Source organism: Mauremys reevesii, linkage group 22 (assembly GCF_016161935.1).
Source record: "Mauremys reevesii isolate NIE-2019 linkage group 22, ASM1616193v1, whole genome shotgun sequence".
Classification (NCBI taxonomy): domain Eukaryota; kingdom Metazoa; phylum Chordata; order Testudines; family Geoemydidae; genus Mauremys; species Mauremys reevesii.
Genome location: NC_052644.1, coordinates 15,012,183 through 15,156,361, shown reverse-complemented (window position 1 = coordinate 15,156,361; position 144,179 = coordinate 15,012,183). Strand labels below are relative to the sequence as shown.

Genomic DNA, 144,179 nt, shown 5'->3' with positions numbered 1-144,179 from the left:
ATGAAAAGGCGGGGGGGGGGCTATAGCTTTCACACTAAACTGGGAGGAAAGGTAGATACGCTGGAGAATAGGGATAGGATACAGAGAGACCTAGACAAATTAGAGGATTGGGCCAAAAGAAACCTGATTAGGTACAAGGACAAGTGCAGAGTCCTGAACTTAGGACGGAAGAATCCCATTCACTGTTACAGACTAGGGACTGAATGGCTAGGAAACAGTTCTGCAGAAAAGGACCTAATGGTTACAGTGGATGAGAAGCTGGATATGAGTCAACAGTGTGCTCTCATTGCCAAGAAGGCTAAGGGCATTTTGGGCTGTATAAGTAGGGGCATTGCCAGCAGATTGAGGGATGTGATCATTCTCCTCTGTTAGACATTGGTGAGGCCTCATTTGGAGTACTGTGTCCAGTTTTGGGCCCCACACTACAAGAAGGATGTGGATAAATTGGAGAGCGTCCAGCGGAGGGCAACAAAAATGATTAGGGGGCTAGAGCACATGACTTATGAGGAGAGGCTGAGGGAACTGGGATTGTTTAGTCTGCAGAAGAGAAGAATGAGGGGGGATTTGATAGCTGCTTTCAACTACCTGAAAGGGGGTTCCAAAGAGGATGGATCTAGACTGTTCTCAGTGGTAGAAGATGACAGAACAAGGAGTAATGGTCTGAAGTTGCAGAGGGGGAGGTTTAGGTTGGATATTAGGAAAAACTTTTTCTCTAGTAGGGTGGTTAAGAACTGGAATGGGTTCCCTAGGGAGGGGGTGGAATCTCCTTCCTTAGAGGTTTTTAAGGTCAGGCTTGACAAAGCCCTGGCTGGGATGATTTAGTTGGGTTTGGTCCTGCTTTGAGCAGGGGGTTGGACTAGATGACCTCCTGAGGTCCCTTCCAACCCTGAGATTCTATGATTCTATGATTCTAAGTGTAGGGGTGTCATAGGTCTCACCCCCACTTGGAGCTGTTGGGTTCACAAGATGGGGACCTGCATGGATCCTTCTAAACTTAAATCCTAGTTTAGATCTGGTAAAAGCTGCCACCACCCAATAATGTACGTGTATTGGGACACAGTCCTTCCCCAAAATCCTTGGGGATCCCAAGAGCCCCAAATCCATGGAGTTCTTACACCTAGGAGAAATAAACCATTCCCCCCTGCTTCCTCCCCTCTCCCTTTTCCTAGGAGAGATACCGGGATCCAACTACAGAGGGATGCCTCCCTCCTCCCCTTTCCCTGAGAATTCACCCAAGGAAAGATCAACCAAGTCCTTAACACAGATTCAAACCTGAATCTCAACACAAAGGGAAACAAACCATTTCCCTCCTCCCCTCTCCTAGTGCTTAGGATTCAAAGTCCTTTAGTCAAACCCAGGAGGAACTCACTCTGCCCCCCTCCCCTTCCCTTGAATCTCCACAAGAGAAGGAATTAACCAAGTCCAAAGAAAAGAAAAGAATTTATTAAAAGAACAACAAAAAAAAAGAAAGTACACCATCTCTGTCATACCAGGATGCAAAAAATACAGGGTCTAACTTATCAATCTCTGGAGAGAATCCCCCCTCCTTTCTTTCTCAGTAAAAGCAAAGTAACAGCAAACAGAAATAAAGAATTTCCTTCAGCAAACACACAATTGCAAATGTAGAAATCAAATTATAAGACTAATCCTCCTTTCTAATTAATACTCACTATTGGATAGTAGGAACTTCTCCAGGAGAACTTGGAGACATGACTGGCCTCTCTTAGATCCAAAGAGAGCACGAACACTTACACAAAGAACACAGACAAAGGCTTCCCTCCACAGAGATTTGAAATTATCTTGTCCCTGATTGGTCCTCTGGTCAGGTGTTCCTCAGGTACTGCATGTTAACCCTTTACAGGTAAAAGAGACCTTAACCCTTAACTATCTGTTTATGACAAGGGGCTTGGGGGGATATTTTGGGGGAGGTAGGGCTCCAAGTGGCCCTCCCTGAATGTTTGTTTAAATCACTTGTTGGTGGCAGCAGTACTGTCCAAGGACAAGGAAAGGAATTTGTGCCTTGGGGAAGTTTTTAACCTAACTTGGTAGAAATAAGCTTAGGAGGTCATTCATGAGGGTCCCCACATCGGTACCATAGAGTTCAGAGTGGGGAGGGAATCCTGACATGGTGGCCGAGACGTGAAATCATTTTGAACCAGAAACACAGGCCTTTTTTTTTTCCTGAGAGCAGCTGGAGGTTTTTTTTTTCTCTGCCTCAGGGCAGAGGGGTTAAGTTACAGGAAGGGAATTCACAAGGTTTTGTTTTGTTTTGTTTTGTTTTTTTCTTTCTAGCTCTCAAGTTAGGCTAGGCTAAGCACAGAAAGGCTAGAGTGACAGAAAGCGGCATCCAGAAAAAAAACCAAAAAACCCAAAACCCTGGAATTAGCCAGATTTGAAGCAGAGGAAATAAAAAGAGAACATGAAAGATAGCTGGAACTCAGACAGATGGAGATTGATACAGAAGCGGCCAGAGAGGAAGCTGCCTACAAGAGAGCTCTGAAGGCCCAGAAGCATGACCTCACTATTATGGAGTTGAAAAGACAGAACCCTTCAGCAGCTGGCTCCACTTCCCCAAAAATCTAGAAATGGAAGCGACTATGTCGGCAGTATGATAAATCCAGTGATATTGCTGAATATTTCATCACCTTTGACAGACTGTGCACTCTCCATGCAATTCCTGACGATCACGAGATGACCACATTGGTAGCAAAATTGACTGGAAGAGCTCTGGACATATTCAATGATGCTGTTGATGATGCTTCTGACTATGGTAAATTTAAGGATTTGGTTTTAAAACAATTTCAAATTACCCCTGAAACTTACAGAGTAAAATGTAGAGCCCTTAAGAGGGGGGCTGGACTAAGTAATGTGGCTTATGTAACCCAGATGAAGGATCTGTTAGATAAATGGGTGTAAGGACGGGATGTAATTAGCTTTGAAGGAACGTGTGATTTGGTTGTACAGGAGCAGTTCCTGACTACGACCAATGATGATGTAAAACAGTGGCTATGGGATAAGAAAATAGACTCAGCAGAAAGTCTTGCTTCTTATGCTGATCAATATGAGCAGTCCCAGATCACCAGAGAGGCGGGGAAAATCAGAACAAAACTGGTGGAAGTAGCAGAAAGGAACAACCCTGGTCGCAGGTTGGGAAGATACCAGAAGGGACACCCTAAGACCACACTATACCACCAGGGCCAGCCCAAGGCCCCAACTACACCCCAAGGAAAACCCCAGACACCTTATCATCTCACTACACCAGTCTCCAGCAACCCACCTCACGCCAGTGACCAGTCAGTGGGGCAATGTTTTAAATGTAACGAGCTGGGGCATGTAAAGGCCCACTGCCCCAAGAAGCCCAACAGATTGCAGTTCATTGCAGCGGGGTCACACCAAAGGTCCTCAGGTCCAGATGCCTCCCAGATGCTCTCAGAGCAAAGGGAAGCTGTGAGTGTGGGCAGGAAGAAGGTTACAGAGTGGAGGAACATAAGAATGGCTGTACCGGGTCAGACCAAAGGTCCATCTAGCCTAGTATCTGTCTACTGAAAGTGACCAATGCCAGGTGCCCCAGAGGGAGTGAACCTAACAGGCAATGATCAAGTGATCTCTCTCCTGCCATCCATCTCCATCTTCTGACAAACAGAGGCTAGGGACACCATTCCTTACCCATCCTGGCTAATAGCCATTAATGGACTTAACCTCCATGAATTTATCCCGTTCTCTTTTAAATGCTGTTATAGTCCTAGCCTTCACAACCTCCTCAGGTAAGGAGTTCCACAAGTTGATTGTGCGCTGCGTGAAAAAGAACTTCCTTGTATTTGTTTTAAACCTGCTGCCTATTAATTTCATTTGGTGACCCCTAGTTCTTGTATTATGGGAATAAGTAAATAACTTTTCCTTATCCACTTTCTCAACATCACTCATGATTTTATATACCTCTGTCATATACTCCCTTAGTCTCTTCTTTTCCAAGCTGAAGAGTCCTAGCCTCTTTAATCTTTCCTCATATGGGACCCTCTCCAAACCCCTAATCATTTTAGTTGCCCTTTTCTGAACCTTTTCTAGTGCCAGTATATCTTTTTTGAGATGGGGAAACCACATCTATATGCAGTATTCGAGATGTGGGTGTACCATCGATTTATATAAAGGCAATAATATATTCTCAGTCTTATTCTTTATCCCCTTTTTAATGATTCCTAACATCCTGTTTGCTTTTTTGACCGCCTCTGCACACTGCGTGGACATCTTCAGAGAACTATCCACGATGACTCCAAGATCTTTTTCCTGACTCGTTGTAGCTAAATTAGTCCCCGTCATATTGTATGTATGTGACAGTTCCTCAGATTTGTCACCTACAAAAGCCGGCTCAGATTTGGGAATCTCCCTAACACCCTCAGCCATGAAGACTGAAGCAAAGAATCCATTTAGTTTCTCCTCAATGACTTTATCGTCTTTAAGCGCTCCTTTTGTATCTCGATCATCAAGGGGCCCCACTGGTTGTTTAGCAGGCTTTCTGCTTCTGATGTACTTAAAAAGCATTTTGTTATTACCTTTGGAGTTTTTGGCTAGCCATTCTTCAAACTCCTCTTTGGCTTTTCTTATTACACTCTTGCACTTAAGTTGGCAGTGTTTTGCTCCTTTCTATTTGCCTCACTAGGATTTGACTTCCATTTTTTAAAGGAAGTCTTTTTATCTCTCACTGCTTCTTTTACATGGTTGTTAAGTCACAGTGGCTCTTTTTTAGTTCTTTTGCTGTGTTTCTTAATTTGGGGTATACATTTAAGTTGGGCCTCTATTATGGTGTCTTTAAAAAGTGTCCATGCAGCTTGCAGGGATTTCACCTTAGTCAATGTACCTTTTAACGTCGGTTTAACTAACCCCCTCATTTTTGCATAATTCCCCCTTTTGAAATTAAATGCCAGAGTGTTGGGCTGTTGAGATGTTTTTCCCACCACAGGGATGTTGAATGCTATTGTATTATTGTCACTATTTCCAAGCGGTCCTGTTATAGTTACCTCTTGGACCAGCTCCTGCGCTCCACTCAGGATTAAATCTAGAGTTGCCTCTCCCCTTGTGGGTTCCCGTACCAGCTGCTCCATGAAGCAGTCATTTAAAGTATCGAGAAATTTTATCTCTGCATTTCGTCCTGAAGTGAAATGTTCCCAGTCAATATGGGGATAATTGAAATCCCTCACTATTATTGAGTTCCTAATTTTGATAGCCTCTCTAACTTCCCTTAGCATTTCATCATCATTATCAATGTCCTGGTCAGGTGGTCGATAATAGATCCCTAATGTTATATTCTTATTAGAGCATGAAATTTCTATCTATAGAGATTCTATGGATAGAAATTCACTTAAGATTCACTTAAGATTTTTACTTCATTTGATTCTACATTTTCTTTCACATATAGTGCCACTCCTACCCTTCCCTCCCCCCGCGTGACCTGTTCTGTCCTTCCGATATATTTTGTACCCCAGAATGATTGTGTCCCATTGATTGCTCTCAGTCCACCAGATTTCTGTGATGCCTATTATATCAATATCTTCCTTTATCACAAGGCACTCTAGTTCACCCATATTATTTAAACTTCTAGCATTTGTGTACAAGCACTTTTAAAACTTGTCACTGTTTATTTGTCTGCCCTTTTCTGATGTGAGCATCCCCCAGGCCCAGAGGAAGCTGGCACCTATGGGACCTACTGGATTATTGGGGAGTGCAAAATTCCTAAGCCCTCTGGACTTGACTCATGGATATTGGTAAATTCCCTGGGATGCTGATGCCCAAGAAAAATCAACTTTTATAGTGGAATCTACCAGCTGTACAGGGCCAGGGCCTGTAAAGCACCAGGTCCTCTCAGACCGTGAGGCACTAATCCCTAATAACAACCAGCTCACTGTGATTATCCCTGCACTAGCACCCTGGGGGAATTGACTTTTGTCCTACATGAAGCCCCTGCAAACTCTGAGGGGTTAATGGGTGTTGGCCATACAGGCTGTGAGAGCTTTTCCCCTCTGGCCAGGAGGATGCTGGATCCCCAGTGACACTTGGGAGGAGCCTTGAACTGCTGTTCTGGGGCAGACACGGATCAAGACGAGTGTACAAGGGCCTAGTGGGATGCTCACTCTCTGGGCTGTGTGCTGGTCAGACCCCAGATCAGTTTGTAAAGAAATCCCAGTGCCACTGTTCCCTGTAAGCTGCATGCTTGGGCGGCCGCCCAGGAGAGATTCAGGTGCAGTACCGGTGATTAGCAGCATCCAGCCGGCAGGGTGTGTTCAGGTGCCCCTCGCCCGCAGTGCTCTGCAGCCGCTCCTGGAACCCTCCTGCTGGCTGTGCAGAGCAGAGGGGTGGGGAATGCTGATGTCAGGGTGTCCCGTTCCCTCATCCCCTGTACCCCATCTCCACAAAGTAGGGCAGAGGGGACAGGGATCAGGACTTGCAGCGGCTCTGAGGTCTGAACAAGCCTTCAGGTGAGTCAGTGTCTTAAAGAGACAGTGCACGGTTTGTCAGAGACTTCCCCAGCAGCCAGCACACTCTGTCTCTGTCTGTCTCTCTCTCACACACACACACTGTGTCTTCCCATGCCCCTTCTCATATACCCCATCTTGGCAGTACAGGGGAGAGGGCCAGGGGACATGATTCAAGAGGAAGAGAGCTTTCAGTGAGTGCTTTAAAGAGACAATGGATGGACATCTCTCAGAAACTGCCCCAGCAGTCAGCACACACACAGTCCCTCTGTGTGTGTGTATGTGTCTCACACACACATACACACACACAGTGTCTGTGTCACACACTTCCCAACACTGTTGTTGTTGTTGTTACTTCTTGGTATTTCCTTCAATGCACATATATTCTCTGTAATTTTATTCTTTCAAAGTGTTATTTTAGTTTTTTGACTGGTCTGTGCATTGCATTATTTTTATTTCTCTCTTACACTTAAATTTCATTCTTTGAGTAGTGAATTCTAAAATGCCTAACTTGTCCAGGCTGGAGTAATTACCCCTATGGTAACTTTTTAAGAATACATATTATATCTATTTTTTTTGTTTCTGCTGGTGGTGCAATCCACATATTACCTCAATGCACATAACAAAATTTATTCCGCACATGGGTAGAAAAAATTAGAGGGAACATTGCCTAGCGCTCCCGCTGGCTGAATAGACAGGCAAGATTCTGCAGAGCCTCATTGGATGGTTCAGATGTTTCATTCCTCCCCCCACCCATTTCCTCAACAGTCATCCAGAGACATGGAGCCACCCCAGAGGCCCATGACCAGCAGGGTTGGGGAGCTGGAGAGGGCCTGTCACACAAAGGGAATCCAGCTCCCTCTGCATCACTTCTGCTGCTGCCTTCAGCGCTGAACATGAGAACAAGGGCGCAAAACAAATTTCCAGATTTTTTTTGTTTTCAAAGCCCAAATCAACATCAACCATTTTTCTGGGCTGGAATTTCCTGTCAGAATGTTGAAAGTGTTTCTTCAAATAAAAGCAGCAAAGAGTCCTGTGGCACCTTATAGACTAACAGACGTTTTGCAGCATGAGCTTTCGTGGGTGAATACCCACTTCTTTGGATGCAAGTCCGACTTGCATCCGAAGAAGTGGGTATTCACCCACGAAAGCTCATGCTGCAAAACGTCTGTTAGTCTATAAGGTGCCACAGGACTCTTTGCTGCTTCTACAGAACCAGACTAACACGGCTACCCCTCTGATACTTCTTCAAATAAAAGAAAAGATCCCAAAGTCCCCCCACCCATTTCTGATAATCCCCACTTTTTAGGGGTATTCCTGGGATATTTCTGGGGCAAAGCCTTTGGATCAACTCTACCCATGAGCCTCTGGGGCGAATGCCTGGGCCAAGCACAGATGACCTTGGATACAGGTCATACGGTGCTGATGTCCATGAGAGGAGTTTTGGAGAGTGTCATGGGTTTTCCCAAGGTGCAACCTGGACTGTGCAGCCGCTGAGTCCTCTGTCCCACCAATCTGTGTTATACCTCTCACACTGTGATGTTGTGACAAGCTACAATCCTCTGGCAGATACTGCACTTACACAGCCATCCACAGGTAGAGACACACCCAGCTGTGTTACATGAACGTTTTGCCTAGCCATTCATGAACCAACTATAGAGAGGCTCCAGCCAATTCCCCCCAGCTCCATAGGCGCAGAGTCTGTGTGTGCTCTGGGGCTGGATCACACATGGAAAAAAATAATGGGTACTCATCACCCACCAGCAGCCCCATAGATCAGCTCTCCCAAGCTCCTTCCACCCACTGTGATCAGCTATTCAGCAGCATGCAGGAGGTGCTGGAAGGAAGGGTGTAGAGAAGAGGCAAGACAAGATGGGGAGGGGGCAGAATGGGACAGGAAGGTGTAAGAAGGCGCAGAGCAGGGGCAGGAAGAGCCGGGGTGGGGGCAAGGTCTTGGGGGAAGGGGTGGAGTGGGAGTGGGGACTGGGGAAGCGCTGGGGGTCAAGCACCCCCTGGAAACTGGAGAAGTCAGCATCTCTGCCCAGCTCCCCAGCCTTGCACCCCCAGAATATACCATTTTGCCTTCATCAGAAGCCTGAACAGTGTAAACTTATTACCCAGTCTGCCCCTCCCTTGATTTGGAGAGGACACACACCAGCCTTTGTTAACTGAGCTGAGATTTCCCAAGCACTTTGAGCAAAACACACTGTTTTAGGTAAAAGATAAAACAGATTTAATAACTACAGAAAGACAGATGTTAAGTGATTATAAGTAGTGAGCACAGAGATCAAAGTTAGTTACTTAAGAAATAACAGTTAAATCACAATCTGAGTTCTACAAACTAAACAGGATTTGAATCAAGCAGTGTCTCACCCTGTTAGATGGTACAAACAGGTCACAGTGATGATGTCACTTCCCCTCCTTAATAGGGGATGCTTGTGATATCATCACAAGGGGTGTCCGCTCCCATTGGTCAATCAGTCTCCATTGTCTATTTGCCCTCTCTGAGAATTCTTCTGGGATGGTGGTTGGGAATGTGGATTCCCCTTAATGGGCCATCAGCACATCTGGCTTCTCCATTGTTGCTCCTAAAAGGCTGGTTCTGGGTGTTCCCAACCTCACATGATATTTCAGTAATACACACATAGCAAAACTTCATAACTTCGCATACAGTCATAGCACACACAATCCAACAGGATATTAATGTTCAACAGACCAAGCCTTTTAAAATGATACCTCACAAGGCATTCTTTGTACAAAACATACCATAATGTGGTCCCCCTGGGACCTGGGCTGAGCAGTGCCGCTCTGTTTCCTTCTGGACAGCGCCGCGATCAGGGCTGTGAAGGTAATGGCCAGGCCTGGCCTGAGCGCCTGCCTTTGCCTGTCACTGGCAGCTCCCGAGCCCTTCCCTTGTTCCTGGGCAGCATGTGCCTGTGAGGCATGCCAGGGTGCTGGGTGTGTGACTGAGGCAGGGCTGCTATGTGATGAGCTCAAGGCACTCAGTGGGCTGCTGAGGTGGACGGTGTTGGCAGGGTCTGACTGTAGCACCTGCCTGGACCTTTTGCCCTCTCGCTGGCCCTGCCCTGAGCCCCTGAACACTGGGTGGTTTCCAGCAGTGGCTTCCAAGGCCTTCCTGTCTGGGGGCTCCTGTGCATGAGAAACCCTGTGGCCTTAGTTAAGTCATTCCGGATCCCTGTGCGAGACCTGAACAAACACCAGGGCAAGCACTCAGCCACATGGGCCAGCAATTGTGTTCCCTCTAAGCTGTGTGCCTGCGTGGCTGCACATGAGGCCATCCAGGGCCACACACAAGCTGTGCAGACATGCACACATTTGAGTGTGGAGAAAGAGGAAAGTGAGACAGTGGGTGAGGTGATGTGCATTTGGGGGAGCTTGGGGCATCCAGGGCTGGAGGAGGAGAGGCACCTCTTTCCCCCAGCCCCAGCTCTGGCCACAGCTGTGGCAGGGATGGGAGAGACACGCCTCTTCCCCATCCCCAGCTCCAGCCGGGTCTGTGGCAGAGACAAGAGAGACACCTCTATCCTCCAGCCCCGTGGCTGCAGTGGCTGGGGAGAGATGCCTCCCCTCAGCCTCAGGGCTGCAGAGGGGAGACATGTGTGTGTGTGTGTGTGTGTGTCTCACACATTACATTTTCTCACACACACATATACACTTTCTGTGTGTCCCTCTGTGGCTCTCTCACACACACATACATAGTCTTTCACACTCACTTCCCAAAACATAGTTGTATTATTGTTGCTATTTCTTGATACTTCCTGCAATGCACAGATATTCTCTGTAATTTTATTCTTTTAAGTGTTATTTTATTTTTGACCGGTCTATGCATTTCATAATTTTTATTTCTCTCTTGCACTTAAATTTAATTCTTTGAGTAGTGAGTTCAAAATACCTAACTTGTCCTGGCTGGATTAATTATCCCTACTGTAACTTATATATATATATATATATAGTCTATCTAGGTTTCATGATTCCCTTTGCCCCTTGGGAGGAGTTCGGCAGGTGGGTTTCAGATGTGGGGGGTTTGGCTGTTCTTTTTCCCCTTCTGTCTGGGGGGTATTTCCAGTTGTTGATGCTCCTGCTCTGTTTTATCCCCAGTCCTGCATTTCATGGGCAGAAGCTTTTGGAAATGGTCTCCCACAGATGGCCTTACCCTGTTTTTTTCCACTTTCTTGTCTGCAGGGGCTGGGTGCTGTCCGGGTGATGGGGCTGTTTTTCCTATGGCAGGTCCTGTGTTGTTTTCTGCCCCTTCCCCCTCATTCAGGGCAGGGGTCTGTGCAGGGGCTCTGGAATCTCCCTGACTAAACAGACCCACTAACTCCTAATTTTTGGAGGAAATCCCAGTTGCTGGGGGGGCAGATGCTAAGGGGTTTCCCCTGGTCCTTCCCCGCAGCGTGACCAGTGCTGAGGAATGGGAACAATCTCTCAGAACCTTCCACAGGAATCTCCAGGATAAGGGCCATTGAATTGACACTATAAAATGAGAGACTCCCCACTTCTAGATCCAGATACACCCCAACCACCGTCGGCATCACACCCCAGCTCTGGATCACAGTGTCGGCCTCGCTGGGGTGATACCGCCCCCCAGATCTCCCCAGAGCCCAGCACCCCGCCTCAGGGAGTCTCTCCAGCCTCTCCTGTCTCACTCTGTCCCTCACAGATTCACTTAGCACCCCCAGCTCCCAGGCCTGGCTGTCCCCCACCTCCACTTCCCAGTACCCCCACCAAGTCCCTCTCTCCCTATCATGAACCTTCCTGGCCACAAACCCCTCCCTCCCCACAGCAACCAGGGCCCCAGATGGGGTAGCCAGCTCTAGGGAGGCAGGGTCATGTTGGATTCTTCGGCCATCCTTAGGGATGGTGAGCTCAGGGTCTTTGAAATCTGGATCCAGGGTGACAGGAACTGGGGAGAGAAACCAGAATATCCCCATTAGCCATGGGTCAGTCGGGGACCCCACAATCTGACAGGAGAGAGATTCCAGCCAGCACAGCTGGAGTGAAGGACAGCCTAAGGGTTGGGGTGGCTAGTGGGACTGACACCGCTAGCCTGGATCCAGCCTTGGGCTACAGGGAGTTCCAGGGCTGTGATTGGGCCTGAGCTGGTGGAGAGGTGGGGAGAGCTGGAGTGGGGGATTGGACTTCTTGTATACTATCACTCCCCCCTGCACAGGATCTGTCCCTGAGAAGGGTTAGAGATTCTGGGCAAAGTTCCCTCTAAGCTGCACGGCCACTCAACAGGCTATCAAGAGCCACACAGGTGGGAAAAGGCATCTCTCCCCTGGCCCAGCCCAGTTTTGGAGCTGCTGTGGCCCGGGAGAGGCACCTCTCCCTCTGCCCCGGGCTGCTGTGGGGAGGGCTGGGGGGAGTCCTCTCTCCCCGCTGCAGCCCCGGGGCAGCCTGCAACCCCAGAGCCCTCATCCCCAGCCCCACCCAGAGCCCGTACCCCCTGCATCGTAACCCTCTGCCCCAGCCCTCAACCCCCTCCCGCAACCTGAACCCCTCGGCCCCACCCCCTCCACACATCATCTCCATATTGGTGCACTTAACAAAATTCATTCCGCACATGGATGTAAAACATTAAAGATTGCTCCTAGGGGCCCATGGATTGTGTCCAGTGGGCTGAAGACTCTGCAGGCTGCAGAGAGAGGCCTGTTTGGGAAGCTGATGGGGTAGGGATGGATCATCACTGACGGGCAAATGGGAGATGGGGTGGGGGCATCAGGACTAGCTGAGCTGGGGATTGCGAGAGAGCTGCCCAGAGATGAGACTTACTGCTCAGGGCAGCGTGTTCAGGACCATTCACAGCATCCAGCCCCATGGCTCTGCAGCCAGCTCCCTCCTTGCCCCACCTGTCCCGTGAGCACCTCACACCCCTGACAGCTCAGCCCCTCACAGTCCCACTCACCCATGTAGCTCCGAGCCCTCATGAAATCTGCAAGGAAAGAGGAATAAACATGGTCAGGGGCCTGCCAAATGCGGGGAACTCACTCACACAGGAGATGCCGTTCTGGGAGAGGAGTAAGGTAGATATAGAGGATTGTAGTGTTTCATATTCACCTTTTGCTAAGGTGCTGCAGGGGGGAGGGATAGCTCAGTGGCTTGAGCATTGGCTTGCTAAACCCAGGGTTGTGATTTCAATCCTTGAGGGGGCCATTTGGGGAACTGGGGTAAAAAACTGGGGATTAGTCCTGCTTTGAGCAGGGGCTTGGACTAGATGACCTCCTGATATTCTATTTTTTTTTAAATTAATTGTGGCCATGATGCTAATTTTAAAATTGATTAAAGCGAGAATATACTCTCCTCTATCTGCTATATAGTGGGATGAGATTGGGGCTAGCCCACGGATTGAACGGCTAGTTCACTACCCATGGCCAATACTTATGCTAATCAAGAAAGAAACGATCTCATTCACACTTTTCAATTCATAAGTCAATGGACATACACTGAACTGTTTTCTTCTCCTCCCCATTGTTTTTTTGCAGAAGATCTCCAGGAGGAAAAGGGTGAGTTTGCCTACTTTACTCAATGGTTACAGTTGACTGACCAAACTATGTGTGCCCTCAATGATTCCAACAATTTCAACTGCAGAAGGAACGCTATCATTGCATGCCCCATGGATCTGGGAAGTGGAGGGTCTGTGTAGATTACTCTGAAATCGTGGAATGCCATCAAGCTGAGACCTCACTTTGTAAAGAAAGTCAGAGGGGCAGGGGTTCAAGGGCACTCGGATATGATAGGAAAAACATCAACGCGCTACAGGAACTGAACATATCCATTAAAAGACGAAGCTCTTTCTGGGGAGCATGGCAGGACCGAGTTGCAAGTTCTGTGCCTGAATTGTCCTCCCCAAAGAGCTTCCCCCAAACTGGGAAACCACATCCTGTGCAGAGCTCCCAGTGTAGGCTCTTTGACAATTTCCCTGCAAAGGAAGGGCTAATATTGACTCAGAAATGTGTGCTAGAGCAGGAAATAGAACCTAGATACTCTGTCTTCTCACCCGGTGTATTCACTCTGAGAGGAAGGTGTTGGCAGAGACTTTCCATGGGAATGTGTCTATTTCAGGTGGGAAAAAAAACGTTTTGGATGTAAAAAGAACAAGAAAGAAGTACATGCATCTCAGTAAAGTCAGAAGTTTCTATTTCCTCCGAGCTGAAAAGGAAAATTCTGGTTTTTGACTTCAAAACGAAGGAGATATTGTTAAGTTTTGATTCAGTTACCCAATCATGTGGGGGTACTGTAGGCACAGGCACCAACTTTTTGATTTCCACAGGAGTTCTTGACAACTTCTCTGCCCCAGGCCCTGCCTCTCCTAACCCCCTTCACTTAACGCCCCACCCTTATCCGCTCCCACTCTGCCTGTTCCTGCCCTGTTCCCCCTCTCCAAGAATGCCCCACCCTTGTTCCACTTCTTCCTTCCTCAGCTCCTCCCTGCCCTCAAGTGCCTTCTGCCCTCTCCAGAAGAACAGATCAGTGGTGAGCAGGAGGTGCTGTGATGGAGGGGGAGGAGCTGATTGGTGGGGCCTGCCTGTGAGTGCAATATCTGTCTCAGAAAAAGGGTACCACTTTCACTGGAGCTCACACAAATCCATCAGTAGGAAAGTGTCCGCTAGGCCCCAAACCAGAGGTCATGGGGATGATGTTAATTAGGACTATAGGAGTTATATTAGCTCAGTATTTGGCTCAGTTCCTGGAATATTGAGGGCAGTTCCGGTGTTTCCAACAGAAGAAAGAAGTTGTCAAACTGGAGAGGGTTCATAGAAGAGCACCAGAATGATTAAAGGATTAGATAACATGTGTTTTAATGATAGACTCAAAGAGCTCAATCTATTTAGCTGGCCAAAGAAAAGGGGTGACTTGGTTATACTCCAGCCATATGTAGATAGAGAAAATATATGTGATAGTGGGCTCTTTAGCCTAGCAGAGAATGGTCTAGCAAAATCCAATGGCTGGAAAGTGAAACTAGGAAAGTCAGACTAGAAATAAGGTATACATTTTTAAGAGTGAGAGTGATTAGCCATTGTCACTGTCATAAACAGATAGTTAAGGGTTAAGGTCTCTTTTACCTGTAAAGGTTTAACAAGCTCAATAAACCTGACAGACACCTGACCAGAGGACCAATCAGGGGACAAGATACTTTCAAACCTCGGTGGAGGGAAGCCTTTGTTTGTGTTCTTTGTTTGGGGGGTGTTCTCTCTTTGGGTCTAAGAGGGGCAAGATGTATATCCAGGCTCTCTAAGCTTCCTGAAGTATTCTCTTCTATTCAGTATAGTGAGTATTAGAAAGGCGGATTAGTCTTTTTGATTGATTTCTGCATTTGCAAGTGTGTGTTTTGCTGCAGAAATATTTTATTTTTGGTTGCTGTATTTGTACTGATGCTAGCTTTCTAGTTTCATAAGCTGTACCCTGTAAATGTCCATCTGGATTTTACAGAGCTAAATTTTACCTTTTCTTTTTTTCTTTAGCTAAAAGCTTCTCTTTTTAAGAACCTGTTTGTTTTTTCCCTTTTTTGAAATCTCAGGGGATTAGTTTGACTCACCAGGGACAGGTGGGGGGGAGGTGAATCCCTCTTTGTTTAGATTCAAGGAGCTGAATCAAGGTAATCTCTGCCAGCGCCTAGGGGAGGGAGAAGAAAGGTGGGGGGGAATGGTTTATTTCCCTTTGTGTTAAGATCCAAGGAGTTTGGATCTGTGTTCCCCAGGAAAAGGTTTGGGGGAACAGAGAGTGTGCCAGACACTGAAACCTGGCTGGTGGCAGCAAGTACCAAATCTAAGCTAGGATTTAAGCTTAGAAGGATCCATGCAGGTCCCCATCTTTTGGATGCTAAAGTTCAAAGTGGGGAATAAACCTATGAGAGTCACAATAGACGTGGGGTTGTGGTGCATCCTCCACCACTGGACATTTTTTTCTAAAGGTACTGCTCTCTTGCAAACATGAATTGTTTGGGGAAAGTTCTCTGAGGCATTCAATAGATGATGAGAGTGTCTCCTTCTGGCCTTAGACAGTATGATGTTCACTGTGTCACTTGCTCCCTCACAGCTATTTACCAATAAATGCAGCTTTTGTTATTTTAACTGTCAGTTACCTTTGTTCTTGGCCATATATTACAAAAGGTACTATTGTTATCTTTAAATATATTTTTCTCTTTTTTAGGAGAAATGGAAAAGAGAATAAGTAAGTCTGTGGCCTTTTTCGTCCATGTGCTCTACTCTTTTTTTATAAAAGCGGATGACTTGGCTAATTTTGTCAATAACATGTGAGTGCACTTGCAATGCTGCTCATACATTGTTGAAATGTAAATAGACTCACCTACTACTTGTTTGTATTCTCCAAGAACCATTACACTCTTGCAGAGACCCACTATGAAAGGCAATGTACATATTGAAAGGACTCTGCATTGAAATAAGCAAATGGAGTTCAGCTCATGATGTAAATGGTGTTACTTATGCTAATCAAGAAAGAAATGATCTCATTCACGCTTTTCAATTCATAAGTCCATGAACATACACTGAACTGTTTTCTTCTCCTCCCCATTGTTTTTTTTTTGCAGAAGATCTCTAGGAGGAAAAGGGTGAGATTGCCTACTTTACTCAATGGTTACAGTTGACTGACCAAACTATGTGTGCCCTTAATGATTCCAACAATTTCAACTACAGAAGGGATGCTATCATTGAATGCCCCTTGGATTTGGGAAGTAGGGGGTCTCTGTAGATTACTATTGAATCGTGGTATGTCATCAAGCCGAGACCTCACCAGCACTTTTCGAAGAAAGTTAGAGGGGCAGGGGTTCAAGGGCAGTCGGACATGTGAGAAAAAACATCCACATGCTACAAGAACTGAACATATTCATTGAATAAAAAAGATCTGGATAGGGGGAGAGGCAAGACTGAGTTGCCAGTGTTGTGCTTGACTTTGTAGAAACTGAGGCCATGGAGACACTCCACCCTGTGCCTCAGGGATGGAGGGAGAAGTGTCTTCCCCAAAGAGCTTCCCCCAAACTGGGAACCCACATCCTTTGTAGAGCACCCAGTGTAGGCTCTTTGACAATCCCCCTGCAAAGAAAGTACTGATCGTCACACAGGAATGTTTGCTAGAGTAGGAAATAGATCCTAGATATTCTGTCTTCCGGCGCCATGTATTCCCCGTGAGAGCAAGGTGTTGGCAGAAACTTTCCATGGGAATATGTTTATTTCAGGCCAAAAACTACTGTTTGGAATTAAAAAAAGAACAAGAAAGATGCACAAGCATCTCATTAGAGTCAAAAGGTTCTATTTCCTTCATATTAATAAGGAATATTCTGATTTTTCACTTCAAAATGAAGGAGACATTGTTAAGGTTTGATTCAGTTGCGAAATAATGTGTGGGCAGTGTGGGCACAAGTGCCAACTTTCTGATTTCCTCGCGGGTACTTGACCACCTCTCAGCCCAAGGAACTATCCCTACTATACCCCTTCCCTGAAGGCCCCACCCCTGCCCCACCTGTTCCTGCTCCCACTCTTGCTCTTCTGGCCCTGCTCCACCCCCTCTCCCAAGAGTGGCCCGCCCTCTTTCCTTCCTTGGCTTCTCCCCGCTAGTGCCTCCTGCCTTCTGCAGAAGAGCTGATCAGCGGTGGGTAGGAGACGCTAGGGTGGAGGGGGAGGAGCTGATTGATGGTGTCTGCTGGTGAGTGCAATTTCTGCCTGAGAAAAACTGTACCCCGTTCACTGGAGCTCACACAAGCCCTTCAGTAGGAAAATGTTCACTAGACCTCAAACCAGAGGGCAGAAGAACATAAGAACATAAGAACGACCGTACTGTGTCAAACCAAACATCCATCTAGTCCAGTATCTGTCTACCGACAGTGGCCAATGCCAGGTGCCCCAGGCGGAGTGAACCTAACAGGCAATGATCAAGTGATCTCTCTCCTGCCATCCATCTCCATCCTCTGATGAACAGAGGCTAGGGACACCAGTCTAACCCATCCTAGCTAATAGCCATTTATGGACGTAGCCACCATGAATTTATCCAGTTCCCTTTTCAACATTGTTATAGTCCTAGCCTTCACAACCTCCTCAGTTAAGGAGTTCCACAAGTTGACTGTGCGCTGCATGAAGAAGAACTTCCTTTTATTTGTTTTAAACCTGCTGCCTATTAATTTCATTTGGTGACCCCTAGTACTTTTATTATGGGAATAAGTAAATAACTTTTCCTTATCCACTTTCTCAACATCACTCATGATTTTATATATCTCTATCATATCCCCTCTTAGTCTTCTCTTTTCCAAGCTGAAGAGTCCTAGCCTCTTTAATCTTTCCTTGTATGGGACCCTCTCCAAACCCTTAATCATTTTAGTTGCCCTTTTCTGAACCTTTTCTAGTGCTAGAATATCTTTTTTGAGGTGAGGAGACCACATCTGTACACAGTATTCGAGATGTGGGCGTACCATGGATTCATATAAGGGCAATAATATATTCTCAGTCTTATTCTCTATCCCCTTTTTAATGATTCCTAACATCTTGTTTGCTTCTTTGACCGCCTCTGTACACTGCGTGGACATCTTCAGAGAACTATCCACGATGACTCCAAGATCTTTTTCCTGACTCGTTGTAGCTAAATTAGCTAAATTAGCTAAATTAGCCCCCATCATATTGTATGGAGTTATTTTTTTCCAATATGCATTACTTTACTTTTATCTACATTAAATTTCATTTGCCATTTTGTTGCCCAATCACTTAGTTTTGTGAGATCTTTTTGAAGTTCTTCACAATCTGCTTTGTTCTTAACTATCTTCAGTAGTTTAGTATCATCTGCAAACTTTGCCACCTCACTGTTGACTCCTTTCTCCAGCATGGGGATGATGTTAATTAGGACTATAGGGGTTATATTAGCTCAATATATGGCTTGGTTTCTGGACTACTCAGTGCAATTCTGGTGTCCCCAACTGAAGAAGGAAGTTGTCAAACTGGAGAGGGTTCATAGAGAAGCACCAGAATGATTAAAGGCTTAGATAACATGTGTTATAGTATCAGAGGGGTAGCCGTGTTAGTCTGGATCTGTAAAAGCAGCAAAGAGTCCTGTGGCACCTTATAGACTAACAGACGTTTTGCAGCATGAGCTTTCGTGGGTGAATACCCACTTCATCGGATGTGTTATAGTGATAGACTCAAAGAGCTCAATCTATTTAGCTCGCCAAAGAAAAGGGGTGGCTTGGTTACACTCTAGCCATATGTAGACAGAGAACATATATTTGATGTTCAGGGAAGAAATAGTAGAGGAAGCAATAGTGGATGGGAACCTGGGAGGCAGTGACCATGAGATGGTCGAGTTCAGGATCCTGATACAAGGAAGAAAGGAGAGCAGTAGAACAGAGACCCTGGACTTCAGAAAAGCAGACTTCGACTCCCTCAGGGAACTGATGGGCAAGGTCCCCTGGGAGAATAACATGACGGGGAAAGGAGTCGAGGAAAGCTGGCTGTATTTTAAAGACTCCTTATTGAGGTTGCAGGAACAAACCATTACGATGTGTAGGAAGAAAAGTAAATATGGCAGGCGACCAGCTTGGCTCAACAGTGAAATCCTTGCTCGTCTTAAACACAAAAAAACAGCTTACAAGAAGTGGAAGATTGGACAAATAACCAGGGAGGAGTATAAAAGTATTGCTCAGGCATGCAGGAGTGAAATTAGGAAGGCCAATCACACTTGGAGTTGCAGCTAGCCGGAGATGTTAGGAGTAACAAGAAGGGTTTCTTCAGGTATGTTAGCAACAAGAAGAAAGTCAAGGAAAGAGTGGGCCCCTTGCTGAAGGAGGGAGGGAACCTAGTGACAGAGGATGTGGAGAAAGCTAGTGTACTCAATGCTTTTTTTGCCTCTGTCTTCACAGACAAGGTCAGCTCCCAGACAGCTGCACTCTGCAGCACAGTATGGGGAAGAGGTGACCAGCTCTCTGTGGAGAAAGAAGTAGTTCAGGACTATTTAAAAAAGCTGGACGAGCACAAGTCCATGGGACCAGATGCACTGCATCCGAGGGTGCTAAAGGAGTTGGCGGATGTGATGGCAGAGCCATTGGCCATTATCTTTGAAAAATCATGGCGATCGGGTGAGGTCCCGGATGACTGGAAAAAAGCTAATGTAGTGCCCATCTTTAAAAAAGGGAAGAAGGAAGATCCAGGGAACTACAGGCCACTCAGTCTCACCTCAGTCCCTGGAAAAATCATGGAACAGGTCCTCAAGGAATCAATTCTGAACCACTTAAAGGAGGGGAAAATGATCAGGAACAGTCAGCATGGATTCACCAAGGGCAAGTCACGCTGGAGGGTAGGGATAGGATAGAGAGGGACCTAGACAAATTAGAGGATTGGGCCAAAAGAAATATGATGAGGTTCAACAAGGACAAGTGCAGAGTCCTGCACTAAGGACGGAAGAATCCCATGCACTGCTACAGACTAGGGACCGAATGGCTGGGCAGCAGTTCTGCAGAAAAGGACCTAGGGGTTACGGTGGACAAAAAGCTGAATATGAGTCAACAGTGTGCCCTTGTTGCCAAGAAGGCTAATGGCATTTTGGGTTGTATAAGTAGGGGCATTTCCAGCAGATCGAGGGATGTGATCATTCCCCTCTACTCAGCACTGGTGAGGCCTCATTTGGAGTACTGTGTCCAGTTTTGGGCCCCACACTACAAGAAGGATGTGGATAAATTGGAGAGAGTCCAGCGGAGGGCAAAAAAAATGATTAGGGGGCTGGAGCACATGACTTATGAGGAGAAGCTGACGGAACTGGGATTGTTTAGTCTGCAGAAGAGAAGAATGAGGGGGGATTTGATAGCTGCTTTCAACTACCTGAAAGGGGGTTCCAAAGAGGATGGATCTAGACTGTTCTCAGTGGTAGAAGATGACAGAACAAGGAGTAATGGTCTCAAGTTGCAGAGGGGGAGGTTTAGGTTGGACATTAGGAAAAACTTTTTCACTAGTAGGGTGATGAGGCACTGGAATGGGTTAACTAGGGAGGTGGTGGAATCTCCTTCCTTAGAGGTTTTTAAGGTCAGGCTTGACAAAGCCCTGGCTGGGATGATTTAGTTGGGTTTGGTCCTGCTTTGAGCAGGGGGTTGGACTAGATGACCTCCTGAGGTCCCTTCCAACCCTGAGATTCTATGATTCTATGAAATGTGACACGACAACACAGTCTCTTACCAAGCTCTCTGATTGCTTTGTCTGAAATGGAAAGAGACAGTGTTATTCCCTGGCATTTAGGCAGACGACTGAGTTCTGGGTGTTGCTCTGTGACCAGGTGATCGCTTTATACATTGTTCATGGTCCCTCACTGCCGAAGGAGAAATGTCCCAGTTCATCCCAGAGACCAGAGATTTCTGGTAATTGCAATGCCCATCTCTCAGGCATGCCTTTATATTGCATCTTAGTATTGGGGACTGGAGCAAATGTTGCTCTCAGTTATGCTGCTGTAAATCCAAAATAACTGCACGTGTTCCACTAGAACAAGTCTGGATTTACACCGGTGTCACTCAGAACAGAATTGAGGCCTGTAAGAAGCTGTTGTTTGGTGGCAGTGGCACCCAGTAGATTTGAGATTTTAAAAGCAAATTGACAGAATAAAATTCCTGGGTGGGATTTGCAAAGCATCCAACCTTGATGGAAGAGGTATGTCCGGAGCCCTCTATGGCTCTGACATTGTTCTGCCTTCCATCTCAGGAGAATTTCTTTCCTGTGATACTAACAGCCCTTTCGATCATCAAAACTATACACTCCAGCTGTAACTAGCGGGTAGACATGCAGATGATTGGAGCTTAGAGCTGGGATCTGGCCTTGGCAACAAAGCATGGAAACGTGAGCCATGTTCTGGGAAATGGCACAGAAGAGTCATCAGTCATCTACAGAAAGTGTCTGGCCCCCGTCTGCTGCATCAGAACAATGTGATCGGCATTGGATGTTAAAGGCCAGGTGACACCTGTCTGTCTACCCGAAGGTGGCCATATTTCCCAAATAGAAAACAGGACATCATGTGGGGGTGGCCCAAAGCTCCCTCCCCACAGGGCGGGCTTCAGCTGCTTGCTCAAGGTGTCCTTCCCCAACAAGACTGTCACTGGTCGCTTGAACCCTGCCCCCTGCTTGAGGGTGCCACTGGTCATTGGAACCCTGCCTGCACCCCCAACTGGAACTCTTCCTTCCTTTTCCCCCCACCCCCCCACCCCAGCCTTCCCCCTGTTCAGGGCTGGCATCTCTGCTCACCCCCCACATGTTCCCCTGCACCACACACCACTTTTCTCATGAAATTTGGCATTTGTCCCATTTGCTTTTGCCAACTGATCAGGGCTTTAAAAATGGATTGTCCCAGCCAAAACGAGATGTATGGTCACCCTAGTCTAACCAGGCACAAGGACTGGTAACCCTGTGTCTGCTGCAGAGCTCACAGTGCTGCTATGGGACTGGAGTGACTAATGTGACTCAGATTCAGCATGGGTCATTCCAAACAGAGTCATATGGGTTTGTTCCAAACTTTGGGTACATCTACACTGCAGCTGGGAGTGAGTTTCCCAGTTTGGGCAGGCAGACACATGCTAGTTCTGCTCAAGATAGTGAGCTCAAAGCAGCAGGGTAGCCTGGGGTAGCTCAGGTGGTGCCTTGGGCTAGTATAAATCTGCCTGTATCCTCTGGGTATGTACTTGGATGGTTACAATGAGCCACTGCACCTGCTATTCACAACCACATTGCTATTGTTAGCATTACCTCAAGGTAATGTGTCTGGCTACCCAAGCTGGGAAGGTCGCTCCCAGCTGCAGTCAGGGAGGATTTAGGGGGCAATCTGAGATGCCGAGCTTGGGGGGCACCGAATTTGGGGTACTGTTTTTGTTGTTAGCAACAAAAGGGAAAATAGAATGTTTGAAGTAACATGCTTCAGTTATTCCATATGAGGATTCATTTTTCACTAACCTACTAGAATGTTCTAGACCTTTGTAGAATCTTGTGGAACCTTGCAAACTTTCTGAAAGCTACATTTTCATGCATCTGACGAAGTGGGTATTCACCCACAAAAGCTCATGCTCCAATACGTCTGTTAGTCTATAAGGTGCCACAGGACTCTTTGTCACTTTTTACAGATCCAGACTAACATGGCTACCCCTCTGATACATTTTCCTTGAACCTTCTAGAATGTTGTTAGCCATGCCCTCATAGGCATATAAGGAGGAAGATGTCACCAGTCAGTCAGTAAGATATAGGAATGAACTGAAGTGAAGTGAGAGCCCAGCTGTGATATTGTGAACCTTGTTTTATTGTGTAATTGTGAAAGTGTGCTTGTGTTTTAAGACTTGAAGAGTATAATTAGTGAAGGACATATTTAAGGAGACACCAGAGATATCTATCGAACCCCTATGTACACAACAATATAAAAGAAATACTTCTTTTGCCATGCTTAACACGTAATGTTTGATGACTTTCTAAGACAGTGGAATATAGATGTTTGCTCTCCCTAATACTGTCTGTCTTCCCCCATAGAAAATAAAAGATGTCCCTGAAGAAGCCTTCAGGAGCTTAGTATAGGAAGCAAAAAGCTCAGTTGCAATCTAGTTTGCAGCAAGGGACAAATTTGATTGGAAAATATCTGAAACAGAACAACATAGAGCGGGCTTTAGGCAGTAATGATTGTCCCACTGCAGAAGAAATTGAGTTGTGAAGTGAAAATGATGGAAATCCTATTTCTAAGAAAGTATCAGATTTACCTGAAGACAAGGAACGGAAATGTGAGGAAAGTGATGGAGAATTGTCCTGTTTTCCTGGAGGCATAAAAGAGAGTGATGATAAAGAAGAATGTGGCTCCCATGAAAACGAGAGTAATGACAAAGAAAAATCTGGTTTACACGCAAAGGAGAGAAATGATAAATGTAACCCTTCTGCTAGGTGGAGCCAGCAGCAACAGGGGCCAGGTTCAGTATCTAGGGGTTCCTTTTCAACAATACAACACAGAACCAACTCGAGTCCCACCAGTAACCCGGGAAAATTACACACCACCCCTGGACGCCTCTGAGAGGCAAAACTTCCCCACTTGCACGGAGTCTGAGTGTAGAAAAGAGATTTCTAATGAAAGGAGGGAAGTCAACTGACATTAATTAGGGAAAATGCCACAAGCAGGATTCATAACCATAAAACTGTGAGCAGGACACCCACCCCAGAGTGCATAGGGCAGTGCCTTCTGCCTCATGTTCTTGAGTGCTACAACCAAACATTCATTTACTGTGCCACACTCTTCTCCCTCATCACACCCCACTCACAGTTGTTGTCCTGGGTCAGTGAGGCTGCAGGGTTCAGAGGTGCATCTGTGTGAATTCATGTCCTAGTCCAGGAAGAAGGCATCCTGCTTCACCCTCTGAGCACTTTCTCTGGCCAGCTGCCTGCTTGCCACTCCTACTGGCTGCTCATCAGTCACCTTCTACTGCCACCTGCCTCTCTGCTGTGACCTCTTCAGGTCAGTCACTTGGTGTTTGTTTGGCTCTTGGCAAGCAGGGCAGAAACATGGCCCAGTACAACTGATTTTAGCTCTGATTGAGCATTTAAAATAACAAAGAGGCTCCTCAGGAAGCCTATTTAGCTCTTTCTTTGAATAGTGGAGAGGAACAAGCTAACCCAGAATGTAGACCCTTAGAGAGAGGCTACACCTCCTGCTAGGATCACTTTCCCCACCCCTCTTACTTTCACAGGGCTCTGGCATTGAAGCCCCTGCCTTAACAAGGTCCTTTCAGCTGAGGGTTACCCCCTCATTTGGGACAGGTTAAGCACAGTTCTGCTCCCCTTCATTCATACAATAATGACAATAACATTGATAACAGCATTTCACTATCCCTGCATTCCATATTAAAGTGATTTGTAACCTGCCACCAGCCAACGTTGATCACTTTGAGTAACACAGCTCTATCTGGTGGACATCTAGGCAGAGTAGGTGTGTTCATGTAAATACAGTTTGCTCCTGAAGTCTCTCCTCCTCCCAGCTAGCTGTCAGGAGAGAGCTCATTCAGACCCTGCTTACATAAAGAAGAATCAGCCTCTCATGGTGACAGAAACAGCAGTGAGAAAAACTGCACAGCACAAATTGATATATCAGATCCTACTTTATGGCCAGTGATCCTAAACTTTGCCGATATTGATCATACAATTTTGAATGGGCCGGGCAAAATCAAGTATATGACATTTCTGGTAAATGAGAAAAAGTGACACATCTCAGTCACACCATGAAAGAGTGCTTGAGAAGGGTGAGAAACTGAATCGGCATTGGCTAGTTTATTAAAAATCAACTGACACGAAATGGGGGCCTAGTGAATACAACTACTGGGGAAAAGACGCTGCCCCAAACACAATTAACATTGGACAGCTAAAATGAGGCTGTCCAAAAACTGATGGTCCAACAGGATGAGATGCTGAAAGTGATGACTTAATTGATGAAAGGAAAAAATAACTTCCACTAATATTCCAAAATACCCAAGGGCACTGAGAACCCAAAGATCCCCACTGAAGGATGAGTTGGGAAGGTACATTTGTTACATTTGTGAAAGGCCAGGGCATACTAGCCAAAAATGTCCACTGAGAAGGAGAACAGAGTCCCATGCGCTGGAAACCAATGGAGCACCAAGAGTGAATTGTCCATGCACAGTAGAAAGCCAAAAAGTGGCAGAAGGATTCCTAGGCTTGTCATTGGTGGAAAATCACTGTGCATACAGTGTTGAAAGGAACGTGAGCGATGCCATCATATCTAGTGACTTCAGTAAGCAAGCATTTGGAGACTGTCTAACTGCTGAAATATGTATAGCAGGGGTGAAGACCAGATGTTTGCTAGATACTGGCTCAGAAGTCACCACCATTACTGAGTCACATTTTCAAAAATATTTGAAAGGCAAGGAGCTGACCATGCACAGCATACAGTTTATACATCTAACAACAGTTAATGGACTGGCAATCCCAGTGGCAGGATGCCTCGAAGCAGATATAGACTACATAGGCCAGTCACTGCCAGGAAAATGCATCTTCATCCTCAATGGCAAAGCCTCTGAAGGGAACCATATAGGAGAAGGAGTCCCAGGTATTCTAGGGGTGAACATCATTAGTGAGCTGAAGGAGCTAATGTTGCCAGTAGAAGGAACCAGGAGGATGAGCTGTCATGGGCCCTCTAAGAAGAGACAAAACCATTCACTGGGCCCTATGGGGCAGATTGGAAATGTTAGAGTGGGCAGAAAACAGAAGACTGTTATTCCTCGTCAAAGAAGGAAGATCCTTGATGAACACTGCTAGGTACCAGGAAATACCAATAGATATCGAGCTCTTGTAGAGCCTACATCTGGGGTAAACCTACCCAATGGGCTCCATCCAGCCAATGTACTAATGCCATCTAATGACATCAAAGGAAGAGTACCAGCGAGTCTTCTAAACTCAAGTTTGAAGGCTGTGTAGTTGCATCCTCAAAACAGAACTGCAGAGGTACACCGGCCTGAGGGAATGGTTCCTCAGGTGAAGGTAACATTTGAAGAGAATGGGAATGAGTTGCAGATGACAAAGAGGGAGCACGGAGGATGAATTACCTTTCCTCAAGAAAGATGTGGTGGGAGACTGCCAGTTTCAGTTCAAGCGGCACACCAAGGGCTGATTCCTGCACAGATGGCTAACTTAAGGGCGTTGCCAGAGAAGCATCAAGAAGTCTTTTCTAAGGATGAGGTAACCAATTTGAATGATTGGGTAAAAGGTCACCATGACAGGCTGAAGACAGCCTGTGAAGTAGCTCTCAGTACAACTAAAGATACAGCCCAAAGTAGGAAAAGGACTTATGATCTCAAGTCCAGTAGGGTTCTGATCAGACCTGGTGACTGTGTACTAGTTTGTAGCCATAGATGCTGGAGGTGTAATAAAATACAGGACAAATGGGATCCAAATCCCCACACTGTGGTCATCCACAACAATCCCGAACTGCCGGTTTACACTATCCAGACAGAACAAGTAGGTCTTGAGAGAGCAGTACATAGATACCAGCTAAAATGTTGGACTTTTAGTCTGACAGGGCTCATAGGAGGTATATAGCAGCATTTCCCGAGGAGACTGAAATCAATGGGGCAAACCCAAACCCTGATGAAAATGGCCAGATCCCTCAAATTGACCTAGGGTTACCCAGGGACAGGGAAATAGAAAAATGGGTAATGAACCATCAGTCCTAAGAAGGTTCCAGAGAACTACTAAGGGTGTACTGCCTGTTAAACTTAAACTTAGAGATGATGATGTTATTGGTTCTATGTAGTGTTTTAATGAATATTGTCATGTATAGTATGAAGAAGTAGATGTAGAATGTTAAATATGTTAAATGTTATTTTAATAATTGTTAATGGGTTTTAATATGACATGATGTGGGTATATGTTGTTGAGATGGGGCCCAGATGTACTGGTGTGAATATTGTGGCTGTGGCAGAATTTTAGCAAGGGGGAATGTAAGGGGACCGTTGTCCCCTTACTAAAACTCAGTGGGGGTGTTTTGGTTGCTAGCTCCCAGTACCAAAAAAAGGGGAAGGTCAATGGGAAATAAGGACCCTGTAACTGACAGTCTCCAGGAATAATGTGGAGAGGCCAATACTCTAGGTCAGCCTGATTGACAGGGTGGGCAGGCTAATAGGGAGACAGGAGGCCAGGGGGGTTCCATCCTCTGTGTGAGCCAGAATTACCTGATGTGAGGAATTGGGAATGTTCTTAATGTTTTCTCTGAATACTGTGGGGGGGGGGGGTTCAGTTTCTGGCTGATCCTCTGTTGCCTGGCAACTAATGGCCAGGCCCTTATCCCCTGCAAAGGGATGCTAAAGGTGTTGGAGACAAAGAGATCAGATGACCTCCTGGCCCAGGAAAGGTGCTGAGCAGAGGAGGGCTGGGGGGGGGGGGGTTCAGTCTGGAGCTGGCTGGGGATGAGGAGTGAAGTGCAGATGTGGGGGTCTGCCTCACTGCCCCCCAGAATGGACCCAGCCGAGGAGTCCCGTTCGCTGTATCTACAAGCGCTGTTTTAGACCGTGTTCCTGTCATCTAATAAACCTCTCTTTTATTGTCTGGCTAAGAGTCACGTCTGAAGTGGGGGTGCAGGAGCAGAGTCACAGAAACAGCCTGCAGAGCAGACCTGTGCTGGGAGGAGAGCTGCAGCAACCAGAGCAAGAGGGGCCAGAGAATCAGCCCAGGGAGCTGGAGACAGAGCAGCAGCAGCAGCTGTGCTGAGGCAGAGTAGAGGAGCTGGAGCTGGAGCTGGGGATAGAGCAGTCTGAAGCCGGGTGCAGTGAGCAGCTGGTGAGAGTGAGGGGGACCTTGGGCAGTGGGCCAAGTGCAGGGAGATGCCCCTAGCCAAGAGGCTCTGCAGGCCAGACTGGGAGGAAGGTCATAACCCCGACCGGGAGGGGGGGCGGAAATGCTGGGAAGAAGGGTCCTGTCACCTAGAGTCTGAGAGCGTGTGGCCACCACCAGACCAAGTGTCCGACCCACAGCATCCTGGAGCACAGCCAGGACATGAGAAGGAGGCCTGGGACTTGTAGGAACAGACTGAACTTCCCTGACATCCCACAGACACTGGTTGTGACACCCCCATGCCACAGAGCGGGGTTATATGTTTTCCTTTAACCTTTCCCATTTTGTCCTTATTTTTTTTTAAATGATTGCTGTTTAATTAATTGTATTTGTTTTGAACTATATGTAACAATCAGTGGATCAGGGACACATCCAGTGCAGAGAGAGCACCCCAGAGTAGGGTCACCCTAGCCCCTGCCCTAAGTGACCATGACAAGGTTGGGGGGTTCAGCTCCCCAGGAATCCTGGGCCCAGCCTTGGCGGGGTTACAAGGACTCTGCCACACTGGAGAGTAGAAGGGGAGCCCTTGAGGTCAGACAGGCCTCTGGGTAAAGGGAGTGGGAGCGGGGTAAAGGGAGTCCTTTCGCTAGCCAATTTCACCATGGTAGTTTATAAGCCAGGAAAGTTCCCCACAACAGCGGGACCATCCCCCTCCTGCTGCATCATAACAATGTGATTGGCATTGGATAGCCAAAGGCCATGTGACACCTGTCTGTCTATCCAGGCATAAAAGCATAAGAGCAGGTAGGTATCTGTATCTGCTGCAGAGAGTTCACATAGCTGTGGTGGGACTGGAGTGATGAATTTGACTCTGATTTTGGCCCAAACTGTTCACTCAGCCCTGCCCTGCGGGGCCAGTGCTTCTGTATCTGCTCAGCACCGTCTGTGACTGGGACCCTCTGCCCAGGGGCTCTAATGGGGAGGTGGATGAACTTACTGAACTTCTCATGCAGATCCTGGTACGCTGGGGAGAGAAGAAAAGGAGACAATCATGGGTTCAGCAAGGGTTGTTCCAAGAACAGTGACTTGGGGTTGTCTTTGGGTACATCTACACTGCAGCTGGGACTGAGTAGGCAGCTGGGCAGGCAGACAGGTGCTAGCTTTGCTTGAGCCAGTGTGCTAAAAGCAGCAGAGTAGGCAGGAGGAGCACATGCAGCCACTTGGTCTAGCACCTCAAATGCAAACCCACTTAGAACCCCTGGGTACGTAGTCAGGGCTTGGCTACACTTGCAAGTTGCAGCGCTGGTGGAGGCTTTCCAGCGCTGCAATTATTCTCCGTCCACACTTGCAAGGCACATCCAGTGCTGCAACTCCCTGGCTGCAGCGCTGGCGGTACACCTGGTCGGGTTGGGGTATAAGGAGTGCAGCGCTGGTGATCCAGCGCTGCTCATCAGGTGTGGACACACACCAGCGCTTTAATTGGCCTCCAGGGAATAAGGAGATATCCCAGAATTCCTGTTCAGCCACTCTGCTCATCAGTTTGCACTCTACTGCTCTGGCCTCAGGTGACCCGCCCTTTAAATGCCCCGGGAATTTTAAAAATCCCCTTCCTGTTTGCTGCAGCCAGGTGTGGAGTGCAATCAGTGAATCTTTCCAGGTGACCATGCCTCCATGCGCCAAACGAGCCCCAGCATGGAGCAATGGCGAGTTGCTGGACCTCATTAGTGTTTGGGAGGAGGAAGCTGTGCAGTCCCAGCTGCGCTCCAGCCGTAGGAATTATGATATCTTTGAGCAGGTATCAAGGTCCATGCTGGATAGGGGCCATGAGCGGGACGCGCTGCAATGCAGGGTTAAAGTGAAGGAGCTGCGGAGTGCCTATTACAAAGCCCGCGAGGGAAATCGCCACTCCGGCGCTGCCCCCACGACCTGCCATTTTTACAGGGAGATGGACGCGATACTTGGGGGTGACCCCACTGCCAATCGGAGGACCACGATGGACACTTCTGAGCAGGGTGGGGGACAGGAGCAGGAGAAGGAGGAGGAGGAGGAGGAGGAGGAGGCGGGGGGGAGGAAACTGTGAGTGAAGCTACTGGGATGGGGGAAGACACCCCAAAGTCCCAGGAGGCATGCAGCCAGGAGCTCTTCTCAAGCCAGGAGGAAGGTAGCCAATCGCAGCAGCCAGCAGTTGCTGAAGGACAAGCAGAGGAGCGGGTTACCGGTAAGTGGCTTTTATTTTCAGGGTGGAAATGTTTCAGGAGAGGAGGGGGGGTTAGGGCTGCATGCATGCATGCCTAGATGTGGAATAGCCCATTGATGTGGTCTATCACGTTGCGGTAATCGGCTGAAGTAATCTCCTCAAAAGTTTCAGCCAGAGCGTGGGCAATGTGCCTGCGCAGGTTTATAGGGAGAGCCACTGTGGTCCTTGTCCCAGTCAGGCTAACGCGTCCGCGCCACTGTGCCGCGAGGGGTGGGGGGACCATTGCTGCACACAGGCAAGCTGCATAGGGGCCAGGGTGGAATCCGCATTGCTGTAGAAGACCTTCCCGCTCTTCCCTGGTGACCCGCAGCAGCGAGATATCTTCCAGGAGTAACTCCTGTGGAAAATGTTGGGAGACTGTTGAGTGCAGATGCCCCCTGTAGCTGTTTGCTGTCCCCAACGCACAGAAACCCCTGCACAGCCCTGAAGCACCCAGTACCCCTTACTCACCATTTCGTGGCTCCTGTTGTGTTATGTGTGCTCTTATTTGGTATGGGAAAAGTATGCTAAAGTGAAGACTGTAAACTCCTTCAGTGTGTCGGAATTACTGTCTGGATGAGATAATTAACAATGCTACCCTGTTAACTGTTGCCATTTTTGCCTTCCAAAAGTGACCTTGACTGCTGGACTGCCCAGATCTACCACAGCACAGAGACTACAGAATCTGAGGAAAAATCCTCGAAAAACCAAGGAAGACATGCTGAAAACAGTTATTAATCACTCTGCTAGAGAGAGTAAACAGCTGCAGGAGTGGAGAGAAAGGGAAAGCAGGATCCGCCAGAGACATTGGCGGAGAAACGCTGTGGCAAAGAGGAAAAGCACAAACCAGCTGCTAGGCATCCTGACGCGCCAAGCGGACTCTCTCCAGGCACTCGTAGCCATGCAGGCAGAGCAGTCCCGTGCTGCCCCACAGCCCACCCCGTCCCAAATTTTATTCTCTTCTGCCCCAGTGTCAGCTCCAAACCACCTTCCCCAGCATCCAGGTTCTTACCACCACCAGCTGCCTCCAACACCTTTACGTTCACCAACCAGCCCTGAGAACTACGACCCTTACCCTCTGCACTCAACCCCCATCACCATGCAGTATATGCACCCTGAAGTGCAGCAGCCATTGCACAGCACTGCAGACAGGACATATGCAAACTTGTGACTGTACAGTTCACCAACCCACCCCCCAGCCCGTTTAGGTTCCTGAAATGTTGTGTGTCTGTCAATGAAGTTTTTTTCTTTTCAATAAAATAAATCTTGGCTTTGAAAACAGTCTTTATTATTGCAGATAGTGAAAGATACCTTATCCCAGTAAAGAAACAGTCACTGCAAATCATGTTAGGGATAATAGAATCCTAACAGTATAACCACTCCACTTCACTCCCATGCAAGGCAGCAAACATTACTGTTGGCTTTCAGCCTCAAATTCTTCCCTCAAGGCATCCCTAATCCTTGTAGCCCTGTGCTGGGCCTCTCTAGTAGCCCTGCTCTCTGGCTGTGCAAATTCAGCCTCCAGGACTTGAACCTCGGTGGTCCATGCCTGACTGAATGTTTCACCCTTCCCTTCACAAATATTATGGAGGGTACAGCATGCGGATATAACCGCGGGGATGCTGCTTTCCCCCAAGTCTAGCTTCCCATACAGGGACCTCCAGCGGGCTTTTAAACGCCCAAAAGCACACTCCACAGTCATTCATCACTGGCTCAGCCTGTAGTTGAACCGGTCCTTGCTCCTGTCAAGCTTCCCTGTATAGGGTTTCATGAGCCAAGGCAGTAACGGGTAAGCGGGGTCTCCAAGGATCACAATGGGCATTTCGACGTCCCCTACTGTGATCTTCCTGTCTGGGAAATAAGTCCCTGCCTGCATCTTCCTGAACAGGCCACTGTTCCGAAAGATGAGTGCATCATGCACCTTTCCAGGCCAGCCTGTGTAAATGTCAATGAAACGCCCACGGTGATCCACAAGTGCCTGAAGAACCATAGAGAAATACCCCTTCCGATTAATGTACTCAGATGCTAGGTGGGGGGGTGCCAGAATAGGAATATGCGTCCCATCTATCGCCCCTCCACAGTTAGGGAAACCCATTTGTGCAAAGCCATCCACAATGTCCTGCATGTTCCCCAGAGTCACGGTCCTTCTTAGCAGGATGCGATTAATTGCCCTGCAAACTTGCATCAACACGATTCCAACGGTCGACTTTCCCACTCCAAACTGGTTCCCGACTGACAGGTAGCTGTCTGGAGTTGCCAGCTTCCAGATTGCAATAGCCACCTGTTTTTCCACCGTCAGGGCAGCTCTCAATCTTGTGTCCTTGCGCCGCAGGGTGGGGGCGAGCTCAGCACACAGTCCCATGAAAGTGGCTTTTCTCATACGAAAGTTCTGCAGCCACTGCTCGTCATCCCAGACTTCCATGACGATGTGATCCCACCACTCAGTGCTTGTTTCCCGAGCCCAAAAGCGGCGTTCAACGGTGCTGAGCATTTCCGTGAATGCCACAAGCACTGTAGTGTCACACGCGGCAGGCGACTCGATATCATTGTCGGACTCCTCACTGTCACTTTGGAGCTGAAGGAATAGCTCAACTGCCAAACGTGTTGTGCTGGCGACATTCATCAGCAGCTCGGGCTCCATTTCCCACAGAAATCGTGATTCACAGACAGAGAGTAAAAAACAGAAAGAGACTCACAATGGCGCCAAACGTGGCCGGAAAAACTGTGAATGCTGGGTTGCGAAGCGATGCACCACGGGGCGTTGGGACAGGTAGCGGAATGACCCGCACCCTTCCGTCCCCTTCCCACTACCTACAGCGCCAAAATGGGACGAGGTGCTCTGTGGGATAGCTGCCCACAATGCACCTCTCAATACAGCGCTGCAAATGCTGCAAGTGTGGCCACACTGCAGTGCTGGTAGCTGTCAGTGTGGCCACACACCAGCGCTGTCCCTACACGGCTGCACGACCAGTGCTGTAACTCCCAGCGCTGCAATTTTCAAGTGTGTAGCCAAGCCCTCAGTTGGCTACCCTGAGCCGCTGCACCTGTTACCCCAGCCACACTGCTATTGTTAGTACTAGCTCAAGCAAAGCGAGTGAGCTACCCAATCGGGAAGCTCACTCCCAATTGCAGTGTAGACATACCCAACAAGCCAATGGTCTCAGAATTGACATGACATGTCAGACAAAACTGTTGTTAATGAACAACAGATGATGTCCCAGACTAACCCCTAAACAGAGCCCAAAAATGTCCCCAGGGGGCAGCACCCACAATGATGGCACTGCAGGGAATGAGGGAAGGGAGCACCAAAACAGAATGTGTATCCAGTTCTTCTATATCCTGGGAAATTTTCCAAAATCTGGGAATTTTTGAGGAAAATGTTTCAACTTGGGAAATTGGGAATTTTCATTCAAAACCTAAATAATCCTGGGAAAATTTCATAAAAAGTAAAATATTTGTGCTTCTTTTAAATTTCCCTCAAAATGCATTCTTCAATTGGTGAATATTTGTCACGTGATTTTCATAATCAGGCTGTGCTGCTCTCCTATTGGTGGTGCTTCAATGGACTATATCATGACGGCACAAGTGAAGTGACAGGTGTGCACAGAGTGAACTCAGTGCCCTGCCATTATCTCTTGAATTAAATCAAATTGCAATTTTAAAAAGCAAACTGTGGCAAATTGCCGGCACTATTATGATGGGTCTCGCACTTTCTCTTCTTTCGGGGGGGGGGGGGTTCAGGGCACCATTTCTTGTCCCTGGATTGGAATATTAACTGCCCCACTAGAGTCCTAGAGGAGGGGAGTGGAGATGGAGGGACCTGGGCCCATCCTCTACTCCAGGTCCCAGCCCAGAGGCCCTGAGGATAGTGGTGAACCGCTTGAACTGACGGTTCCTTCCCTGGGCTACTTCACTCTCCTGCCCTTCAGCTTGTGGGGGGCTTCCTGCCCTCCCTCTGCACAAGCCAGGTGCCCCTTACCTAGGGTCTAGGACTTCTTAGCCCACCGCAGCACTTCTCCAAACTGTCCTCTGCTTCCCTTCAAACTGTTCTCTGCTACAACACCAATCCTTTCTGCTCCAACTCCCACACTGTCTGATTGAAGCAGGGGGTTTTATGATGTGACTGACCGCAGGTGCTCTAATTGGCTTCAGGTGCTCTAATTAATTTATAGCAAACTTTCTTCCTCTTACAGGGAATAAGGTTCCCTTCTAACCCTCTCCTGCTGCCCTCTGGCCATGCTGTATCACATATCTCCGCTCCCCTGCTCAACACCATGGGGTTGGGTTACTTGGGATGAGAGGCAGTGTTGTTGCGATAGGCCATCAGCGGACTGGTCGAGGCCAACCTTGTATTGCCTCCACTTTGTTCCATTGGGGTTTCACCAAACCTCTCCCTACTACATACCCGAGGTATCTGGCCTCAGCTAGTCCTATCACACACCTGAGAGGGTTAGCAGTGAGGCCAGCCTTCCGCAGGGCATCTAGCACTGCTTCTACTTTTCCTAGGTGCATTTCCCAGTCAGGGCTATGGATGACTATGTCGTCTAGATAGGCGGCAGCATACTTGGCATGGGGTCGCAGTAACTTATCCATAAGCCATTGGAATGTTGCAGGGGCCCCATGGAGTCCGAAAGGGAGGATAGTATATTGAAACAGGCCATCGGGTGTAGAGAAGGCAGTCTTTTCCTTGGCATTCTCGGACAGGGGAATTTGCCAATATCCTTTGGTCAGATCCAGAATGGTTAGGTATCGGGCCTTGCCTAACTGATCAACTAGCTCATCAATGCATGGTATCAGATAGGCATCAAATTGGGATACTTCATTCAATTTCCAGAAGTTGTTGCAAAACCTCAGGGTGCCATCAGGCTTGGGGACTAGGATGATAGGGCTGGACCACTGACTGTGGGATTCTTCAATAACCCCGAGTTCTAGCATCTTCTTCACTTCCGTCCTAATTTCTTCCCTTTTAGCTTCCGGTATTCGGTATGGTCTTATCATCATCCTTACTCCGGGGCTGGTGATGTTGGACCAGTGTCGTATGGCCCGGTTGTGTACAGAACATCTGGTTCCAGTGGATCATCTCAATGAGCTCTGTTCATTGTTCTGGGGTTAATTCAGAAGATATCTTTACCTGCCCCTGTGGGTCGTCTGTCTGGGGTGGAGCTCCTTGAATGACCAGGCACGTCTCTCGGTCACGCCAGGGCTTCAGTAAGTTGACGTGGTAGATTTGCTCTGGCTTTCGGCGGTCTGGTTGTCAGACCTTATGGTCCACCTTCCCAATGGCTTCCACTATCTCATATGGTCCATGCCAGCTGGCTAGGAGTTTGCTTTCTGCTGTCAGCACTAGCACCATCACCCATTCCCCCGGCTGAAATCTCTGTACTTTCGCCCGATGGTTGTAATATGTCTGCTGGGCCTCTTGTGCTTTTTCCAAATGTTTTCGTACTATAGGGAAAGAGAGAGTCCTGCACTACCGCAGCCTATCACCCGGCTACAAACCTCCTATTTCTGTGCCATGCAATTCCTTTGTGGTACTGATTTGCAAAAGTGTGTAACTCTAGGATCAGTGGTTGGAAGGAGCTTAGCTGGGGAAGGGCTCTGTGGGGTTGGGTGGCCCTGGAGTTACTGTCCATCCCTAGATACATGGGGTCAGGTTCTCTCTCAACTTCTAGTGGAACAATGTGCATGATGGGACCCATCAGAGTGCACCTCACAGAGCCCATAAAAAGCATAGCTGGGTTTGGAGGCTCTGTTCTTTCCAGGCCCAGACCTAGATTGGGAGTGGGGACAACAGGACTGAGGATCTGAGGGCTGGGACGGCGGGAAGCAGTGGATGGGGAATCTGTTTATTTGATGCCCAGGCCAAGAATATAAGGGTGAAGTTGCCGGGGACAAAAGGCGTGTATAGGACTGAGGAGCTCAGGGCTGGGATAGCAGGGAGGTACATGGTAGGGAACGGGGGGCACAAGCAGAGCTGTGAGCATGTAGGGAGCTCAGAGTTGAGATGGCAGATATTTTGCAGGTCAGAATTGAGATATCTCCACAGACATGCACAGAGGAAGTTTTCCCAACCCCTCACTAAGAGCTTGTATACACAGCCCCGTAGTTTGGCCTATGTTGGTGTGATTTGCCGGTTACACTAAAGTGATGCTTTGGGATGCTTTGGTGGATGCTGCTGGTGCGGCACTAAGCAACACCTAGTTCATACTAACAAAGTCCTTTTCAAATAGGACTATACACATGCAACCTAGGAATCTTTTAATTCACTCTCACAGCATCCACATGGAGTGGTTACAGAGCAGCACTTCGGTGCGCATTCCTATTCACATCCCCGTACTAGGAACTGTTGGGCAGTGGAGACCTAGCCAGAATCCTGCTGTTCCATAGGCATGAAATTCACTCTCAGTAGTTAGGGATGGTACTGAAATGTGAGTTGCCAACTCTGCAGTGCACATTTCTATCCTGGGCAGGGGGAGATGATCATGATGGTGACTAAAGTCCACGTATTGTATGTGGTGATATTCCTAATGATGAGAGTGGGAAAGCACAGACACACGTTTGCTAGGAGTTGACCCAAGTACCTGATTCCAGCTGCTTTTTCTTCTTCTCTTCAGTCTCTGAAATGGGGAAGAGAAAAAAATTAGACACAGACAGTAGCTGTGTGATGCTGTGTGCCCCATAATGACTGGGGTTACCTACAGACACCCACAGTCACACTCCCAGTCACAGGCTGGCCCCTTCTCAGAACAAGGAGTAATGGTCTCAAGTTGCAGAGAGGGAGGTTTAGGTTAGACATTAGGAAAAACTTTTTCACTAGTAGGGTGGTGAAGCACTGGAATGGGTTACCTAGGGAGGTGGTGGAATCTCCTTCCTTAGAGGTTTTTAAGGTCAGGCTTGACAAAGCCCTGGCTGGGATGATTTAGTTGGGTTTGGTCCTGCTTTGAGCAGGGGGATGGACTAGATGACCTCCTGAGGTCCCTTTCAACCCTGAGATTCTATGATTCTATGATTCTCCTGCATCAGAATAATGTGATGGGCATTGGATTGTCAAAGACAAGGTGACACCTTTCTCTCTATCCAGATAGGAGAGCCGGTGACCATGTATCTCCTGCAGAGAGCTCACAATGCTGCAGTCGGATTGGGATAAGTAATGTGATTCTGATTTTGGACTCAGCTGTTCACGCTGCCCTGCACTGTCGGTGCTTCTGTATCTGCTCAGCACCAAGTGTGGCTGGGAGCTGCTGCCCAGGGGCTCTACTGGGGAGGTCGGTGAACTTACCAATCTTTTGAATCTTCACCTTGAGTTCTGGGGAGAGAAGAAAGGGAAAAGATCATGGGTTCAGTGTGGATCATTCCAAGAACAATGATGCAGGGACAGGCAGACAAATACCAAATGAGCCAAGGGACTCAGAACTGATAGGACACGTAAGACAAAACTGTTGTTAATGAACAGTCAAGGTCCCAGATCAGTCCCTAAACAGAGTGAACAAATTGCCCCAAAGGCTAGCACACACCCACCCACTGATGGCACTGTAGAGAATGAGGTAAGGGAGCGTTACACCAGAATATGTACCACACAGCCTGTCACCTGGCCTCAGACCTCCTATTTCTGTGGCGGGCAATCCCTTTGTGGTGCTGATTTGTAAAAATGTGTGACTCTAGGATCAGTGGCTGGCAGGAGCAAGGCTGAGGAAGGTTTCCATGGGACTGTGTGTCACTGAAGCTAGTGTCCACCTCTAAAGACATGGGGTCAGATCCTGTCTTGAATTCTAGTGGAACAATGTGGGTGTTCGGGCCCATCAGAGTGCACCTCACAGAGCCCGTACAGAGCATAACATAAGAACATAAGAACATAAGAAAGGCCGTACCGGGTAAGACCAAAGGTCCATCTAGCCCAGTATCTGTCTACCGACAGTGGCCAATGCCAGGTGCCCCTGAGGGAGTGAACCTAACAGGCAATGATCAAGTGATCTCTCTCCTGCCATCCATCTCCATCCTCTGACGAACAGAGGCTAGGGACACCATTCTTACCCATCCTGGCTAATAGCCATTTATGGACTTAGCCACCATGAATTTATCCAGTCCCCTTTTAAACATTGTTATAGTCCTAGCCTTCACAACCTCCTCAGGTAAGGAGTTCCACAAGTTGACTGTGCGCTGCGTGAAGAAGAACTTCCTTTTATTTGTTTTAAACCTGCTGCCTATTAATTTCATTTGGTGACCCCTAGTTCTTGTATTATGGGAATAAGTAAATAACTTTTCCTTATCCACTTTCTCAACATCACTCATGATTTTATATACCTCTATCATGTCCCCCCTTAGTCTCCTCTTTTCCAAACTGAAGAGTCCTAGCCTCTTTAATCTTTCCTCATATGGGACCCTCTCTAAACCCCTAATCATTTTAGTTGCTCTTTTCTGAACCTTTTCTAGTGCTAGAATATCTTTTTTGAGGTGAGGAGACCACATACACAGTATTCGAGATGTGGGCGTACCATGGATTTATATAAGGGCAATAATATATTCTCAGTCTTATTCTCTATCCCCTTTTTAATTATTCCTAACATCCTGTTTGCTTTTTTGACCGCCTCTGCACACTGCGTGGACATCTTCAGAGAACTATCCACGATAACTCCAAGATCTTTTTCCTGACTCGTTGTAGCTAAATTAGCCCCCATCATGTTGTATGTATAGTTGGGGTTATTTTTTCCAATGTGCATTACTTTACATTTATCCACATTAAATTTCATTTGCCATTTTGTTGCCCAATCACTTAGTTTTGTGAGATCTTTTTGAAGTTCTTCACAATCTGCTTTGGTCTTAACTATCTTGAGTAGTTTAGTGTCATCTGCAAACTTTGCCACCTCACTGTTTACCCCTTTCTCCAGATCATTTATGAATAAATTGAATAGGATTGGTCCTAGGACTGACCCTTGGGAACACCACTAGTTACCCCTCTCCATTCTGAGAATTTACCATTAATTCCTACCCTTTGTTCCCTGTCCTTTAACCAGTTCTCAATCCATGAAAGGACCTTCCCTTTTATCCCATGACAGCTTAATTTACGTAAGAGCCTTTGGTGAGGACCTTGTCAAAGGCTTTCTGGAAATCTAAGTACACTATGTCTACCGGATCCCCTTGTCCACATGTTTGTTGACCTCTTCAAAGAACTCTAATAGATTAGTAAGACACGATTTCCCTTTACAGAAACCATGTTGACTATTGCTCAAGAGTTTATGTTTTTCTATGTGTCTGACAATTTTATTCTTTACTATTGTTTCAACTAATTTGCCCGGTACCGACGTTAGACTTACCGGTCTGTAATTGCCAGGATCACCCCTAGAGCCCTTTTTAAATATTGGCGTTACATTAGCTAACTTCCAGTCATTGGGTACGAAGCCGATTTAAAGGACAGGTTACAAACCTTGGTTAATAGTTCCATAACTTCACATTTGAGTTCTTTCAGAACTCTTGGGTGAATGCCATCTGGTCCTGGTGACTTGTTAATGTTGAGTTTATCAATTAATTCCAAAACCTCCTCTAGTGACACTTCAATCTGTGACAGTTCCTCAGATTTGTCACCTACAAAAGCCAGCTCAGGTTTGGGAATCTCCTAACATCCTCAGCCGTGAAGACTGAAGCAAAGAATCCATTTAGTTTCTCCGCAATGAATGACTTTATCATCTTTAAGCGCTCCTTTTGTATTTTCATCGTCAAGGGGCCCCACTGGTTGTTTAGCAGGCTTCCTGCTTCTGATGTACTTAAAAAACATTTTGTTATTACCTTTGGAGTTTTTGGCTAGCCGTTCTTCAAACTCCTCTTTGGCTTTTCTTATTACACTCTTGCACTTAAGTTGGCAGTGTTTGTGCTCCTTTCTATTTGCCTCACTGGGATTTGACTTCCACTTTTTAAAGGAAGTCTTTTTATCTCTCACTGCTTCTTTTACATGGTTGTTAAGCCACGGTGGCTCTTTTTTAGTTCTTTTACTGTTTTTCTTAATTTGGGGTATACATTGAAGTTGGGCCTCTATTATGGTGTCTTTAAAAGGGCCCATGCAACTTGCAGGATTTCACTTTAGTCACTGTACCTTTTAACTTTTGTCTAACTAACCCCTCATTTCTGTATAGTTCCCTTTTGAAATTAAAGGCCACAGTGTTGGGCAGTTGAGATGTTCTTCCCACCACAGGGATGTTGAATGCTATTGTATTATGGTCACTATTTCCAAGCGGTCCTGCTATAGTTACCTCTTGGACCAGCTCCTGCGCTCCACTCAGGATTAAATCTAGAGTCGCCTCTCCCTTGTGGGTTCCGTACCAGCTGCTCCATGAAGCAGTCATTTAAAGTATCGAGAAATTTTATCTCTGCATTTCGTCCTGAAGTGAAGTGTTCCCAGTCAATATGGGGATAATTGAAATCCCCACTATTATTGGGTTCTTAATTTTGATAGCCTCTCTAATTTCCCTTAGCATTTCATCATCACTATTACTGTCCTGGTCAGGTGGTCGATAATAGATCCCTACTGTTATATTTTTACTAGAGCATGAAATTTCTATCCATAGAGACTCTATGGAACCTGTGGATTCGCCTAAGATTTTTACTTCATTTGAATCTACACTTTCTTTAACATATAGTGCCACTCCTCCCCCTGCACGGCCTGTTCTGTCCTTCCGATATATTTTGTACCCCGGAATGATTGTGTCCCATTGATTGGTCTCAGTCCACCAGGTTTCTGTGATGCCTATTATATCTATATCCTCCTTTATCACAAGGCACTCTAGTTCACCCATCTTATTATTTAGACTTCTGGCATTTGTGTACAAGCACTTTAAAAACTTGTCCCTGTTTATTAGCCTGCCTTTTTCTGATGTGCCAGATTCTTTTTTATGTGATTGTTTATCATCTGATCCGGCCCTTACATTATACTTCTCATTCCTCTGCTCCTGACTATAACCTGGAGATTCTCTATCATCAGACTCTCCCCTAAGAGAAGTCTGTGTCCGATCCACACGCTCCTCGGCAGCAGCATAGTAGGGAGGAAGTTTGCCCAGACCTCACTAAGTCCCACTGGTCCACATTCACAACATTCACTCCATCATTCCGGATGATACTGAAATGTGAGCTACAGACACTGCAGTGTTTGAATATTTTCAGGGCAGGGGGTGATGATCTTGAAGGTGAGTGAAGCCTATACATTTTGTGTGGTGATTGTCCTATATTGTTATAGTGTGAAAGCACAAACACACGTTTATTAAGGGTTATCCAAGTACCTGATTCCAGTTGCATGTTCTTATTCTTCTCAGTCTCTGAAATGGGCAAGAGAAAAGAGTTAGACACAGACACAGGAGCTGTGTGATCCATTGTGAGTGGGGTTACTTACAGACACCCACAGACACACTCTCAGCCCCAGTGCAGGAGCCACCAGCATTGATAGTTGTGGGGCTGGTGGTTAGTGACATACTAACATGCAGGAGCCATGGGATTTGCATATTATCTAACCTTCATGGAAGATGTGGGTCTGGATCCCAATATAGCTCTGACATTCCCAACCCTTTCATCTAAGGGGAATTCCTGTTCTGTGTTACTAAGAGCCCTTTGGAGCATCAAGGCTACACACTTCAGATGTATCTAGGGACATGGCCGTGCAGATAATTGAGGGTCACATCTGGGATCTGGCCTTGGCAACAAAGCATGGAAACATGAGTCACATTCTGGGAACTGGCCCAGAAGAGCCTCCAGCAGTCATCTATAAACAGCAGTTAGCCACTCCCACTGCATCAGAACAATGTGATTTCATTGCATTGTCCAAGCCAGGGCAACACCTGTCTGTCTATCCAGGCATAAGAGCAGGTAACCTTGTGTCTTCTGCAGAGCTAAAAGTGCTTCACTGGGACTGGGGTAACTAATGTGACTCTAATTTCAGCTCAAAATGTTCACTCAGCCCTGCCTTGCGGTGTCTGTGCTTCTTGATCTGCTCAGCACCGTGTGTGGCTGAAAGCCGCTGCCCAGGGGATGTACTGGGGACGTGGATGAACTTACTAATCGTCAGACGCAGCTTGTCGCACTCTGGGGAGAGAAGAAAAGAAGATCATGGATTCAGCATGGGGCTGCTCCAAATATTGGGTATATCTATTCTGCAGCTGGGAGGGTGCTTTCCAGTTTGGGCAGGCAGATACATGCAAGATCTGCTTGAGCCAGTGCGCTAAGAGTAGAAAGGAAGCACATGCAGGAGTTTGAACTAGTCGCTAAAGAACAAACTTGTTCGGACCTCCTGATGCATAGTCAGGTGAATACCCTTAGCTCCTGCCCATACTGCTCCCAGATACACTGCTACTACAGGCATGCTAAACCCACAGCAGGGCCCCTCCACAGCCTTCCAGAAGGCATCACCTCTGATCAGGGGTCTCAGTTCATGAGCTGGTTCCAGTGGAAGGTCCTATGCCCTGATGGGGGTCCACATTTGTCTTTTCTCCTCTTATCCTCCCAATTCCAGTGGCCAAAAGGAAAGGACCAACAAGATCCTTGAACAGTAGCTGTGACATTACATCAGCCAGCACCACAATGATTGGTTCTCACCTCTCCCTTCTGCAGAGTTTCCATATAGCAATATAGACCCATGGATCAAAACAGACCCTTTGTACTTAGAATGGGTAACACCCCCGACTCCATCTGCTATTACCTATGTCTTCTCCCAGCCCAGCCACCTCAGTCCTAGTACAGCAGACTAATCAGGTTCATGAGTGAGGGAAACATCTTGAATATGCAAGACAAGAATGCAACTGTTATGCGGACCATCAACAGTAATGCCCCACCTACTCAGTGGGGCAAAAAGTATGTCTCTTGATGGAGCATGTCTGCACAGACAGACCCACTCACAAGCAAGACTTGCAGTTCTTTGGTTCCTTTAGGACCCAGAAACAGGTTAACTCAGTCTTTGAATGTCAATTATCCCACTCTCATGAGATTCACCTGGTGTTTAAAGTCTCGCTTTTGAAACCCTACATGGAAAACCCCTTTGACAGGCTTTGGTTCCTTATCTGAGAGGGATACGGCCCCCAGCACACCTGAGCAGTGGCAGAAAATATACCCACTCCTGCATTAATATGAGCATTCCATAAAAATCATCTAAAAAAGCCTGGTTCAATGTGACCCAGAGGGTCTCACTTGGCAAGGAACTGATGTCAGGAAGATGTCTTGAAGCCTGGTCCTCCACCCACCGACCTGCTGACAACTACCAGACCTACAATCTCAAATTTGACAGAGGACTCCAGTCAAGGGATGTGGTTAGTGTAGGGGTGGCCAACGTGTGGGTCCGGAGCCACATGCGGCTCCTTAGAAGTTAATATGCGGCTCCTTGTACTGGCACCGACTCTGGGGCTGGAGCTACCGGCGCCAACTTTCCAATGTGCCATGGGCTTCTCACTGCTCAACCCTGGGCTCTGCCACAGGCTCTGACTCCACTCCATCCCTTCCTGCACCCTCCCTGAGCCTTACCTCATTCTCTGCCATGCCCTCGCTCCTCCAATTCTCCCCTGAGAGCCTCCTGCACACCACTAAATGGCTGATCTGGAGGTGCGGGGAGGGAGGAAGCGGCGCAGATCGGTGGGGCTGTGAGTTGGAAGGAGGCGCTGGGAGCAGGGGGGTGGCGGTGGAGCTGATAGAGGGCTGCTGACGTATTACTGTGACTCTTTGGCAATGTACTTTGGTAAATTCTGACTCCTTCTCAGAATTGGTTTGGCCACCCCTGGATTAGTGAAACAGTGTGGTTCCCGATTGTTTCCCTGGTCTATTTCAACCAAGCACGGGACTAGGAAGTTTTCCATACAACTGGGTTTTCACTGCTGAGCTCTGCTTCCCTTGTCCACACATGATCCTACACCCTGACACTGATCTCCTGGTAACCTGACCCTGCCTGTCTCCTCACACCTGACTCCTGTTCCAACCATTAGGCCTGACCACACACATCCTAGACAAATTAGAGGACTGGGCCAAAAGAAACCTGATGAGGTTCAACAAGGACAAGTTCAGAGTCCTGCACTTAGGATGGAAGAATCCCATTCACTGTCACAGACTAGGGACCGAATGGCTGGGCAGCAGTTCTGCAGAAAAGGACCTAGGGGTTACTGTGGATGAGAAGCTGGATATGAGTCAACAGTGTGCCCTTGTTGCCAAGAAGGTTAATGGCATTTTGGGCTGTATACGAAGGGGCATTGTCAGCAGATCGAGGGATGTGATCATTCCCCTCTATTCAACATTGGTGAGGCCTCATCTGGAGTACTGTGTCCAGTTTTGGGCCCCACACTACAAGAAGGATGTGGATAAATTGGAGAGAGTCCAGCGGAGGGCAACAAAAATGATTAGGGGGCTGGAGCACATGACTTCTGAGGAGAGGCTGAGGGAACTGGGATTGTTTAGTCTGCAGAAGCAAAGAATGAGGAGGGATTTGATAGCTGCTTTCAACTAACTGAAAGGGGGTCCCAAAGAAGATGGATCTAGACTGTTCTCAGTGGTAGAAGATGACAACAAGGAGTAATGGTCTCAAGTTTCAGTGGGAAGGTTTAGGTTGGATATTAGGAAAAACTTTTTCACTCAGAGAGCGGTGAAGCACTGGAATGGGTTACCTAGGGAAGTGATGGAATCTCCTTCCTTAGAGGTTTTTAAGGTCAGGCTTGAGAAAGCCCTGGCTGGGATGATTTACTTGGGAACTGGTCCTGCTTTGAGCAGGGGGTTGGACTAGATGACCTCCTGAGTTCCCTTCTAACCCTAATATTCTATGATTCTATGATCCTGTTCATGACACTGAAGCAGAGCTAGCATGTGTCTGGCTGCCCGATCTGGGAAGCTCACTTCCAGCTGTAGTATAGACGTACCCAATGAGCCAAGGGTCTCAGATGTGACAGGATGTGTCAGACAAACTGTTGTTAATGAACAGTAGAGAAGGTCCCAAATCAGCAATAAAAGAGAGCTCACAAATTGTCCCTCAGGGCAGCACAGGCAGGTGATGAGGTAAGGGACCGTCACACCAAAACATGTATCAGGTAGAGAGAGCCCTGCACTGCTACAGCCTGTCACCTGGCTACAAACCTCCTATTTCTGTGCCAGGCAATCCCTTTGTGGTGTTGATTTGCAAAAGTGTGTAACTCTAGGGTCAGTGGTTGGAAGGAGCTTAGCTGGGGAAGGATTCTATGGAATTGGGTGGCACTGGAGTTACTGTCCATCCCTAGATACATGGGGTCAGGTCCTGTCTCAGCTTCTAGTGGAACAATGTGGGTGGTGGGGCCCATCAGAGTGCACCTAACAGAGTCCATACAAAGCACAGCAGGGTTTGAAGGGTCTGTTCATTCGAGGCCCAAGTCTAGACTGGGAGAGGGGGAAATGGGACTAAGGAGTTGAGGGCTGGGATAGCAGGGAAGTAGTGGGTGGGGTCTCTGTTCATTTGAGGCCAGGAGCTAGAGTATAAGAGTGACCACATGGGGTGGTTACAGAGCAGCACTTTGGTGCGCATTCCTATTCACACCCCCGTACTGGGAACTGTTGGGCAGTGGAGACGTAGCCAGAATCCTGCTGTTCTGTAGGCATGAAATTCACTCTCAGTTAGGGATGGTACTGAAATGTGAGCTGCCAACTCTGCAGTGCACATTTCTATCCTGGGCAGGGGGAGATGGTCATGATGGTGGCTAAAGTCACAGATTGTATGTGGTGATATTCCTAATCAGAGTGGGAAAGCAGAGACACACGTTTATCAGGGGTTGACCCAAGTACCTGATTCCAGCTCCTTTTTCTCCCTCTTCTCAGTCTCTGAAATGAGGAAAAGAAAAGAGTTAAACACAGAGGCAGGAGCTGTGTGATGCTGTGTGCCCCATAACGACTGGGGCTAGTTACAGACACCCCACAGCCACGATTCTAGACCCAGGAGCCTGCACTGCAGCAGTTATCTATAGAGAGCGGCTGGCCCCTTCTCCTGCATCAGAATAATGTGATGGGCGTTGGATTGTCAAAGGCCAGGTGACACCTGTCTGTCTAGCCAGGCATGAAAGCAGGTGTCTGCTGCGGAGAGCTCACAATGCTGCGGTCGGACTGGGATAAGTAATGTGATTCTGATTTTGGCCTCAACTATTCACTCAGCCCTGCCCTGCGGTGTCAGTGCGTCTGTATCTGTTCAGCACCATGTGTGGCTGGGAGGCTACCCAGGGGCTCTACTGGGGAGGTCGGTGAACTTACCCATCTTCTGATGCTGCACCTTGAGGTCTGGGGAGAGAAGAAAGGGAGAAGATCATGGGTTCAGTATGGATCATTCCAAGAACAATGATATAGGGTTATTCCAATGTCTAAGTGCATCTTCACTGCAGCTGGAGTGAGCTTCCCAGTTTGGGCAGGTAGACAAGTACTAAATGAGCCAAGGGACTCAGAACTGATAGGACACGTAAGACAAAAGTGTTGTTAATGAACAAACAAGGTCCCAGATCAGTCCCTAAACAGAGCCCATAAATTGCCCCAAGGGTCAATCCCCCTTCTCCCTCCTCCCCAACTAATGGCACTGTAGAGAATGAGTTAAGGGAACATTACACCAGAATAGGTATCACACAACCTTCATTTGGCCTCAGACCTCCTATTTTTGTGCCAGGAAATCCCTTTGTGGTGCTGATTTGTAAAAATGTGTGACTCTAGGATCAGTGGCTGGCAGGAGCTTAGCTGGGGAAGGGTTCATGGGACTGTATAGCACTGAAGCTACTGTTCACCTCTAAAGACGTGGGTTCAGGTCCTGTCTTGAATTATAGTGGAACAATGTGGGTGCTGGGGCCCATCAGAGTGCACCTTACAGAGCATAGTAGGGAGGAAGTTTTCCCAGACCCTCAGTAAGTCCCACTGATCCATATGCACGGCATTCACTCCATCATTTAGGGTGATACTGAAATGTAAGCTACAGATACTGCAGTGTTTGAATATTTTCAAGGCAGAGGGTGATGATCGTGAAGGTGAGTGAAGCCTACACATTTTGTGTGGTGATTGTCCTATCTCCTTATAGTGTGAAAGCACAAACACACGTTTACTAGGGATTATCCAAGTACCTGATTCCAGTCGCATGTTCTTATCCTTCTCAGTCTCTGAAATGGGCAAGAGAAAAGAGTTAGACACAGACACAGGAGCTGTGTGATGCTGTGTGACCCATTGTGACTGGGGTTAGTTACAGACACCGACAGTCACACTCCCAGAGCCAGTGCAGGATCCAGCAGCATTGATAGCTGTGGTGCTGGTGGTTAGTGATACACTAATATGCAGGAGCCATGAGATTTGCAAATCATCTAACCTTGATGGAAGATGTGGATCTGGATCCCAATACAGCTCTGACATTCCCAACCCTTCCATCTAAGGGGAATTCCTGTTCTGTGTTATTAGCAGCCCTTTGGAGCAAAAAAGCTACACACTCCAGGTATAATTAGAGCATGGCCGTGCAGATGATTAGGGCTCAAATTTGGTATCTGGCCTTGGCAACAAAGCATGGAAACATGAGCCACTTTCTGGGAACTGGCCCAGAAAAGCTGCACTCCAACAGTCATCTATAGACAGCAGCCAGAACAATGTGATGGCATTGGATTGTCAAAGGCCAGGTGACACCTGTCTGTCTATCCAGGCATAAGAGCAGGTAACCCTGTATCTGCTGTAGAGAGCTCACAGTGCTGCACTGGGTCTGGGATAACTAATGTGACTCTAATTTCAGCTCAAAATATTCACTCAGCCCTGCCCTGCGGTATCAATGTTTCTGGATCTGCTCAGCACCTTGTGTGGCTGGGAACCGCTGCCCAGGGGCTCTACTGGGGACATGGATGAACTTACCAATTGTCCTACGCAGCTGGCCACACTCTGGGGAGAGAAGAAAAGAAGATCATCTTGGATTCAGCATGGGCCTGCTCCAAATTGTGGGTACGTCTATTCTGAAGCTGGGATGGTGCTTCCCAGTTTGGACAGCCAGACACGTGATAGATCTGCTTGAGCCAGTGCGCTAAAAGTAGCAGGGAAGCACGTGCTGGACTTTGGGCTAGTAGCTAAAGAACAAACTTGTTCGGACCTCCTGGTGCATAGTCAGGTGAATACCTTTAGCTCCTGCCCATACTGCTCCCAGATACACTAATAGTCCGGGCATGCTATATCAACAGCAGAGCCCTAGAGTTTCACACTCTCATCTCCATGGATATCCAGACCACGTTACCTCTGATCAGGGGTCTCAGTTCATGAGCTGGTTCCGGTGGAAGGCTCTATGCCCTGATGGGGGTCCACACTTGTCTTTTCTCTGCTTATCCTCTCAAATCCGGAGGCCAAAAGGAAAGGACCAACAAGATCCATGAACTGTAGCTGTGACATTACGTCAGCCAGCACCACAATAATTGGTCCTCGCCTCTCCCTTCTGCAGAGTTTCCACATAACAACATAGACCATTAAATCTACATTCCTTATTATTGACACAAGTTCGCAACAACTTCTTACATAGTTCTTTCCCACTTGCCTCACACAATCCTTGTTTCTACAAATCTCGCATACTTAGGGTTACAGCTAGCCTGACTCTTGCTCTACTTCCACAATGCAAATGGGATTTTCACTGCTGAGTTCTGCTTCCCTTGTGCTAACTGCTCCTACTCCTGGACTCTGATCTCCTGGTAACCTGACCCTGCCTGTCTCCTCACACCTGACTCCTGTTCCAACCACTAGGCCTGACCACCCACATCCTGTTCATGACACTTGAGCAGAGCTAGCATGTGTCTGGCTACGCGATCTGGGAAAACTGCTTCCATCTGCAGTATAGACATACCCAAAGAGCCAAAGGTGTCAGATATGACAGGACATGCCAGACAAAGCTGTTGTTACCAGGCCCGGCTCTACTGTTTTTGCTGCCCCAAGCAGCGCACCGAATTGCCACCGCGGATGGCGTGGGCAGTCCGTGTGCCATTAGGGCGGCATGCACGTTTCCGCAGCAGCGGCAATTGAGCAGCAGCTTCTGTCTTCAGCCGGAAGACAGAAGCCACCGAATTGCCCTGGCGAGCAGCTGAACATAGAATCTGCCGCCGAATTGCTGAGGCCGCGAAAATGCGTGAGCCGCCCTAACGGAACATGGACTGCCCCCGCCGTCCGTGGCACCAATTCGGCGCACTGCTTGGAGCGGCAAAAACACAGGGACTGCGGCCCATTGCAAATTGCCGCCCCAAGCACCTGCTTGGAATGCTGGTGCCTGGAGCTGGCCCTGGTTGTTATGGCACAACAGACAAGGTCCCAGATAAGGCCTTAGACAGAGCCCACAAATTGCCCCAGCTGATGGCACTGCCGGGAATGAAGGGAGGGAGCGTCACACCAGAACATGTATCCTGTAGAGAGAGGCCTGCACTGCTGCAGCCTGTCACCCGGCCTCACACCTCCTATTTCTGTGCTGGGCAGTCCCTTTGTGGTGCTGACTGCAAGGTTAGTGGTTGGCAGGAGCTTAGCTGGGGAAGGGCTCTGTGGGGCTGTGTGGCACTGGTTATACTGCCCACCTCCAGACCCTGGGTCAGGACCAGTCCTGGGTCTCATGGGAAGACTGTGGGTTGTGGGTCCTATGAGAATGTACCTCACTGAGCACATACTGAGTGTAGAAGGGTTTGGAGTCTCTGTTTATTTAAGGCCCAGGCCTAGAGTAGGAGGGTGGTTAGAGTGTGAGGAACAGAACAGGACTGGACAGGACTGGGGAGTTCAGGGCTGGGATACCAGGGAGGTAGTTGGTAGGGAGTGAGGGACACCAGCTGTGCCTGGGTAGCCCAGGGCTTGGATAGTGGTGGTTATGGTTGGGGACTGAGGGGCACCAGCAGAGCAGTGAGCATGTAGGGAGCTCAGAATTGGGGTAGCAGCTATTTTGCAGGTTGGAACTGAGATGTATCCACTAGAGTTGCCAACTGTGGATGGACATATTCCTGAAGGTTTCAGCATATGGCATAATGGTTAATTAAAGATTAATCTTGAATTCCTGGAGACTCCAAGCCAATCCTGGAGGTTTGGCAACACTAGTATCCCTGACTCAGGGCTTGTCTACACAGCCCCATAGTTCAGCCTCCAGGTGCTTCTGTGTAACTGTCCTGTGTGGATGCTGCTAGTGTGCACTGAACAGTCCCTAGTTTACACTAATACAGTCCTCTGAAGATGGGACTATGTTAATCTGAAATAGGAACCTTTAAATTCACACCTACAGCATCCACACGGGTTGTCACAGTGCAACATTGCTATTTACACCCCCATAATCTGAACATTTGTTGGCCATGTGGAGATAGCCTGAGTCCCACCATCCCACATGCAGTAAATTCACTCTCCGTTGTTAAGGATGATATTGAAATGTGAGCTGCAAACACTGCAGTGTTTATTTATTTCCAGCACAGGGGGGGATGATCAGAAAGATGACAGAAATCCATACAATGTATATGAGGATTTCTCTACTTTGTTACCTTGTGAAAGCACAGACACACGTTTACTAGGGGTTTAGCCAAGTACCTGATTCAAAGGCCTTCTTCTGAGCTTCTGAAATAGGGAGGAGAAAAGAGTTAGACACAGAGACTGGAGCTGTGTGATGCACTGTGCCCCAAAATGACTGGGGTTAGTTGCAGACACCCCATAGTCACACTCCCATCCCCAATGCAGTAATGAATAGCTTTGATAGAATCGGGGTTGGTGCAATGCAGTAATGAGTAGCTTTGATAGAATCGGGGTTGGTGGTTAGTGATACGCACCAACACACAAGAGCCCTGGGATTTACAAAGCATCTAACCTTGACAGAAGACGTGGGGCTGGATCCTGATACAGCTCTGACATTCTCAACCCTTCCGTCTAAAGAGAATTGCTTTTCTGTGTTAGTAACAGCCCTTTGGAGCATCAAAGCTACACACTCCGGGTGTAACTAGGGGATGGACATGCTTATGATTGCTTGGAACTCACATCTGGGATCTGTCTTTGGCAGCAAAACATGGAAACATGAGTCTGAATCTGGATTCTTGCTCACTTGCACCTTCTGGGAAATGGCCCAGAAGAGCCTACATTACTGCAGTCATCTATAGAAACCGACTGGCCGCCTCCTCCTCCATCAGAACAATGTGATTGGCATTGGATTGTCCAAGCCAAGGTAACACCTGTCTGTCTATCCAGGCATGAGAGCAGGTAACCCTGTGTCTGCTGCAGAGAGCTCACAGTGCTGCGGTCAGACTGGGATAAGTAATGTGATTCTGATTTTGGCCTGAAGTGTTCAATCAGCCCTGCCCTGTGGTGTCTGTGCTTCTGGATCTGCTCAGCACCTTGTGTGGCTGGGAACCGCTGCCCAAGGGATCTACTGGGGACATGGATGAACTTACCAATTGTCCTACACAGGTTGATGCACTCTGGGGAGAGAGGAAAAGAAAGTCATCTTGGATTCAGCATGGGCCTGCTCCAAATTGTGGGCACGTATATTCTGCAGCTGGGAGGGTGCTTCCCAATCTGGGCAGGCAGACACGTGCTAGATCTGCTTGAGCCAGTGCGCTAAAAGTAGCAGGCAAGCACGTGCTGGAGTTTGGGCTAGTCGCTAAAGAACAAACTTGTTCGGACCTCCTGGTGCATAGTCAGGTGAATACAGTTAGCTCCTGCCCATACTACTCCCAGATACACTAAAGTCCACACATTATATGTTGTAATATTCCTAATGATCCGACTGGGAAAGCACAGACACACAGGTTGGCCCAAGTACCTGATTCCAGCTCCTTGCTCTCCCTCTTCTCAGTCTCTGAAATGAGGAAAAGAAAAGAGTTAGACACAGAGACAGGAGCTGTGTGATGCTGTGTTCCCCATAACAACTGGGGTTAGTTACAGACACCTCACGACCATGATTCTAGCCCCAGGAGCCTGCACTGCAGAAGTCATCTATAGAGAGTGGCTGGCCCCTTTTCCTGCATCAGAACAAGGTGACTGGCATTGGATTGTCAAAGGCCAGGTGACACCTGTCTGTCTATCCAGGCATGAGAGCAGGTAACCCTGTATCTGCTGTAGAGAGCACACAGTGCTGCACTGGGTCTGGGGTAACTAACGTGACTCTAATTTCAGCACAAAATGTTCACTCAGCCCTGCCCTGCGGTATCAGTGTTTCTGGATCTGCTCAGCTCCTTGTGTGGCTGGGAACCGCAGCCCAGGGGCTCTACTGGGGACATGGATGAACTTACCAATTGTCCTACTCAGCTGGCCGCACTCTGGGGAGAGAAGAAAAGGAGACCATTATGGGTTCAGCGTGGGTCATTTTCAGCAGGGTGACACGGGGTTATTCCAAACTTTGTATACATCTACACTGCAGTTGGCAGTGAGCTTCCCAGTCTGAGTAGGCAGACACACGGCAGCTCTGCTTGAGCCAGTGCGCTAAAAGTAGCAGGGTCATGGGGGTAGCACATGCAATGGTTTGGACTAGCTGCTCAAACACAAACCTTCTTGCACCTCCTGGGTATGTACACAGATGGCTACCCTGAGCCGCAGCCCCTGCTACCCCAGCCACACTGCTATTGTTAGTGAGCTAATTCAACAGAGCTGGCTGAGAAGCTTGCTCCCAGCTGCAGTGCAGACATTCCCGATGAGCCAAGGGTCTCAGGACCAACAGCACAGGTCAGAACAAAACTGTTGGTAAATGAACAACAGACAAAGTCCCAGATCAACCGCTAAACAAACCCACAAATTGCCCCCTGCTATCGTCATTGAAAGGAATGAGGAGAGGGAGCATCACACCAGAGCATGTGTCATGTAGAGAGACACCTGCAATGCTGCAGCCTCTCACCCAGACTCAGACCTCCTATTTCTGTGCTGTGCAATCCCTTTGTGCTGCTGATCTGCATAAGTGTGTAACTCTAGGGTTAGTGGAAGGCTGAGGAAGGGACCATGGAGCTGTGTGACACTGGATTTACTGCCCACCCCTAGAGAGGTGGAGTCGGGTCCTGTCTTGGATTCTAGTGGAACAAGGTGAGCGGTGGTGCCCATAAGAGCCCATATAGCACATCATAGGGTTTGGAGGCTCTGTTCATTCGAGGCCCAGGCTTAGACTAGGAGGGGGTAAAACAGGGGTGAGGAGGTGAGGACTAAGATAGCAGGGAAGTGGTGTGTGGGGACTGAGGGATGCCAACAGAGCTGGAGCTGGTACAGGAAGCCCTGGGTTGGGATAGTAGTGGTGGTATTTGTCTTATGGGGACCCTCTGCACAGCTCAGTTTCAGGGTCCCTACCAGTGATCCACCATGTATGGCGTGTGGGCAGAAGACACCATTCAGAGGCCTGGGTAGCACTGAGCAAGATGGAGCAGCTGACACCTAGTGAGTGAGATCTGGCTTTGAGGGGACCCCTCACTATCTTGGGGTTCCCTGAAATTGCCTGGCTTGGAGGTGCCTAATGCCATCAGGATTGATGGTCACTTCCAAAGTTAGGATTGAGGGTCACTGGCCGAGCTGTGGGACTGGAGAGTTGAGGGCTGTGATTGCAGGGCACTGCTGATGGTGATTGAGGGGCCCTGGCAGAGCTGAGTGTGTGGGAGACTGGCACTGCATAGTAGGGGGCTCAAGGCTGGGATTGAGGGGCAGGGCTGTGTGCACATGGGAAGCCCAGTATTGATATAGCAGGGATTTTTCATGTGGAAATTGAGATATATCCACAGAACTGCTTGGAGGAAGTTTGCCTGGACCCTCGGTAAGTCCCACTGGTCCATATGCACGACATTCACTCCATCATTTAGGATGATACTGAAATGTGAGCTACAAACACTGCAGTGTATGACTAGTTTCAGGGCAGGAGGAGATGATCATGAAGGTGACTGAAGACCATACATTGCAATCCCTTTGTGGTATTGATTTGCAAAAGTGTAAAGGCAGCAAAGAATCCTGTGGCACCTTATAGACTAAAAGACGTTTTGCAGCATGAGCTTTCATGGGTGAATACCCACTTCGTCGGATGCAAGTAGTGGAAATTTCCAGGGGCAGGTATATATATGCAAGCAAGAAGCAAGTTAGAGATAACGAGGTTAGATCAATCAGGGAGGATGAGGACCTCTTCTAGCAGTTGAGGTGTGAAAACCAAGGGAAACCTCATGAAGAAACTTGCACAAATACAGACAGATATCATCTTCCTTTCCAAATGCAAACGGATGGACATCATACCTAATGGACTAAAGGTAAAAAATCCACTGCTATCTACATACTACACAGACCACAGTGAGAGATTATGCCATACTCTATCAAAGAAACTGAGAAACCAGCTGATCAGCATCCTATACAGCAGGAAAACATAAAAAAGAGCTCTCCAACCTGGAGACTCTCATTAATAACGAAACTTCCATACAAATGGACTTCACTAAAAAAAGATAGGAGATCTACATTACTCACTTCACCTCTCTACAAAGGAAAAAGGACTGTAAGCTGTCTAAACTCCTACCTGCCACATGGGGCCACAACCTTGGTACCCCTAACCCACCCAGCAATATCGTCAATCTATCCAACCACACGCTCAGCCCAGAAGAAAAGTCTGTCCTATCTCGGGGACTCTCTTTCTGCCCTGCCACCCCCACCAACATGATACAGTTCTGCAGCGATCTGGAAGCCTACTTTCGCCGTCTCCAACTCAAAGAATACTTTCAGGACAACACTGAACAGCGCACTGATACACAGTTACCCTCCCACCAACAGCACAAGAAGAAGAACTCCACATGGACTCCTCCTGAGGGTTGAAATGACAGTCTGGACCTATACATTGAATGCTTCCACTGACGTGCACAGGCAGAAATTGTGGAAAAACAACATCGCTTGCCTCACAACCTAAGTCGTGCAGAACGCAATGCCATCCACAGCCTCAGAAACCATCCTGACATTATAATCAAAGAGGCTGATAAAGGAGGTGATGTTGTCATCATGAACAGGTCTGACTACCAAAAGGAGGCCGCCAGACGACTCTCCAATACCAAATTTTACAGGCCACTTCCCTCAGATCCCACTGAGGAATACACTAAGAAACTGCACCATCTACTCAGGACACTCCCTACACCAACACCGGAACAAATCAACATATCCTTAGAGCCCCGACCAGGGTTATTCTATCTACTACCCAAGATCAACAAACCCGGAAATCCTGGATGCCCCATCATCTTGGACGTTGGAACTCCCACTGAAGGACTGTCTGGATATGTGGACTCTCTGCTCAGACCCTATGCCACCAGCACTCCCAGCTATCTCCGTGACACCACTGAATTCCTGAGGAAACTACAATGCATTGGTGACCTTCCAGAAAACACCATCCTAGCCACCATGGATGTAGAGGCTCTCTACACAAACATCCCACACACTGATGGAATACATGCTATCAGGAACAGTATCCCTGATGATGCCACACCACAACTGGTTGCTGAGCTCTGTGCCTTTATCCTCACACACAACTATTTCAAATTTGATACAATATATATCTCCAGATCAGTGGCACCGCTATGGGCACCCGCATGGCCCAACAATATGCCAATATTTTTATGGCTGACCTGGAACAACGCTTCCTCAGCTCCCGTCCACTCACACCCCTTCTCTACCTACACTACATTGATGACATCTTCATCATCTGGACCCATGGGAAGGAGACTCGGGAAAAATTCCACCACGATTTCAACAGCTTCCACCTCTCCATCAACCTCAGCCTGGACCAATCTACACGGGAGGTCCACTTCCTAGACACCACGGTGCAAATAAGTGATGGTCACATTAACACCACCCTATACCAAAAACCTACCGACCGCTATGCCTACCTTCATGCCTCCAGCTTCCATCCCGGACACACCACAAGATCCATTGTCTACAGCCAAGCACTGAGGTACAACCGTATCTGCTCTAACCCCGCAGACAGAGACCAACACCTACAAAATCTCCACCAAGCATTCTCAAAACTACAGTACCCACACGAGGAAATAAGGAAACAGATCAACAGAGCCAGACGTGTACCCAGAAGCCTCCTACTGCAAGACAAACCCAAGAAAGAAACCAACAGGACTCCACCCGCCATCACATACAGTCCCCAGCTAAAACCCCTCCAACGCATCATCAGGGATCTACAACCCATCCTGGACAATGATCCCACACTTTCATAGGCCTTGGGTGGCAGGCCAGTCCTCGCCCACAGACAGCCTGCCAACCTGAAGCATATTCTCACCAGTAACTGCACACCGCACCATAGTAACTCTAATCAGGAACCAATCCATGCAACAAACCTCGATGCCAACTCTGCCCACATATCTACACCAGCGACACCAGCACAGGACCTAACCAGATCAGCCACACCATCACCAGTTCATTCACCTGCACGTCGACAAATGTAATATATGCCATCATATGCCAGCAATGCCCCTCTGCTATGTACATCGGCCAAACTGGACAGTCTCTAAGGAAAAGGATAAATGGACACAAATCAGACATTAGGAATGGCAATATACAAAAACCTGTAGGAGAACACTTCAACCTCCCTGGCCACACAATAGCAGATCTTAAGGTGGCCATCCTGCAGCAAAAAAACTTCAGGGCCAGACTTCAAAGAGAAACTGCTGAGCTTCAGTTCATCTGCAAATTTGACACATCAGCTCAGGATTAAACAAAGACTGTGAATGGCTTGCCAACTACAGAACCAGTTTCTCTTCCCTTGGTTTTCACACCTCAACTGCTAGAACAGGGCCTCATCCTCCCTGATTGAACTAACCTCGTTATCTCTAGCTTGCTTCTTGCTTGCACATATATATACCTGCCCCTGGAAATTTCCACTACTTGCATCCGACGAAGTGGGTATTCACCCACGAAAGCTCATGCTGCAAAACGTCTGTAAGTCTATAAGGTGCCACAGGATTCTTTGCTGCTTTTACAGATCCAGACTAACACGGCTACCCCTCTGATACTTGCAAAAGTGTGTAACTCTAGGGTAAGTGATTGGAAGGAGCATAGCGGGGGAAGGAATTCTTGGGGCTAGGTGGCCGTGGAGTTACTGTCCATCCTTAGATACATGGGTCAGGTTCTCTCTCAACTTCTAGTGGAACAATGCGGGTGATGGGACCCATCAGAGTGCACCTCACAGAGCCCATGCAGAGCATAACTGGGTTTGGAGGCTCTGTTCATTTGAGGCCCAGGCCTAGACTAGGAGGGAGGAAAACAGGACTGAGGAGCTGAGGGCTGGGATAGCTGGAAAGCGGTGGGTGGAATGACAGTCTCTGTTCATTGGAGGCCCAGAGCTAAAGTATAAGGGTGAAGGTGCAGGGGGGAAGGAGCTCAGGGCATGGCAAGGAGGTAGATGGTGGGGGACAAGGGGCACCAGCAGAGCTGTGCCTATGTGGGGAGCTCGGAGTTGGGATGGCAGATATTTTGCAGGTCACAGTTGAGATATCTCCACAGACCTGCATGGAGGAAGTTTGCCCAGCCCCTCACTAAGGGCTTGTCTACACAGCCCCAGAGTTTGGCCTATGTTGGTGTGATCTGCAGGTTATACTAAAGTGATGCTTTGGGACTGACCCTGCTGGATGCTGCTGATGCGCACTATATGACACCTAGTTCATACTAACAAAGTCTTCTTCAAATAGGACTATATATATGCAAACTAGGGACCTTTTAGTTCACACCCACAGCATCCACATGGGGTGGTTACAGAGCAGCACTTTGGTGCGCATTCCTGTTCACACCCCCGTACTGCGAACTGTTGGGCAGTGAAGATGTAGCCAGAATACTGCTGTTCCATAGGCATCTCAGTTGTTAGGGATGGTACTGAAATGTGAGCTGCCAACTCTGCAGTGCACATTTCTATCCTGGGCAGGGGGAAATGATCGTGATGGTGACTGGGACCTGGTCTACACTACGAGTTTATCTTGAATTTAGCAGTGTTAAACTGAATTAACCCTGCACCCGTCCACATAATGAAGCCCTTTACTTCAATATAAAGGGCTCTTAATATTGATATCTGTACTCCTCCCCGATGAGGGGAGCAGTGCTGAAATCGGTATTGCCATTTCGAATTAGGGTTAGTGTGGCCAGAATTCGACGGTATTGGCCTCTGGGAGCTATCTTACAGTGCACCATTGTGACCGCTCAGGACAGCAATCTGAACTTGGATGCATTGGCCAGGTAGACAGGAAAAGCACCGTAAACTTTTCAATTTTATTTCCTGTTTGCGCAGCGTGGAGAGCTGATCAGCACAGGTGACATGCAGTCTGAGAATCAAAAAAGAGCTCCAGCATGGATTGTATGGGAGATACTGAATCTGATCTCTGTATGGGGAGATGAATCTGTTCTATCAGAACTCTGTTCCAATAGACGAAATGCCAAAACATTTGAAAAAATCTCCAAGGCTATGATGGACAGAGGCCACAACAGGGACTCAACACAGTGCTACGTGAAACTTAAGGAGCTGAGACGAGTGTACCAGAAAGCCAAATAATCAAATGGATGCTCACGGAGGGAGGGGCAACTGACGACTGTAGCTATCCCACAGTTCCTGCACTCTCCGGAAACAATTTGAATTCTTGGCTGAACTCCCAAAGCCTGAAGGGTCAAAAACATTGTCGCGGGTGGTTCAGGGTATATGTCGTCAGCCCCCCCGCCCCTCCCTCTATGAAAGCAAAGGGAAAAAATCATTTCTCGCCTTTTTTCAATGTCACCATATGAATACTGGATGCTGCTGGCAGACGTGGTGCTGCAGCGCTACACAGCAGTATCCCCTTGCCTTGCCTTGCCGACGACAGATGGTACAGTAAAACTGATAGCCGTCAACATCCCGTGGGTGCTCCTGGCTGGCCTCGTTGAGGTTGGCCGGGGGTGCCTGGGCAAAAATGGGAATGACTCCCAGTCATTCTCTTCTTTAAGCTTTGTATAATGGAGAGTCAGTCCTACCTGGAATATCATGGCAGCTGGAGGCTTTTCCCTCAGGCTGCTCTCCCCAGTCAGCAGCACCGTGCGGTTGCGCCTACCCCTTGCTACCAGGGCTCACAATCAGATATTTAGACCTCTACATTTTGCTGCTAGTAAAAAAATTAAGCTGCCGTTTAGAACTGTCCCCCAACATACATATCCTGGGACATTTTGTATTTTACCAGTGTCAACCAAAGGCCCACACACAAATGGAGATTCAGTCCTGCCTGCGCTTCTATCCTAGTGCTTCTCACAGAGTCCCATTTTCAGCTACAGGCTGAGTAAGTGCAGAATGATGGTTCACTCTGCTTTGCTGTAAGCCAACCGCCCTCCCCTCCCATCTTTGATCTCTGCTTGCCGAGGCAATAAAGTCAGTGTTGTTTCTTATTCATGCATTCTTTATTACTTCATCACACAAATCGGGGGATAACTGCCACAGTAGCCCAGGAGGGGTGGGAGAGGAGAGAAGCAACAGGAGGCGCTGTTGCAGGGGCACCCCCTAGAATGGCATGCAGCTCATCATTTCTGCAGGATGTCTGGGGCTCTGACCCGGAGCGGCTGTTTGCCTCTCTGGTCCTTTAGTAGGTTGCCTGATATTCTAGACAGGACTGACTCTTCATTAGACAAAACTTAAAGAAGAGAATGACCTGGGGAGTCATTCTCATTTTTGTCCAGACTTCCCCGGCAGACCTCACCGAGGCTGGCCAGGAGCACCCATGACTGCAGTCGATGGTACAATATGACTAGTAACCGTCTTTGTCAACTTGCAAAGCAGCAGACGGTACAGTATGACTGGTAACCATCTTTGCTAACTTGCAAAGGAAAGGGGATGCTGCTGTGTAGCGCTGCAGTACCGCGTCTGTCAGCAGCATCCAGTAGACATACAGTGACAGTGAACAAAGGCTGAATGGTCTCCATGGTTGCCGTGCTATGGTGTCTGCCCGGACAATCCAGGGAAAAGGGCACAAAATGATTGTCTGCCATTGCTTTCATGGAGGGAGGATTGATTGACGACATTTACCCAGAATCACCTGCGACACTGTTTTTGCCCCTTCATGCATTGAGATCTCCACCCAGAATTCCAATGGGCAGGGGAGACAGTGGGAACTATGGGATAGCCACTCACAGTGTAATGCTCCGGAAGTTGAAGCTAGCCTCAGTATGAAGTTGAGTGCACACTGCCGAATTAATGTGCTTAGTGTGGCTGCGTGCACTTGACTTTATACAATCTGTTTCCAAAAATCGGTTTCTGTAAAATAGGAATAATCCCGTAGTGAAGACATACTCTAAAGTCCACACATTGTATGTGCTGATATTCCTAATAATCAGAGTGGGAAAGCAAAGACACACGTTTACCAGGGTTGACCCAAGTACCTGATTCCAGCTCCTTGTACTTTCTCTCCTCAGACACTGAAATAGGGAGGAGAAAAGAGTTAGACACAGAGACAAGAGCTATGTGATTCTGTGTACCCCATAATGACTGGGGTTACAGACACACCACAGCCAATTCTAGACCCAGGAGCCTGCACTGCAGCAGTCATCTACAGAGAGTGGCTGGCCCCTTCTCCTGCATCAGAATAATGTGATCGGCATTGGATTGTCAAAGGCCAGGGGACACTTGTCTCGCTATCCAGACATGAGAGCTGGTGACCCTGTGTCTGCTGCAGAGAGCTCACAATGCTGCGGTCGGAGTGGGATAAGTAATGTGATTCTGATTTTGACCTCAACTGTTCACTCAGCCCTGCCCTGCGGTGTCGGTACTTCTGTATCTGCTCAGCACCATGTGTGGCTGGGAGCTGCTGCCCAGGGGCTCTACTGGGGTGGTCGGTGAACTTACCCATCTTCTGATTCTGCACCTTGAGTTCTGGGGAGAGAAGGGAGAAGATCATGGGTTCAGTGTGAATCATTCCAAGAGCAATGATGTAGGGTTATTCCAATATCTAAGTGCATCTTCTCTGCAGCTGGAGTGAGCTTCCCAGTTTGGGCAGGCAAACAAATACCAAATGAGCCAAGGGACTTAGAACTGATAGGACACGTAAGACAAAACTTGCTCATGAACACACAAGGTCCCAGATCAGTGCCTGAACAGAGCCCACAAATTGCCCCAAGGACCAACACACACCATGAGGTAAGGGAGCTTTACACCAGAATAGGTATCACACAGCCTGTCACCTGCCCTCAGACCTCCTATTTCTGCGGCGGGCAATCCCTTTGCGGTGCTGATTTGTAAAAATGTGCAACTCTAGGATCAGTGGCTGGCAGGAGCTTAGCTAGGGAAGGGCTCCGTGGGGCTGTGTGGCACTGAAGCTACTATCCACATCTAAAGACATGGGGTCAGGTCCTGTCTTGAATTCTAGTGAAACAATGTGGGTGTTGGGGCCCATCAGAGTGCACATCACAGAGCCCGTACAGAGCGTAGTAGGGAGGAAGTTTTCCCAGACCTCACTAAGTCCCACTGGTCCATATTGACGATATTCACTCCATCATTCTGGATGATACTGAAATGTGAGCTACAGACACTGCAGTGTTTGAATATTTTCAGGACAGGGGGAGATGATTGTGACGGTTCCTGAAGACTATACATTTAGTGTGGTGATTGTCCTATCTCGTTATAGTGTGAAAGCACAAACACACGTTTACTAGGGATTATCCAGGTACCTGACTCCAGTCGTGTGTTCTTGTCCTTCTCAGTCTCTGAAATGGGCAAGAGAAAAGAGTTAGACACAGACACAGGAGCTGTGTGATGCTATGTGACCCTTTGTGACTGGGGTTAGTTACAGACACCAACAGACACACTCTCAGCCCCAGGGCAGGCACCAGCAGCATTGATAGCAGTGTGGCTGGTGGTTAGTGACAGACTAACATGCAGGAGCCATGGGATTTGCATATTATCTAACCTTGTTGGAAGATGTGGGTCTGGATCCCGATACAGCTCTGACATTCCCAACCCTTCCATCTAAGGGAATTCCTGTTCTGTGTTACAAACAGCCCTTTGGAGCATCAAAGCTACATACTCCAGGTACAACTAGGGCATGAACGTGCAGATGACTGAAGCTCACATCTGGGATCTGGCCTTGGCAACAAAGCATGGAAACATGAGCCACATTGTGGGAACTGGCCCAGAAGAGCCTCCAGCAGTTATGTATAGACAGCAGCTAGCCACTCCCACTGCATCAGAACAATGTGATGTCATTGTATTGTTGAAGCCAAGGTGACACCTGTCTGTCTATCCAGGAATAAGAGCAGGTAACCCTGTATCTTACGCAAAGCTCACAGTGCTGCACTGGGACTGGGGTAACTAATGTGACTCTAATTTCAGCTCAAAATGTTCACTCAGCCCTGCCCTGCGTTGACTTTGATTCTTGATCAAAGCAACTTGTGTGGCTGAGAGCCACAGCCCAGGGGCTCTACCGGGGACATGGATGAACTTACCAATCGTCCTATGCAGCTTGTCGCACTCTGGGGAGAGAAGAAAATAAGTTCATGGATTCAACATGGGGCTGCTCCAAATTTTGGGTATATCTACTCTGCAGCTAGGAGAGTGCTTCCCAGTTTGGGCAGGCAGACATGTGCTAGATCTGCTTGAATCAGTGCACTAAAAGTAGCAAGGAAGCACGTGCTGGAGTTTGGGCTAGTCGCTAAAGAACAAACTTGTTCGGACCTCCTGGTGCATAGTCAGGTGAATACCTTTAGCTCCTGCCCATACTGCTCCCAGATACACTGCTAGTCTGGGCATGCTATTTCAACAGCAGGGCCCTAGAGTTTCACACTCTCATCTCCATGGCCATCCAGAACACGTTACCTCTGATCAGGGGTCTCAGTTGAGCTGGTTTCGGTTGAAGGCCCTATGCCTAAAGGGGGTCCACACGTGTCTTTTCTCTGCTTATCCTCCCAAATCCGGCGGCCAAAAGGAAAGGACCAATAAGATCCTTGAACAGTAGCTGTGATATTATGCCAGCCAGCACCACAATGATTGGTCCTCGCCTCTCCCTTCTGCACAGTTTCCACATAACAACATAGACCATTAATCCATGGATCAAAAAAGACCCTTTTGTACTTAGTATGGGTACCACCCCCGACTCCATCCGCAATTACCTATGTCTTCTCCCAACCCAGCCTAGTACAGCAGAGTAATCAGGTTCATGAGTAAGGAAACATCTTCAAAAGGCAAGACAAGACTACAAACATTATGCGGACCATCAACAGCAAGGCCCCACCTACTCAGTGGGGCAAAAAGTATGGCTCTCGATGGAGCATCTCTGCACAGGCAGACCCACTCACAAGCTAGACTTTCAGTTCCTTCGTTCCTTTACGATATAGAAACAGGTTAACTCAGTCTTTGAATGTCAATTTCTCCACTCTCAGAAGATTCACCTGGTGTTTCATGTCTCCCTTTTGAAACCCTACACGGAAATCCCTTTTGACAGGCTTTGGTACCTTATCTGAGTGGGATACAGCCCCCAGCACACCTGAGCACTGGCAGAAAATATATCCTCCCCTGCACTATTATGAGCATTCCATAAAAATCACCTCAAAAAGCCTGGTTCAATGTTACCCAGAGGGTCTCACTTGTCAAGGAACTGATGCCAGGAAGATGTCTTGAAGCCTGGTTCACAGGGCTCTTCTCAGCCAGTAAGTTGCAACCCACTTCCCAGTGACCTGCTGACAGCTACCAGAGCTACAGTCTCAAATTTGACAGAGGACTCCAGTCCAGGGATCTGATTAGTGCAGGGTGGCCAACCTGCGGCTCCAAAGCAACATACAGCTCTTCAGAAGTTAATATGAGGCTCCTTGTATAGGCACTGTCTCCCGGGCTGGAGCTACAGGTGCTAACTTTCCAATGTGCCATGGGGTGCTCATTGCTCAAACCCTGGCTTTGCCAAAGGTCCTGCCCCCACTCCACCACTTCCCACCCCCTCCCCTAAGCCTGCAGCCCCTCATTCCTCGCCTACCTCCCCAGAACCTCCTGCACACCACGAAAAAAGCTGATCAGGAGGTGCAGGGACGGAGTGGGAGGCGCAGATCGGCGGGTCTGCCCATGGGCAGGAAGCACTGGGAGCGGGCTGGGGAGCTGATCAGACGCAGCTGACGTATTACTGTGGCTCTTTGGCAATGTACATTGGTAAATTCTGGCTCCTTCTCAGGCTCAAGTTGGCCACCCCTGGATTAGTGAAACAGGTGGGTCCTGACTAGTTCTCTGGTCAATTTAAACCAAGCACAGGACCAGTAAGTTGTCCATGCTGTCGGAGAAAAACTTAGTTCTCACTCTTTGGTTGGGTGCAGCCCAACCAAATATATATTTACAATTGCATAGAGGGAGGGACTGCGCTAGGACACAGGGTTTCCCCCTCCTAGGCAGGACTCTTCACAGCAAACAATTACAGCAGCATTTATAATTTTTGTTACATACAATAATAAGCAACAGTTGCATTTTGTTTATACATGGGTCATCCTGATATCTTATTTTTTTTACTTTTATTTAGACACCAGTCTACATTCCTTATTATTGACACAAGGTCGCAACAACTTCTTACATAGTTCTTTGCCACTTGCCTTATACAATCCTTGTTTCTACAAATCTCGTGTTTTCAGGGTTACAGCTAGCCTAACACTTGCTCTACTTCCACAATGCAAATGGGATTTTCACTGCTGAGTTCTGCTTCCCTTGTGCTAATTGCTCCTACTCCCAGACTCTGATGTCCTGGTAACCTGACCCTGCGTGTCTCCTCACACCTTACTCCTGTTCCAACCACTAGGCCTGACCGCCCACATCCTGTTCATGACACTCGAGCAGAGCTAGGGTTGAGCCATGTGGAGATAGCCTGAGTCCCGCCATCCCTGATGCAATAAATTCACTCTCCGTTTTTAAGGATGATATTGAAATGTGAGCTGCAAACACTGCCATGTTTGTTTATTTCCAGGGCAAGTGGGGATGAACAGGAAGGTGACTCAAATCCATACAATGTATATGGGGATTTCTCTATTATGTGTCAAAGCGCAGACACACGTTTACTAGGGGTTTAGCCAAGTACCTGATTCATAGGACTTCTTCTGAGCATCTGAAATAGGGAGGAGAAAAAAGTTAGACATGGAGACTGGATCTATGTGGTTCTGTGTGCTCCAAAATGACTGAGATTAGTTGCAGACACCCAGGGCCGGTGCAACCATTTATGCGCTGGGATTTGGGGGGGGCGTCATTTTCTTCGGCAGTGACCGCAGTGGCCGGATCTTCGGCCACCCCGGTCGCCAGCAGCATTTAGACAAAGGGAGCTGGGGCAGGGGATCACGGGGAGGGCTGCCTGCAGCAAGTAAGGGGGGGGACAGCACGCAGGGGAACTCCCCGCCCCAGCTCACCCCTGCCTTGCCTCCTCCCCGAGCACGCCATGGCTGCTTCACTTCTCCCGCCTCCTAGGCTTGTGGCGCTAATCAGCTTAGGGGAGCTGCCACAAGGGGCGGGGGCGCCACAGGATGGAGGGGGAGAGCTGCCGCGTGTAGGAGCACCTCAGGGCGGAGGGGGGAGCTGCCGTGGGGCGGGAGCACCTCAGGGCAGGGAGGGGGGGTGCAAGGTGGAAGTTTCGCCTAGGGCAAGAAGCATCCTTGCACCGGCCCTGAAGAGACCCCACAGTCACACTACCAGCGCCAGTGAAGGAACGAGTAGCTTTGATAGGTTCGGGTTTGGTGGTTAGTGATACACACCAACACACAGGAGCCCTGGGATTAACAAAGCATCTAACCCTTGACGGAAGTCTTGGGTCTGGATCCCGAAACATTTCTGACATTCTCAATTCTTCCATCTAAGGGGAATTCCTTTTCTGTGTTAGTAACAGCTCTTTGGAGCATCAAAGCTACACACTCCTGGTGTAACTAGGGGGTAGACCTGCCTATGGTTGCTTGGAGCTCACATCTGGGATCTGTCCTTGGCAACAAAGCATGGAAATGTGAGTCTGAATCTGGATTCTTGCTCATCTCCACCTTCTGGGAAATGGCCCAGAAGAGCCTGTATTGCCGCGGTCATTTAAAGAAAGTGACTGGGCCCCTTCTGCTGCAGAGAGCTCACAGTGCTGCAGTGGGACTGAGTAGACCCTAATGTGACTCAGAGTTTGGCCTGAACTGTTCACTCTGCCCTACCCTGCAGTGTTGGTGCTTCTGTATCTTCTCAGCACCGTGTGTGGCTGGGATCCTCTGCCCAGGGGCTCTAATGGGGAGGTGGATGAACTTACCAAGGCTCTCACGCAGCTCCTGGCACTCTGGGGAGAGAAGAAAAGGAGACCACGATGGGTTCAGCGAGGGTTGTTCCAAGCACAGTACATAGAGCTGTTCCAAACTCTGGGTACGTCCACACTGTAGCTAGAAGTGAGCTTCCCAGTCTGGGCAAACAGACGAGAGCTATCTCTGCTTGAGCTAGTGCTCTAAAAGCAGCAGGGTAGCCAGGGGCAGGACATGCAGCAACTTGGGCTAGCTGCTCAAGTACAAACCCACTCGGAAAAGACGGTTACTCACCTTTGTAACTGTTGTTCTTCAAGATGTGTTGCTCATATCCATTCCAGTTAGGTGTGTGCGTGGGCCGTGTGCACGTTCATCGGAAGATTTTTACCCTAGCAACACTCGGTGGGTCGACTGGGCGCCCCCTGGAGTGGCACCAATATGGCACCGGATATATACCCCAGCCGACTCATCCACCCCTCAATTCCTTCTTGCCAGCTACTCCGACAGTGGGGAAGGAGGGTGGGTTTGGAATGGATATGAGCAACACATCTCGAAGAACAACAGTTACAAAGGTAAGTAACCGTCTTTTCTTCTTTGAGTGCTTGCTCATATTGATTCCAATTAGATGATTCCCAAGCCTTAAGTAGGCAGTGGGTCGGAGTGAGATGTTGCAGAATGCAAAACTGCTGAGCCAAAGGCTGCATCATCTCTGGACTGTTGGACCAGTTCATAATGTGAGGCAAAGGTGTGGACCGAGGACCAGGTAGCTGCACGACATATCTCCTGGAAGGGTACGTGAGCCAGGAAGGCAGCAGAAGAAGCCTGAGCCCTGGTGGAATGTGCAGTGAGATGGCTCGATGGAACATGGAGGGGGAGGTTTAGGTTGTACATTAGGAAAAACTTTTTCACTAGTAGGGTGGTGAAGAACTGGAATGGGTTACCTAGGGAGGTGGTGGAATCTCCTTCCTTAGAGGTTTTTAAGGTCAGGCTTGACAAAGCCCTGGCTGGGATGATTTAGTTGGGTTTGGTCCTGCTTTGAGCAGTGGGTTGGACTAGATGACCTCCTGAGGTCCCTTCCAACCCTGAGATTCTATGATTCTATGATTCTAAGTCACAGGAGGTGCGGATGCACGACGTCACCCAAGATGAAATCCTCCGGGAGGAGACAGGTAGGCCCTTTGTTCGGTCTGCCAGTACGACGAAGAGTTGGGGCATTACGAAAGGGCTTTGTCTGCTCGATATAAAATGCAAGTACCCTACGGACGTCTAGGGAGGGCAATTGTTGCTCCCTTCACGATGAGTGTGGCTTCGGAAAGAAGACCGGAAGGAAGCTATCCTGGTTGATGTGAAAGGCCTACACCACCTTAGGGAGGAAGGCCGGATGTGGTCACAACTGCACCTTATCTTTGTGAAACACAGTATACGGTGGGTCCACCGTGAGAGCCTGAACCTCGGAGACTCGTCTGGCCGATGCAATGGCTACAGGAAAACTGTCTTCCAGGACAGGTATAGCAGCGAGCAGGTTGCCAGTGGATCGAATGGGGCAGTCATAAGTCTGGTTAGAACCAGGTTGAAGACCTAGGTTTGGAAGGGGTGGCAAACTTGGGGGTATAAGCGCTCCAAGCCCTTGAGGAACCTAGAAACCATAGGGTGCAAGAATACGGAGCGGCCACTCTCCCCTGGGTGGAAGGTAGAGATGGCTGCCAAGTGCACCCTCAGTGATGACACCGCCAGGCCCTGCTGTTTGAAAGACCAGAGGTAGTCCAAGATGGAATGGATCGGGACCTCGGTGGGAGTAACATTGTGCGTTTCGCATCAGCAGGGGAAACGCTTCCACTTGGGCAGATATGTTAACCGAGTGGAAGGTTTCCTACCACCCAGGAAAACATGTAGTACCGAGGCAGAGCAATGTAACTCGGATCGGTTTAGCCATGCAGCAGCCGTGCTGTAAGGTGCAAGGATTGCAGGTCTGGATGGTGAAGTCTGCCATGATCCTGCGTTATGAGGTCTGGGCAAAGAGGCAGGGGAATCAGGTTGGCTATCGACCTGATCTGTCAAGCAACATGGTGTACCAATGCTGCCTGGGCCACGCTGGAGCGATCATGATCAGGTGTGCTCTGTCCCTGCGGAGTTTTAGCAGGACCCTGTTAACCAGCGGGAATGGTGGAAAAGCGCACAGCAGATGGCTCATCCACGGCATCAGAAAAGCGTCCGAGATCGAGCCCGGGGAGGCCTTGGAATGAGCAGAACGTCTGGTACTTCCTGTTCTTGCGAGAAGCGAAGAGGTCTATGCAGGGAAAGCCCCACTTCTGGAAAACGGAATGGATAATGTCCGGACGAATCAACCACTCGTGAGACAGGAAGGATCTGCTGAGGTGATCCGCCAGAGTGTTCCGGACCCCTGGAAGAAAGGACGCTACCAGGTCTATCAATTGGGCTATGCAGAAGTCCCAGAGCTGGATAGCTTCCTGCAAAGAGGGGAGGACCGTGCTCCTCCCTGCTTGTTTATGTTGTTTATGTTGTCTGTGAACACTGAGACACAACGGCCTTGTAGGTGCTGCTGAAACGCCTGGCACACAAGGCGGACTGCTCTCAGCTCTCGGACATTGATGTGCAAGGACAGCTCTTGAGCTGACCAAAGGCCCTGAGTGCGAAACTGGCCAAGGTGAGCACCCCAGCTGAGAGATGATGCGTCCGTCGTAAGGGACACCGAGGGGTGAAGTGGATGGAACAGCATCCCTGCACACACCATGGATGGCGTCGATCACCAGTCGAGGGAGCCTAGGATGCTCGGGAGGATCGAGACGATCATGTCTATGCTGTCTCTGCCCGGGTGGTACACCGAGGTGAGCCACGATTGGAGTGGACGGAGGCAAAGCCTGGCATGTTTGGTTACGAACGTGCAGGCAGCCATGTGACCCAGGAGACCTTGGCAAGTGTGAGCCAAAGTTGTTGGGAAGGTCCGTAGACCTTGTATAATTGTTACCATTGCATGAAACCAAGGCTGAGGTAGGCAAGCTCTGGCGAGATTGGAGTCCAGGATGGCCCCTATGAATTCTATTCTCTGTGTGGGAATCAGAGTGGATTTCTCTATATTGATCAGTAGGCCTAGACGCAGGAATAGGTCCTTGACGATGCCCACATGACTGGTAACTTGGGCCTCGGAGGTCCCTTGAATGAGCCAATCGTCTAGATACGGAAAAACGTGTATCCGACGGTGGCGGAGGGAGGCGGCAACTACAGCCATGCACTCTGAATATTCTTGGAGCTGTAGAGGGGCCAAACGGAAGGACCGTAAATTGGAAATGATGACGATTGGCCATTAATCGGAGGTACCTTCTGTGTGGAGGATAAATGGCGACATGAAAATACGCACCCTTCATATCGAGGGTGGCATACCAGTCTCCGGGATCCAAGGATGGGATGACGGTCCCCATGGATACCATGCGGAACTTCAGCTTTATCATGAACTTGTTGAGTTCCCGCAGGTCTAGGATAGGTCTGAGACCTCCCTTTGCCTTGGGGATTAGGAAATAGCAGGAGTAGAAACCCTTGCCCCTTTCGTCCTTTGGTACCTCCTCTATAGCTCCGATGGTGAGGAGCGTCTGCACCTCTTGTAAGAGAAATTGCTCGTGAGAGGGGTCCCTAAAGAGGGACGAGGATGGAGGGTGGGAGGTGGGGGACAAAATAAACTGGAGGCGGTACCCAAGTTCCACCGTGCGTAGGACCCAACGATCTGAGGATAGACGGGACCACACAGGGAGGAAAAAGGAGAGGCGGTTGTAAAAGGGAGGAAACGGATCCTGGGTAATAACTGGTTCGCCGTCCTCGGGCGTGCCATCAAAAGTTAGGCTTTGGCCCCATTCATGGTTTAGAGGGACCCTGATTTTGGCCCCCTTGGGGTCCTGACTGATGCCTACGACCGCCTCGGCCATGCCTGCTGGCAAAGTCCTGTCTTTGTCTAGGTGCAGGGTAAGGGCGGTGAGGCTGGGGACGGAAAGGTTGGCGCTGAGTCACCGGCATGTGCATGCCGAGAGAGCGCATACTGACCCCGCTGTCCTTTAGGCTTTGCAGCCTAGGGTCAGTTTTTTTGAAGAACAGGCCTTTGCCATCGAAGGGCAAGTCATGTATAGTATACTGCACCTCTGGGGGAAGGCTCGACACCTGGAGCCATGAAATGCGCCTCATGGCAACACCTGAGGCCAGAGTCCTGGCAGCGAAGTCAGTTGCATCCAACGAGGCCTGGAGGGAAGTTCTCGCCACTTTCTTCTTTTCTTCCAGTAGGGCAGCAAACTCTTGACGGGAGTCCTGAGGAACTGACTCCATAAATTTGCCCACCACCGCCCAGGTGTTGTAATTGTAGCGGCTAAGCAGGGCTTGCTGGTTTGCTACGCGGAGTTGCAGGGCCCCTGCCAAGTACACCTTACAGCCCTGTAAGTCCATTAGCCTAGCCTCCTTTGATTTAGGAGCTGGCGCCTGCTGGCCATGCCGTTCCATCTCATTGACAGACTGGACAACCAGGGAGCAGTGGGGAGGATGTACATATAGGTACTCGAACCCCCTGGAGGGTACCATGTACTTGCGTTCGACTCCCCTGCCCGCGGGTGGGATAGTGGCTGGAGGCTGCCAGATGGTATCCGCATTGGCCTGGATCGTCCGAATGAACGGTATGGCCACTCTAGTGGGGGCATCAGCCAACAGAATGTCAACGACCGGATCCTCTATCTCCAAGACTTCCTCCACTTGGAGGTTCATATTGAGTGTGACTCGTCTCAGGAGGTCCTGATGGGCCCTCAAGTCGATTGGAGGAGGGCCCGAGGAGTACGTTCCTGCCACCGCCTCATCTGGGGAGGAGGAAGAAGAAAGGCCGGGGACAAGTGGGTCCTATGTGGGCTCGCGCTCCTGGACGACCTCCTGTTCCAGTGGGATCTGGGAGTCCGGTGGCTGAACCGGGGCTTCCTCCGTACCGGTCGGAGGGGGCTGGCTAACTGTCGCCTCTGGCACCCAGTGCTCCGATGGAACAGAGCGAGATGGGATCACAGGTACACCTTTGGCCTGGTGGTACACCCAAGTTGTCCAGAATGACCACTGATGGGGGCCAGGGTCCTGGTCCTGGGGCTCCTGGAAGACTCTGGTGGGCACATCTGAATCACAGTCCTGCGCGTATGAACTGCCTGCGCAGGACGACCCTGATGCATGTCTGGATGGCCATGGAGGGGCTGAAAAGCCCTGGGCAGAGTCTCCCTCTCTATGTGATGTCGCTCGACGTGGCACCGGGGATCAGTACCGGGAGTCATACCGGTACCGGGAGCGAGAACGGGACCTGCGTCCGGAGCGATGCCGGGAGGGAGACCGAGATCTCGAGGCTCGACGTCAGGAGTGGCTACGGGAGTCACGGTGCCTGGAGCGGTGCCAGGAGCTGGAGCGGTGCCGAGTGTACCGGGCCGGCGAATGTGACGCTGACCGGTGCCACGAGTACGACCGGTACTGAAATGGAGAATGGTGCCTGGGCTGCGAGCGGCGTCGGGACCTGGATTGGCGACGGGACCGAGAACATCTGCGGGATCGCAATCGTGAACGGTGCCGCTCTGCGATGCCGACGGAGGGTGGTCTGATCAAGGCAGGCTTGCCAATTAACTATATAACCTGCACTGGCGGTGCTGGGGGTTGAGGCAGAGCAGACACTGTCATTGCAATCAACTCCCTCGCCGTGGAAAATGTTTCCGGCGTGGAGGGAATAGTGAGCTCAGCCACGGCTCGCACTGGGAAGCTTTCAGGCACCGGACTCGACGGCTCTTGCGTGGCCGGAATCGACGGTGCCGATATTGTCGGTGCCACGGCAGGTATCGGTGCCGGGCGGTCTGACTTAGTATAGTGCTCGGGCTGCAGAGCAGGCAGCTCAGACGCAGCAGGAGTCTTGTGCCTCTTCACCCTCGGGGAGAGGGATCGGTGCCGAGCGGACGTCGGTGCCGGCAACGGCCGGTGCCGAGAGGCCTTGGTGGTACCAGAGCGATCCGGTGCCGAGGGAGCGCTTCTTGAAGACTGTCCAGCGCTCAGTGCCGAGGGCGGAGGAGTAAGAGCTGCCTCCATCAGGAGCTGCTTGAGACGAAAGTCCCGCTCCTTTTTTGTTCTCGGCTTAAAGGCCTTACAAATGCGGCATTTATCTTTTAGGTGAGATTCCCCGAGGCACTTAAGACAGGAGTCGTAGGGATCTCTTGTCAGCATCGGTTTGTGGCAGGCCGAGCATGCTTTGAAACCCGGTGAACCGGGCATGGGCCCCGGCACCGGGTGTGGGGAAGGGGATAATCCCCGAACCCTTCTGAACTATATACACTAACTATACTACAAACGAATAAAGTTAACTACAACTATATAAATCTGAACTATATACACAAGAATTAACGAGATAACTACGAGTAGCTAGGGAAGTGGAGGTCAGCTAAGCCGCGCTCCACTGTTCCAACGACTGACACGGGCGGTGAGAAGGAACTAAGGGGCGGATGGGTCGGCAGGGGTATATATCCGGCGCTATACCGGCGCCACTCCAGGGGGCGCCCAGCCGACCCACCGAGTGATGCTAGGGTAAAAATCTTCCGACGAATGTGCACGTGGCGCGCGCACACCTAATTGGAATCGATATGAGCAAGCACTTGAAGAAGAACCTCAGGTTACATAATTGGACAGCTACCCTGAGCTGCTGCCCCTGGTACCCCAGCTGCACTGATGTTGTTAGCGCACTCGCTGAAGCAGAGCTAGCATGAGCCTGGGTATCTGCACTGGGATGGTTGCTCCCAGTTGTAGTGGAGATGTACTCAATGAGTAGGGCCCTACCTATTTCACGGTCATAGTATTTTTAAAAATGTTAATTTCATGATTTCAGCCATTTTAATCTGAAATTTCACAGTGTTGTAACTGAAGGGGTCATGGCTCAAAAAGGAGTTATGGGGGGGTCACAAGGTTATTTGGGGGGGGTTGTGGTTCTGCTACCCTTACTTCTGTGCTGCTACTGGCAGTGGTGCTGCATTCAGAGCTGAGCAGCTGGAGCATGGTGGCTGCTGGCCAGGAGCCCACCTCTGAAGGCAGAGCCACCGCCAGTAGTAGCGCAGAAGTAATGATGTCATGGTATGGTGTTTCCACCCTGACTTCTGTGCTGCTGCCTGCAAAGCTGAGCCCTCAGACAGCAGCCACCACACTCCAGCCACTGAGCTCTGTAGGCAGCAGCGCAGAAGTAAGAGTAGCAATACTACAGCCCCCCCCCCCAAAATAACCTTGCCACCTTGCCTGCAACTCCCTTTTGTGTCAGGGCCCCCAATTTAAGAAATGCTGGTCTCCCCCATGAAATCTATATAGTACAGGGTAAAAGCACACATAAGACAAAATTTCTTGGGGGAGACGAGATCTCACGGTCTGTGACACGTTTTTCATGGCCAAGAATTTGGTAGGGCCCTGCTAATGAGCCAAGGGTCTTGGAAATGACAGAAAATGTCAGACAAAACTTTTATTAATGAACAACAGACAAGGTCTCAGACTATCTCCTAAACAGAGCCCCAAATTTCCCCTGGGGGCAATATCCCCCAGTGATGGCACGGATGAGAATGAGGGGAGGGAGCATCACAGCTGAACATGTATCATGTAGAGAGAGGCCTGCACTGCTTCAGCCTGTCACCTGACCTCAGACCTCCTATTTCTGTGCCAGGCAATCCCTTTGTGGTGCTGCTCTGCACAAGTGTGTAACTCTAGGGTCAGTGGCTGGCAGGAACTTAGCTGGGGAAAGGTCCATGGGGCTGTGTGGCACTGGATTTACTAGAACCATGGGGTCAGGTCCCACCCTAACGCTTGTGAGAATAATGTGGGTGATGGGGCCGACCAGAGTGCACCTCACACAGCCCATACAGAACATAGTAGGGTTTGTATTATCACTTCATTGGGGGCCCGGGCATATACTAAGTGGAGGGAAAACTGGACAGGACTAAGGGGCTGAGGGCTGGGAAAGCCAGGAAGCTGTGGGTGGGGACTGAGGGATGCAAACAGAGCTGGAACTCGGGGAGAAAGCCCAGGACTGGGATTGCAGGGGGCTACAGTCAGTGGTGGTGTTTGTTGTCTGGGTACCCCCTGCACAGCTTAATTTTTAGGCCCCTACCAGTGACTTTGCATGTATCCTGTGTGAGAGGGTGGAGGTGTGGGAAGATAGGACTGACAGAACATTGTGAATGGACCATTGAAGTTTATGGCCCGTTAACTAACACAATGGGCCATAGAAGAAGCTTATTCCCACCTGGTGGGCCTTCTTGGGGACATTTCAGACAGAATATGGGTAATGGCTCCTGCTATGACTCATCAAACCATGAAAGGGCATGAAACTTGCTCATGTCACCTGGACTCCATTTTGTGCCTGTACTTTTTCACCAACTAAGACTGAGAATTGTCCCTCCACATGGGAGAAGGTATTAAAAAAAAACCCATAAGCATCTCCAATTGGCCTTTTTCCTGCCCAGATCTCTAGACTCTGGACTTACACAAAAAAGCGCATTCAAACCAATGGATTGAGGACCTTCCAATCTTTTGGAAGTCACCGGATATTTTTAAAAGCCATCAGTTTATTCCACCACTGCTACAAACCTGATCCAAGAATTTTGCAATGAGTGTATGTATTTGTTTTTCTTAAGCATTATAACTCTCTCTACTTTCTTTTCTCCTCTAAATAAATCTTTGATATTAGATACTAAAGGACTGACAACAGCGAGATCACTGAGTTGTATATTGACATGGCTATGTATATTGGCATGGCTATGTGGGATTAGAAGAACACTTTGTTTAATGACATTGGTTTTAAATAACCACTCATTATTGTCTAGTGTGTGGGTGGTGAAAGAAGGCTTGGATACCTAGGGAGACTGCATTTCTGACTTCTTGTTAACCAGTGTGATGAGACAGAAGTTTACTTGTGTTAGTGGTTTGGTGTATCTTATGGAAGAATAAGCACCAGTTTGGGTGGGTCTGCACCATTTCTCAGCAGTTTGTCCTGAATCTGGTATTCTCAGCTGTGACCCACTGAGGCACGGTGAAACACCCCCATAATCTGAACCATTGGGCAGTGTAGACCTAGCCTGAGTCCCATCATTCCATATGATTTAAATTCATTCTTTGTTCTTAAGGCTGAAATGTGAGTTGCTAACTCTGCAGTGTTTGGCTATGTCCAGGGCAGGGGGAGATTATCATGAAGGTGACTAAGATCCATACAGTGTGTGTGGTGTTTTTTCTATCTTATTATACCATGGAAGCACAGACACACATGTACTAGGGGTTTAGCCAAGTACCTGCGTCCAAGGTCTTCTTCTCACCCTCTGAAATGGGAACAGAAAAGAGTTAGACCCAGAGACACACTGTGTGGTGCTGTATACTCCCTAGTGACTGGGGTTAGTCACAGACATCCCACAGCCACACTCCTAAACCCAGTATAGGAGCCAGCAGTTTTGATAGGAGTGGGGCTGGCAGTTAGTGACATGCACCAACATGCTGGAGACCTGGGGAGTTTTTCAGTCCTTAGTCCTTGTCTACATACACTCTCGAACCAGTTTAACTAATTAGGTATCTAAACACACCTTGAGTTAAACTGGTGCAGGGCTGTGTGTAGCGCAGGAGTTGGGCTGGTACAGCAGGGCTGGTAAAACCACGGAGCGGGGTCAGTTACTCCACAGCGACCCCTCTGGTTAGTTACAGAACAGCACTGTTTGCTAGGGGAGTCCCGTCCAGCCCTCCCAAGCTGGAGGAATGGTGGCTGCAAGGGGGTATGGCAGAGGGCAAAGGAGATGAAAGAGGGGGATCCTCAGGGCTTTTCCAGGTTGTCCTTGTTGTGAGAATCCCAGTCACTGTGCTGGCATGTTTTATACATTCTCTCCACCTGTAATCTGTATTTCCCTGCATGTGTGTGCTGTGCCCAGCAGAACAGGTCAGCACCACTCAGCACCATCACAGTGCAAACCAATATTGTTCTTAAATATAGAAAAGTTCACAGTGAAATAAATTAGACGTGTGGACGTCTAAAAAAAGTGTTGCTGTGTCTATTAGCACATCTCGAGAGAGGGAACATCACAGATTCATAGACTTGAAGACCAGACAAGGCCATTAGATCATCTACAGCTGTATATCACAGGTCAGAGAATCTGACACAGCAGCTTCCAGAAACATGCCCAATCCAGATGTGATGCTAACAAGAGATGGAGAATTCACCACTGCCCTGGGAACTTGTGCCAGGGGTTAATCACCCTCCCTGTGTTCTGTGCATTCAACAGTCACAGGGAAGAAATAATCTCATTGACCTTGCAGTGTCGTTTCCTTTATACAGAATTCAGCCACAGAGCAATTGCCCAGGGTAAGGGTGGCAGAATCTCCCTGCCACACCCACATGCAGAGACTCTCACAAGCACTGACCATTGGGTTTCCACTGCAAAATACACATTTGCCAACCTGTTCTTATCAGTGCTTGTGAGAATGTGGGGAGGTAGAGACCTCCTGACTCTATCCCCTTCACTGACCTGATAACACAAAGTAGTTGCAGAGCTCACACATCTCAACAGACAGAACTAAAGCAGGAGACCTACCAAGATTTAACAGAGCCTCTTCTTCAGAGCGTATCTTCTGAGAAGCCTTTTGCTTTGCTGTGAGACAGAGAACCAGACAGTGCAGTGAGACAGGGAAGGAAGGGGAAACACTGAGCAATACGCTAATACAGCTGAAGCCAGGCACCCCAGTGTGTTTGTTAGTCTGGTTTATTTCCTAAAACCAACACAAAGTAAAATATCGGAACAATAAGACACTCCCATGCCCCATCCCAGGGCCCTCTAGGGCCGGGCTCTAAACATGCAAATAACACATTCCCATTACCTGCATATCCAAGACATGCACAAGCTCCAGCAGCAATGAGAACCAGAGTGAACAATACCCAGAATGCAGCCAGCCAGGGAGAAACCTGGGGGAAGATGTCACCTGGCAAACAGAGAGCGCAGTGTGTTAGGACCAAGGTCCCATCCTGGAGCTAGAGAATGGGGTTTGTCACTGGGTTTGACACCTGAGTTGAGGTTCAGAGAGCCCCAGAAATAAATGGGAATGAAGGAAATGCCCTCTCCATACTCAAATGACAGCCGCAAATGGAGCCATTGAAACTGGAGAAGCCAGCACAGCATCAGTTCCAAGAACCAGGACTCTGCTCTGCCCAAATTCCTCCCACTGTTACAAGCCAACAGCCAATGGCTCTGCATCCAACCTGCCCATCCCTGCCTGCACCAGCTGGCTGTTCGGATGGTCACAGTCACACAGCTGCCAGTTCTCAGTCACCACATCCAGTCCAGATAAGTTCAGCAGAGAACACTTGTTTTCCAAGCTGGCCCCACTGTGTTATGAGTTCATGGATTCACAGATGTTAAGGCCCGAAGGGGCCATTATGACCATACACGCTCCTCCTGTATCACTTGGGCTAAAGACCCTCTCCCACAGATCTCTGCATCCAGCCCAGAACTTCTGTTCCTGCTAGAGCGGATCGTAGAGAAAGAGATGCCCAGTTTGGATTGAAAGATTCCAAGGGATGGAAAATCCACCACATTCTGAGGTCAGCTGTTCGATTGGTTAACTCCCCACACTGTTAAAATCTGTACCTTATCTGGTCTCTAGTCTGAATTTGTCTAGCTTCAATTCCTAAGTCAAGTGCAATTCCCAAGTGACCCAGACCCCCCCACTCCTGTGGTGAACCCTTCTCCATGGGGGGACTCACCTGAGAGATGAATGGCCAACTGTCGCTCGGGCTCCAGCAGGCCATTCCACACTATGCAGCTGATGTCTCCATTGTCTTCTCCTTCCGTGACAGTGACGTGACTCACAACACTATACAGGTTGTCTCTGTCCTGAGTCACATTGGTCACAATCTCCATCGTCAGGTTCTGCCAGTTCTTTCCAACCCACTGGAGTTCAGGTTTGGGGAACCAGCCTGCAGATCTACAGGCCAGTCCAATCCCCTGACCCCGGGGGCCCAGCACATCAATGAACACTGGAGCCACAGCTGTAGGGAGAGACAGGGAGTGTCTGTATCAGAAAATCATGCCTTTGGTTGCACCATGTGATTCCTCAGCTACCGCTGGATATAGGGTCTGTGATTGGAAACTCCATTCCCTTATGTGCAAAGTCACCCTGGGATCCCTCAACATGATGATTGGAGAAATTAAATAACATTGTCTCTGTGACACAGGGCTAGAAAGGGTTACACAACTAGCAGACTAATTGACCCAGATTCAACCTTTAGAAACATATTAGTAGGTAATAATTGTGTTTTTGTGTGTTTACATATATATTGTTAGAGGTTGACAATGTAACCTGCCTATCACTGTATTATGTTAATTCAGAGATCAAAAGGAGATGTTAAAACTCAGATGAACTATAAATGCACTAATAACATTGTCTTCATTTATCTTTGAAATATATAGTAAACTACCTGTAAATGGCAGAAGATAGGCAGTTGCCTTATGTTAATCCATGAAGCTAATGTTAGGGTTGAATAGAGATGTAGCACAAAACCAGTTATGCCAACCTGACCGAAGTCAGGCTAACAGGGGTTTCTGGGTAATCCCTGAGTGGAAAAATACAGAGGAGCAGCATGTCTCTCACAGACTTGGGAAAAAGTGAGATAAGAGAGGGGCTGCATTCCTGGCATAATACCAGATGTGCTGTGTTAGGAACAGTTCGTTTGAGGAACTGGTGCCACCAAAGATGGGAGATTATTTAAAATAACCTCAATGCTCTGTATTATCATAGGCAGGCCCCTCATCTGGGGCTTGATGTTTCAGAACTATATTGTCTGGGGCTACGTTACTCAGTGAGCTAAATGGGCAAAGACCATCCCTTCCACTGCCCCTGTGCAGCACTGAACGTGGGGTCAGGGCCCAGGGAATAACAAACAATATCCCAGACATTGGACACTGCAGGGGGAGTTTGGGCAGAACATGGGGGTAAAGGTCTCACACCCTCAAACAGCACCACAATGAGCATGAGAGCTGATGACTGTAGCTTCATGTCTCACTGAAAAGAGGTCATTTAATGCAGCACCACAGTGGGGTCAGCGCTGAGTGTGAGGGAAGAGCACCCCCTACTGAGTCCTGCACACCACTCCCTGCAGCACAGGACCCTACTGCCATTCTGGGCTAAGTCTGGGGGCATCCGCCCCCAGGGCACAGGAGGCTCTGGCTGCCCAGACACAGTCCCCCTTAGTGTCATATCTCACCTGCGACCCGTAGCTCAGTGGTGGCTTCCTGGCTCCATTCTGGGTTCCTCACAAAGCAATGGTATGTCCCAGCATCTGCCAGTTGGAGCCCTTTCAGCTTCAGGGAGACGTTCCCACTGCTGAACTCCTGCAGGAACAGCTCCGTCCGGGTCTGGTAACCCTCCCCTGGCAGGTCCTGGGAACCCTCATCCGAATACTTGTGAACTGTGATAAATACTGTTCCAATTTTCCTCCACAGCACATCCATGCTGGGCAGCCGGGCCCGGGGTGAGAGCTGGCAGGGTAACACCACATCCCGGCCAACCACCCCCACCACGGGGTGCGGGGAGCCAGCCAGGGAGAACTTCTCTGAAATAGAAAACCCCAGGAGCAGAGTGAGTGAGCAGAAAGAGGAGAGGGTGTCGCTGAGCTAAGGCCCAGGTGGTAAAGATACAGTGAGTGTGAGAAGAGGGTGTCACTGAACTAAACAAAATTCCCTATTGGGAATTGCTCATAGCAGAAGATTCCTCAAGCTGAGCCATGCATAACTCTATTGAGTTACTCTCGTGCGGACACAGGGCAGTGCAGCCAGACCACAGCTGGCACAAGCTAGTCCTCTAATCCTGTCCTACAATCCCCTGGAAACTCCTCGAAAGGTGCCTGTCTTGCAACCTGCCTTTACTCTATTGGCAAGGGATGGCCCCAGCTAGAAGCCACCTGCTAGGTCATAGTGCCCTGCACCTCCCCATGACACCCAGTTACGAGCTCTTTCCACTGGGAGCAACTTCTCTGATGAACCAGTTTGAGATCCACGTAGCCCCACAATGGCTGCTGAGAGGCCACCTCAGAGGGCTTCTGCCTGGCCTGAGGGTATCGGGTCATTGATGGCCCTTCGGGCTGCTGCATCTCTCTTCCATGGATTCAATACCTTACCTCAAACAGAAACTGGCTCAGATGAGGAGTCACCGTTCTGGTGATCGGTGTCTGGAGGAAATTAAATGTTTGAAGGTGATTTATGAATCTAGAATCGCTGTGTCTGAAGGGTCTCCATGGTCCTTTGTCCCACCATGGGGCATGTAGAACAATTACTGCTGACACTGCAGCACCTGACACTCGCTGTGTAGCTACTGGTGGGAAGGAATAAGGGGCAAATTTTCAAAGCCAACAAGGAGATTTTCATACCAGTGTTGCCAGAATTTGAGCTACTAAGTGTTTTTCATAAAGCCCCAGCTCCTGAAGAAATGTGATTCTGTGAGAATCTCTGTTTTCATGTTTAAAAAAAGCAGTTTCTAGCTCTAATAGTTGCAGAGAAAAGCTTGAAAATATGACCTGAGTGTGACCAAATACTCAAAAAGAAGGGAAATAAGAAGACCCCAAAAGGTGGTTTTGTTTTGTTTTTTAAATCTCATGATTTTTTTAGCCAGTCTCCCAGTTTTTGAGGCCTGGTTCATGGTGTTTGAAGGCTTGGGGTTGGTGACACTGCAGCTCCCCTTCATCCCAATGGGAACTGGGCACCCCCATCCCTCAGGCAGCTGGGAAGATCTCAGCCTTGCAGGCCATGAGAATCCAGGTCCCCAGTGGGGCAGGTCTGTCAGTATGGTGCCTTTGGGTCCCATGGCAAGACAGGAAGGGATCAGTGTTGGGGGCTCTGGTAGCCTCTCTCAGGGGTAGCAGGAGCTGGGTGACTTGCTGCAAGATCCGACAAGCCTGCCACCCAAAGCTAGGATACGCCCTGGTCACCCTAACATCATCCCCTCCCCACAGCCTTTTACTGTGACCCCTTTTACTGTGCAGAACTGAGGAGGTCCCGGGGGGCGGGAGTGTACTTGGGCCTCATATCCTCCTACTCCAGCCCTGCAGGAGGCAGTGTACTTGGGGGACAGGGAGGAAAATAATTGGGATTCAAACATTGTTACCAGAGAGAGAACATGGAGCCAGGAGGAGGATCCCCAGGCTGCACACACAGAGCTTCCACCGCATCGCCATGGGGACATGCCAGGCAGGGACCTGAAAAGAGAGAGCAGGGATGGTTAACACTCCCCAGACTGTGTGAGGGCTCGGCAGTTCAGGGAACATGCTCCATCCATCGTCTGACTGATACACTCTGCTCCCAGCCAGAGCATCTTCCCAGGGACAGGAGAGGATTTCACCTCACCCATGATGCCCTGCCACCTGCCAGGCCTGGCACTAGGAATTTCCACCCCTTGGCAGTGCCATGTGTCCACCGCCATTTCTTCCCCAATCAGTTCTCTGACCATCCATTGGTGCAGGTGCCCCCTAATACCAGTTCAGGTGAAGCCTGCAGCAGAGCAGGGCCACTTCCGAGGTAACCCCACTGGTCCCCACATTGATGTTGCTCCTACAGAAGGGGTCTGGCTCTGTGCCTGCCACCACCTTGAACAACACAGCAGACCCAGGGCTCTCCACAGCTAACTGCATTGGGCCCTACAGTGTGAGCTAAAGAGTCAGGCTGTGCAGCTGGGGCAGTGACAGACAGAAGGGACCCGTCTCACACCCTGGCCAGCGGTTGCATCTGGGCATTTTTCTACAGAGTCAGCTTGGCCAGAAGTCACCCACCTCTGTAAGTGACACTGCCAAGTGATATAGACAGGGCTCTCAGTGGCTGTCACAGATACCAGGGGTTGCTGTCAAATGCCTGCTCCACAACCCCTGATATCTACAGGAGACCATCACATCAGTAGATTTTATAGCAAGATACACGGGGGAGACAGAAGGGGCCATCTGAGCTCCACTCAGAGTCCCAGACATCCTGCCTTCAGTTCTTTGGCCTATGTACACAGTGGATGGACAGAATAGGCTCTTCTGGCCTTAACTTGTGTGGATCTATTTCTGTTTCAATTCCAGCTCCCTCCAAGCCTATCCATCATGCATGAGGTGCTTTGAAAACTGAATTGAAATTTTAAGCTGTCACTCTAAATGCTGTGGGGGTTTTCCTGGTCCTGCTTGCAGACTACAGGCTTTATAGGGAAGTGTGTGTGTAAAGACAGCAGCCTAGAGCAAGATGGGGTAACCTAGGCCTCTCTGCCTTAGGGAGCAGCCTGCTTTGTCTCTCTCTGTTTTGTGTCCTTGTATGTTATTGTTCTGGATTCTAAGCAATCAAGCCATGTAATGTGGCAACCTTCCAGACAGAGGATTTATGTTTATATCACTCTCTGTGTGTGCCAGAAGCATAATAACTGACAGCTTCCCTGCAAAGAAACCTCCTTTCTGAGCCCATCCAAGGTCACTTGGGAATGACATGAATTGCTAGAGGGCAGGATTAAGGTCGAGACACTGTAGGCCTGTGCCTGGGAGCCCAGAAAACTCTTGTCTTGCATTAAAAAAAACATATGTTTCCTGGTTTCATGTGTGACAAGAAAAGCTCAGAATTGTGCCCTGGGATTAATGGTCCTAGCAACACCTGCCTGAGTCTGCAGAGAGTTGGGGGCCAGAACTCTGAGAGGGGAACTGCCCCATGCAGCTCAGCAGGAGGTTTACTGCCAGCCCCACTGCTCTGCGGGCCTTGCTACCCCCACCCAGCAAGGACTGTGTGTGTGAAAGCACAGAAGAGTCCTGGGGACCTAGTCCCCCGCCAAGTACCACTGTAATCATCTTGGGGTTCATTAAACAACAAACCAGTGAATGAGGAAGGAATAAAATGTTTTCTTAAAAACAAAATAGACAATGTCTGTGGAGAACTGCTGGGCACAGCAACACTGTTCTCCACCCAGCTACCAGGCATGGTTCAAAATTCCTGTGTTCATAATATGGGCTTTTATGAGAGAGTGTCTCTAAATTAGTCTTGCACAAACATATCTCTACATCTTTCCTCCTAAAAAAAACGTGTAACCCCCAAGGAGATTACATAGATTCCTGGAGCTCTGTCTGCTGGCAGCTCAGGGAGGAGGAGCCAAGGCAACCTCAGAGTCTGCCCAGCAACCAATAGGGAGCGGAGATGCCCCTCCCAGGGAGGGGAGGAGGGAGAGAAGCCATTTTGAGGAGAGGCTGGAGCCAGCCAGGGAAAAGGCCAAACAGGCTTTGAGGGGAGCTGGTGAGTCCCAGGCCTGCAAGCAGGGTTCCCCCTGAGAACTGGCCTCTAGGGACCTGACACCAGATTCCCCAGCTGGGTTTTCCTTCCTCATGGATGATTCCCAATTGTTATGTTTGCTGAGAAATTTCCCCAGCCAGGCTGGGTTTGCCTCCAGCTCCCCTGGTGAGACCAGTCCCCACATGGTCAGCGCTGCTAGTCCAGGGCTGATTCCTGCCTGAGGAGGATCCCTGCCAGTGGACAGCAGCCCCTGAGATCGTCCAGCGTCATCCTCAACCCTGAAGGTCATTCATGGAGTTCGTGAGTGCACCGTCTTTAGTTAGTTAGTCAGGGAATTTGTTTTGGGGACCCTCTACTCCCTGAACTGTGTCCTCAAGCCAGGGAGTGAGGGTTTGAGGATTTTATAATTTACCGCTTATTACACCTGTGGAGGGATTCACCACCTCCTCCCACTTGTGGGTCTTTTGGGCTGTACTGAACCCAGTCAGCCACACTGCTACACCTCTGCAGAGAATTGTATCGGTCATCAAGGGCCCCAGCAAAGTACGCGTACCATCAGGACACTAGTTTTGCATTTGTTACATCCAGACACGGGTATTTTAAGTGGGGGCACCGGTGACCCTAAAAATAGTGTTTCCCCTGTTATGTTGTATTTGTTGCCTGTTTAATATAATTGTTGTGTTGAATATATTTTTATGTGTTGTGTTATTTCTTGGAAGTCTCCAACTATCTGGCAAATAAGTGGGGATTCCTCTGTAGTTAGAATTTTCCGCCCAAGCTGCCCTGGTGACTCTGCCAGGAAGGAGCGAGGGGGGTGGAGGCACCGCCAACTAATTTCATAACCAAAAAAGATTCACCCTACTGAGTGGGTGGCGGGATCCAAAAGAACCCAGACCTGTCCATCAGAACCTGTAAGTAGATTGCCAGTAAAGGAGGTAATCAGGTGGAGAGGGGCGCTACAAACACATTGTTTTACATACCCATATGAAAACAACTAACAATTATCTAATAACACAGACATTAAATTCTCCACCAGTCTAGTAAATTTCCATAATCCCAACATGTTAACCATCTAGAGAGGAGAGGTTACCAGCACATCACTCTGGAGTGAGTCTTTACCACTCATTTTCCTCAAATACCCCTTCTCCAGGCAGGTTAGCAAGTCTCTGAGTCTTTCAGGATGTTTAATCTCCCTCTCTGATCTTCTCAGAATCAGCCCTTCATTACTGTCTGAGTTATTCTCTTCTTGCTTGCCAGTTTCTCCTTTGCCCATTGAAGATAAATGATCAGTCAATTGGGAAATGCCAGAGTCCACATGTACTGTCAATATTTTGGAGCTTTCTGGGATTACTCTTAGATCCCTTCTGTTACACCAAAATGTGTCCCCTTGGTCTCTGTGGTTTTAAACCTTGGATGCAGCTGTTCTTTAATGGCAATCCTTTGGCCCAATGCATTAGAGATGTGATTCCTAAGGCACACTCTATCACCTGGGTTAAGAAATGGGAGATCATGGGCCCTTTTCTCAAAATAATATTTCTGCTTCCACTTCTCATTTTCTTTTTTCTTCTGTATAGTTTAATTATTATGAGATTTTAGCAAGTTATCAGCGATTGGTATATTAGATCTGATCCTTCTTCCCATTAACAGTTGAACTGGAGAAGAGCCATTCTCCAGAGCTCTACTGTGGTAAACCAAAAAAAAAAACTTTATGAAAATCATCCCCACCATTGAAAATCATTTTCATACGGTTCCTTACCATTTACATAGACCTTTCCACATGTCCATTCAATTTGGGGTCATTTGGATTTGATGTTTTGTGATGAAAATCCCAATCTATGGAAAATTGCTCAAAATCTGCATTGGAAAACTGCAGCTCATTATCAACTAAAGACTTCATCAGGAATTTCATGTCTGCAAAAGATTCCCTTCATGCCAGCTATCACTGATTTAGTGTGCAAATTTCTAGATACAGAGAATAATAATTTGTGACTATTAAATAATCCTTTGATTGCCAGGGAAATAAATCAGTGCCGACCTTCTCGTAAGGTCTTTGTGAAACTGGGTGAGGTCTCAGTGGCTCTGCCTCTTGACATGCCTTCTATTTCAAACATTATTAATGTTTTGATTGATCTACTGTCAATATCACACTTCTTGTGCTCATTGTTTGCACTTCTCAATTCCTAAATGACCCTCATGGATCTTCTGTAGCATTTCTTTCTGGAGGCTCATTGGTATTACAGACTTCTTGCCCTTGAATATCACCCTATCTATCACAGTAAGTTCATGTCTGCAGTTCCAGTAGTCTCTCATTCTTGAACAGCAAATGCTTATTTCTCCAGGACACCCTTTAATTATCACTTCTTTGAGGATCACCAATAATTCATCTCTCTCCATTTCATCTCTTATTAGTTGCAGTTTCCTGTTGACTACCGGAATTGACTTTACAGTCAGATAAACATAAGCTTGCAAGTATATTTCTAAAGGCTTCTCTGGTTTTGTAGTGAGGGCCCTGGAAAGTGCATCTGCAGGGAACATATATTTAGCAGGCGAGTAGATCACAACCAAATCTATACTTTCACCGCTTTATCATCATTCTTTGAATCCTTAAGATACAGACATTTAATGGTTTGCCAAATAATACCCTAGAGTCTCATGGTCCATTTCAACATCTGCTGTCTGGCCATAAATACATTGATTGAATCTCTCACAGGCAAACAATATTTCTAAAAGCTCTTTTTCAATCTGTGCATATCTAGTTTCTGCCCCAGTCAGTGATTTGGGTGCATATGCCACTGGTTGCCAACAGTACACATGCTACTGCAAACTAACGGCACCTAACCCAGACTGTGAAGCATCTGTTGACATTTTTAATAGGTCTGCCTGGGGCATAAAACTGCAACACTAACTCTTGTACGAGTTGTTGTTTCAAACTTTCCCTCGATTCTGCCTGTTCTGCACTCCAGTACCATTCTTTTTTATTTTCTAGGAGTTCCTCAAAGCTGTTGCTTTTGTAGATAGATTAGTTGTGAATTTTCCAAGATAATTAACCATTCCCAGGAACCACTGGACATCTTTCTTTGATTGTGGACATCACATCATTTCAATGGCTGAAACCTTCCTCTCATCAAGTTTTACACCTTCATTGGAAACAGTTTCTCCAACAAAAGTCAGTTTTGTAACCCCATAAAACATATTTATCCCTATTTAGTTTCCAGTTTGCAGCTATAATGGCATCCAAGCCTTCCCAAAGTTGGGCCCAGTGATGAGCTGGAGCTGGTTCCCACCGGTTCACGCAAACCGGTTGTTAAATGTAGAAGCCAGTTTAGAACTGGTTGTTAAGGGGGTGTGCAAACTATGTGGCCCATGGGACTGTCCTGTCTGGCCCGCCTGAGCTTCTGGCTGGGGAGGATCCCCCGACCCCTCCCCCGCCTTCCCCTCTCTTGCAGAGCCTCAGCGTGCCTCATGCTGCTTTGAGCAGCATGGTAAGGGGTGGGGCTGCGAGCTCCAGCGAGCCATGCGACATCCTTACACACTGTCCTGAGCAGCATGGTAAGGGGGCTGGCCCAGGATTGGGAGGAGGGGTTGGATACGGGGCAGGGTGGGGTGGGAGGGGGAGGAGGTTCTGGGGGGGCGGTCAGGGGACAGGGAACAGGAGGGTTGGGTAGGTGTCGGAGTTCCAGGGGTCTGTTGGGGTGGTGGTGGATGGGCTCAGGGCAGTCAAGGGACAGGGAGTGGGGCTAGTTGGGTAGGGAGTGGGGTCCTGGGGGGCAGTTAGGGGTGGGGGGGTCTTGGGAGGGGGTGGTCATGGGACAAGGAGTGGGGGGGTTGATGGGTTGTGGATTCTGAGGGGGGCAGTTGGGGGCAGGATGTGGGTTGGGATCGGATGGAGGGGTAGGCACATGGGGTTTGTACTCACTGGGCGGTTCCCTACCGGGTCTTCGGTGGTGGGTCCTTCACTTTCTCTGGGTCTTTGGTGGCACTAAAGGACCCACCACCGAAGTGCCGCCAAAAACCCGGAGCGATTGAAGAAACCCCCCTCCTCCCTCACCGCCGAAGTGCCGCCGAGGACCCAGATTTTGGGAGCTCATCACTGGTTGGGCCCCAGATGATGATGTCATCCATTGAGCTGTTGACACTGTTAATATGGTCATAGATCATATTATGGCTTTATGGTACACTTCTGGTGCTAATGCTGAAGGGTAAGCATAAGAATCTGTGTCTTCCAGATGGGGTATTAACTGTGATAATGTTGAGCTTTCTTCAGTGGATTTTAGCTGCCAAAATCCCGAGGATGCATCCAATTTACTGAAATATTGTGCATTCACAAATTGAGCCATAAGTTCTTCTCTGGTGGGCAGTTTGAAATGTTCTCTTTGTATAGCCTTAGTGAGATCTCTCTGACCTAAGCATATGCCTAGCTGGTCATTATTTTTCTCCACAATGACTAGGGAGCTCACGCATTCTGTTAGCTCCTCAATTTTTGTATTACTTGCATTATTCCACCCATGCGAGTTCAGCCTTGAGTTTGTCACGGAGTGCAAACAGTACCGTTGTACATGGATGGACAACTGGAGGGACCTGCTTGTTTATCTGAATTGTATGTTCACCCTGCAAGCAACCCAACCCTTGGAACAGACCATGATATTCCCAAACAATTGCCTCATAGCCAGGTTCAGTATGATCTTGTAGTCAGAGCACCCATTTTATTAGACTGAGTTTTTCACAGGCAGCCAGGCCTAAAATTGGTGTCACCTCCTTTGGCACGACAATGAACGGGAGCCATATGTACTTGTTGATAGTTGATAGTTGATGCTAGCAATGCACCTCTCTTTCACTGATATAAATTTTTCAAGAATTCTTGTTGGTCCCAGTTTTGGTCTTATTTTTCAGTCTCATAATCTTGTTCAGACAGAATATTAACCTGAGCTCCTGTGTCCAGTTTGAGTGGAATAACTGTTTCATTCACTTTCATAGGCAGTATCCAGTCCCTGTCATCAGATTTGCTTGATCCCAGCATATCTCCTCAACCAGCATGTCTTCAACTGAATGCTCCTGATTTTTCTGTATTTGGCATCTGCGGCATTTTGCTGCATTCTTTTGTACTTAGTATGTGGATAACCCCTTGTGATGAATTCAGCTCTTTGGCTTGTGCTTTCATAATTTCTGCTGCCCTGCAGATCTGGAGAGGTTTTTCTAAATGTAAGGGGACTGTTGTCCCCTTACTAAAACTTGGGGGTGGGGGTGTTGGTTGCTAGCTCCCAGTACCAAGAGAAAGGGGACGGGTTGATGGGAAATCAGAACCCCAAGATGACAGTCTCCAGGAAAAATGTGGAGAGGCCAACACTCCAGGTCAGCCTGATTGACAGGACAGGCAGGCTAATCAGGGAGTCAGGAGGCCAGGGGCTCTCATCCTCCATGTGAGCTGGAATTGCCTGGATCAGAAACAGTGAGGCCGAGCTAAGGAGAGAGCAGGGGCCCAAGCTGAGAGGGATCAGAGCTGTGCCAGCCAGAGGGGCCAGAAAAGCAGCCCAGGGGGCTGGAGGCAGAGCAGCAGTGTCAGTGCTGAGTTAGAGTGGAGCTGGAGCAGTCTAGAGCCAGGTGTTGTGAGCAACTGAGGCCAGCCAAAGGGGGACCCTGGGCAAAGGGCGCAGTGCAGAAAGACACCCCCAGCCAAGGGTCCTTGCAGGCCAGGCTGAGAGGGGGATCTTAACCCGATGGGGGGGCTGACGGTGGGAAGAAGGGTCCCACCACCCAAAGCCCGGAGGTGTGTGGCCACCACCAGAGCAAGTGTCCAACCCGCAGCATCCCTGCAGCACAGCCAGGTCCTGAGAAGGAGGCCTGGGACCTACAAGGAACAAAGTGAACTGCCCTGACATTCCAGAGACACTGTTTGTGATGTTCTCTGCCACAGAGCAGGGTGATGTGTTTTCCTTTAAGCATTCCCAGCCTAGTCAGGGTTATGAGGACTCTGCCAGACAGAAGAGTGGAAGGGGAGTCCTCAAGGGCGGCGGGGGGGGGGGAGGTCTCTGGGTAAAGGAAGTGGGAGTGAGGACTCAGATCCTTTCACTAGCTCACTTCACCGGGGTAGTGCAGAAGCCAGGAAAGTTCCCCACAACAGCGGGACCATTCCCCCGCTTACATAAAGTTAAATCTCCTTCACAGAGCAGACTCTCTCTCTTAATACATTGACTTCCATGCCACAAATGAGTCTATCTCTGACCAGAGACTCTGTCAACTCACCAGAGTCACAGGTTTTACTGAATCTCTTTAATCTTGTGACATATTTTTCTATTGCGTCATCAGTGTTTTGCATGCATGTAAACAATTGGTGACTCTAAAAGGCCTCATTTTCCTTTTGGCATGCAATGTTCCTCAAATTAAGTCAGTATTTGACTTAACTTCATGCTTTCACCTTCTTTAAACTTAAAAGTGTTATGAATATCCAATGCTCCTTTCCCAAAAACGTGCAAAAACACTGATTTCACATTGTCATTTTTCTCCTCTGTCTCTGTGACTGCTAAATACAACTCATATCTCTGCTGGAATTTCTTCCAGTTCTCTGCAACATTGTCTGACAATCGCAAACTAGATGCAGGTTGCAACACATCCATTTTTGGCTTTCTTCCCTTCTTAAGCTAGTCAGGCTACTATTGTACTCATACAACATATATAAAAGCTTTTGTTTCTTCTCTCTTTGCTGCTCCACCTTCTCCGCTTGCTTCTGCTTTCAGTTTCAAATACAGGAGTTAACCTCAAAATGACTGCTGTACTCTCTTTGTCACTCAGCGCTTCTGACACCATGGAGTGATCTTGAGGACCATTAATCAACAACCCAGTGAATGAGAAAGGAATAAATCTTTTATTAAAAACAAACTAGAGAGCATCTGTGGTGAACTGCTGTGCACAGCTACACTGTGTTCTGCACCCCGGCTTCCAGGGGCTGGCTCAAAATTCCTATATTCATATTGTCACCCCTTATGAGGGAGCCTCTCAAAATTATACTCTTGCAAAAATATATTACTACAACCAACACAACCTGCTGAGGAAAGTGGTGTGCGAGGGGGGAGAAATTCTTGTTAATGCCCCAAGCTTTCTGGGGGCAGAGGGGGCCCATGTGCTGTCCTGTCTCTCTAGGATGGGAAGGGGGGACCCAGCCACTGCCACTCCAGTGGATAGGGGGCAGGTCTATGGAAGCCTCATGTCAGGGAGAGCCTAGGGCCCTGCATTGCCTGAATCCAGCCCCACCCTCTGCAGAGCTCACAGCCCCTGCTGGCCAGGAAGGAGGGATTGGAGTCTGGAGCCCATCTAAGTGCTCTCTGTTGTCATTGCATCTCCAGCCCAGCCCCAGAGCAAAGGGTGAGCGTAGGTTTCTGGGTCATTTTATTACCTATTTGCCCTTGTGCAAGGGGGGGCTGTGAGAGCCAAAGAACACCCGGCACTGGGGATTCTGGGAGGCTGGCGACACTGGGGATTTTTTTTCTGACAAAAAATTTGTTTTCATTCAAAAGTTTTCCTGAAATCAATATTCTGATACAATGATTAAAAAATGGTTTAAAAAAAGAATGGAAATTCAATTAAAATCAAATGCAATCATAATGATTTTTTTTACGTTCAGTTCTTAGTCTTTTTCTCCATAAATTTCAAGCATTTAATTCCAGTCTAAGGGAATCAAAATGAACTTTTTTTGCCGTGAATCATTTTATTGAACATTTTTGAATGAAATAAGTTTTTTCAGTGAAACTATTCATAAATTTTTGAAAGCCACTTTTCATTAAAAATGTTATTGATGAAAATTCTTCACTAACTCTAATCACCAGCTTCTTTACAGGGCTCTTGTTCAGCCTAATAACAGAGGGTAAAATGTTGAAAAAGCACCTAAGTCCCATTGGCTTTCAATAGGAGTTAAGGGCCAGATCCACAAAGGGACATAGACAAATTAACGGCTAACTTCTCTGAGAGCACCTACCGGTTCATACCCTTCTCTAAAGACTGCCGGGGGTGGGTGAGAGAGACAGAGACTAGGGGCATGTGGCCAGAGTATCCTAGAGTGTGAGGTTGAAGCCCTCATCTGGGATTTGGAAGAACTGAGTTTCATTCCCCATTTCTGATTTGGGGCAGGGATTTGACCCCAGGTCTTTCCAATCCCGGGTGAGTCTCCTAGTAACAAGTGTTCAATAGGCCCCATGGCAGAGGTAGGCTCCAAGGAGGGATTTTGAGGAGAGGAAGGTGGTGGCTCTGTGAATATTGGCTGCGAGCAATTCCTGTGTGTGGTGGGCAGTGTGGAAGAAGCACAAAGGTGCTCAAGGGGACATTCAAGGCATTCAAGGCTGTCATTGTTGGCAGAGTGTGAGCTGATGGCTTGATGCACTACTAGGTCTGACAGTTAACACGTTATCTAACACCACACATCCCTCCAGCACAGACCAGGCCCCTGCATTCAACATCCTGTGCTGGGTTAACACATATTCCAACACAACTAATGTCCCATGGAGACAAGGCTTGAAAGGGTCTGAGCCCAGCTAGACTCAGCTACATCTGCTTGCCAGACTGAGGCTCTTTGGGGCAGGGATGGTCTCTCATGGTCTGTATGTGCAGCAGCCAGCACAATGGGGCCCTGATCTCAGTCAGGGTCTATGTATCACCTGGCATGGCATAATGGAGGCCAAACCTTGGCTGGGGTCTGTGCAGCATCTGGCACAATGGGGGCCAAGGTCTCAGCTGGGGCCTCTAGGTGCTACGGTAATGCATGTAATAATAATAACCAGGGAGGCACCTTCCATTTAGATCTCTGAGCCAAATAACGCCTCTTCCCTTCCGTCCTCCCCTCCCCCCATGCTTCTGGCCTGGTGCCCCTTCCACCAGGAGCATTGGCAGGGCAGGGCTGTGCGGCCCTTTTTAAAAGGCACCAAATCACCCGTGCGCCCATCACACCCTCCAGGGAAAGGCCACAAGGAACCCCAAATGGTCACACCCTTCAGTGAGTGGATAACAGGCTGAGCAGAGAATCACACATACCATCAGGGTTTGTCCAGCACTGATGGGAGATGGGAACAGGCCATGGCAGGGGGGATGTGATCCAGGGGCAGGAATGTGAGCAGCCCTGAGAGCGAAGGATAAGGGGTAATAATGGGGAGGGACCTACCTTAAGGATTCAGCGTGTTCCAGGAGATGCCATGAAGTTAGCCCGGGGTCCCAGCCTCTGGGGCAGACAAGGAAATGGATTGCAGAGCTGTTTGTGAACTCTGACTGGGGGATTGGAAAGTGAAAGCACCAGGGCACCTGTTACACATTAACCTGTGTATCGCAGCAGAGGTATTATCTGGCCAGGACCCAGAACAAGTGTTCGATTACCTGAGCAGACATGGTGAGCAGCGAGGAGTTCATACAGCGATGAGCCACCTCTGCATTGCTTGGCAGGGGCGGCCCTAGACAAGCTCCCAGCAACTGGCACCCTATGCGAACCATGCAATCGGCGCCCCAAGCACAGATCTAGTCCGAGGTTTTTGGTAAACTGGGAAACATTTTGCTCCTTTTTTTTCCTTTTAATGCATCTTAAAGTGTTTTCTTTTATTTATTTTTTTTAAAAAAAACAGGCTTAATAATTCAGTTTGTCTGTCCGTCCTTCTGTCCAACCAATGTTTCTGAGATCGGATAAAATAGAGACACAAAATTTTCAGAATAGATTTGTACAACAGATGATATTTCAGTCCAATTTCAAATAAAATGCATTAAAATGTTAATTGTAATTTTTATTATTACAAATCCAAAATCATCCTTTACGCTATCCTGCTTTAACTGCCATTACCACCATATCCAATATAGAAAGAAATAAGAAAACTCTTCAATGAACTTTAACCTGTATTTACAAAACACTCCGAATAAAACACACTCTGTGCTCTTAAAACATGACTTTACTTGCTTTAAGCTTTGAAAATTCAGTCACTAGTTCTTTTAGATCCAGTTTTCCAGCTAGTTCATGCTCTATTGATACTGTGGCAAGTCCGACAAGTCTCTCTTGCACCATTGTTGAATGCAGATATGTTTTTTATCAACTTTAACTTTGAGAAGCTAGGTTCTCCATTAACTTCGGAAACTGTCAAACTTAAAAAAAAATGTATAGAGCTATAAAAATGTTTGGGAAACTGTCTGTGAGTTTATTTTCACAAACAAACTTCATTACTTCTTCAGTAATGGAATATTTCTTAAGTCATCTTGAAAAAGCCCAAAGCTCACTACACAAATCTCTAGCATCAAATATCTTTTGAATTTTCATGAGTCAATGCTGACTCCAGTTTTATACAAAATTCTCTTATCTGTTTTGCTGTTTTCTTTTGCAAGCTGTGGATATCATATAGAAAGCCAAATACTCTAGCTGCTGCTCTGTTGAAATCTTTCCTCAACCGAGTGAATAGCAGCATCAAGAACTGCAAAGTAGAAATTCACTTTGAACCTTTGTTTTTGGGTTCTGAATGAGTGTGTCATGTCCTTCATACGAAAAGTGCTGTTTCTTTTGCCGAATGTGAACTGACTCTGGTTCAAATTCTGTCGAAAAGTTTATTTCTTCAGCAAGCTTGAGAGGATCTACCAGAGTTCTTTTGAACCCTTCATCACTTCTGAATTCCTCCAAATATTTTTAGTTTGCTGCAGTTTTTGAATAGCAGAATGTATGTTCAAATTCTTTTCCTGAAGCTGCTTACTAGTGAGGTTAATCTCAAATTTGAACTCGGAAAGCCATTTGCAAGAATTTCTGCATCTGAACGTGACATATTTCCAGATGATCCAGTAAAGGTAGTATCATCGGAAATTTCAATTAGGGTATCGTAGATGTTTTCTAAGTTCATAGTGAAGAGGCTTCAAAGCATCAGTGAGACTCTCCCATCTTATCTGACTAAGTGGTTTCACAGTTAGAGAATTCACATGGCGAGTCAGAACCTCCCAATGGCGTGTTGAGCCTGAGAAAAACACATAAACACATTGTACCAGGTCAAAGAAACTGTTTGCCTCTGTCAGGGTTCCCTCTCCACTCTAAATGCTAGGGTACAGATGTGGGGACCCACATGAAAGACCCCCTAAGCTTATTTTTACTAGCTTAAGTTAAAAACTTCCCCAAGGCTCAAATTCTTCCTTGCCCTTGGACGGTATGCTGCCATCACCAAGTGAGTTAGACAAAGATTCAGGAAAAGGACCACTTGGAGTTCCTGTTTCACCAAAATATCCCCCCAAGTCCCTTCACTCCTTTCCTGGGGAGGCTTGAGAGTAACCAGTGTGAGTATAGAGCAGACCCTTTGGTTTTTAGGACACTAAAAACCCAATCAGATTCTTAAAAGCAGAACTTTATTATAAAGAAAAAAGTAAAAGCAGCACCTCTGTAAAATCAGGATGGAATGTAACTGTACACGGTAATAAGATTTAAAATACAGAGGATTCCCCTCAAGGCAAAACTTCAAAGTTACAAAAAAACAGGGATAAACCTCCCAGTTAGCATAGGGAAAACTTGCAAGCTAAAACAAAAGATAATCTAACACATTTCCTTGCTATTACTTACTATTTCTGTAATATTAGTTATATCATTTTGATAGGCACTGGATTACTTGCTTGGTCTCTTTCTTTATCACAGAGAGAACACACACAGAGTATCTTCTTTCCCCATTGGTCCTTCTGGTCAGGTGCCAACCAGGTTATCTGAGCTTCTTAACACTTTACAGGTAAAGGAGGGATTTTGTGCTACCCTTAGCTATATGTTTATGACACATCCCCCGTCATAACTAGAAAAGGAAGGGTAACAACCCTTCTATATACAATACTATAAAATCCCTGCTGGCCAGAGGCATCAAAATCCTTTTAGGTATAAAAGGTTAAGCAGCTCAGGTAACCTGGCTGACACCTGACCCAAAGGACCAATAAGGGGACAAGATACTTTCAAATCTGGTGTGAGGGTGAGGCTTTTAATTGTGCTTTTTGTTTTGATGTTGTTTGCTCTTGGGACTAAGAGGGACCGGACATCAACCCATGTTCTCCATATCTTTTTGCAAAAGTCTCTCATATTTCAAACTTGTAAGTAACAGCCAGGCAAGGCGTGTTAGTTTTATCTTTTGTTTTCTCAACTTGTAAATGTTCCTTTTGCTAGAGGGTTTACCTTTGTTTGCTGTAACTTTGAACCTAAGGCTAGAGAGGGTTCCTCTGGGCTCTATGAATCTGATTACCCTGTAAAGTTATTTTCCATCCTGATTTTACAGAGATGATTTTTACCTTTTCTGTTAATAAAATTCTTCTTTTAAAAACCTGATTGATTTTTTCATTGTTTTAAAATCCAAGGGTTTGGATCTGTGCTCACCAAGAGTAATTGCTGAGAGGCTTCTCAAGCCTTTCCAGGGAAAGGGGTATAATGACTTGGGGGGATATTTTGGGAGAAGAGGAACTGCAAGTGGTCCTTCCCCTGTTTCTTGTTAAAGCACTTGGTGGTGGCAAAGGAGTAGCACGTTTTACCCTAAGTTGGTAGAAATAAGTTTAGGGGGCTTCATGTGGGTCCCCACATCTGTACCCTAGAGTTCAGAGTGGGGAAGGAACCCTGACACCCCCAAATCACAGTCGGTGCTGGACAGCCTGCTCCACATGGTCTGTGATTTATTCCTAGAGCTCTAAGAGAAAACAGAATTGATAAGACACATGCACCTCTATATATACTACTGATTATATAAAAACTAACAATATTTTCCACATTTCAAGAATGATTTTAACCAGTTGATTCTGGGAAACTTTCATGGAAGAATGCATCAGCCACTTTGTTAGAAGCTCCTGAAATGTGTTTTATTTCAAAATCAAGATCTTGGAGAGCCAAACTCCACTGAAGAAGTGTTTTGTTATTGTCCTTGACGGTATAAAGCCACTTCAGCGCAGCACGGTCGGTTCTTAGGTGGAAACGCCATCCCCAAACATATGGGCGTAGTTTCTTCAGCACGTACACAATGGCATAGCATTCCTTTTTGCTTATTGACCAGTGGCTTTCCCTCTCAGACAGTTTCTTGCTGAGAAACATGACAGGATGGAATTCTTGATCCGGTCCTTCCTGCATTGAAACCGCTCCCACACCACACTCGGACGCATCAGTGGTTACTAGGAAAGGTTTGTCAAAGTCTGGGGCCCTTAGCACAGAGTCATATATGAGTGTCGCTTTAAGCTGGTTAAAGGCCTTCTGACACTCTTCAGTCCACTAAACAGCATTTGGCTGTTTCTTTTTGGTTAGGTCTGTCAGTGGGGCGGTGATTTGGCTATAGTGCAGTAAAAATTGCCTGTAATATCCAGCCAAGCTGATGAAGGATTGGACCTGTTTTCTGTGACTTTGGGACAGGCCACTTTTGGATAGCAGTCACTTTGACCTGTAGGGGGTTGATAGTTCCTTAACCCACCTGCTGTCCAAGGTACGTTACTCTGTTTAGGCCTATTTGACACTTTTTAGCCTTAACAGTTAGTCGTTCCTCCCTTATGAGTTCAAAGACTTTTTGTAGATGTTCCAGGTGTTTTGCCTATGAATCAGAAAAGATGGCCACATCATCAAGGTAGGCGACTGCAACTACTCCGAATCCCACTAGGAGACTATCTACAAGTTTTTGGAAGGTGGTGGGTGCATTTCTCAACCTGAAAGGGAGCACATTAAATTCATACAGCACTGCATGGGTGATGAAGGCTGACTTTTCCTTGGCGTGTTCTAGCGGTACTTGCCAGTACCTCTTGGTTAACTCTAAGGTAGAGATGAACTGGGCACATCCCAGTTTCTCCAATAGAACATCTGTGCATGGCATTGGATAGTTGTCTGGGTGAGTTACAACATTTAGCTTACGGTAGTCCACACAAAACCATATCTCCCCATTTGGTTTGGGAACTAGAGCCACTGGAGATGCCCATGCACTGTCAGAGGGGCGGATTACACCCATCTGTAGCATGTCCTGGATGTCCCGTTCTGTAGCAGTTTTGGCTTGAGGTTACACCTGGTAGAGTTGGGCTCTAATTGGGCAAGTATTACCTGTGTCAATGGAGTGGTATGCCCGTTTGGTCCATCCAGGGGTGGCTGAGAACATTGGTGCGAAGCTAGTGCACAGCTCCTTGATCTGCTGTCACTGCATGAGTCCAAGGGTCATGGAGAGGTTCATCTCTTCCGTGCCACCATCACTTTTTCCTTCGTAGTAGACAACTTCAGGCCACTCAGCGTCATCTCCTTCCTGGGCTGTAAACTGACAAACCTTTAATTCTCTGGAATAAAAGGGCTTTAGAGAATTAACATGGTACACTTTAGGCTGTAGGTTTGAGGTGGGAGATGCTATGAGATAATTAACAGCTCCCAGGTGCTCATGGACTGTAAATGGCCCTTCCCACCCCTCCCATTGCTGCTTCACCAGTTGTACTGGCCCCTTAATCTCGCGGCCATACACACATTCAAATGGTGAAAACCCTAAACTGGGATGTGGTACAGACCTGTAGGCAAGGAGCAACTGCTGCAACACTAGGTCCCAATCATTGGAGTGTTCATTTACGAATTTACATATCATGGTCCCCAAAGTTCTCCACCAGGCCATTTGTTTGATCGTAGTAAGGGGTGGCAACCAAGTGGTTCATTCCATGCGCTTCCCAAAGGCTTTTCATGGTCCCTGCCAGGAAATTAGTTCCCGAATCCGTAAAGGTGTCGGAGGGCCAATCTACCCTGGCAAAAATGTCTGCTAATGCATGGCACACGCTTTTGCCCCTGGTGTTGCTTAAAGCTACTGCTTCCGACCATCGGGTGGCAAAATCCATGAAAGTCAGTATGTACTGGTTTCCTCTGGGTTTCTTTTTCAGAAAAGGACCCAGAACATCCACAGCTACTTGCTGAACGGAAACCTCAATGATGGGGAGTGGCTGGAGAGGGTCTTTGACCTGGTCTTGAGGTTTTCCCACTCTTTGGCACACCCACATAAGTAGAGACATCCTTGCCCATTCTCTCCCAGTGGAAGGACTTCCCTAAACTGTCTTTGGTCCTGTTTACCCCAGCATGGCCACTAGGATGATCATGGGCTAAGCACAAGAGCTTTACCTGGTACTTAGTTGGACCTACCAACTGTCTTTGAGGATGTCAGTCTTTCTGGTGCCCACCAGCTAGAGTTTCCTTATATAAAAGCCATCTTTCTACAACAAACTGGGATCAATTAGAAGAGCTAAGAGGCGGTGGGTTGCTCTGTGCTGCCACCCAAGCTCCCTGGAGGCTTTCATCTGCTTCCTGTTCAGCCTGGAACTGTTCCCTTGATGCTGGAGACATCAGCTCCTCACTGGATTGTGGACTTGGGCTTGATCCCTCTGGAAGCGATGTGGGTGATGGGGCTGTTTCCATTGACTGTGAACCACTCTCTGCTGGTGCATTAGGTTGTGTTTCAGGCTCTGACTGAGCCTCTTGTGCAGATTTACCTGTGGCTGCCAGTGCGACCTTGGTGGTGCCCTCTGATGTTGGAGTTGCAGACGGAGTTGCAGGTGCTGAATTCAGTGCTGGCAATGGTTCTGGTGCTGGTTGCTCTGCCCAGTGCCGTAACAAGGGAAAGGCAAGTGAGGCACTTGCCTCAGGCACACAAAGCCGGGCAGGGGGCGCAGAAAGTGATGGAGAGGGGGAAAAAAAGCTGCTGGCACGGAGATATTTATAACCCGGGTGATCTTGCCCCCGGCCCCACCTTCCGCCCCCCGAGTGTCTCCCGGCCCCAACTTGCTCCCCCACCTTCCACAGCCCCAGAGCAGAGAGTCCCTGTCTTTCCCCTGCAGCAACTGCTGCCGCTGGGTCCTAGCGCCCCCCATCTCCGTTGCCAGAGCAGACTGACTCTGAGCCTGCCCTTCCCCCTCAGACTCTTTCATTTTCCATTGGGTTCATTGGGACCCTCCAGCAGCACAGGGGGCTCTGACGCCTGCAGTCACTGCTCCTGCCCCATGCTGGGCAAGGAGGCAGCCCCATCCCTCACCCCCAGTGAGGATACAGTCAAGGGCAACAGCAGGGAAGGAGGTGCATGCAGCGCCCCCCCGGCACCCACCACAGGGGAGGCGAGGGAGATTCCTGGACCTGAGAGGGGCCCTAGGAGGACATACACTAACAGTGGTGGGGGTGAGTGTGCTGCTGGGGGGGCAGGAAAGGGGGGCTCCTCCCCCAGAGCTCGCTGCTGCTGGCAGGGAAAGGGCTGGGGGGAGTCCTCTCTGGCCCCTGTCCTGGAGCAGCCTGCCTGCACCCCAAACTCATCCCCAGCCCTGCCCCACTCCCAGTCAAAGCTTTCACCCCCCACTGCACCCTCTACCCTCTACCCTAGCCCTGAGCCCCTCCAGCACCCCAAACACCTCATCCCCAGTCCCAGACAGAGCCCTCACCTCCATACCCCAACCCTCTTTCCCAGCCCTGAGCCCCTCCCATACCCCATACCTCCCATTCCCAACCCGACAGAGCCCTCACCTCTACTCTCACCCTGAGCCCCTCCCATGCTCCAAACCCCTCATCTGCAGCCACAACCCACAGCCCTCACCCTGCACTCCCTCCCTCCACACCCCTTCCCATTCCCAAACTTCCTTCCAGAGCCTTCATGCCAATCCCCTGCCCCAGCCTAGGGCCTGCACCCCAGACCTCCTCCCTCACCCAAACTGCCTCCTAGAGCCTTGGGCAGGTGGGGGGGGCGAGTTTGGGCAGGGGCAGTTCTGGGCACCACCAAAATTTCTACAAACCTGCCACCCCTGATCCTGCCCTGCAGACCTGAACTCCCGGCATTCTCAGGACACATGCTAATTCTAAGTGGCCACTGCTGATATCCAGCATCTCCCTCCTCTCTTAACCTGTGAGTTCCTCTCTGGATTGGAACTGGACTGGAACCAAAGACCATCTTGGAAGCAACATTACCAGCCCAAGCAGTCAAAAATCATGAGTTAGACCCCACAAAATCACAGGCTCTACCGCCGCCACTTCATTCATTCTTCGGCGGCAATTCGGCAGCAGGACTTTCCCTCCCCCCTATCCTGGTCCCTTCTTCATCCCTGCTCATTCACCTGTTTCTGCTGGGCATCAGGTACCAGGGAGGCAGGTAACAGGGCACTGCCAGATGGGGAAGAATACAAGGCAGTTGAGAAAAAGCATCAGAAGTGACCTCTGAGCAAGTGGGAGCTGGAATCAATGTGATTAAGTGGGGGAACTAGGAGAAACGGCCAAAAAACATGTGGAAAGAAAAAAAAGTCTTGAATGTAGAAGCTTCCTACAGCAACAGACACAACAGAATCGGTTTCTGCCAATGTAGGTAATCCACCTCTCCACGCAGCAATAGCTAGGTCGATTGAATAATTCTGTTGACCTAGCTGCTCCTACACTGGGTGTGCGGTCAGCATAGGTACAGTGCTCCGGGATGAGATTGTGGGTACAAGCAGTGGAAATGAAGTTTCTCCACAGGGTGGCTGGGTTTACCCTCCCAGATAGGGTGAGAAGCTTGGCTATTCAGGAGAGCCTTGGAGTAGAGCTGCCACTCCTCTGGAGCGAGAGCAGTCAGTTGAGGTGGTTCGGGCACCTGATAAGGATGCCCCCTGGGAGGCTTCCATTTGAACCTGGGCAGTGGCACCCAAGGGCAACCCAGGACATGCTGAAGGGATTATATCTCCTGGCTGGCTTGGGAACACAGGGCAATGACCCAGGAGGAGCCGGAACCTGTTGCGGAGGAAAAGGAGGCCTGATCCTCCCTATTTTCCATGGTGCCACCACGACCTTCACCAGGAAAAGTGGCATAAAGGAAAAAGAAGAAAAAGAAAAATACTCCCTGAAAGATAATCATTTTTTATTTGTCTTCTACACACAGAGATTGCTGCTGGAATTAATACACAGTGTCAATTGGATCATTTTCAGACTATAAGTCACGGTCAGAAATCATCAACATTTTCATGCAAGTCAGCAAGTTAAGAAAGCATGGCAGAGTGCTGTATAGAAAGACACATTACTGGTGCTCATTGTAAAAATGGTACCTGAATGCCTTCCTGATTCAAATAACCCCTTGTTGTGCCCCTCTAATAGCCCTGGTAGGTGACTGCTCAAAATCAGCCGCTAGGCGATCCAGCTCCTTGCTTTACCCTGAGGGAAAGTTTTCATCCTTAGCCTCATAACTATTATGGCGCACAGAGCAAGCTGCTATGACCATGGGAATATTTTCCTCATTTAGATCTAACTTGCCATAAAGCCATGCCAGCGCACTTTTAATCTGCTCAGCACACATTCCATGGTCATTTTCCACCTCCTCAGCCTATTGTTGAAGCACTCCTTGCTGCTGTCCAGGTTTCTAGTATAAGGTTTCATGAGCCATGGGAGTAAGGATACGCTGGGTCTCCCAGGATCGCTATGGGCATTTCAACATCATCCATTGAAATCTTCTAGCCTGGAAAGAAAGTCCCTGCTTGCAGCTTTCTGTACAAACCAGTGTTCTTGAAGATATGTGCATCATGCTCGTTCCCTGACCACCCCGCGTTGATGTCAGTGAAACTCCAACAGTGATCCACAATTGCCTGCAATACAATAGAGAACTATCCCTTTCTATTGATGTACTATGTCACAAAATGGTCCGGGGCCAAAACTGGGATATCTGTTGCACCGCCACAGTTTGCGAATCCCATTGCCGCAAAGACATGCACAATTTCATGCATATTTCCAAGTGTCACCGTCCTTCGTAGCAGGATGCTATTAATGGCCCTTCACACTTTCATTAACACAGCCCTAACAGTGGACTTCCCAACTCCAGACTTATTCGTGACTGACCAGTAGTAGTCTGGAGTTGCCATTTACACACGGTGATCGCCACATGCTTCTTCATTGAGAAGGCAGCTCTCATTTTGGTGTTTGCCACAGTGCTGGGGCGAGCTCTGCACATAAGAATGGCCATACTGGGTCAGACCAAGGCCCATCCAGCCCAGTATCCTGTCTACTGACAGTAGCCAATACCAGGTGTCCCAGAAGGAGTGAACCTAACAGGTAATGATCAAGCAATCTCTCTCCTGCCATCCATCTCCACCCTCTGACAAACAGAGACTAAGGACACTGTTCCTTACCCATCCTGGCTAATTAATAGACTTAACCTCCATGAATTTATCTAGTTCTCTTTTAAACCCTGTTATATTCCTAACCTTCACAACCTCCTCAGGCAAGGAGTTCCACAGGTTGACTGTGCACTGCATGAAGAAGAACTTCCTTTTATTGGTTTTAAACCTGCTGCCCATTAATTTCATTGGGTGGCCCCTAGATCTTATATTATGGGAACAAGTAAATAACTTTTCAAAAAATGCACACAGATCCAGGAAGGTGACAGCACATCTGAAAGTTCTGCAGCCTCTGCTCATCATCCCAGACCTGCGTAATGACGCAATCCCCCCTCTCAGTGCTTGTTTCCTTGAGCCCAAAAGGGTCTGTCTGCTATGTGCAGTTGCTTCATGAATGCCAATGGCAATCATAGAATATCAGGGTTGGAAGGGACCTCAAGAGATCATCTAGTCCAACTTCTGCTCAAAACAGGACCACTACCCAGACAGATTTTTGCACCAGATCCCTAAATGGCCCTCTTAAGGGTTGAACTCACAGCCCTGGGTTTAGCTAGCTAATGCTCAAACTACTGAGCTACCCTTCCCCCTATAACCTGGGGGTGTTTTTTTTCATGGCACATGGTAGGTCAGGCACCTTGGATTCCTGTTCAGATTGGTTTCTAACCATCAGGGGAGTGCAATACTGGAACAGCCTACCGAGGGAAACAGTGGGGGCGAAGGACCTTCATGACTTTAAGATTAAGCTAGATAAGTTTATGGAGGAGATGGTATGATAGGATAACGGGCTTAGTCAATAGGTCAATTAAGTGCCACACTGGTAAATAGTACAATGGGTCAATGATATGATATAACCTTTTCCAGAGGGTATGGCTGGAGAGTCTTGCCCGCATGCTCGGGGTTCAGCTGACCGCCATATTTGGGGTCGGGAAGGAATTTTCCTCCAGGGAAGATTGGCAATGGCCCTGGAGGTTTTTTGCCTTCCTCCGTAGCATGGGGCAGGGGTCGCTTGCTAAGGAGTGGGTGGATCGGCTTATGTGGCCTGCATCTTGCAGGAGGTCAGACTAGATGATCATAATGGTCCCTTCTGATCTTGAATTCTATGATTCTATGATTCTATGATGCTGCGCTGGCTTCTCTGGTTCCAATGCCTCCCATGTGTGGCTGTGATTTGGGCGTGGAAAGAACATTCCATTCATTCCTGTGAATTTCTGGGGATCTCTGAGCCAGCACTCAGCTGTCAAACCACTTGACAAACCTCATTCTCCAGCTCCGGGATGGGACCGTGCTCCTCACACACTGCGCTCTCTGTTTGCCAGGTGATGTCTTCCCCCGGGTTTCTCCCTGGCTGGCTGCATTCTGGGTATTGTTCGCACTGATTCTCATTGCTGCTAGACCTTGTGCATATCTTGGATATGCAGGTAACTTGAATAGGTTATTTGTGTTTTTAGAGCCTGGCCCTAGAGAGCACTGGGGTGGGACATGGGAGTGTCTTATTGTTCAGATATGGACCTTTTGTTGGTTTTAGGAAATAAACCAAACTAACAAACACACTGGGGTCCCTAGCCCCACCTCTATTAGTGTATTGTTCAGTGCTTCCCCTTTCTTCCTGGTCTCACTGCAATGTCTGATTCCCTGTCTCAAAGAAATGCTCTAAAAAGGTGGCTCTGTTCATTTGTGGTAGGTCTCCTTTTCTATTTCTTGCTGTCTCTCTTGGGATGTCTGAGTGTTACCTGTGGGCTCAGTGCAATGAAAGGGATGGAACCAGGAGGTCTCTGTCCAGTAAATCCTCACCTCTCTCGTGTTCTCTCACACCGTGATGATAATATGTTGACAAATGTGTATTTTGCAGCTGAAACCCTACTGTCAGTGCTTTCCTGCATGTGGCTGCAGCAGGGAGATGGGCTTGCAATGACAAATCTGGGTCATTCTGTCCCACTAATTCTGGGGAATTGCTCAATGTCTCTTTCTCCTTAAAAGAAAGAACACTACAAGGTCAATGATGCTCTGTGAGATGATTCCATCCTTGTGATTGTCGAATGCACAGGACACAGAGAGGGTGATTTACAACTGGCACAAGGTCCCCAGGGCAGTGTTGAATTGATGGCATCAGATCCAGACTGGGTACCTTTCTGGAAGGTGCTGTAGCAAAACCCAAGTTAGTGGACTCAGCTCAGGGAGAACTGGGTATGATTCTTTGGCCTGTGATACACAGCTGGTCGGACTAGATGATCTGATGTTCCCTTCTGGTCTGAAACTCTATGAATCTATGACATTCATTCTCTTGAGCTGTGCTAAAAGACACAGCAGCACCATTTTTGAAAGTCCACAACTAATTTATTGCACTGTGAACTTTTCAATATTAGTAACAATATTGGTTTGCATTGTGATGGTGGTGAGTGGTGCTGACCAGCTCCGCTGGGCACTGTGCACACACGCAGGCAAAAACAGATGAAAGCTGAAAAAAACAGATGAAAGAGAATGGATACAACATGCCAGCACGGTGACTGGGGTTCTCACAGCAATCATAAATCAGAAAATCCCTGAGGCTCCCCCTCTTTCATCTGCTTTGCCTTCTGCCATGCGCCCTTGTGGCCACCATTTCTCCAGCTGGGGAAGGCTGGATTGGGCTCCCCTAGCAACCAGTGTTGTTCTGTAATCAGCCAGAGGGGTCGCTGTGGAGTAACTGACCCCACCCCCATGGTTCTACTAGCCCTGCTGCACCAGCCCAAAGCCTGCTCTACACACAGACCTGCGCCAGTTTAACTCAAGGTGTGTTTACATACCTAATTAGTTAAACTGGTTCAAGAGTGTATGTAGATGAGGGCTAAGGAGTGAAAAACTCCCCAAGTCTCCAGCATGTTGGTGTATATCACTAACCGCCAGCCCTGCTCCGGTCAAACCTGCCGGCTCCAGCTCTGGGGTAGGAAGTGTGCCTCTGGGATCTCTGTGACTAATCCCAGTCATTCAGGAGTGTGCAGCACTACACTGTGTGTTTCTGTGTCTAAATCTTTTCTCTTTCCCATTTCAGAGACTGAGAGGAATGCTTTGGAATCAGGTACTTGGCTAAACCCCTACTAAAAGTGTGTCTGCGCTTTCACACTGTGACGAGATAGAAAAATCACCACACACACTAGATGAACCTCAGTCACCTTAATGATCATTCCCCCTGCCCTGGGAAGAAACAAACACTGCAGCATTTGCACCTCAGTTTTCAGTATTACCCTTTACAATGTGACAGGTTTCAGAGGGATAGCCATGTTAGTCTGTATCAGCAAAAACAACGAGGAGTCTTGTGGCACCTTAGAGACTAACAAATTTATTTGAGCATAAGCTTTTGTGGGCTAAAACCCACTTCATCAGATTCATGGAGTGAAAAAAACTGTATGAAGAATATATAGTATAGCACATGAAAAGATGGGAGTTGCCTTACCAAGTGGGGGTCATGGCTAATGAGCCAATTCAATTAATGGGGAAGTGGCCTATTCTCAACAGCTGACAAGGGGTGAATACCAACGGAGGGAAAATTACTTTCGTAGTGCTAACAAGGCCAATGCAATCCTGGTTGTCCCATTTCCAACAGTTGACAAGAAGGTGTGAGTGCCATCAGAGGGAAAATTACTCTTTGTAGTCACCTACCCACTCCCAGTCTTTCTTCAGGCCTAGTTTAATGGTGTGCAGTTTGCAAATTAATTCCAGTTTTGCAGTGTCTTGTTGGAGTCTGTTTTTGTTGTTGAAGAATGTCCACTTTTAAATCGGTGATTGAAGTGTTCTCCTATTGGTTTTTGAATGACTTGGGAACAGGTGGACACGGGGCTGTGTCTGGAGTGAGCCACACAGACTGAATTTGGCCGGTTATCTGCTCTTCTCTCTGTGGGATTTGGACACTCCACGGACACAGAGCAGGGAAGCCTCTTCCACCCTCTCCATGTCACACAGCACAGGCCCAATGAGTCTGCTCTGCTGAGTGGATCATGGTATCTTGATGGCAGGGAGCAGCTGGATGAGCTGCACTCTCCCCTTCCCCCCATATCTCCCAGGTGGAATCCCGGGATTGTGGGGTCTCTGACTGACCTGTGGCTAATGGGATTGTTTTGGTCTTTCTCCCCAGTTCTCGTCACCCTGGATCCAAGTTGCAAACACCCAGTACGTACTGTGTCTGCAGATGGCAGAACCGTCTGGCATAAACCCCCATCCCTAGGGCTATCTGCCCCCTCTGAGGCTTTGATCACTGTGGGGAGGGAGGGGTTTGTATCCAGGAGGGATCATGGTGGGGAGGACGGGGTTTTCAGGTGGTAATTGGAGTTGGGAGACAGCCCAGACTGGGAGCTAGCGGTGCTGAGTGAGACTGTGAGGGGCAGAGAAGACAGGAGAGACTGGAGAGACTTCTTGAGGGGGTGCTGGGCTCTGGGAGATCTGAGGGCTAGTATCATCCCAGGGAGTCTGACACTGTGACCCAGAACAGGGGTGTGAAGCTGACAGTGATTGGGGTGTATCTGGATCTAGAACGGGGGCATCTCTCATTTTATAGTGTCAATGCAATGGGCCTTTTCCTGGAGATTCCTGCGGAAGGTTCTGAGAGATTGTTCCTGTTCCTCAGCCCTGGTAATGCAGTGGGGAGGAACAAGGGGAAACCCCCCAGCATCTCCCCCCCCTTCCCTGTGACTGGGATTTCCCCCAGAAATTAGAGATTATTGTGGCTGCTAGATGGGGAGAGCTGTGATGGGATGTACTCCCCACAGCAGCCCTGCAAGAGCTGAACTGGCCCAAGTGGCCCAATCAACCAATTAAGTTATGAAGGGGGAAAATTTAGGTTCTGTGGAGGGAGCTAATTAGGAGGAAATTAGCACGGTATGGGGAGGAGGTGACCAGCTCTCTGTGGAGAAAGAAGTAGTTCGGGACTATTTAGAAAAGCTGGACGAGCACAAGTCCATGGGGCCGGATGCGCTGCATCTGAGGGTGCTAAAGGAGTTGGCCGATGAGATTGCAGAGCTATTGGCCATTATCTTTGAAAAATCATGGCGATCGGGGGAGGTCCCGGACGACTGGAAAAAAGCTAATGTAGTGCCCATCTTTAAAAAAGGGAAGAAGGAAGATCCAGGGAACTACAGGCCAGTCAGTCTCACCTCAGTCCCTGGAAAAATCATGGAACAGGTCCTCAAGGAATCAATTCTGAACCACTTAAAGGAGGGGAAAGGGATCAGGAACAGTCAGCATGGATTCACCAAGGGCAAGTCATGCCTGACTAACCTAATTGCATTCTATGATGAGATAACCGGCTCTGGATGAGGGGAAAGTAGTGGATGTGCTATTTCTGGATTTTAGCAAAGCTTTTGATACAGACTCCCACAGTATTCTTGCCAGCAAGTTAAAGAAGTATGGGCTGGATGAAGGGATGGTAAGATGGATAGAAAACTGGCTAGATGGTCGGGCTCAACGGGTAGTGATCAATGGTTCCATGTCTAGTTGGCAGCCGGTATCAAGTGGAGTGCCCCAAGGGTCGGTGCTGGGGCCGGTTTTATTCAATATCTTCATTAACGATCTGGAGGATGGTGTGGACTGCACCCTTAGCAAGTTTGCAGATGACACTAAACTGGGAGGAGCGGTTGATACGCTGGAGGGTAGGGATAGGATACAGAGGGACCTAGACAAATTAGAGGATTGGGCCAAAAGAAATATGATGAGGTTCAACAAGGACAAGTGCAGAGTCCTGCACTTAGGACAGAAGAATCCCATGCACTGCTACAGACTAGGGACCGAATGGCTGGACAGCAGTTCTGCAGAAAAGGACCTAGGGGTTATGGTGGACGAAAAGCTGAATATGAGTCAACAGTGTGCCCTTGTTGCCAAGAAGGCTAATGGCATTTTGGGTTGTATAAGTAGGGGCATCTCCAGCAGATCGAGGGATGTGATCATTCCCCTCTACTCAGCACTAGTGAGGCCTCATTTGGAGTACTGTGTCCAGTTTTGGGCCCCACACTACAAGAAGGATGTGGATAAATTGGAGAGAGTCCAGCGGAGGGCAACAAAAATGATTAGGGGGCTGGAGCACATGACTTATGAGGAGAGGCTGAGGGAACTGGGATTGTTTAGTCTGCAGAAGAGAAGAATGAGGGGAGATTTGATAGCTGCTTTCAACTACCTGAAAGGGGGTTCCAAAGAGAATGGATCTAGACTGTTCTCAGTGGTAGAAGATGACAGAACAAGGAGTAATGGTCTCAAGTTGCAGAGGGGGAGGTTTAGGTTGGATAGGGTGGTGAAGAACTGGAATGTGTTACCTAGGGGGGTGGTGGAATCTCCTTCCTTAGAGGTTTTTAAGGTCAGGCTTGACAAAACCCTGGCTGGGATGATTTAGTTGGGTTTGGTCCTGCTTTGAGCAGGGGGTTGGACTAGATGACCTCCTGAGGTCCCTTCCAACCCTGAGATTCTATGATTCTATGGGGGGACAGGTGGGGCTTCTATAAAGCCTCGAAGGGAGACAGTATGGAAGAAGCAGCGCAGTAGGAAGGAGTCCAGGGGCAATAGCAGTAAGGTTAGTGTAGACACAGACCTTAACTGCTCACTTTGGGGCTCTGGACTGGAACCCAGAGTAGAGGGCAGGCTGGGTTCCCCTACCTATCACTGCGGAGTGGCAGGATGGGGCAGTGAACGGAATGACTGAGTCACTGCGGGAGTCACTGCCCAGGGCAGCAGGTGTGACGCCTGCCTGATGCCGCTGGTGGAGAGCGACTTTGAGAGACTCCCCTGGAAATGGAAATCACAGAGTGACCTGGCTGGAGGGCTGAGTCACAAAATGGCTGTACCGCAACTCCGTGAACAGGAGGAGAGCAGCAGTGGTAGAAAGCAGGTGCTGAATGAGCTGGAGCTAATCCCCAGAATTGCCAGAAGGGGGCACCACCCTGCGGTGAGTAAAATACCCTATGACAAGAGCCCACACTCCCAGCACAGCCCCCTTCCCCCAATTATGGTGAAGTGGCAGGAAACAACACAGGGCCATCTGCTACATGAGAAACATGGACACACATCATCCTGCTCCCACCGATGGAGATGTGAAAGGAAACAGCACATCTGAGATCAAAAATATCCAAAACCACTTCCCCATCCTGAAGAGAAGAGGAATAAAACAGAGCAGGAGCCCTGACAAACAGAAGGGGGAAAAGAAAAGCAAAACTTCCAAGGTCTGGAGAGAAAAATGCTCAGAACTTGACTCCCGAGGGGTCTCTGGAGCTGACTTTCTCATTCCATGGATACCAGGGCCAGGAAATACGATGGGGAAATGAGACACAAACGCCGGCACCTGGGAAAGTACCTCACCCCACAGGGAACGCAGGGAAATGGCAACATGTCAGATGTTTCCTCCCCCTGAACTCAAAGGAAAACCACAGCGATTTGTGATAACGCTTTGACCCAACCCCCAATTAAATCAGAATGTGCTAATTGGATGGAACTGCATTAACTTGACTGATAAATATAAGAAATTCAATACACACTGGTCGGGGGATGCAAAGTGGAAGGATCTCACAATAGCACTGACTCACTCCCATTGCAGATACATACACACACACACACACACGCTGCTCCTGCCAGCCGCAGGCTGTGCAAGTGGGTAACAGGATCAGGCCCTCTGTGTATCAGACTAGGTTGTGATAGCCTCACACTGAGCAGCACTCCACCACCCTAACCTCCCCTGGGCTCTAGCTGGTCTCACGGAGCAGCAGGAAGGATGGATGATGCTGCAGAAGCTTCTCATGGAACAAGGACGTGGGGAAGTTCAGACACTGTTGGAAATTGTAGTGAGGGGGATGGGGTGCCGGAGGGGAACAGGCTGCCAGCTCCCCTAACAACTGTGGACTGGACGGTGCCGCCTCCCCAGAGTCATCAGCGTGTGGCCCCGAGGTGAGGGCTGAGAGCTCCTCAGGTGACACACGGCCACAGCTGGTGTCCCAGCAGTGACCTCCTAGCGCCTGTGCAGAGCTCGGCTCACACATGGGGCAGATAGCTTGGGAGCGGCCTGGCCCCGCTCTGCACGGAGAAGGAGCTGCCCTTTCTCACCTGCTCCAGGTCCTTCAGTGCCTGGGGACAGATTCAGGAGCCCAGCGATGCAGACAGGTGCCTCATGAGCCTGAGAGTGGCGCGCCTAACTCTCATTTGCTGCCAACAGGAGTCAGGTGCTTGCCCTGCCTCGGAGCTCTAGTGAATCCCACTACGCACCTGGCTGTGTCACTAGGTGCCTAAATACCTTTGTCACGCTGGCCCCTGGGGTAAAGAGAGGCAGTGTGGCCTAGTCAACAGAGGACGGGCCTGGAAATCAGATCTGACTCCTGTTCCTGGAATCTGCCCTGCTGGGTGACCTTGGGCCAATGATATCTTCACAGTCCTGTGCCTCAGTTACCTCATCTGTTTCCTTATTGTGTAAAGCACTTTGTGATCTATGGGTCAGCTAGGTGTGATTAGTGTTAAAACGTCCATCCAGGCCAGGCCTGTGTTTAACAGCATGGGTTTGGCTGAGTCCTCTCTTACTAAATCAAGAGAGGGTTTTTATCAACATATACGATCAGTGTTCGACTGTCAGACTTCCGGCACTAAATAAAGATGCTGTGGCCAGGTCTGTGTGTATGAGACAGGAAATGAGGAGCGATGACAATCAGACGTGAGGACAGGATGGGGCAGAGCAGAGAGGGGCCACGGTATCCCTCCTGCCTCAGCCATATGGCCCTGATGGGGACTCAGAGCAGCAACAGTGTCTGGGTTCACAACGCTCTGAGCAAAAAAGGGTCCTTCTGCCCTGAGCCCTGAGGGGCAAAAGGGGCAGGCGGGAGCAGGGAGCAACTGCAGATAATTCCCAGCCGACCCCATCTAGAGCTGAAACCACTGGACTATTTCTGTCCCTCATGTTTCCCCCAGCTGCCCCGATGATCCTGTCTCTGTGCCTCTTGCTACCTGGTGAGTATCCGGGACGCCTGTGCTATCTCCTAGGGGGTTGGGAGGAAACAGAACCGAGAGCAGTCCCTGGCCCAGGGACTTGGCAAATCCCCTTTAGTGGCAGAGAGGGTTGCGCTGTTACGATGTTTGAGAGAGTGGGACTGTCCCAAACCAGCACAGGGCCAGCACTCGGTGCTGGGGATGGGCTGGGGCTAGCAGTCAGTACAGGCTGGAGTTACAGTCGCAGCTTCACAGAGTTTAAAGCCAGGAGGGACCATTAGCCTATCTAGTCTGGCCCCCTGATAGCCCAGAGCAGAGCAATTCCCCAGCTCCCCTGCACTAAGCCCAGTCACTTGTGTTTGACTAAAGCATCCCCTGGAAAGGCCTCTGGCCGGGCTGTGACTCCCCAACTTCCCTGAGGAGCTGGTGCCAGGGGTTAATCCCCAGCACGGTGAGAAACTGCTGCCTCCTTTCTCACTGGAGTTTGCCCAGATTCAGTGTCCAGCCTTTGGGTCTGGTTCTGCCTGTCTCTGCTGCACTGAGGAGCCCGTCAGCACCTGGGATTTTCTCTCCAGAAAGGAACTTGGACACCATGACCAGCCCAGCTGTCTGACCAGCTCTTTTCCCAGCCTTGCAGCACTTTTCTGGCTCTGTTCTGCCCCTGCTGCACTTTTCCAACAGCCTTTTAAACTGGGGCCCCCAGAACTGGATGCAGGATCCAGTATTGGCCTCACCAAGGTCACACGCTCGGGAAAATCCCCTCCCTGCTCCTGCTCCCTTCGTTACACTGCCCAGGAGTGCATCAGCCCTGTTCTTCTGTGGTGTCCTGGGAGCTCATGCCGAGTTACTTGTTCTCTGGGACCCCTAAGTCCTTTCCCAGGTTCCCTGCTCTCCAGCCCAGGCCCCAGGCTGCAGGTCTGGCCGGCATTCCTTGTTGGGAGCTGTGACCTGGCATTTGGCTGTATTCAAACACCTGGTGTGTCACTGGGCCCAGCGCCCCATGCCAGGCACATGGAGTCGGGACGGGCTGGGCTCGGGGCAGGATGCTCATGGGTTGTCAGCTCAGCCTGGAGGCAGAGAGAGCAGGGAGGGCCGTTGCCATTGGGGGATGTGGGATTATTGGGGTCCAGCCGCAGGGCCCCCTGTTACTAATGGGCCCGAGACACTGAGCAGGGGGTCCAGGCTGGGCTCCAGTTCTGGATTCCCCAGAATTTAGGGGTTCTGGGTCTAGGGCTCGGGGTCAGACTCGTTATAGGGCTGGGCCCAGGTCACATGTTGGGGGCTGGGAGCTGGGATCAGGGGTTCTGCTTTGGGCCTGTGTCTCAAATGTCCGTATGAGGTCTCGGCCCTGTCCCTCTGTGTCTGTAGCACGTTTCCTGCTGCAGGCTCTGCTGGTGAAGTGAAGGGCTGAACTCAGTTAACGGGGCTGGGGATGAACGTAGGCGCTGCTCACTGGTGATGACATGGGAATCCCTCAGGCTGCTGCCAGGGCGTCACTAGTCCAGAGGGGACCTGGGGCAGGAGGGGTGCATCAGGGCTCTGTGAAGCCTCATGGAGCAGGCGGGGGTGTCCCTGGTGGGACAGGTGGGGCTGGAACCAGGGCCTGTGCTCATGGGGGGAGCACAGACCCCATCAGCTATTCAGGGCATCTCACAGCAGGGGAGATTCTAGCCCGGCTCTGAACACACGTCACCTTTCTGTTCCCAGCGCTGAGCCCCAGCAGCCAGGAGAACTGCTCTGTGCCTGGTGAGTCCGTCTGTCTGTCTGTCCCCAATCTGCCTAGGGCATTTACCCTTCCCCCTCCACCACATCCAGCCACCACCCCTTGGGCCGCTCCCTTCTCAGCTTGGTAGCAGTGGCACAGGGCATATAGGACTGTGTTGGATCCAAGAGGGGTGCACAGGTCTCCTGGCTGACCCCTCCCTGTCCCATTGCCTCTGTCCTGTGACCTGGGGCCGATGTGACATGCTGGTAAGAAGAGAGTCACATCCATGGCCCATCCCACCTCCCCGGGGCACAGGCACTGGGAAGCAGAGAACACCCCAGCTCTGACCCCAAGGGATTCATATTCCCACAGCACCAGTTCCCAGTCCCTCATAGCCATGGCAAAATGCTCCCTGGGCTCCCCCTAAAATGGGAGCCAGTGACAACCCCACTGACAGCTGTGACCCATTCCCCTTCCCAGGTGCTCTCCCTGCCCCAACCCTCTACCTGAGCCAGACGTCCGCCCAACAGGGGGATTCCGTTCAGCTCCAGTGCTCTGTGATTTCCCAGGCCCCAGTCACTCGCATCATCTTCTGTAAGGACGGCGAGGAGATTTCATCCCAGACGGGTTTGGAGGACAAGGTCACCTATGGCTATAACCATACAGTGTCCAGTGGCAGCTCCGGGAATTATGCCTGTGTCTATGAGACGAAGAACAGCGACAAATGGGTGACCAAATCCCAGCTCAGCCCTGCTAAGCACCTCAGCGTAACCTGTGAGTGAGGGGTGTATGTGTGTGTGTGTGTGTGAGAGAGAGAGAGAGAGAGAGAAGGTGATGGGTTAAGTAACAGAGACTCCCTTGGGACTGCCACCTGACGTGCTGAGATTATCTCTGAGTCCATTTTGCCTGATGGCTTGGGGCTCAAAAACCCTGCCTTATTGAGCCAGACACACTAGCCTGCTGCAACACAGACCCAGGGTCTGAACCATGCCCCCAAAGCTGCACGCTTTAACTGAAAACCACTCAGGAGGTCACCTCTCTCCAGCACCCAGACACCCAGTTCCCAGTGGGATCCAAACCCTCAAATAAATCGATTTTACACTGTATAAAGCTCTATACACTGATAGAGAGTTGTGCACTGCTGTTTGCTCCCCAAGGTATTAATCAATTACTCTGGGTTTAATAAGAAACAAAAGTGATTTTATTAAGAATAAAAAGTAGGATTTAAGTGGTTTCAAGTAATAACAGACAGAACAAAGTAAGTTACCAAGCAAAATAAAACTAAACATGCAAGTCTAAGCCTAATACATTAAGAAACTGAATACAGGTAAATCTAATCCTCAGAGATGGTCCGATAACCTTCTTTCACAGACTAGACTCCTTTCTCATCTGGGCCCAATCCTTTCCCCTGGTACAGCCCTTGTTAGTTCCAGCTCCAGTGATGACTAGGGGATTTCTCATGAGTGGCAGCCCCTTTTGTTCTGTTCCACCTCCTTTTATATCTTTGACACAAGGCAGGAATCTTTTGTCTCTCTCTGGGTCCCCACCCCTCCTTCTAAATGGAAAAGCACCAGGTTTAAAATGGATTTCAGTATCATGTGACCTGGTCACATGTCCTGTGAGATCCCAGCCTTCATTCTTCCAGGCCTCACTCACAGGAACACAGGAAGGCTTGCAAGTAAACAGAGCCATGTACAACCAATTGTCCTAGTCAATGGGAGCCCTCAAGATTCTAAACCACCATTAATGGCCCTCACTTTACATAATTACAATAGGACCTCAGAGTTATACTTCATATTTCTAGCTTTAGATACAAGAATGATACATTCATACAAAGAGGATGAACACACTCCATAGATTATAAGCTTTGTAATGTTACCTTACAAGAGACCTTTTGCATGAAGCATATTCCAATTACATTATATTCACACTCATTAGCATACTTCCATAAAACATATGGGGTGCAACATCACAGACTGTATCCCAGCTCAGCCCTGGCCAGTAACAGGGGGGCGGGAGGGAAAAGTAATTTCTCTCCTGCAGGAAATTCTGACATTTCAAATTTTATTTTCATATGGAATCAGGACAAAAAGTCGAAATTTGATATATTTCATGGAAGAGAAATTCAGCAATATTTTTACATCGAAGTGTCTTGTCAAAATGGTTGTGTTTTGCAGAAACAGCATTTTCTGATGGAAAACTGTTCCATTGGAGATTTGTTGACTGTCTCCACACACATCTCTACATGCCCTACAGATCTCTGGGCCCAACCTAAGAAGCCTCTGGTAGGGGGAGGGATAGCTCAGTGGTTTGAGCATTGGCCTGCTAAACCCAGGATTGTGAGTTTAATCCTTGAGGAGGCCACTTAGGGATCTGGGGCAAAAATTGGTCCTGCTAGTGAAAGCAGGGGGCTGGACTCAATGACCATTCAAGGTCCCTTCCAGTTCTAAGAGATTGGTATATCTCCAGTTATTACCTATTACCTCTGAATACGTGCTCTAGTCCAACCCTATCCAGGACTACACATTCTATATAGGTGGTTATCTTTAAGCTCCTGATAAAGTCCCATTGATGGAACTAAAGTGGTTGTTTGAAGTTAAGTTGTACCTGGGTGCTGTCCTGAATCATGATGCTTCCCTGAAGCAGGGCAGTTCCCACAGGGTTGCCTCCTGCCTTGAGAAGCTCACCCTTAGATCTGGGGGGAGATCCAGGTTTATTTCCACACAAAAATTATGAACAAAAGTATATCATTCAAAACTTGTGATGGGAAATGTGAATGTTTTGATGAAAAAAATATGCATGAAACTCAACAAAAATTTTCCTTTGATCTCATTTTGACTAGACATTTTCCTTTGTTTTGGGTTTTCAGAATAAAAATGAGACAAAATGTCAGTTAGAAACACAGAGTGTTTTGCTTTGTTTCCTTTCAAAGGGATGTTTTCTTTCTATTTCTGGATTTGGAAAACCAAAATGAAACAAAACTCAGTTCTAAACAAAACAAAATATCTTTCATTTCAAAATTGTTTCTCTGTAATGACGAAGTATATCATTGCATGTGCACATACAGGACTAAACATTTAATTCAATTAAACTGTGTTAGGATTTAAAACTGTTGGGTCAAAATAATTTGTGGAAAACTTTACTCAGAAAGAACAGCCAATAATGACACCATGCAGATAACCATGGGGTGGTTCGTGGAGGACATGAGGTATGTTCGTGAGGACATGAGGGGTCACTTACCATGGGACTCAGCCAGCTCCAGCCAGTGGGGACTTGCCGGTGGCTGCTTGGAGAGGCCATTCACATCGAGGTTCTTTCCTAGGGCTGGATCTAAAGCTCCTGTTGGGAATTACAATCCCTGCCATCGTGGTTCTTGCTGTGGTGCTTTATCTGCTGGTAAAGAAAGGTGGGTATGACAGTGAGGCCAAGCAGTGTTAGCAAATTTACAGACAGATGTGGCAGAGACAGCTCCTTAGATCCCCTGTACCCAGTGAGTCTGGGATGGGGAGAGAGAGATGACCAAAGTCACAGTGAAATCAATCATTCATTACTGGGAGGCTGGCTGAGGAGAAACATCAAAGAAATGATGAAAGGGATTATCATTGTGATTAATTATTTGTATTACAGTAGCACTCTGGAGCCCCAGTCAGGGATCAGAGCCCCATTGTGCTAGGTGTTGTACATTATTTATTAGGTATTGTGACAAAGTTCCTCTTCTGCCTTGGTGGGTCTTGCACTTTCCGGCGGATTTGCTTGCCTCAGAGGTTCACGGCAGTCCTCAGACTGGCCACCTTTGCCACTGACTCAACCCTGCCATTCACTCAGCTAACCTCATCACTGGCCAGCATGGGGGGAAGGGAGAGCAATCCCCACAGTCTCTGCTGGTCCACCTAGTGTGTCTGGGACAGGCGATAGACCTTCCCCTCTGGTGGGACCCACAATCCAGGTCAACACCTCTTGTGTCAAATAGGGAGTTGGGAGAATGGGGGGAACTCAGGCCTGCCCTCTACTCCTGGTTCCAGCCCAGGGCCCTGTGGATTGCAGCTGTCTACTATGTCTCCTGTAACAGCTGTGTAACAACTACAACTCCCCGGGCCACTTCCCCATGGCCTTCCCCCAGCACCTTATTTGTCCTCACCTCAGGACCTTCTTCCTGATGCCTGATGGTGTTTGTATTCCTCAGTCCTCCAGCAACATGTCCTCTCATTCCCAACACCTTATGTGCCCCCTGTCCCCAACTGAAGGGAGTTCTTTCTTTTTAACCAGGTGTCCTGGTTAGCCTACCTGCCTTAATTGGTTCTAGTAGCTTCCTAATTGGCTCCAGGTCTCCTAATTAGCCTGCTTGCCTTAATCAGTTCTAGCAGGTTCCTGATTGTTATGGAATAGTCCCTGTTATTTTGCCCAGGGAAAAGGGACCTGCTTAATCTGGGGCTAACGTATCTATCTTCCACCACTCTCCTGTAGCCATCTGGCCTGACCCTATCACAGTATGTTACTGTAGTTTCCTGGAGACCCAATCAGGGATCAGGAACCCGCTGTGCCAGGTGCTGCACAGATCAGTAATGAAGGGGACAGTCCCTTCCCCAGAGATGGTCACAATCTAGGGCTAAGCCACAAGTGTGTTTATGGATGGAATCTCGACACACAGGTAACTAAGGCTGCAGTTCAGGAAGGCATCCCCTAGTCAGGAAGGGCCCGTACGCCTGTGGCCATGTGTAAGTGGTTTCCTGAATCAGGGCCTAACAACTCTGGAAATAGAGCTCTGGACACAGCTCTGCCCTGCCAACCTTTCCTCACACAGCGTCCCCAGCCTCAAGCTTTCACAGCACTCGAGTCACCCCAACAATCTTGAGATTGGCTTAAAACTCATGGGATTTCCAACCAGTCACCAGTGTGGGATCTTTGTATTTGCCTGGGGGATTTGATCTTAGAGGGGGTATCTCGAGTCACATTTTCAGACTTTTCTCTCCAAACACGAGGGTTATAAATTTCCTTTTTTTTTTTCTTTTAATGAAAGCTGAGTTTTTTACTAACTCCCCTGACTATCAGACCTGGGGCTTTATGTAGAACATCAAATGCCATGTGACAGGAACTAAAATTGTGAGACTTGGGAACAGCGCTCCCAAGGGCAGTCAGTGGGTCTGGTGGAGGAGAGTGCTGGGCTGGGCCATGGGGATGGGACTCTGCATCAATGTGATGATGAATTGGGGCCAGGTCACTCAGTTTCTATCTCTCTCCCTATCCAGGAGGAAATGTGTCAACGTATCTGACCACATTGTGTCACTGCCTTCCAGTTTCGTCTCTACTGCGAGATCACAGGTAGGAGGAGATTATTCCCTCTCCCATCTAGTTTTCTTTCTGGGTCTCCTCTCTCTGCCTCATGGAAGGGCTGGTGGTCACTCCAGCATCTAGGCTGAGCTCAGCTTTCCTGCGACGGGGATGGAGCGGGGCAGGGAGTGTTTCAGTCTGTTTGTTCTGGAGGAATTTTTGAAAAGGCTAGGGCAGGATGAACTCCCTGCTCAGGATGGGATCTGGGGTTATGGGGAGACAGTTTAAGGAAAGGCTTTGCCAGCAATGTGTTCCCATCAAATTCACTGGCAGCAGAGTGAGTGTGTGTGAAAGTTGCCTCAGGTGTGTGAAAGAATGAAAGTGACCATGTTTTACACTTGGGATGTCAAGGCTGATGGCCCACAAAGCAACACCGACCGACCCAGCCAGTTCCCTAGAACTGGGTCTGTTCTTCTGGGGCAGGGCTGGGAGTGGCCAGGCCTGGCTGGGAACCAAGGGTCTCCAGTCCATCCAGCTGTAGTGGGTAACATCCAATGTTATCTCCATCAGCTGCAGCTGATTTAGTGCCAGGTTCGGCATGTCCACACACAGACTCGCCCCAAAACACTCACATAGGGTTCACTCACAGTGGCCATGATTTCGGTGCAGGTCTTTGGGGGTGGGGGCAGCCATAACACTGGGGAGAGCTGGACAGCAGGGATGCCTGTGGGGATTCAGAGTGAATCATATATGTGATCAACGCGCTGTAGAAGGGGCTCTGAGCTGGTCACTTCTGCAACACTGACCAGGGGACCAGCTCATTGGGGCCCACAGGGAGCTGCTCAGCATTGCTGGCTCCCTGTCTGCCCACCACCCCATGAGGGGGTTCTGTGGCATCCTTCTCTCCCTCCACACACAGAGACCTGCAGGGACCCCCCCCAGAGAGTTTCTAAGGGCCACTCCCCTTGCTCTGCAGCCAAACCTGCCACTCAGGGCTCCTCCTGACTCCTGCTCCTTTCCTCCTCTGCCACTTTGCAGCCTGTCAGCCCTTTTGAGGGCCACCGGGCCCATATGCTTGTTCTAAACCCTGCCTGGCCCATGACGGCCTCATGGCCCAGAGTTCAGAGCCGATTCATCAGCTGCACATTGCCCCGAGAGGGACTCCAGGAAATCTATGCAGCCCCGGCCCCGATGGGCATGATGGGGGGAGCAGCCAGGGAGTCCATGGGGTGACCATCTGGACACAGAGAGGGAAAGGCACGTGGGGAGGCTAGAGGCAGTTTCCAGGCTCTGCCAGTGTCTGACCCAGCCTGGGTTCACAGTGCAGTGACTCTGCTAGTAAAGCTACTGGGGGCAGGGGACAGAGGGGACATGGCCCACAGACCCTCAGTACTGGGAGCCCCTCCCTGATGCTCAGTTATGTATGTTCCCTGCCTTCCTCCTGCGCCCCTCCCACCTGTACGTCTCTGAGCAGCCGCCTCTCCCAAACATTCCCTCCCTCCTCCTGCCATATGACCAGCCTCTGCCCCCAAACACTCCCATCCTGCCCTCCTGGAACGTGGGAGCAGACGGGGTGAGAAGTAAAGAGCTTGGGAACCTTTCCACACTGTGCGAAGACTTTACAGTTGATCTTTAACAATGAATGTTCAGATTTCCAGCACTGACACACTGGAGCAGACGTGGGCAAAAATCCAGTTTTATTTGGGTGAAAAATATTCAAAGAAACTGAGTGTGAGCTGAATGGAGATGTATGGTACTAGCCGGATCTCTGAAAACATAGAGAAAACACACGGCATCACTGATACCCCTTGTGCTTATTACTCCCCACAGGGAACAAGCCCAGTGTGATACCAGCAACACTTCTGAAGATTATACTGAATGTAAGAACTTTTGGAGTACTGGGGGTTACCAGGGTCACCTGCACATGAGGGAGAAAGGCAGGCACTGGGAGTAAATGTGTTAATTGGTGGGGGATGGACAGATCCCAAGTCAGACTGTCTGGCCAAGAGTTACAACAACAAACTGCCTGTGATCAAAGTGAATGAGGAGAAAAAGTTCTCGAGGTCCCAAGGCTCGTGCATCTGAGTCCCTGAGGTTCCTTTGCCTGTAATCCCCAGTCCTGCATTGCCATGGCCTAGGGGACTGAGCCAAAGTGTTTCCACATCCCGTCCTTCATGGAAAGGGCACATCTTGGGGAAAGCTCCCATTGGAAAGTGTTCTACCGCCTTCACTAGGAGCTGGGTCTGCTCAATACAGACCAGTCCTTCCTGCCCTGTGCAAATGTGGACAGGAATAAGTACAGACAACACAGTGACAAGTCCCAACAGATGGTGTCTTGGTGGGGAATTGGTGCCCACCTGTTGCTGTATTGTGAGGCACAAGGCTGAAGGCTGAGATACATACATGGGGGATACTCTTATCTTAGAGTGTGTGAAGTTGGAAGTATAAACAACGAAAACTCTTGTTTAAAAAAACCCTAAATGTGCAAGTTGTTTGGAAGCCCTGAGGAGTGTCACATCCCAGAGGGAGAATAAGCCCCCTGAGAAGCACAGTCACGCACAACTTGCCGGGGTCTGTTCCACTTAATTATAAATTAACACAGTGGATCACTAAATCCTCATCCTGGTTGGAAAATAGGATCTTTTTCCTGTGGAACATTTAGATAAAAATGAATTTGTTTTATTTTTCTCAAAATTTTCTGTGGGAAATTTCAACTTTTCAGTGAAATATCAAAAATTGAAATATTTCACCTGAAAAAAGAAATTATTTTGTTCAAAATTGTGTAAGGGTGCTTCGTGGGAGCTGCAGTTCAGGTGCCTCCTGATCCTGGTCTCTTCTTTGAGCTGGGATCTCTGGCTTTCCCAGGATGCACCACTTTCTCCCCTCTCGGTGACAGTAGGCAGTACATCATGGGAGTCCCTGGCTGTGGTGCATCATGGGAGATGAAATCCAGCCACACAGTCCTGCCTGTAGAGGAGAATGTCAGCACCAGCACAGACATCTCAGGCCTCCCCATGCTGGGGGGCACAATCTAAAGGGGAAGACAAGTGACCCCCCCACGCATCTCCTCTTCTCAGCGACTTTCCCACCCTGTGCCCAGCCCGGTGCCTGCCGCACTGTCCCTTCCGCACGTTACGTAGGGGCTCTGTCTTTCTCTCACTGCTCCTTCTTCCTGGCTCATTTGGCTGGTCTTCCTGGCAGCCGGGCGCGGGAGGGAAGCAGGAGGGAGTCACATTTTGCACGGCTCAAGCTGGCCACTCCATGTCGCTGACTCTTTGCAATGCAGCAGTTGCCTGACAGAACCTGGCTGGGGAGGCTGTGGGCCACCCCCCGCCTGGGCCCAGCTGCCGGGGACAGGGTCCGAGTGATCCAGAAACATGCTGGGAGGGAGAGGGGCTCACTCGGCAACAATCCCTGGGAGCTGGGCTCAGGCATGGGAGTGGGAGGTGTTATATACTTGGGGGCAACCGTTTTAGGACGGTTTCAGAGTCACAGCCGTATTAGTCTGGAGCCACAAACAGAACAGGAGTACGTGTGGCACCTTAGAGACTAACACAGTGAGTTGAGCATGAGCTTTCGTGGGCTACAGCGCACTGCTTCAGTTTTAGGAAGAAATCACTGGAGACACAGAGAGCTGTAAACCTTGAAACAGCCATTTATTGCTACACACAGAAGTAACCAACAGCCAGCCAAAACTGGCTGGACTATCCCCTAATAATCTAACTCAGTTGCCATAGCAACACAAGATTCTATTACCACAACAACCAAATACACAACATATCCCTCCTCTTAATAAGAATGTCCCCAAAATCAAACAAACACTAACTAGAGAAGGAGGATAGACTGCCTCCATTCCTGGTTAAACCCCGGGGATTATTTTGTCCCATAACCATGGGTTCGCCCTAGCTAAAGATCCAGCCAACGAGGAGGCTTTCTGTCTCTAGGTGGATCACAAAGGACTTCTGGTGTTACTGGCAGTAATGGGGGGGAAGTCAGGAACTCTTGATACGGTGTCTCGCCGGAGGTGGTGAAGTCAGGCAACTTAACTGAAGATGTGTCCTGAGGACTGGTATGACCTGGCAAAAGCTGATCTACATGTCACCGCCAGGTGAGATCCTCTGCAGTCAGGATTGTGTAGGAAAAGGTCCCCTTTGAGTGATGACAGTGGCAGGGACCCATTTAGCTCCAGAAGTATAATTCCGAGCCAAAACCTGCTGTCCCGGGCTAAACGTTCAGACTTTTGCTCTGGGTGCCCGTCTGATGACTTGATCTTGCTGCTGATGTTGCACAATCTGTCGGGGTTGAGAAGGTTTCAGCAGATCAAAGCAAGTGTGCAGTTGTCATCCCATCATTAGAAAGGCCGGAGATGCCTTGGTCGTAGCATGAGGTGTGTTTCTGTAGGATAGTAAGAAGGTGTCCAGATGCTTTTGAGTGGATAATTGTCTCCTTGCAGATTTCAAAGCTTGTTTCATTGTCTGCACAAATCTTTCAGCTAATCCATTGGTGGATGGATGACATGGTGCTGAAGTGATGGGGTGTATCTCATTTGCCTTCATAAACTTTTGAAACTCTTGAGAGATGGACTGTGTTCCGTTGTCACTCACAAGTTGTTCTGGCAGATCGAAACAACTAAAGATTCCTCGTGGTTTTTGGATAGTCCGCTCTGCAGTAGTGGACTGCATTATAAAGACTTCTGGCCATTTAGAATGGGCATCTACCACCATCAAGAACATGCTTCCTTCAAGGGGGCCAGCGAAGTCAACGTGAATACGTTGCCATGGGTTTTCAGGCCAGTCCCATGGGTATAGGGGTGCCCACTGGGGTGCATTCCTTACACCCTGAAAAGACATACACGCTCTTACCTTCTCTTCAATAGCACTGTCCAATCCAAGCCACCAAAAATAGCTTTGTGCAATTTCCTTCATGCGCACTATTCCATAGTGACCAGAATAGAGCTGTTCTAACATCTGTGGCCTCAGTGGTGGTGGAATAATGACACGTCTCCCGCACAACAACCAACCAGATTGGATTTATAACTCCATCCTCCTGGAGGTGTAGGTAACAAGGCCGGGTGAGACCAGAGAGATTCATCGAGATGTTCCATGCATCACCAGGTCCATAACCTGGGACAAATTGGGTCAACTCGAGTTGCCTTCTTTACCTGAATAGCGGTGATGGGTGTATTACCTGTTCAAAGTAAAAGATTTCCTTCTGGGCAATATCTCGACGGTTGACTGGCAAAGGCAGCCTTGAGAGAACATCCACATTGCCGTGCAGAGTGGATTTCCGATATTTTATTTCATATGTGTGTGCGAAAAGCAACAATGCCCACCATTGCATACGACTAGAGGCTAATGGAGGAATGCCCGTGTGTGGTTCAAAAATTGAAGTCAAGGGTTGAGGGTCTGTGCGAAGAGTAAACTTCCATCCGAACAGGTACTGATGAAACTTCCGATTTCCAAAAATGATTCCCAATGCCTCACGTTCGATTTGGGCATAGTTAGTTTCTGCTTTGCTTAGAGTGCGTGAAGCAAAAGCAATAGGTCTCTCTTCTCCCGAAGGCATAATGTGTGACACGACTGCTCACATTCCATAAGGGGACACATCACAGGCCAACTGTAGGGGTAAGGATGGCCCAAAGTGTGTCAGAATTTCAGAATTTAGCAATGCTTCCTTAGCTTTGTTAAATGCAACATCACAGGCTTCAGTCCACTTCCAGGCCTTGTTCTGACCAAGGAGCTCGTGAAGTGGTTTTAGCAGTGTGGCTAACTGTGAGATGAACTTTCCATAATAGTTCAGTAGTCCTAGAAACGAGTGCAGCTGGCTTACATTTCAAGGTGGGGGAGCCTCCACAATAGCTTTAACTTTTGCAGAGGCCTTATGAAGACCTGCAGAATCAATGATGTGTCCCAAATATTCAACATAGGGCTTGAAGAATTCACACTTGTCTTTGCAAACTCGTAGGCCATACTCTTCCAGTCTTTGTAGGGTAGCCTCTAAATTCTTTAAGTGATCCTCTTCATTCCTTCCAGTGACCAGGATATCATCCAGATAGCACTGAACTCCTGACAAGCCACACAAGATCTGGTCCATAGCCCTCTGGAACAAGGCGGGAGGAGACATTATTCCAAAGGGTAGACGACAGTATCGATAAAGCCCCTTATGAGTCACAATAGTCAACAGCTCTTGGGACTTTTCATCAATGTGCATCTGTAAATACACTTAACTCAGATCAATCTTACTGAACTTTTGACCCCAGCCAGGCCTGCGAAGAGGTCATCGATGCGGGGAAGCGGGTATTGCTCTGCACATAACACTGGGTTTACAGTGACTTTAAAATCACCGCAAATCTGAAGACAGCCATCTTTCTTCCCTATTGGAACAATAGGAGTTGCCCATGGGCTATGGGTAACTGGTATTAGGACTCCACTGGTGACCAGGCGCTCCAGGTCTGCTTCAACTTTTGGCCTGATGGCATATGGCACAGTTCTGGCTTTCAGATATTTTGGTGGACTGTCAGGTTTAATGTTCAATGTCACAGTGATTCCCTTCATACTTTCCAGATCCTCTCCAAAAACAGCAGCATGTTTCCTTAGTATAAGGGTTAGACTGGTTTCTTCTTTAATCATTCGGTGCACTTCTGCCCACTTCAGCTGAATCTTCCCAAGCCAAGACCTACCCATTAAGGCTGGGTAATTACCTCTCACCACAAACAGTGGCAATTTAGCAGCCTGTCCATTGAGCTCCACCTTAACAACAGTAGTGCCTAACATGGGCACATCTTCTCCCGTGTATGTCTTCAGAACAGTTTTTGTTGCCTTAAGCGGAAGATGCTGTAGCTTTTCTCTATACACAGTCTCTGCGACCAGCGAAACAGCTGCACCGGTGTCCAGGTCCATGCGTATAGGTTTGCCGTCCAACAACAGGGTTACCCAGTATTCATGTGAGCCCACTGCCAAAGACAAAATGTGCAGTGGCTCTTCTTCTTGTGAGGAGGCATCTCCTTGGTCATCCTGGGTCTGCTCTAGGGTATGCATATTTCCTTTTTTGATCAGCCAGACCACAGGCCTCTTTTTCTTTTGTTTACAGTCACACGCAATGTGTCCCTTTTTGCCACAGTGTCAACACATCAGGCCCTTACACCAGCATTCTGATGCCTGGTGATCCGGCTTACCACAGCAGTAACAATCCTGACTTCCCACAGTTTTGTGGGTAGGTTCTTGTGACACTTTATGCACCCTAGGGGATGCACAGATGGATTGTGCCTCCTTTGTAGCCAGTTCCATAGAGACTGCAATATCAATGGCCTTCTGTAAAGTAAGCTGTGCCCTGTCAATAGGCGCTTCCATATAGCTTCACTGTGCAGGCCACACACTAACCTGTCACGTAGGGCCTCATTTAACATCTCCTTCAATACACAGTGTTCTGAGAGCTTTCTCAAAGTTGCTACAAATTGTACAACTGTTTCAACTTCTTTCTTGTCTCTTTTGTGGAACCTATATCTTTCAGCAAGTACCAATGGTTTTGGAGAAAAATGGGACCCCAGGATTTCCACAATGTCACTGTAAGATTTAGTCTCTGGCTTAACAGGTGTAGTAAGCTGCATAGCTGGGAGTAGGTTTTAGCCCCTACAACACTTAAGAATATTAGTACCTTCTTCACTTCTGTAATGTCATTTGCAATAACAAAAAGCTCAAAATGCTCAGTATACACATGCCACTGCTCTAAAGTCTCATCAAAAGGTTCCAGTGGCCCTGTAAGGGTAGCCATGATTTCAGTTTCAGTTTGCACAGTTAGAGCAAACAAGCCAGTTCTCACCCACTTCCAGCAGCGGACAAGGTTTGTTTTGTACCTTAACTTCTACTTCCTTCTGTTGCTGGGGCAGCACAGAGATCCCATCCTCGTTGCCACGTTGTTATATCCTTGGAGGTAGCAGTTTTAGGAAGAAATCACTGGAGACACAGAGAACTGTAAACCTTGGAGCAGCCATTAATTGCTACGCACAGAACTAACCAACAGCCAGCCAAACTGGATGGGCTATCCCTAATAATCTAACTCAGTTTCCATAGCAACACAAGATTCTATTACCATGACAACCAAATACACAACAGGAGGGTGGAGGCGCTGCCACCACCTCCCAGCCAGGCTCTTGCAGGCAGCCATCACGCCGCACAGAGCAGTGACCTGGAGCTGCCAGCATGAGAAGTGTTTGGTCCTGCCCTTCCACTCCCGCCTGGGCCCAGCTGCCGGGGACAGGGGTGAGCACGCCAGGGGGCAGGCACAGCGAGAGAAGAATGTGGACAGGCCAATCTTGGGGGCACTTGACTCTGTATGCTGCCCCTGCCCCCACGCAGCACCATGGTGGTATTTTTAATCACAATATTTCAGGGGTTTCTGGGATTGGTCAAAATATTTCAGTTTGGGGCATTTGGGTTTTGAGACTATATTGGAATTTTCTGACAAAAGCTGATTCTGTTTGTGACAAAAAAGCTCTGTTGAAAACCCAGACAAACAGTTTCCACTGAACATCTTCATCAGCCATATTAAATCCTTCCTCTCCGCTACCCCCTAGCGACCCGGATCAGGATGAGGTTTCATTGTGCTCAGTGCTGCCCATTGGGGAGTCCTGCCCTGGCTGGGGGAGAGGTGGGAACCGCGTGGTTATAATTTGTGCCCAGCGAGGTGCCTTCCCTTAAGGGCATTTACTGCCATGTGACAATGTGTAACTGTCATTCTCTCCCCAGGTGCCTCGGTGGATTGGGTGGGAAGCTCCAAGGTGAGTCACAGCTTTTATTAACAACAAAGTGAAGTGATAGAAAAGAGCGATTTGTTTGCCTGTTCCAGCTCGGCAGTGACCCCTGGGCTTGAAACATGGATTTACTCAGGATTCCCAGGATTCAGGTTGTGTCTGTTACCCTGATCTCACTGCTGCTGACCCAGATCTCCACCCAGGAGCAGGTAGCTGGCTCCCATAAGTGCTGTTAGCCTGGGCAGTCAGGCCCTGCCCCCCAAACGCACAAACAGGCATCCAGGCAAGAAGAAAACATCCTTCCCAAACTCCACACCATAGCAACAGGGGAGAATCTATGGTCTCAAAATCTATCCAGCTACAGAGGGGCTTTCCCCAGTCAGACAAACAACCAAGGCGGAGATGTTCAAGGTTTCAAAGTTCCCATTAAAACTCCTGGGAACTGGACAGTCAAATTCCCCAGGCGGGTTTGAAAACCTCCTCTGGAATGTTACCCAAGTGGGAATCGGCTCTAGTGGGACTGATCCTATTAATGAAGTCCCAGCACCAGTTGCTGGTAACCCTCCATCATGGGTCTCCCAAAGGGGAAGGAAGACAGGAAAGGGGTGAAATCCTGGGAGTTTCCCATTGACTCCAGTGGGGGCAGGATTTTTCCCTATGGGACTCCATGTGATGTAGGTGTCAGTGGGGTGTGCACAGGCTCACACTGCTAGCAGCGGCTGTACAGTGGTGCACACACCCTGGGTACCATGTTAGTGGCAGGGAAAGCTGCTAACACAGAGCTTCCTTCCTCCATGTGCTTCCTTACGATAATTATTTATCAGTACTCCATCTAGTATTGGTGTAACCCTTCTGACAGATGGAGTCAGCAGCAACCAGGGCCAGGCTCAATATCTAGAGGTTCCTTTTCAACAATGCAACACAGAACCAGCTCGAGCCCCACCCAGGAACCTGGTAAAATTACACACCACCCCTGTGTGCCTCTTGGAGGCAAACCCTCTCCTGTCCCAAGCACAGAGTCTTGAGTGTAGAAAAGAAACTTTTAATGAAAAGAGGGAAAGTAACCCGGCATTAGCTTGGGAAAATGCTGCAAGCAGGATTCATAAACATAAAACCATGAGCAAAACACCTGTCCCAGGGTACATTGGGCTGTGTCTTTTGCCTCAGGTTCTTGAGTCCAACAATGAAAAGTTCCTTTAACGTGCCCCTCCCTTCACCACACCTGACTCACAGTGATTGTCTTTGGTCAGTGAAGAAACAGAATTCAGAGATGCATTGGTGTGAATTCACCTCCCACCATAGGAGGTGGGGGGAAAGCAGGTTGCTCGCTCCATCATCGGGGCACGTGCTCTGTTGCTGCTCTGCCAGCCAGAGTGTCGGCCACTCACTGCTCCACAGCTGCCTGACTCCACTGCCTGCCAGCTCACAGCTCCACCAATGTACATCATCACCTGCTGCTGCCACCTGCTTCTCTACTGTGATCTCTACAGGTCTGTCTCTTGACCCTCTACCCAGCTCTCAGTGATGATTGTCAGCTCTTAGTAAAGGAACCTCACTGCTGAAGCAGGCTGGGCAGGAAAGCTGTCCCACAACAGATGATTTCAGCTCTAAGGATCACTGAACAAAACAAACAGACTCTTAATGGAGCCTTGATTAGCTCCATTTTTGAACACTAGGAAGGGTTATGTCAAACCATGCCTAGGACTCTTAAGCAGAGTCCCTCCCCCACCCACCTACTCACACCTTCTCTTGCTTCTCACTGGCATTTGGCATCCAACCCCCTGCTTATCGAGTTCAGTTCAGTTGAGGGTGATTCCATCAGACAGGGCAGGCTCTGCTTCCATCATACAATAAGGATAAGAACATTTCATCACCCCTGTATTCAGTACTAAAGTGATTTGTAACCCAACACCAGTCAAAGTTGGTCACCTTGACAATACAGTTCTATCTGCTCATACCTTGGGCAAGTGGGTGTGTTCATGTAAACACAGTGTGATCCTGAAGCCTTTTCCCCTCCCCAGCTCATTACTAGCTGTGAGGGAAGAGTTCATTCAGACCTGCTTACATTGGCAATGAACAACAACCTTGGATTTTTATTCCTCGTTCTCTTATGGAGGGAATTTGAGTGACTGAAGTTCTGTCCTTTTATTATTATTTTTAAAATGTAACATTTTATTGAGCATCTAAAGCAATGTCACAAAGAGAAGAGCTCTGCATTGCTATCAGGGAGGGATCGCTGATTTCCCTGGAGTTAAGGTTGAAGTTTGCATCCTGTTATCAACTTGATTTACATACACACCTTCTCAGCTACAAAACCAGCCCTGCGGACATCAAAGTTTCATTGTCACATCTCATCACTGGGGAAATTTTCTCCTGAAAGCTTCAGGCAAACAAGTTAAAGGATCTCAAAGAGATGGACTCTCATACCCATATCTTGAATACTGTGTGCAGTTCTGGTCACCACATCTCAGAAAAGATAGATTAGAAATAAAAAGGATACTGAAGGGAGCAATGAAAACGATTAAGGGTATGGAACAGCTTCTGTATGAGGAGAGATTAAAAAGACTGGGATTGTTCATCTTGGAAAAGAGATAATCAAGGGTATAGAGGTCTATAAAATCATGAATGGTGTGGAGAAAATTAATATGGCAGTGTTAACGTAACATAAGAACCAGTGCTACCCAATTAAATTATTAGGTAGCAGGTTTAAAACAAACAAAAGAAATTACTTCTTCACACAGTGCACATTCAACCTGTGGAACTCGTTGCCAGGGTATGTTGTGAAGGGCAAAACTATAATTGGATTAAAAGAAGAATGAGATACGTTCATGGAGGATAGGTTCAACAATGGCTATTAGCCAAGATGTTTAACTTGGGGATGCAACCCTCTGTTCTAGGTATCCCTATGCCTCTGACTGCCAGATGCTGAGAGTGAAAACACAGGATGGATCACTTAATGATTGCCTTGTTCTATTAATTCCCTTTGAAGCATCTGGCTTTGGCCACTGTTGGGAGACAGGATACTGGGCTAGATGGACCATTGGTATGACCCTGTATGGCCTATTATGTTCTTATGTTCCAGAGACTTTCCTAGTATTACACTGGCTGATCTTATACTAACAAATACTGATTTATCTCTTAGAGCTTTTAGTAAATGACTCTAGGACAGGATGCTATTTACACAGATATTTATGACTCATTTCATGTGAATTCAGAAGTTGGTTGAACCCTGTCAAAAGTATGCCTATTGGTCCCACTTTTGACCTATGCAGTTGGCCAATATTTGGAGTTGTGAGTTGTTCTGTTGAGAGGAGAAAGTGATGACAGAGTCAGATATGTTGGTTGATTCAACCCCACATATTTACAAAGACTCAGAGTCATGTTTCCTTGGACACAACAGGAACCAAACAAGCTCCCGACTCCAAGCCTCTTTCCAGCCAGCACTCTACCCAAAAGCTCTCTCTCTCTCTCAGCTTTTTCTCAGAGTCCTGCTCCAAGTGCTCCCTGGTTGTGTCTGATTTTTTGTTGCTTCTTTGTTTGTTTCTAAGGTGTTTCTGCTGCTTCTGTCACACAACCAGCCCCTGCATTTCTTATCAGACCCTGTGGAACCCCCTTGGACAGCATGGCCCTGCCATGCCCAGGCTTCCCTGCAGTCTAGTTCTTGGATGATGGTTTCCCATTGCTTCAGCTGAAACTAAATAAAAGGGCATTTAATAGTTCCCTTATTTAACCTGAATGGATGGTGGCTATCACAGACACCAGCTGCAACAAGGTGCTGTGATTGCCAATAGAGAAAAGACACACTTGGTGGGAGCCACCCAATCAGCATAACAGTATAATTCTGAAGAATCAGAGCAGGTTGCGCAGTGGGGACAGAAGGAACGTGAAGAAATTTGGCAGAAGAAGAAAGAGGAGCATCCATGTACCAGCAATGCAGATACAGATGAGCAACCATTTTCATGTTCTCTCAACAGGTCCTAATGTGGAGAGTGGACTAGATAAGGCATCTGAGGGAAGGGAGCAGAAGGAGACTCCACCGATTGGAAGGCATGAGATACTCTGTCCTAGAGATGGGGGTTACATGGTCACCACTCCCAAGAGGAGGTGGGTGGTGGTGGTTGGGGACTCCCTCTTCAGGGGGACTGAGTCATCTATCTGCCGCCTCAACCGGGAAAACCGAGAGGTCTGCTGCTTGCCAGGAGCTAGGATTCACAATGTAATGGAGAGACTGCCGAGACTCATCAAGCGCTCGGATTTCTACCCTTTCCTGCTTCTCCATGTGGACACCAATGATACTGCCAAGAATGACCTTGAGTGGATCACTTCAGACTACGTCGCTCTAGGAAGAAGGATAAAGGAGTTTGAGGTGCAAGTGGTGTTCTCGTACATCCTCCCTGTGGAAGGAAAAGGCCCGGGTAGAGACCGTCAAATCGTGGAAGTCAATGAATGGCTACACAGGTGGTGTCGGAGAGAAGGCTTTGGATTCCTCGACCAAGGGATGGTGTTCTGAGAAGGAGGAGTGCTTGGCAGAGACGGGTTCCACCTAACAAAGAGAGGGAAGAGCATCCTCGCAAGCAGTCTGGCTAACCTAGTGAGGAGGGCTTTAGAGTAGGTTCAGTGGGGGAAGGAGACCAAAACCCTGAGGTAAGTGGGGAAGTGGGATAGCAGGAGGAAGCATGAGCAGGAGAGTGCAAGAGGGGAGGACTCCTGTCTCATACTGAGAAAGCGGGATGATCAGCTAGTTATCTTAACTGGCTATACACAAATGCAAGAAGCCTGGGAAACAAGCAGGGAGAACTGGAAGTCCTGGCACAGTCAAGGAACTATGATGTGATTGGAATAACAGAGACTTGGTGGGATAACTCACATGGCTGGAGTACTGTCACGGATGGATATAAACTGTTCAAGAAGGACAGGCAGGGCAGAAAAGGTGGGGAAGTTGTACTGAATGTAAGAGAGGAGTACGACTGCTCAGAGCTCTGATATGAAACTGCAGAAAAACCTGAGAGTCTCTGAATTAAGTTTAGAAGTGTGAACAACACGGGTGATGCTGTGATGGGAGTCTGCTATAGACCACCAGACCAGGGCGCTGAGGTGGACAAGGCTTTCTTCCGACAACAAACAGAAGTTATTAGATCACAGGCCTGGGTTCTCATGGGAGACTTCAATAACCCTGATATCTGCTGGGAGAGCAATACAGAGGTGCACAGACAATCCAGAAAGTTTCTGGAAAGTGTAGGGGACAATTTCCTGGTGCAAGTGCTGGAGGAACCAACTAGGGGCAGAGCTTTTCTAGACCTGCTGCTCACAAAAAGGAAAGAATTAGTAGGGGCAGCAAAAGTGGATGGGAACCTGGGAGGCAGTGACCATAAGATGATTGAGTTCAGGATCCTGATGCAAGGAAGACAGGAAAGCAGCAGAATAAAGACTCTGGATTTCAGAAATGCAGACTTTGACTTCTTCAGGGAATGGATGGGCAGGATCCCCTGGTAGAATAACATGAGGGGGAAAGGAGACCTGGCAGTATTTTAATTTAAAGAATCCTTATTGAGGTTGCAGGAACAAACCATCCCAATGTGTAGAAAGAATAGTAAATATGGCAGGTGACCAGCTTGGCTTAACAGTGAAAACCTTGCTGATTTTAAACGCAAAAAAGAAGCTTACAAGAAGTGGAAGATTGGCCAAATGACCAGGGAGGAGTATAAAAATATTGCTCAGGCATGCAGGAGTGAAATCAGGAAGGCCAAATCACAGTTGGAGTTGCAGCTAGCAAGAGATGTTAAGAGTAACAAGAAGGGTTTCTTCAGGTATGTTAGCAACAAGAAGAAAGCCAAGGAAAGTGTGGGCCCCTTACTGAATGAGGGAGGCAACCTAGTGACAGAGGAATTAGAAAAAGCTAATGTACTCAATGATTTTTTTGCCCGTCTTCACGAACAAGGTCAGCTCCCAGACTGCTACACTGGGCAGCACAGTATGGGGAGAAGGTGACCAGCCCTCTGTGGAGAAAGAAGTGGTTCGGGACTATTTAGAAGAACTGGACGAGCACAAGTCCATGGGGCTGGGTGCACTGCATCCGAGGGTGCTAAAGAAGTTGGCAGATGTGATTGCAGAGCCATTGGCCATTATCTCTGAAAACTCATGGCAATCCAGGTCCTGGATGACTGGAAAAAGGGGAGAAGGAGGATCCGGGGAACTACAGGCCAATCAGCCTCATCTCAGTCCCTGGAAAAATCATGGAGAAGGTCCTCAAGGAATCAATTCTGAAGCACTTAGAGGAGAGGAAAGTGATCAGGAACAGTCAGCATGGATTCACCAAGGGCAAATCATGCCTGACTAACCTAATTGCCCTCTATGAAGAGATAACTGGCTCTGTGGATGAGAGGAAAGCAGTGGATGTGTTACCCCTTGACTTTAGCAAAGCTTTTGATACGGTCTCCCACAGTATTTTTGCCGGCAAGTTAAAGAAGTATGGACTGGATGAATGGACTATAAGGTGGATAGAAAGCTGACTAGATCATCGGGCTCAACTTGGTAGTGATCAAAAGCTTCATGTCTAGTTGGCCTCTGGTATCAAGCAGAGTGCCCCAAGGGTTGGTCCTGGGGCCGATTTTGTTCAATATCTTCATTAATGATCTGGAGGATGGCATTGACGGCACCCTCAGCAAGTTTGAAGATTACACTAAACTGGAAGGAGTGGTAGATACGCTGTAGGGTAGGGATAGGATACAGAGGAACCTAGACAAATTAGAGGATTGGGCCAAAAGAAACCTGATGAGGTTCAACAAGGACAAGTGCAGAGTCCTGCCCTTAGGATGGAAGAATCCCGTGCACTGCTACAGACTAGGGACTGAAAGGCTAGGAAGCAGTTCTGCAGAAAAGGACCTAGAGGTTCCAGTGGACGAGAAGCTGGATATGAGTCGACAGTTTGCCATAACTGCCAAGAAGGCTAATGTCATTTGGGGCTGTATAAGTAGGGGCATTGCCAGCAGATCGAGGGATGTGATCATTCCCCTCTATTCGACATTGGTGAGGCCTCATCTGGAGTACTGTGTCCAGTTTAGAGCCCCACACTATGACAAGGATGTGGGAAAATTGGAAATAGTCCAGCGGAGGGCAACAAAAATGATTAGGGGGCTGGAGCACATGACTTATGAGGAGAGGCTGAGGGAACTGGGATTGTTTAGTCTGCAGAAGAGATGAATGAAGGGGGATTTGATAGCTGCTTTCAACTACATGAAAGGGGGTTCCAAAGAGGATGGGTCTAGGCTGTTCTCAGTGGTAGCAGATGACAGAACAAGGAGGGTGGTGAAGCACTGGAATAGGTTACCTAGGGAGGTGGTGGAATCTCCTTCCGTAGGGGTTTTTAAGGTCAGGCCTGACAAAGCCCTGTCTGGGATGATTTAGTTGGATATTGGTCCTGCTTTGAGCAGGGGGTTGGACTAGATGACCTTCTGAGGTCCCTTCCAACCCTGAGATTCTTTTCTATGACTCTATGATAATAAAAAGTGCATAGAGCCATTATGAACATTATAGATATTGACCTCCCTTTTGACCCAAGAGTTAGCCGGTATTTGAGGTCTTGTGCACTGTTTGGTTGAGAGGAGAAAGTGATGACAGAGTCAGGTATGTTCATTTATGCAACCCCATTTATTTACATAGAATCCACAAAGTCCTGTATGTCCTTGAGCACAACAGTAACCAGACAACAGGAGGCACTTTATTTGCTCCTGACTCCAAGTGTCTTTCCAGCCATCACTCTGCCCAAAAGCCCCTGCATTTGTTATCAGACCATGAGGAACCCCGTTGGACTACATGGCCCTGCCACTCCCAGCCTTGCCTGCGATCTTGTCCTTGTGGGTTGGTTTCCCATTGCTCCAAGTGGAACTAAACAAAAGGGAATTTAATGGTTCCTGTGTTTAGCCTGAATGGAAGGTGCTTATCACAGCCACCAAATACAACAATGTGCTGCAGTTGCCCATAGATTAATGACACACTTTAGGGACCCAGCCAGGCTCCAGTCTCTCCAACAACTTTCCTCCAATTGCTTTATTTTTATACCATTTATTAACAGGCTTGTGAATTCTTGACCCAGTTATTTTGTTATATCCAATGAAGTGGATACAGAGTTTCACAGATCCTTTAAGCTGTCTAGGATCAGTGGACTGGCCCTATTAGTATCCAGTCCTCCCTTTCACATGGCACACTACTTGTGTCTTGCATCGTGCACCACAGGGGCAACAAGAGCCCCAGCAGGAATTCCCTCCTGGTCACCCTTCGGTCCTTCTTCCTGTTCACCTGTGGAGACAGTGTTAGTATTGGCAGGTGCTGGTTTAAACAGTTTGAACTGATTTTGGTGCCTCCAAAACATTCCCATTTTCCCACCAACCTTTGCACACGTGGTGTTAATAGTCAAAAGGACCCACCTGGCTGCCTTGGCTTCAGAATTCCATTGACCTCCGGATAAATGCAACACATTGCCAGATTTCCGACTTTAAATGTAGGTTTGCTTAGACCGCTCTTATTATCCAGCTGAGTTTGATTTTTTTTAACTTGGTTGTATAGCGGTTTTTTAATTTATTGTCCAGCACCTTAATGTAGCTTTATAACCTGTCTGCGAAGGGCCCTGACCCTTCTGCAGGCAGGACTGCATCACTAGGCATTCCCATTGCTCTTCCTGTTGTTAGTTCAAAGGGTGTTAGCCGGGTCAGCTTGTTTAGGCTGCCTGTGCTTTGGTAAAGCACAGCAGGCAGCATGCGTGCCCATCAGTCTCCTGTATCCAGAACTGCTTGTGTTAAGGCTGCTTTCATTGTCCTTCTTATTCTTGTTACCATCCCTGAGCTTTCAGGGTAGTACGGTATATAGAACCTTCGCTTTATTCCTAATGCCTGACATGCCTCTTTCATTACACGCCCCATAAAGTCAGTTCCTTGGTCCGAGTCTATTGACAGTGGCAGGCCCCATCTGGGTATTATTTCCTTTGCTAAGTTAGGAGCCGCTGTTGTGGCAGTATAGTTTTTAGCGAGGAATGCCTCTACCCACTGGGTGAAAGTGTCAATAATTACCAGAATATACTTATATCCCCTGCTTTGTGGCAAGGACACAGTAAAATCACTTTGCAGATTCTGCCGTGGTCCCTCTGGCCGTGGCTGATGGTTCAGGGGTACGTTCTTCCTCCTACTCACATTCACTTGTGCACGTTACACATTTTTAAGAAATTGGCATTTTTTTTCATAGCTGGCCACCACCAGTGCTTTAGGGCAGCTTTATTTGCCTCCATCCCAGGAGATGGGGAGTGAATGGCATGGAGCAGCAGAGCCCGTATGCACTCAGGGGCTACCAGCTCCTCCCCCACAGCCCATATTAAATTGATTTTTATATACACAGCCTGGTCCTTCTAATTCCTTTTTCTTTTTCAGGCTTATGGTTGCATAGAGCCCATTTAAATTCACCTCCTCCTCAGCCCCTGCAGTTCCACAAAGCCTGACTGGGTTTGCCTGTGCAGCCTCTTTAGCCCGTTATTCTGCCCAGTAGTTTCCCTTCTGTTCCTCGCTTGCGATTGTATGATGACTACTGCCAGTTCTGATCGTAGTTTGACAGCTTCTGTTAGTCTTTTAACCGCATCCATATTATTAATGGGTTTGCTGGTTGTTATAAAACCCCTGCGTGACCACACGTCCATGTAGTCACACATTGCTCACGTACCTGCTGTCTGTGTACACTGTGAGCCTTTCACTCTCCCCAACTCTTAGAGCGTCAGTGAGGGCTGCCAGCTCTGCTTTTTGAGCTGACTTTGAACCATCCAGCTGGCCTGACACTATTACTGTTCCATTACTAACTACTGCTGCTCATTCTGTATATGGCACTTTATTTTGATACTTCCTTGACCTATTTACATACAAAATTATGTCTGGATTTTTAATGCCTTTTTTTAACTCTTCTCAACACTTTCTCTCCCCTATCTATGAGACATTCATGTACTTTTCTATTTATGTTCAGGTATTTATCCACATTTAGTTTTTTGTCCCTCACTGTGGAGAAATTAGGGTTTTGCAAGCACAGTGTTTACTCCCACGGACTCCTGCAGGCAGGGACGGCTCCAGACCCCAGCGCGCCAGCGTGCGCTTGGCGGCATCCCGCGGGAGGGTGGCAGACGGCTCCAGTGGACCTCCCGCAGGCGTGCCTGCGGAGGGTCCGCTGGTCCCGGCTTCAGTGGACGTGCCTGCAGGAGGTCCATCGGGCTGCGGGACCAGCGGACCCTCCGCAGGCACGTCTGCAGGAGGTCCACTGGAGCAGCGGGACCGGCGACCACCAGAGCGCCCCCCGCAGCGTGCCGTCCTGCTTGGGGCAGCGCAAATCCTAGAGCCGCCCCTGCCTGCAGGCATCTGTTATGGATTTTAGCCGCCCAGTATTAAGGAGGTCAATGAGCGTGTGTGGGGTGTGCAATACCAGCATGCCCGTGAGGGTATATGGCTTACTGGCTTTTACAGCCCAGGTTGCACAATCCAAAGCAGCCATGCTCTCTGGTAGCCCTTGTGATACAGGGGACCTTAAGGTAGACAGGTATGCCACCAGGCGCTGTCTGAGATGTGTCAGCACTGCAGCATATTGGTCTTACTGTGATAGGGTGATCAGATAGCAAGTGTGAAAAATTGGGACAGGGGTGGGGAGACCATATAAAAAAAAGCCCCAAATATTGGGACTGTCCCTATAAAATCGGGATATCTGGTCACCCTATACTGTGATTACAGTACAGGCGGAACTGCTTTCCCATATTGGGTAAGCCCAGGCTGGGGGCAGTGGATAGAGCTTGCTTTACTTTTACGAATGCCTCCTCTTCTTCTGAGCCCCCTATTACTGACTCATTTGTAGGTTTTCCCCCTCTAGTAAGTTTTTGGTTTGGTTCCACCATCTCTGAGTGCTCTGGTATATATGTCCTACAGTAACTAAGGAGTCACAGCACTTTCTGGATTTCTTTAACTGTCCGTGGTCTTTTTAACTCTTGAATTGCCTGCTTGTGAATGAGACTATTTTGATTTTTGCCTCAAAGCTAATTCTTTTTAATATGTTTTTTTTCTACCTGAGGATGTTTTATTCTAACAGCCTAGCATTCTCTGACCTTTACCCTTCTGTAACATTGGTTTTTGTAAATACCTTTAAATGCTTATTATTATTTTTAATTTTCTGAAAGACAAAAACAATATTGTTTTACTCTTTTGGGGGAGGCAGATTACAGGGATGGGATTTCCCAAGTCCCTGGACAGGTTCTACAGCAAGACAAGATAAGCACAATAAACCAATGGTCTAAAAGATTACATAATGGCTCCATCATTAGTTCAAATTAACATATTGCTAACACACAGGTAATTACCTTAAACTATTTCTGTTAAAGTGTATCAGTTAAATCCTAATTTTGGGGTCCAGGGAATGAGGTAGCTCTCCCGGTTGACCAACAGGTAAATTTCTGGAGATTTAAAGCAAAAGGCAGTAATTAGTATTTAACAATGACAATTGTTTATAGGTTTACCCTTGAATTTCTATGGGCTAAGATTGGCATACATCTGTGAGAAGAGGGTGTCATAACTTGTAACTGGGTGGGGCAGAAAAGGGCCAGACCAAGACTGTGGAGGAGGTTATGTAGGAAGTGGCGCTGTTGGTTTTACCAGCCTAGATGCCGATTAGAATTGCTCTTGATGTATGTTCAGCAGTGCTGTCAGATGGACATTTTCTGGCTTAGCAGAAAAGTAACATTACTGTGATTTTATCTTAAAGCATCCACCACCCCAGACCGAAGAGACGTCGATATACATGAGCATGACACTGCAGCGGGATACATGTCATTAATGTTCCAATTGCTGTAATGCAGAACTCGTCCATGCACAGCCTCATCACAGAACCCCCCCAAAATCAGAGGCAACTGTAGCCCAGGCTGTGCAGCAACGACATGGGAGACTTTCTCTGGAGCCACAACTGGACCATGCACAGTGACCCGAAGTGTGGTAGGACACTGGAATATTCTCAGGACACATGGAGCATGTTTGCCTTTTGGAAAAAAATGTTTCTTCTGAATAAAATTGGGAAAAAATACCCAAACTCTCTATTAGTATCCTCTGACTCTTTGGGTATGTCCACACTTTCCGCCGGATTGCGATAAATCAATCCCCAAATGCACTTCCCGTCGACTCCGGAACTCTACCAGAGTGAGAGGCGGAAACGGAGTTGACGGGGGAGCTGCTGCCATTGATCCTATGCCATGTGTACGGGAGGTAAGTCGATCTAAGATATGTTGACTTCAGCTACGCTATTCTTGTAGCTGAAGTTGCATCTCTTAGATCGATTCCCCCCCCCCCCCAGTGTAGACCAGGCCTTTATCTTGACAACTCAGTCCCCAAGTCATCAGCTCTGTTTAACGATTCCACTACCAACCCAAAGTGTACAAAAATCATGAAAGACGCCCCCCCCCCCATTCCAATATTGCCTTAAGAATTCATGCCTTTTTAAAAAAAAATATATATATATATGATTTTTGGATCCTTTGATTTGCCTTCTAGTGTTTGAGCCTTTAGGGGTCAGGTTTTTCCAGTTTTTTGTCTCAACCAGGAGAGCTAGAAACTTAATTTTTAAACAAAGCCAACATTTCCACTGTGCATTACTTTGCATTTATCAACCTTGAATTTCATCTGCCATTTTGTGGCTCAGTGATCCAGTATAGTGAGGTCCCTTTGTAACTCTTTGCAGTACAGGTGACACCTGCCATTCACCATTTGTGGGGACAACGAAGGGCTGCACAAAGTCACTTGAGGCAGAGCTAGGAATAGAGCAGAGGTCTCTACTATGGCAAGCCCCAGTCTCATCCACATTGTCTCACTGCCTGGCACAGGAATGTACCAGATTCATGTGCTTGGTTATGCTGCCTGTAACTCTAACCACTGTCATAGAATATCAGGGTTAAAAGGGACCTCAGGAGTTCATCAGTCTAACCCCTGCTCAAAGCAGGACCAATTCCCAAACAGATTTTTACCCTAGCTTCCTGAATGGCCCCTCAAGGGCTGAACTCACAAAGCTGGGTTTAGTCAGGCCAATGAGCAAAGCCCTGAGCTATCCATCCCCACTAGCTGCTCCCACAGCCAACCGATCTACCACTGCTGCAGATAGTGGGTGTTGTGTCTCCATATAAGGGCTGGTGCACACAGAGGATAATAATCTACTTCTTCTGCCTGTCATGCCTGTCACTCTGGATTCTCTCTCTCCCATTGCATGGACAATTGTACTTGCCCTGCCATTCATCCCCCATACCAGTGACTCTGAGGTGCTGGGCAGAGTTGAGCTAGGATCTGTTTACCCGGTTATCGCTGTCCTTGATCTCATACCCGCAGGAGTAATTCCCAGAGCTGTCTCTGGACACCTCATGGACATAGTCATAAGTAACCTTCTCTTCAAGCACCTCTGGGATGAACTCTCCTCCCCGTCCTTACAGAAGATGATGTGGGTGGCTGGGGTCCAGGAGAACATGGAGCACTGGAGCAGCATGGAGTCTCCCTCCCAGATGGAGGTCTGGTCCAGGTAAAAGATTGTGGCAGGGAGAACTCCTGGCAAGGGGAAATGGGTGAAAGCCATTAATGGGGCTGTCGGTGGTGCCTATTTCAGGGGGAGCCAAGGGAGCAGTTTGCCAAAGGAATTTGGTTGCTGTGGGAGCAGCTTGCAGCTGTTAGGTGGTTCCTGGGCCATGGACAAGTTGCTCAATAGCCCCCTAGGGAGCATGGGATGATCCACATGGGGACTGTGGCAGTCTGGAGAGTTTGGCCTCTCTTCCCACAATCCCCAGGGTGCCTACGAGGTCACTGTGCAATCACCCACAATCCCCACGGCCGCTAACGTGACTGAGTGCAGGAGGGGTGTAGTGGGGACCATGCTGAGTGCGGTGTGAACGCCATGTGGGATGCATGGCTCTGTCTGAGCGATGGTCGGGATATCCCATGTGAATGGAGTGCAGTGTGGGTAGCTCCGTAGCACTGACACCTCTCCGTGGGGCAGAGCAGGAGGAGCTGTCCCTGCTCAAGGGCTGTGGGGGTCTGTGCAACAGCTCTGGAGCAGCCTCTTATTTCAGCACAGCTGGGTAATGGGGATAATGTCAGATCTGAGACTGTCAGCTCTTCGGGGTCAGAGTCCAGAGCCACACATAGGGGTGTGCAGCACCTGGCGCTATGGGGCCCTGATCCCTGGGGGGAGCCATCTGGGAGCCACAGTAATAATGATAATAATGAATAATAATCTTCTGCAGCTGGAAGCCTTTTTTTGTCATTACAAACCCCTCTGGTATGACAGTTAACTAGAGAGTGAGTTTGTCCGGGGACAGACAGACGGACTCACTTGGAGCTGTGCAGATCTACTGGGACTCAGCGCTGGGAACAGAAAGGTGCCATGTGGTTAGTGCTGGAGATAAAATCTCCCCCTTTTCTAAGTCTCTTGAGGGACAAAAACTCCCATTAATAGACAGGAAAAGAAATTCCTGGTTCGTGTTTTGGTGAAGAAGCAAACCAGGCAGGCGTTAGATCTGGGGCAGGGCAGGTTCCTCGCACACACAGACCTTGGCTGAGCTGGGGCCTACTTTCCCTTCAGCTCTCTAGAAGGCCAGATCCTCAGCTGGTGTAAACCAGCATTGATTCCAGTGGAGCTACACAGATTTACACCAACTGGGGATCTGGCTCAATAACTCTCACACTCAGTGTTTACACTGGTTCCCATTTCTCTCCCACTGAAAAGGATTTGCTAAGAGTCTGGGACGGGGGCTGCTCTCGGTTCTGTTTCCTCCCAACCTGCTACAAATTAGCACAGGATTCCCACATACTCACCTGGCAGCAAGAGGCACAGAGACAGGATCATCAGGGCAGTGGAAATAACTGATCAGGATGGAAACAGCCCATCAGCTTTTGCTCCAAATGGAGTCTGGAGGACAATCCACAGTCGCTCCCTGCTCCAGCTTGCCTCCTCTGCTCTGTCTGACTTCAGGAGAATAAAAACTCTGGTATCTCTCTCTGATACCATCTGTACCCGTATGCTCCCCAGGGTGAGATACTCCAGCCAGCCCCTTTCCCTGCTTCCAGGCTGCCTGGGATATATGGGGCTCTGGCCGCAGAGACACTGCAGCCTCTCTCTGAGCTGCTCTGTCCCCTCCTCAGGTCTGCTATTCATCACCGCTCCCATTTCCTGCCCCGCGCCGCCCCCCTTCCATGCTCAGGCCACATTGTCTCTATTTAGAGCTGGAGGATTGAGAACTGAAGGGGCTTGGTTTGCTTCATAGAATCATAGAATCATAGAATTCAAGATCAGAAGGGACCATTATGATCATCTAGTCTGACCTCCTGCAAGATGCAGGCCACATTAGCCGATCCACCCACTCCTTAAGCAAGCGACCCCTGCCCCATGCTTCGGAGGAAGGCGAAAAACCTCCAGGGCCACTGCCAATCTACCCTGGAGGACAATTCCTTCCGACCCCAAATATGGCGGTCAGCTGAACCCTGAATCTTGTTTGAATCTAAACATATTACTGAGGAAACACCCCCCATCCCATCTCACTGCCTGGGGACCGAGACAGCCCCCTGGCTGAAAGCACAGCTGGGCCAGAGTGAAAGGTCACTGGGTGACTAGGGGCCCTAGGATGTTGGATGAGCCTGAACCTTTTGCCTCCACCTGGTCTCCAGTCCCTGGTGAGAAGGACCCAGCTCCCCAAGGGGGAAATTCACCCTCTGGGCTTAAGGGGACATAGATTGGGTCTAAGCCTCATGCTAGAGCCTCTGCAGGGGGGTGAATTTACCCTCCAGAGGACACTTCCCATAGGACTTGCACTGGCTTCCTCACCAGCTTAGTCTCCTTCACCCCGTCCTCCAGCCCCAGTTCCAACCACTTCTGCCCATCCTACCCTGACTGTCTCCTCTCCCCATTCTGAGTTAGAATCATAGAATATCAGGGTTGGAAGGGACCTCAGGAGATCAACTAGTCCAACCCTCTGCTTAAAGCAGGACCAAACCCAACTAAATCATCCCAGCCAGGGCTTTGTCAAGCTGGGCCTTAAAGACCTCTAAGGATGGAGATTCCCCCACCTCCCTAGGTAACTCATTCCAGTGCTTCACCACCCTCCTAGTGAAATAGTGTTTCCTAATATTAGGGTTACCATAGGTCTGTATTTTCCCAGACCGGATTTTTGGTTCTTAAATCACCATCTGGAAGGAATTTTTAAATATCTAAAAATGTCTGGGATTTTGCCATTATTATTTTTCTCCAAATAACTTGATTATTCAAGAAATAGAGTGAATTTTGATTACTTGAGAAATAGAGTTAATGTTGGTCACTCAAGAGAGTGCCTGCTTTTTCCCCTAGCTCCCAGCGCTTGCGCCATGAAACAACTGTTTTGCGCAACTGGGAGGGAGCGGGGAGGAGGAGAATATGGCATGCTTGGGGGAGGCGGCGGGGCTGGGGCGGGTATTTGGGGAAGGGGTTGGAATGGGGGTGGGGAAGGGGCCAGGAAGGGGTGGAGTTGGGGTGGGGCTAGGGGCAGAAGGGAGCAAGCACCCACTAGTACTGGGGAAAGTTGGTGCCTAGCTCTATGGTTCTAGACAGGTATGTTCACTTTTCCATAGTGGCAATAGTGCAATTTCAGTGTCCTTTCTGAGTTCGTACTGTGCATGGTAGTGTTTCCTCAAGAGCTCTTTATTTGATATTTTATGTTACCACCCCCAAACACAATGCCAAAACAAAAGTGTAAATTCACTGCAGAACTAAAGATGAAATTCCTGTGTTTTCAAAGTGATAGAGAAGAAGTGCTTGGTATGTTTACTTGGAACTTATGTCTCTCTGAAAATTAAAGGCGCTAATGATTTACAAACTCATGTGGACTCAGACAAGCACAAAAAAGTAGTTTGAGGAGAGAGCTCATCAACAAAATGGACGGATTATTTTGCAAAAGCAGGCAGCAAATCAGAGGATGCTGTTACTGCATCAGAGGGTGCTTTTGCATTTCACACCGTTAAGCATCATAATAGCATTAAGTCAATGGATTGTACATCTGTCTTCTTGAGGAAGACATT

General features: G+C 48.5%; 1 protein-coding gene and 2 long non-coding RNA genes across 3 annotated transcripts; 1 reads left to right on the top strand and 2 right to left on the bottom strand.

Moving 5' to 3' along the window:
• Positions 1-36,584: 36,584 nt before the first annotated feature.
• LOC120388750 lies at positions 36,585-41,297 on the bottom strand. The gene is made up of 3 exons (XR_005590642.1): positions 41,261-41,297; positions 37,276-37,302; positions 36,585-36,613 (listed from the first exon to the last, which is right to left on the bottom strand). It is a non-coding gene; the product is annotated as an uncharacterized LOC120388750 (long non-coding RNA).
• A 595-nt stretch (positions 41,298-41,892) lies between these two features.
• On the bottom strand, positions 41,893-92,633 carry LOC120388853 (butyrophilin subfamily 3 member A2-like). Its single transcript, XM_039510944.1, has 22 exons — positions 92,547-92,633; positions 81,273-81,363; positions 79,378-79,725; positions 77,878-78,162; positions 76,995-77,096; positions 76,712-76,768; positions 75,428-75,454; positions 66,125-66,151; positions 64,937-64,963; positions 62,337-62,363; positions 61,563-61,598; positions 60,742-60,768; positions 60,279-60,314; positions 52,187-52,213; positions 51,718-51,753; positions 51,347-51,373; positions 50,496-50,522; positions 47,826-47,852; positions 47,060-47,095; positions 46,212-46,238; positions 45,753-45,788; positions 41,893-42,056 (listed from the first exon to the last, which is right to left on the bottom strand). The coding sequence occupies exons 2-22, from the start codon at positions 81,340-81,342 to the stop codon at positions 41,893-41,895; spliced, it is 1,476 nt and encodes a 491-aa protein (XP_039366878.1). The 5' UTR covers positions 81,343-81,363; positions 92,547-92,633.
• Positions 92,634-126,577: 33,944 nt separating this feature from the next.
• Positions 126,578-139,193, top strand: LOC120388943. Its single transcript, XR_005590686.1, has 3 exons — positions 126,578-126,710; positions 127,094-127,125; positions 138,868-139,193. It is a non-coding gene; the product is annotated as an uncharacterized LOC120388943 (long non-coding RNA).
• The last annotated feature ends 4,986 nt before the right edge of the window (positions 139,194-144,179 follow it).

Coding starts and splice junctions, on each gene's coding strand:
- LOC120388853 (XM_039510944.1), bottom strand. CDS start 81,342: ATGGCGATGCGGTGGAAGCTCTGTGTGTGCAGCCTGGGGATCCTCCTC. Junction 51,374..51,717: donor GAGCAAGGAGCTGGAATCAG/GTACTTGGGCCA, acceptor CTCTCTCCCCAG/AGTGCATCAACCTGTGTAGG. Junction 42,057..45,752: donor GAAAAAGGAGCTGGAATCAG/GTACTTGGGTCA, acceptor TTCTCTCCCCAG/AGTGCGACAAGCTGCGTCTG.